The sequence below is a fragment of the Lithobates pipiens genome, unplaced genomic scaffold, assembly GCF_037356315.1.
Source record: "Lithobates pipiens isolate NorthernLeopardFrog02 unplaced genomic scaffold, aLitPip1_a1.2 Scaffold_18, whole genome shotgun sequence".
NCBI classification, from domain to species: domain Eukaryota; kingdom Metazoa; phylum Chordata; class Amphibia; order Anura; family Ranidae; genus Lithobates; species Lithobates pipiens.
In genome coordinates this window covers 135,367,965-135,512,143 of record NW_027507758.1, presented here as the reverse complement: position 1 = coordinate 135,512,143, position 144,179 = coordinate 135,367,965, and positions in this window count along the sequence as shown.

The window sequence follows — 144,179 nt, the reverse complement described above, 5'->3', positions numbered from 1 at the left end:
TCTGATCGCCTTATTAGTGTCACAGGTGACGCTAGTTAGGCAGGTAGGTATTTAGGTTCGCCGCAGCTTTTTATAGCGCTAGGGACCCCCATATACTACCGCATAAAGCCCCCTGATTGCCCCCTAGTTAACCCTTTCACCAGTGATCACCATATAACTGTTACAGGTGACGCTGGTTGGTTAGTTATTTTTTTATAGTTTCAGGGCACCCGCCATTTATTACCTAGTCTCACTAGTGTACCCCTAAATTTAGGGGTGTCTACTTTCTAAAATGGGGTCATTTGGGGGGGGGGGTTTGTGCCATCTTGGCATTTTATGGCCTTCAAAACTGTAACGCCCTTAGAAAGCCTGAAGGCGGTGCTTGGTTTTTGGGGCCCCGTACGCGGCTAGGCTCCCAAAAAGTCCCACATATGTGGTATCCCCGTACTCAGGAGAAGCAGCAGAATTTATTTTGGGGTGTCATTTCACATATGCCCATGGCATGCATGAGCAATATATCATTTAGTGACAACTTTGTGAAAAAAAAAAAAAAAAAAAAAAGTTTGTAATTTTCCCGCAACTTGTGGCAAAATATAAAATATTCCATGGACTCAACATGCCTCTCAGCAAATAGCTTGGGGTGTCTACTTTCTAAAATGGGGTCATTTGTGGGGGTTTTGTGCCATCTTGGCATTTTATGGCCTTCAAAACTGTAATAGGTAGTGAGGCGTGAAATCAAAAATTTACGCCCTTAGAAAGCCTGAAGGCGGTGCTTGGTTTTCGGGGCCCTGTACGCGGCTAGGCTCCCAAAAAGTCCCACATATGTGGTATCCCCGTACTCAGGAGAAGCAGCAGAATTTATTTTGGGGTGTCATTTCACATACGCCCATAGCATGTGTGAGCAATATATCATTTAGTGACAACTTTGTGTAAAAAAAAAAAAAAAATTTTTTTTTTGTCATTATTCAATCGCTTGAGGCAAAAAAATAAAATATTCAATGGGCTCAACATGCCTCTTATCAATTTCCTTAGGGGGTCTACTTTCCAAAATGGGGTCATTTGGGGGGGTTTTGTACTGCCCTGTCATTTTAGCACCTCAAGAAATGAGATAGACAGTCGTAAACTAAAAGCTGCGTAAATTCCAGAAAACGTACCTTAGTTTGTAGATGTGACAACTTTTGCGCAAACCAATAAATATACAATTATTGACTTTTTTTTTACCAAAGACATGTGGCTGAATACATTTTGGCCTAAATGTATGACTAAAATTGAGTTTATTGGATTTTTCTAATAACAAAAAGTAGAAAATATCATTTTTTTTCAAAATTTGCGGTCTTTTTACGTTTATATCGCAAAAAATAAAAATCGCAGAGGCAATCAAATACCATCAAAAGAAAGCTCTATTTGTGGGAAGAAAAGGACGCAAATTTTGTTTGGGTACAACATTGCATGACCGCGCAATTACCAGTTAAAGCAGCGCAGTGCCAAAGTGTAAAAAGACCTCTGGTCATTTACCAGCAAAATGGTCCGGTCTGAAAGTGGTTAAAGTAGAATTTTACAAAATTTGTATCTTGGCCAAAAAAACTTTGTTTATAAAATTAGTAATTTTTTCTTCCTAATCTCCAAGATTAATTTGCAGTTACCTGCGGTGCATGAATCCTTGTCAAAATATTGTATGAATTCACTAGGTTGGTTTTTAACAATTGCAAGCCTGGTCTTTAGTGTTTCTGCAGCCTTGTCAATTTACATTTTTGTTCAGTTGGCTAGTCTAACATTATGGTGCTACCGCTGCTACAAACTGACCCCATAAAGTGTGTGCTCACAAAACCATGTTTCCCTATAATATTGTCACGTGGACACCATTACAGATATGTGATTAGGCCACAAAAGGGTGAAAATGAAGTATATATATATATATATATATACACACACGCTGTATTTATTGGCATATAACACTCACTTATCACCCTGAAAATCAGGCGCAAATAGCGTGTGCTTGTTCTATGCCAATACTGCAATTTGGGCTGCCTAGGAGGGAACAGGGAGGGGACAGGACAAGAGCTGTCAGATTACATACAGCGAGAATCTCCTGTTTATTCAGCGGCCTCTCTAATAGGAAGTCCCGTCTCCTGGGCCAGCATTGGACCAGTGTTCTGTCTATCATAGAACTTTGTATTAAAGAGTCTGCCGAGTAAACAGATTTGTGCTGTATGTAATGTGACGGCACTCGCCCACCCCCCCCCCCCCCCCGTCCTCTCCGAGGCAGCAGTAATCTAAGGTGAGGCTGCAGATGGGCATTGATCAAGCTGCATTTATTGGTAGTTGTGAGACTGTAGATGGACATTGATCAGGCTGCATTGATGGGCAATTGTGAGGCTGCAGATGGGCATTGATCAAGCTGCATTGATTGGCAATTGTGAGACTGTCGATGGGCATTGATCAGGCTGCATGGATGGGCAATTGTGAGGCTGAAGATGGCATTGATCAGGCTACAGATGGGCAATGGTGAGGCGGCATTGATGGGCACTGACCCTTATTTTGCTTCAAAGTTCTTTATTTAAAATTTAATTTTTTTTCCTGAAACTTCCTCCTAAAATGAAGGTGCGTGTTATACGCATGTGCGTGTTATATGCTGATGAATACGGTATATATATTGCACCCACTCCAAACACAGAGATGTCAGTCCCCCTCACAGTTGAAATACTGGACACTAAGCTGCAGTCCCTCCTGCAAAACATGACATCACAATTTCACCAGAGAAGTGGGAAAACTGGCACAAGAACTGAGGGGGGAGATAATCCACATAGTAGAATGTACTGATCACTTAGAAACTAAATTTGATGATCTGATACAATACGTTCAAGTCCTAGAAGAGGACAATGCAAGTTTAAAACAATCTATCTCCCAGATTCAATCCCAACAAGAGGATTTTGAGAATAGAGAATGCCGTCAGAATTTACGCATCCAAGGCATCCCTGAGTCTGTGGGGGACCAAGAGATTCGACCATATTTGCTGAGCTTCTTCAACACTTTAGTCCCCAGATACCTGACATAGATTGGCGCCTGGACAAAGCGCACAGGTCGCTGGCTCCCAAGCCCCCTGCAGGGGTGAACCCCAGGGATATCATAGTATGTTTCCACTACTATGATAGCAAAGAAGCTTTATATATGACTACTCACAACAAACCATGGCTGGAATTTAATGGTGCAAAAATTTTCAGTGATTTATCACCTATAACCCTCGCAGCTTTCGCCCGGTGACAACACACCTGCAAAATCATCAAATTTCATATCACTGGTGTTTCCCTTTTTCGCTTATCCACTTCACGAGATGGCGCCCAATTTTCCATGAGGGATCTTAAGGAAACGGAGGCGTTCATATGCAGTCTGGGCCTTCCACCACTGCCAGACAAGGAACCCATACCACTTCCTGCAACACCTAAGCCTGCATCCAATCCAGGTAGGATCTGGACCCCTGCTCGTCAGAAACCACAGAAGAACTTCTCCACAACCAAATGACACCCCTTCTCCAAGATCCCAACTTGAGGACTTCCCTTTGATATTTTTGTTTGATTTTGCTTCGACCCATGCCGTACTGAGTTCCCCCTGATTTGGGGAGTTTACCACCCATACCCATGGGTTGACTATATGATGGTCAATGTTCCAACATTTTTTTACCAGCTTTTACATATTTTGCTGGAAGACGGCGGGGATCACTCCAGACAAGTTGGAGCCCCCCATGCGCTTCCCCTTGATCCATGGCCACGGCTGTGGAATCCTGAGTGGTCCTAACCCCTCAGGCTATGGTTTAAAAAAAATGTTTTTATAGGTTCTATTTTGACTTATTGTTAATTTTTTTTTTTTTTTCTTTGTTGCTCAAACCTTTTTTCATTGCTGATTTTCAATGATACTTTATGTTGCCTCATGCTTTCCACCCACAGGGTACACCATGGACTTTTTTATGTTTTTTTCTTACTTTTGTCTTTGACTCTGTTTCTGATTTCTAACGTTATCTACAGCATAACCATGTTATACCACTATGACTTACGTGTTCCTACGTATAATGTGAAAGTTTTGAACTCTGTTCGTAAAAGATGGCTAGCCTTGAAGGAGTTCAAATCATCAGCTGCTGACATAATCCTGGTCCAGGAGACTCACTTTCACCCTGGGGGATCCTTTAAGTTTGCTGCGAAAACATTTCCCTATGTAATTTACAGCCTCTGACCCTTACAGTAAAGCAGGCATGGCTATATTGATCAAAAAATCATGTCCCCTGACATTGAAATCCTCATTTATGGACCCCCATGGTAGATACATTTTCCTGGACTGAGATTATCTCTCCCGCTCTTTTACTCTAATCAATATTTATGCTCCCAGCTCAGGCCAAATGCAGTTTCTCACTGATGTGCTTGGCAAACATGGAAAATATGCTCAACCGTCCATGATTGTCGGGGGTGATTTCAAAATGACAATTTCCCCTAGAAGAGACAGACGCACACTATTTTCAACAACCTCCTCTTCTAAGGTAGAACGTCAATCCACCTCTTTCCATAAAATCATCAGATCTTACAACTTACTAGACATATGGAGAATTAAACACCCTACTTACAGTATAAACAATTTACTTCTTTCTCCCCTCCCCACAAGATGTACTCTAGACTAAATTACCTTTTTGTGACACCCCCACTATTAACCTCCCTGGCGGTATGATTATTTCGGATTTTAGGTGCTAAAAGCGGTACCATTACTTTGCATGAAAATTTGGCGTTTTATATTGTAGTCCTGCAATTCTTAGGAATAACTCTCTTAAATCTGTCCAAACCAGAGTCTAGCAGGCATCCCGGGTATGATAAAGTTTGAAAAATGAAATCATAAATTATAATATAATAAATAACTATAAATAATTGTACCAAATAATAATATAACAATAATAAAAATTATTCAATAATGTAATCAAATCAAAAACACTGAAATTTGCTCAGTTGCAGAATTGTCACTGTCATTACTTTTCAGTATTTGATGACGGATCTCCCCACCAATCGCTATCGTTCAATTCTGCGAGTGATTCTAATTTATTATCGCTGTTTTCTAGCTGGTCTAAAACCATTTTTGATGTAAAATGACAGTTTGGTTGCTATGGACAATCTCCAGTTTCCAGGCATAAAGAACAGTTTTTATTATATAAAACTACATGCAGAGCACTGGGCAGACCACTAGGGACAAAGGGGATGTGAAATATTTATATACAGCAATGTAATCTGTAAGATTACATTATACTGTATGTATACTGTGTGTTTCACTTTTTGAATTTGGCGCCGATCTCCGTCCCCGTGCGTCGCAACGCTCGCAGGGCACGGAGATCGGCTCCGTGATAGATCGAGCGAGGCACGGCTCGCTCGTACAGCGGGGAGACAACGCTGGATCCGAGGGAGAAGGTAAGTAAACCTCCTCCTGGATCCAGCGATGCGGTCCCGAGTCTGGCTCGGGGTTACCGCTAATGGTACAAAAATTCCACCCCGAGCCAGACTCGGGAAGACCGTCAGGGGGGTTAACATCCACAGTCGCATCAGAATTGAACCCCTATAACCTGGTCAGACCATTCCTCTGTTCAGCTTGACCTCACACTCTCCTTATCTTCAACTAGAACCTGCCACTGGAGATTTAATGATTCCCTCCTCCACAACCCTGTCATAAAACTCAACTGTCTGAAGGACTATCTGAGTTCTTCCAACTAAATGAACACACTGCGGCGGACGTGTCGACCCTATCGGAGGCACATAAGGCCTACTTTAGAGGCCAGTGTATTTCGGCTGGCTCTCGTTTAAAGAGAGACTCTGCTGCTCAGAGACTTGATATTCTTTACCAGATATGTAAAGCAGAAAACCTGCTGCTTGCCAACCCTATGGTGGCACGTCTGCATACAGTCATCTCCCTACGCAAATGGTTGCAATCCATTGACATGAACAGATGCTCCAAATCCCTTCTTTGGGCAAAACATAAATTTTACGAATATGCTAATAAACAGCATAGAATGTTAGTAAATAAGATTAAGCCACTTCCATTCCTACCCTGAATTTCTTGCACAAATCGACGTAACGCCAAATCACTGTCCGCAAACAATGTCAAAAATCTTTGGGGATTTTTATAAAAAGCGACCGTATTTATCGGGGTATAACACGCACCGGCATATAACATGCACCCCAAGTTTAGGAGTTTTAAGGAAAAAAGTTTTAGGAGGGAAGTTTAACTAGTTGCTGACTTCCGGCCATCCAATGACGGCCAGGTGGCGCACTTATTGTGGCGGGAGTCCGTCATATGACAGCCTCCCGTTTAAACAGGGAATGCGCGCGATCGTGCGCACGCACCCCTGTTTCTTCGGTGGCAGCGTGTCACGGAGACACCGCTCGCCACGAAGGGGGTGAACAGCCATTGGTTATGGCTGTTTACCACGTGATCGGCTGTGATGAAGTCACGGCCGATCACAGATGGTCACACCCCGACTGTGCACGGCGCATGCGCGCGATCGTGAGCGCACTGCGCGTGCACGTCGGTGGCGGCGTGTTCCCCGGGAACACTGCTCGTCACCGATGCTGGTAAACAGCCATTGGCCGGCTGTTTACCCACGTGATCAGCTGTGATCCTTTCACAGCCGATCACTAAAATGTAAACAAACCGCGATAATGAGATGTTACCGGGTTCTCCTCCTCACACACCGATTGTGTGTGAGGAGGAGATTGCGGTAAAATCTCGTTACCGCCTACAGTACACATCAAGCACACTGATTGCCCCCCCCCAATAAAGAGGACCTATCACCACCCCTCATAGTACCTGTCAATCACAGTCCATCAGAGTACCTGTCACAGCCCATCAGAGTATTTGAGTACCTGTCACAGCCCATCAGAGTACCTGAGTACCTGTCACAGCCCATCAGAGTACCTGTCAGCCCATCAGAGTACCCGAGTACCTGTCACAGCCCATCAGAGTACCCAAGTACCTGTCCCAGTCCATCTGAGTACCCGAGTACCTGCCACAGTTCATCTGAGTACCCGAGTACCTATCACAGTTCATCTGAGTACCCGAGTACCTTTCACAGTTCATCTGAGTACCTGTCACAGTTCATCTGAGTACCCGAGTACCTGTCACAGTCCATATGAGTACCTGTCACCGCCCTTCAGAGTACCCAAATACCAGTCACCAAGCCATCAGAGTACCTGTCACCAGGCCATCAGAGTACCCGAGTACCTGTCACCAGGCCATCAGAGTACCCGAGTACCTGTCACCAGGTCATCAGAGTACCCGAGTACCTGTCACCAGGCCATCAGAGTACCCGAGTACCTGTCACCAGGCCATCAGAATACCCGAGTACCTGTCACCAGGCCATCAGAATACCCGAGTACCAGCTACCAGGCCATCAGAGTACCCGAGTACCTGCCACCAGGCCATCAGAGTAACCAAGTATCTGTCACCAGGCCATCAGAGTACCAGAGTACCTATCTCCAGCCCATCAGAGTACCCAAGTACCTATTTGCAGCCCATGTCTCATAGAATATACGTTGGGGTGTTTGCTTTCCAAAATGGGGTCATTTTGTGGGTAATTTCACTGTCCTGGTGGCCCAGGACCTTCAAAAGTGTGATGGGTAGGAATGAAATGAGATGTGTAATTTATGCTCCTAGAATGCCTGAACGTACTACTTCAATGTTCGGCCTCTCTATGTGACCAGGCTGTGTAAAAGTCCTACACATGTGGTATTGCCATACTCGGGAGGAGTAGCAGAATGTATTTTGGGGTGTAATTTTTGCTATATACATGCTATGTGTTAGAAATATCTTATAAATTGACAATTTTGTGTAAAATAAAATGCATTTTAATTTTTTTCCACATATTCCAAAAACTTCTGGAAAAAAAATAACCATTCAAAAGACTCATTATGCCTCACAGATTATACGTTGGGGTGTTTGCTTTCCAAAATGGGGTCATTTTATGGGAAATTCCATTGTCCTGGTACTCCAGGGTCTTCAAAAATGTAATAGGTGGTTGAGAAATGAGATTTTGCTTGTAGAACGTCTGAAGGTACTACTTCAATGTTGGTGCTCTGTATGTGGCCAGGCTGTGTAAAAGTCTCACACATGTGGTATCGCCGTACTCAGGAAGAGTAGCAGAATGTATTTTGGGGTGTAATTTGTTGTATGCATATGCTGTGTGTGAGAAATAACCTGATAATATGACAATTTTGTAAAAAATAATAATAATAAAAAAAAATCTTCATTTTGCAAAGAAATGTGGGAAAAAATTACAACTTAAAAAAACTCACCATGCTACTTACTTAATACCTTGGAATGTCTACTTTGTAAAAAGGGGTCATTTGGGGGGTATTTGTACTTTCCTGACTTGTTAGTTTCTCAAGAAATGAGGTACACCTGATGTACTGAAGGCCTGATCAGATGTGATACATTTTCAGCGACTGGCACCATAGTTTGTAGACTCTATAACTTTCACAAAGACCAAATAATATACACTAATGTGGGTTATTTTTACCAAAGATAGGTAACAGTATACATTTTGGCCAAAATTTATGAAGAAAAATTACTAATTAGCAAAAATTTATGACAGAATCAAAGAAAAAGGCATTTTTTTCACAAAATTTACATTTTATTTTATTTATAGCACAAAAAATAAAAAAAAAACACTAGTGATTAAATACCACTAAAAGAAAGCTCTATTTGTGTGGAAAAAAGGACGCAAGTTTCAGTATGGGTGGGACTGGGTGGGACTGCAAGCCGAGCCGAGTACACAGTACAGTTGGGCTCGGTCTTTTTCAGCAGCGCTTGCTCCAGAAACAGCAGGGAGGCGGGACTACGAGCGGAAGCCGAGCAGTCGGCTCGGTCTTTTTCGGCGGCGCTCTGTCTTTTTCGGCGGCGCTCGGTCTTTTTCGGCAGACTCGCAGACAGTGGGGATTGGCGTATAACACGCACCCACGACTCCCCCGATTTTAAGGGGGAAAAAGTGTGTGTTATACGCCGATAAATACGGTATATAACTGTTTATACACAGACCCTTAACACCTCTTTTCCCAAGACGACTTCAATTCCTTCGTTGACCCTTTAAAACTACCCAAATTGTCATCCTCTCAAAAATCAACACTTAACGCTGCTATCACACCAGAAGAATTAGCTGGGGTAATTAAAGATCTACTATTACATAAATCACCAGGACCAGATGGCCTGCCCTATTCCTAGGATAGGAAGGAACGTCTTATAATAAGTCATTACCTACTAGATCTTTTTACCTCCCTACAGAAAGGCACCATTCCTCATCCTCAATTCCTACATGCCCACATCACAGTCCTTCCAAAACCCTGGAAGCCCCTTTCAATGCCAGACAACGATAGGCCCATAGCCCTACACAATTCAGATATAAAAATTCAAAATATTTACAAAAATCCTAGTCAATAGACTCACCTCCATAATCCCTAAGCTGTTTCATAATGATCAGGTAGGCTTTGTTTCAGGTAGACATGCAGGTGACAACACCAGATGCACTATTGACCTGATAGACCTACTGGACAAGACCTCCCTCTCTGCCCTTATTCTGAGCCTAGACGATCAGAAAGCATTTGACAGGCTTGGATGGTGATATATGTTTGCTACGCTCACACAGTTTGGATTTACAGGCTAATTCATGGCAGCTCTCCAGGCCTTAAACTCCTGTCCTACTTCCCAAGTACAGTTGGCTTCCTTTCTGTCCCCATCCTTCTCCCACAGCAATGGAATTAGACAAGGGTGCCCCCTATCCCCCTTATTGTTTATACCGTGCCTTGAACCCCTAGCCGAAGCCATACGCATACATCCAGATATAAGTGGAGTCTCCTTACGGCAAAGGGAGTACAAGCTGTCGCTATTCGCAGACGATATACTGATAATGTTAACAAAACACATCTCTCTTCCCAACCTCCATACTTTATTAAACACATTTTTCAAACTCTCCGGCTACAAAGTTAACATAGCCAAGACAGAAGCTCTTCCTATACATATTTCCCCTACACTTCTCACCACATTGCAAAATAACTTTCCGTACCACTGGTGTCCTTCCTCCCTTAAATATTTGGGTATACATTTAACTGCATCCTACTCTACCCTGTACCAAGCTAACTTCCCCCCTTTAATTCTGGAAACACACAGGCTATTGCGTAACTGGGAGGAATGTCCCCTGTCTCTTCTAGGTCAGATAAATGTCCTCAAAAGGTCTATGCTCCCAAAGTTTTTATACCTCCTTGAAACCTTGCCAATCGCAGGTCCCATGTCACATCTTCCAACTATCCAAAGGGCCTTTACTAAATTTATCTGGAGTAACAAAGCACACCGAATTGCTAACACAGTAGTTTTCGCCCCTCTGTCTCATGGAGGGCTGGGAGCCCCTGATATTTATAATTACTATTATGCTACCCACCTCACAGCGAATCTCCTGGTCTACACGATTTGCAACAAACAGATGGTCAGAGTTAGAACTGAGCATTACCAGCCCTGTACATCCTTGCTCCATGCTCTAGTCTGAATTTACCACCTCTACATTCCATCTGAGAAATATATGCTTAGGACCGATGTTATTTACCCTCGCTATTTGGAAAAAATGCCAAAAAAGGTTCCCTCTCTCTTCTCCATGCTCACCTCTCCTAAACATACTTTTCAACCCGGATATCCTGGACAGCCTGTCCTACATCAACATGTATCCATGATCACAGGCGGGCATTTTTCAGCTCCGTCATCTAGTACACCCTATGACTCATAAACTACTCTCGTTCCAAGACCTCCAAGACAAATTTGAGATCCCCAAAAAGCTCTTATTTTCTTATCTCCAATTTAAACATTATTTTCACTCTATATCACCTTACCTAAACTTAGAAAAACCTACAGCCTTCGAAGTTCTATGTGCTCAAGGTCCATATCAACCTGGTCTCATATCTTCTATATACAAGATTCTGCATGAATCAAACACACTCACGATAAACTCACATGCATACATGCGAAAATGGGCTAAGATAATTCAGACGCCTATATCCATCCCTCAGTGGCAAAAGATCTGGGATTTCACATTAAAAGCTTCCAGGGGCTTGCAGCAGAAAGAGACAGCTTATAAGGTCCTCATGTTCTGGTATAGGACCCCAGAAGCTATTCACAAATATGACCCCTCTGTATCCCAGAAATGTTGGAAAAAAACCCATGTAAAAATGATTGGTAGATCAAAAGATACAGCCTGATGATATACTAAATCTGTATGAAAATCTTTATTTTTTTTTTTCAGTAAATTGAATTTGTTTCAACCCCTCATGCAAAAAGTGATACACATAGCAGAGGACAGGTTGACTCCACACACTGTCCTGTCATATAAACTTAAATAACATTCAAAAATACCTATGAATGTTGACGTGTGTTCAATAAGAACAAAACAGATACACCTCTTACCTTTATCTAATGTCAAAACTTCAAGAGTAGTCAGAATCCCTTGGGAAACAATTGTCTTCCTTACTTCCTTCCTTGCTCATCTTGATGACTATTATCTAAAGCCAAAACTCCACTTTAATTCTTGTCATGTAGACTCAACAGGAAGTATGATGATATCTTCCTTTTCCCCCCTCTTCCCTTTTTTTCTTCCTTTTTCCTTCCTTCCTTCCTTCCTGCCTTCCTTCCTTCTTTCCTTTCTTTCTTCCTTCCTTCCTGATCTTGGTGACTATTATTTAAGCCAAACTTTATTTTTTACTTCGGATAAAGTAGGATAGGGTTGACACCACTACATTTTTTCCCACTAATTTCCTATTAGACTGATTTCCCTTCACTTCTTCCTGTAGAGTCAATAGGATGTAAGATGATATCTTACCAATTTCAGGGAAATCCCCTATTAGACAGTTATCATGGGAAAAAGTGTCCACATTGGAAGATTTAACCCTTATTCCTTTACTGGTGGCAATTCAAAATGTTAGATTTACCCTCACTTTCACTTTCAGTGACAATGTGATGGGGACCATTAGAGAGTGTGAATCTTCCTAATACTTCCTAATACTGACAGTAGTAAAAAAAAAAAACCTTTACTGCTCTATCCAAATCATAAAAAAAATGGTTTTGGCTATATTTTAAGTAAAAAAAACTAGTAAGGTAAAATCAGTAGATGTTCTTGAGTACTATTAGCTGTCACATATGTTTTCCTTTGTTTTTTGTAACCTTTAATTTTTAGAAAATGACATACATATAATTGAAAAAATAACAAATACAAATATGGAAATACAAATATGGAAGTGAGAATGAAATCATTGTCAGTGTGAACTTTCCCATGACATTCTGACTTCTTCAAATCAGACAAATACAAACTGAACATAATAATTTTCTTATATATAAGAAATGATCATCTGTTTGTTTTTAACCAGTTCCCGACCACCCACCACAGATATGCTGTGGCAGGGTGGCCGCTCTGTGCCACATCACATGCCTAGTACTTAATCTGACACTTCCAGGTCTGGGGCGCTTACGCACCCCACCAGCGACCTGCTCATGCTGTCCACCAGCACCGCCGATTGTAAAGTATGTAGGTAGAACGACGATTGGCCTATGTAAACATGGCAGATTGCGTTCTGTCAGTAGGGAAGGCATTGATCCTGTGTCTCTGCAAAGCAGGAATCAATGGATCAATGCCTTCCCAAAGCAAAAGCTCCTCTCCCACAGTAAGAAAGCAAAGGCAAGGGACACAGTTAACCCTTTGATAGTCCCTGATGTTAACCCCTTCCCGGCCAGTGTCATTAGTATAGTGACAGTGCATATTTGTTAGCACTGATCACTGTATTAGTGTCACTGGTCCCAAAAAAGTGTCAAAAGTGTCAGTTAGGTATCCAATTTGTCTGCCACAATATCACAGTCCCGCCATTACTATTAAAAAAAAATCCCATAGGTTTTTGTAAACACTAGAACTTTTGCACAAACCAATCAATATATGCTTATTGGAATTTTTCACCACCAATATGTAGCAGAATATATATTGGCCTAAATTGATGAAGACATTTTTTTTTTTTTTTTTTTTTATTGGATATGTTTTATAGCAGAAAAGAAAAAATATTATTGGTCTTTTTTTGTTTATAGCACAAAAAATAAAGAGGTGATCAAATACCACCAAAAGAAAGCTCTATTTGTAGGGAAAAAAGGACATACATTTTATTTGGGTACAGTGAATGAATGAATGAATGAATGAAATACTTATATAGCGCACAATGCGAACTGAATCACCTCTAGGCGCTGTGGCGAGCTTTGATCATCAGCTAAAAGAGGAAGGTCTTAAGTTTTTTCCTAAAAGCCAGGTGATTTTCTTCCAGACGGATGTCGATTGGTAGAGCATTCCATAGCCGGGGCCCTTGGACAGCGAATCTCCGATCCCCTTGGATTTATACCGGGCTTTGAGCACGAGGAGGAGGTTTTTGTTAGCTGATTGAAGACGGCGGTTTGGTATGTAATGATTTATTTTCTCCATTAGGTATTGTGGAGCTTCTCTATGCACGCATTTATGGGTGAGGCAAAGGGATTTGAACGTGATCCGATTTTTTACAGTTAGCCAATGTAAGCTCCTCAGCGAAGGAGAGATGGATTACCATGTTTTTTTTACTGTTATCAGCCTTGCCGCCGTGTTTTGGATAAGTTGTAATCGCGCAAGTTGATATTGAGGTAATCCTATGTAAAGCGAGTTTGCGTAGTCCAGTCGCGAATTGATGATTGTTCCAACTACCACTGCCTTGTCATTCTTTGGGATAAAAGGGAGGAGTCTGCGAAGCATGCGCAGCAGATGGTGAGATCCCCTGACTACTGCTCCTATTTGCGCATCCATTGACATTTGTGCATCTAAAATAACCCCGAGACTCTTGGCTTTGGTTTTTGGGGAGATAGCCTGCCCAAAGACAGTTATTGGAGACCAGTGCCGCAGGACCACACAATTGTCAGTTAAGGTAATAAAGTAGTGAAAAAAAAATGGGGGGGTAATCTTCCAGAGGTCAAGTGGTTATTAAAAAAAAAAAGTTCATTATCTCTTTATAATATGCTTATTATAGGCATTTTAGCATATAATTATAATGACTCCATAATTTATGGCTTTTTGTAATGTAAGTAATCAAAGCCTTACCCGGAGATGCACGTTTGTAAAAAACTAAAACAAAATTCCATCATTTTAATTATGTATTAATAAAGCTATGCTTTAATACAGCACTTTACATAACACATACTGCTCAAAGGAACTTACAGTCTAATGTCACTACTTAACTGTATCTCAATTATAAAAAATATCTCAACATAAATATTTCCTTGAGACAGTTTTGGTTGAAGGTCAATTCATTTATCACTGTGTTTTGGTGTTGTGGAAGAGAATCCTTGGAAACCTGGAGAGAACATATATACTCCATGCAGATAGTATGCCCAATTAGGATTGAATTCAGGATATTGCTGCAAGGAAAAAGTGCTGACAATTTAGTCACAGTACTTCTCCAGTAGGGTCGATGATTGTTTCTTTGGAATTGAATAATTTTTCTCTGTGCAGTTTTACTGGATAAATTATTTTCAGATTTCTGCACCTTATAAAGTAAAGGGGGAAAGAAATATTAAATAGACATTTTTTAGAAGGGCCATAAGTATGTTTGATTGGGCACCATACCAAAACCATTAGGGACCCACAGTCTCTCTAATTTACATTTGAAAAGCAATTTCTATACTAATACAGAATACTAATTACTTGCAGAGCAATTACATAGAATGTTTTAATCTGTACACTAATTTTATCCAGATATTTGCAAAAAGCTTAAAATATTGTGCAGTCAGGCAGTTGTAGCCCTAGATCCCTTAGTAGTGGTATAAGTGTAATTTTTATGTAAAACAGCAAAATGGTAAAGCTCAGGTTTTTACATTTTGTAATTACATTGTGACTCACAGAGGTAAAAAAACAATCTTTTTTGTTGGCAAAAATTGTATAATATTCTAAGATAAAGTCAGACTTGCGAAGACAGAAATTAGCTTGATGATGACTTCTTCACAGGTTTGCAATAGCTATATTTCTGAACAATCTGGCCCACACTTTTGTGGTTGACATTAATGCAGAAAATTCAGATTTCATTAAGATCATTTGATATTTACATTGGGACCCTAAAAGGGAGAAGATTTTTGTTATAGATTAATTGTAAAGCTTAATTTTTTATGTTTTTTTTTTTACCAGATGGGGATCTGGATCAAATCAGGAGAGACCTAATCCAGCCCTCAGTGTACCTCTGCAGGAACATATCAGTGTCTAAAGCTGGACACATAGACATATCAAAATTGGTAGCTAAGATTCCACATTTGACCTGCTAAGCATTGATTTGTGTTTGCAGACAAAGCAGATCAAACTCAACCTTTTCATGTCAAAGAGTGGTAATGAGTCCTAAAGCCTAGTACACACAGGCTCAATGTAGGCCATTTGGTCAGCATCTAAAGAAGGGTCATGACCGAAAAAATTCTGCCGACTGACTCCTGATCAGTGCTCTAAGTCAATGGCTGGAAGCGTTGACCAGAGAGTTCTGGAAGGGGGGAGTCCCCCTGTCAGAACAGAATAGCACAGCAGGGGAGGTGGCTGTACTAACATTGGAATGTTAGTGCAGTGGCTCTGACCTGAGCTGTCATGTTTTTTTTTTTCATTCAACCCACTGGTTTAAAGAAAAATATGTAGTGTGTATAAGGCTTAACGCTATCTTCTGTGCTGGAAGGTTCTTATGATGAACTTTGCACTACATAGCTTGGTTTGCAGGTAAATGTGAAGAATAGTATAAATAAAGGCAAGTGAGATAAAATAGGAATTCATATGCTAAATACTTTTATGCAGGTATTAACCACATATAGTTACCAAAACAGGCTCTTTTTTGCTATAGTGGTCCTTGTATGTAATCTATGCTACTGCATTTAATATATTGTGCCTGTTATACTGAAGCCGTATAACATATTTCATAACTTAGTTCAGGCAGAACCTACAACGCTTTCACTTTCTGAATTACGAAGATACTGAAATGTGGTGTAGTCAGCTGTACCGGGAATTACATCACTTGACTCCGTTTGTGAGAATTGTGAGAATTGCCTAAGAAGCAAGGGAAATAATTGCATAAAACGACTGTGAAAGTCCAAAGGTTTACATTTTTTAAATAGATTGCTGTTAAAGTTTAAAGCCAAAACAAAAGCTTTGGATAGCGTGGTGTGGTTTAGTTCCCATTAAAAATATTCAAAGTTTTGATTTGCCCCCAGAACTGGAAAAGGGGGAATCTTTCAATAAGGACACTTCAGATGAGAACTATCTAAGTGGGCATTTGCCTCATTTTGAAGAGATTTCCTCTCACTTCCCAGTGAGTCTCCAGGACAGGAATTTAAGGAAAATCTCCTTAGTGGGACCAAATAAAAAAAAAAGAACAGAGAAGTTGTTGTTTTTTTTTTATTTTCTTTACATGCCCTATGCCATTCAAAATGAAAAAAAAAAACACTTTGTGCTTATTGTCATGATAAAAAGCCATAAAATACATGCTATATTCTACACTATGCTATAAATCTATCAGTGAAAGAGCCATAGCTATCTGGTATATTGCCATTATACTATGAGAGTACAGTATCACTTCCTTTTATTGTATATGTTAGAGGTACATTTGTCTATCTCTTGGAAATCCTCAAGGTCAAACTAGTTCTGCTGAATAGACCTATTAGGTCTGTATGACGAAGGTGATCATGATAAACCTATGATTTATTGTATCAGAATGTTATTTGCCAGATTATGGACTAGGATTACTTGGTACTTTAAATAGCTTCACAGACTCAGTATAGTAAAAACTAGCAAGGAGGCAATAAACCACATCAGAGCTGTGTGTAATCAGCAGAATAGCAATATATAGCGTAGAACGCATTATACCATTAGTAAACACTACAGAGTCTCATTATTTTACAGACATGTGATAAAGGGATTTAGGGTTTGATGTTGAACTGCCCATTTACCCTTTTCTGTACTCTAGTTTTGCACCCTCTCACACTAATTCCTCTTAGCTGTGAGTCTGTACCATACTGTAAGGTCTATGAACTTCTCATATTGTTATAAGCAGTATGCATGAATCTGAATATTCACGTTTTTGACCTGAAGTTTAGCCCAAAAAAAATCCTACAGCTTAAGTCACATTGCTTGCCTCTAATGAAGCATGTCCCACATTGTGCATACAGCTGTAGACACCTTCTGTACAGGGATGCCTGTCACCTTCCTGTCTCTGAACTTCTGGCACTGCAATAGTCAGTCGGGTCTGTCTCAGGATTTTCTCCTCATTCACAGATCTTGTTAACTGTAGTGTTATCAATGAAATAATTTTCCAAATGGAGGGGGAAGAATGAGGGTACATGTCCATGTTGGACCATCTGTATTGCTGTTCTGCCTGAAAATATGCTGCACTGGATGGTCATCAAGAACAGGAAGAGGACAGGTATCTATTCTGCAGGATCCAGCCGCCTGACAACATAAAAAAAATCTTGCATTACAAGTACTATTATTGGTGTTACTAAATCTACTGTATAGGGAATTTCCAGCTTTAATTATAACTGTAAGATGTATTCTCCCCCAGTCTGGGCCTTGCTCTGTAGTCAAAGTGTCAGGGAGTTATAGGTCGCTTGACATTTGACAGTCGCTCACTGTCAACAGCCTGGCATCACACACTGACCACTAAGAAGATTGGAAACAGTCTGATGACAGGAATAAACAAAAAAGTAATCTGCATTCCAATGGCATCAGCCTTCACAAAGCTTTATTATTCCAGGACTAGTTCACAGAAGAGCAGACCAAGCCGCGTTCTGACATGTTTCACCCAAAAGAGACTTGACTTGGTCTGGGTGGACTCTTCTGTGATCTAGTCCTGGAAAAATAAAACTATTTGAAGTCTGATGTCATTGGAGTTTGGGCAATGTTTGTTCATTCTAGAACATGAGATGGACGGAATGCCGTATTTGAGCAGCAGTTTGCTTTGGCACTGGGAGGTCAGGAAGTTTATAGACTGTCAGCCTTCAGGTTACCTCTAACCTTCAGGTGTCCTCACCCTTAGCAACACCCATATTTATATCATGACAGTTTCCATTTACGGTAGCCATGAGGAGAAAGCCTGCAATCGGGCAGTAGGGGTTTACTGGAACAGAGGCTGCAGTACAGAATCACTGTTCCAAGGACAAGAAATGGGACTACAGGAAGCAAAACATGAAATCTTTTTGTTGATTGAACCCTCCTGGACATTATTGGGCTTCCTGAGTGTTTCATAAAAGAAATCACATTGACACACTTGCTTGCTATTATATTAATGCTAAACTCTAGCCTTATCTTCAGTCCTGCACAATTGTATAGGCCCCTCTCCTTGACTGAAATTGTTCTAATTTCACTGAACACAATGAGCTTGTCGCAGTGTGCATTCAAAGGTGCAGAACATCTGATAGAAACCACCTCATATCCTGGCTGGAGGATGTCAAGCATCATCCGACTCTTCCCACCCAGCTTTACTGTCCATGGCCCATGGACTTTTATTAATTACATTTCATTTGTTTCAGTCATGGAGGGTGGGTGTTACCTGGGCAGTCTGCATGGAAATGCTCTCTGCCTAGGAACACCCACTTCTCCAGACTGACACCTATCCATCAAGGCATTTAGATATGTACCTACTTCCTCCCAAGATCCAGCCCAGAGAGGAATACTAAGGCAGGGTGCTGTGATGTTTTCTGAAAGATATGTAAAGCAGTCTGCTTGCCATACCCACCAGTTACAATATGCTTGCATTACATAGAGAAGTTCAGAAATCCAGTCATAAAGTCATTAGGATACAATCCAGGTATGTATTGAAAACAGCATGTATTGAAAACAGAAAGGGTTTAAAAAAATCAATGCATGTTAATCAGGGGGTATAGAAGAACCAGACAAGGCAAAATAAAAGTAGATTAAACTTCAACTGTAATAACCTAAGGGCCCATTGGGCCCTTTCACACAGGCTTTCTGATCAGGTTTGCCTGTCCATTTTTCAGGTGGACCTGATTGAAGGCTCCATGTGGCTCTATGGGCAGGGAGATGTAAACAGACTTATGTCTGTTTGCTGCAGCCTACCTCCATGTCCATCCAGGTCCAGAAAAAAATGGAAAAGGACTGCATCCCTTTCTATTTATTCTGGACCTAAACATGACAGCCTGATGTAGGTGGACACAAGTCAAGTTACATCCGGCCACTCAGAGCTATCACAATCTGTGAATGCCAATCTGTGAATGCCAACACAATCTGAATGGACACAGATGTTTAAAAACTGACATCCATCCCATCCAACTTCAAATCAAAAGGCAATGTGTTCACAAGCTCCCTGTTAGTATGAATGGTGTGAAGCATCACCATGTGAAAGAGCCCTTTGACATGGGTGGTTCATTCCTCCGTTTTTCATCTGCCTGTTTTTGAATTAATAACAGACAGCAATTAATTCCTATGGGTTTGCGGATGTAAACAGATGACCGTCCATTTACATCCTCCTACATCTGTGTCTGTTTGGGTCCATTTTATTAAATGGAATTAGGCTGCATTTGCTGTTTAGACAGATCTGAACAGATGTAATCGGATTTTGTCCATTTACATCCATTCCATTTATGTCCATTTTTAGGCAAGTTCACATTACTGCAGGTCGGGAACCCGATCAAAAACCATATGCATTTCTGACCTTCAGGCAAATGTACTGCTCTTCAGCAGGAGTGTGGGGGTGCTAATAATTCTTATTGGCACCCCCTTGCTGTGGCAAACACGGTGCAGTGTCACACTTGGCAAAATCACATGGTGCTGTGGCTTAGTGCGGCGTGAATAAGAGTAATTGAAATGAATGGGCTGCCTACATGGAGATTGTAGCTTACAATAGTGTGAAACAAGACTTTAGGCAAGAAATACTTTTTGTTTATACTTTTTTCACCTATGATTAGTTTCTACAACTAAAAAAAGATGCAAAACTGAACTGAAGTGCAAACTAATGTATTCAACAGTATTCATCAGTTTTTTCTTAGGTCCCATTCATACCTAGGCATTCCATAAACATGAGCAAAAATGCGTGTTTATGTCCACATTTTTGCAAATGTGCTAAAGACGTGGCAAAATGAGCAACATACTTGCAGTTGCCTCGGTAGCAGTCCTATAATTTGCCACGCCACAAAACACATAAAAAACATGGCAAAATGCAGATCGCAAAACACTCGTGGCTCAGTGGCCAGAAAAGGTACTTCAGCTACTTTGGTACGTTTGTCACACCTAGGTAAGCCCATTCAAGTGAATGGGCTTCCCTATACAGGCATATCCCACTTTTAAGTACACAATGGGCTTTATTTACTAAAGCTGGAAAGTGCAAAATCATGCTCACTTCTACATAGAAACCAATGAGCTTCCAGGTTTTATGGCCAAAGCTTAAATTGAACAAGATGGGGTTAGAAGCTCATTGGTTTCTATGCAGAAGGGAGGCTGATTTTGCAACTTCCAGCTTTAGTAAATAAACCCCATTGTGTACTTAAAAGTGGAGTATGTCTGTACTGTCATGCAACAAATGTGCAAAGAAGTGCTAAGAAAAGCAACATGTCATGCAGGTGTGAATGGAGCCTTAGCAAAAAAACTTGACTGAACTGATGACACCCATGGGAGAGAACAAAAAAACTTGCTAAGAAGATATGTTGCATAGTAGCAATTTTTAATCCAAATCTAGAAGGAATGGAGCATGCATATTTTTATAGCATTTCTTCCATGTGATTATAATTACTATGGCAACACGATTTTTGAAGTTCACCCTATTTAACTTGAAAAGCCACCTATGCATTTAATAGTTATATCTGAAAACGAACACATTGGAAACTCCCCTTACGTCACAAAACCTCTTGCTGAAATGGTCATCGTTTGTGCATTTTTTATTATTAAGAATGACAACTATTTTTACTTTTTCAGCCATCTATGAGAAACTGCACAGGTCTCACGCTTCAAAAGAACTTCATTCTACCTCCAGACACTTACATAATTACAAAGAATCACATTATGATAAACTGTCGAATGCTTGGGTTAAAGTGCCCGATTCCCCAAGGCTTTTATATTTTCACAGCAAGGACCTGGCCATGCTTTGGTAATTGGGAAGCGGCTGAACAACGCTATTACCAGTGATCTTCATAAGTCAAAGCTGCCTACTGTCAAGATTTATAGTGTTATATGTGCATACTTAGCATATTTGTCCTCTGGTACATGAACTAAAAGTCCCATACCACAATGCCTTAAGATAAGAATTTACAGTCATTTAGAGTAAACAAACAATTTAGCTGTCTTCAGCAACCTATTAAAGGCGTGTTTTACATAAAGTGGTGAAAAGTTTGTAGATATTAAAAAAGAAAACCTTTGGCCCTCCAGAGATGTTAAAGTGGTCCTGAAAAGATGAACCATCAGCATGTACGCACTCAAGAGAAACATAAGAAACGCCCAATGTCAACTATTTGCTAAGTTTTCAGTCTTAATATAAGCCTTTAAAATCATTGACTGCCTATATCACCTGTAAATAAGTGGGGGTAAGGACTGACTGGACAATGGTTTACAATAGACGTATATGTTTCTGTTGCATGGAAACAGTAGTAACAGGTGTGTATGTGGAATTTAGAGCAGTGTTTCTCATCTGGGGTGCTGCAGCACCATGGGATGCTGTCTGGCACCATCAAGGGTGCTGTGCTGTGTTCTATCTTTTTTCATATATTCATGCCTATTCATGGTGCAAGCAGACCAGCCTTCAACAACATGGAAACATATGGTGCTAATCCAAGGCTGGTCACCTTCTTCTTGACCTGTTCTCACTTCCACCCACTGCCAAGCTGTCACAGCTGCACTGTGGTGAAGATCAGAAGGTAAGACTTATGTGAAGGGGGGTGAGGACTGAATACTCCCATGTAAAAGGTAAGGACTGAGGACGCCAATGTGAAGGTGGGCTGAGGATTCTAAAATGAAAAGGTGGGACTGGGAACTCTGATGTGAAAGGAGGGGGACTGAGAACCCTGGTGCAAATGGGCAGGGCTTCTGATGTAATGAGCGGACTCTCATGTGAAGGAAGTACCCCATTTAAGACTGGGGTGTCTAAAGATTTAATATACTCTTAAAGGGTGCCATGACCCAGAGAAAGCTTGAGAAACACTGATTTAGAGCATGTTTGTAAACCTGAAGAGGCACAGTTATACTGGTAGCTGTCAATGTTTACCAAAGTAAACTCCAGATTTTTCATTCAAGTATTCCTTATCTTAACCATTATCTGTTCTAATGAGTTATTATACCTTTGCTGTTAATTGTATTTTTTTTTTAAATGAGCCCCTAAATATACACTATATTTCCAAAAGTATCGAAATGCCTGCCTACACACACTTGAACTTTAATAGCATCCCAGTCTTAGTCCGTAGGGTTCAATATTGAGTTGGCCCAGCCATTGCAGCTATACCAGCTTCAACTCTTCTGGGAAGGCTTTCCACAAGGTCTAGGTGCGTGTCTCTGGGAAAGTTTGACCATTCTTCCAGAAGTGAACTTGTGAGGTCAGGCACTGATGTTGGACAAGAAGGCCTGGCTCACAGTCTCTGCTCTATTTCATCCCAAAGGTGTTCTATCGGGTTGAGGTCAGGACTCTGGGCAGGCCAGTCAAGTTCTTCCACCCCAAACTTGCTCATCCCTGTCTTTATGGACGTTGCTTTGTGCACTGGTCCAAATCATTTGGTAGAGGGGGGATTATGGCATGGGGTTTCTCAGGGGTTGGGCTTGGCCCCTTAGTTCCAATGAAAGGAACTTTTAAGGTGTCAGCATACCAAGACATTTTGGACAATTTAATGCTCCCAACTTTGCAGGAACAGTTTGGGGATGGCCCCTTCCTGTTCGAACATGACTGTGCACCAGCACACAAAGCAAGGTCCATAAAGACATGGATGAGTGAGCTTGGGGTGGAGGAACTTGACTGGCCTGGCCTGAGTCCTGACCAAAACCCAATAGAACACCTTTGGGATGAGTAGAGTGGAGACTGCGAGTCATGTCTTATCGTCCACATCAGTGCCTGACCCCAAAAATTAGCTTCAGGAAGAATGGTCAAACATTCCCATAGGCACACTCCTAAACCTTGGGAACAGCCTTCCCAGAAGAGTTGAAGCGATTATAGCTGCAAAGGGTGGATCAACTCAATATTAAACCCTGGGGACTAAGACTGGGATGCTAAAGTTCATGTGCTTGTAAAGGCAGGTGTCCCAATACATTTGACAATATAGTGTAATAATTTCCCTCATTCAGCCCTGTAGGCTGTGAATCAGATAAAATTCAAGCAGTGAGTGGCCAGCTTAAGACCCTACCTCTGCCATTTGTCTACCTCTTTAAGAGTTTTTATTACAGGCTCTGTAAAGATTGCTCTGTTTACATTCAGCTTATCTCCAACTAGATTGATTTGCAGACAGGAAGCCAGAAAAAGATGCTGTAGATTTTTTTTTATTTTTTATTTTATTTTTTTTTTAAAGATGGGCGGCACAGTGGTGTAGTGGTTAGCACTCTCACCTAGCAGTAAGAAGGGTCCCTGGTTCAAATCCCAACCACAACACTACCTGCCTGGAGTTTGCATGTTCTCCCTGTGCTTGCGTGGGTTTCCTCCAGGTACTCCAGTTTCCTCCCACACTCCAAAGACATGCAGGTAGGTAAATTGGCCATAGCATATGAATGGGGACCTTGGATTGTGGGCTTCTTGAGAGTAGGGACTGATGTGAGTGTGCAATGTACAGGGATAGGGATAATTGTAGAAACTCACTCAGGTTGAACTGGATGGACGGGTGTCTTTAGTCAACCTTGCTAACTATGTAACTATGTTTTGTGAACTTACCTACCTAATTTAATGTCTTCAATGGTTGGAGCCAAAACCACTTGAAGCAAACAACCCCTGAATACGTTTAGCTACAATATAGGCAACCGTGTCTCTAGGCCAGGACTGACAAGGAAAGTATTGGGGTTCACCGCTAGATATGCATTCTGCTTTCCACAAAAATCACAAGGGAATCTGAAATCACATGGGAATAACAGAAGGCTAAAAAAACAGCTAATCTCTGACTCCACACATATGGGTTTTGGTTAGCCAGGACAACATAAAAACTGGATCTACGGTTCATAATTATCTATTCGGTATAACTTCACAAAAGCTACCTGCCAACTATCCCACTTCCCAGGACAGTCTGTTTTTTAGGCATTTGTCATCTTTGTCCTGGGCTGTGTCCCATGATCAGGGTCCTGCCAGTAGTCTTGTGTATATTCAACATTATTACCATGATATGTGGGCAAGGAAGGAGGGCATGGACCTCTCTGCCCATACTATTCCCCCACTATAGTTCTATGCAATGGCACCTTTCATGATGCCACCCCATGCAAATTTTGCTTGCATGCTGCTGAAATCACTTCCTCTCCTTTGTCCAACTTAAACTGTCTTGGCACACTCCCTGTGTCTGTGATAAAGCAGTGTGTTTTAAGCTCTGGGATCTTTAGCAAGTGGTGTCAGCCCTGCCTACTTCATTTCTGAGAGATTACCAAGGAACACAGCCCTCATATTCCCTCCCCCACCATCTTCATATCCCCTCCTTGTGCACAAGAAGTCATCCGCTCACAAAATCTTTGACAGAATAAATAGGACTAATCAAACAGATACATTTAATTTATCAGCCCAAAAGAAAACAAAAAAGGAGAGTTTATTGTTAGGATTTATATGCACATCAGCACAGATAAGCAAAAGTACTTTTATATATTCATATCTTCCCAAGTCTTTGACACACACTTTCTATTTGTAACATTCGACTCTCTCCAAACCTCCCCTGCCCCAAAAACAAATTCAGCATCCTAGCAACCCAGTTCAATCCTTGCTGGCCTATTCCATGCCCACTCATTCACTTTGGCACCTATGCTGACCAAACTGTTAAAGTGAACTGTTCAACCTCTCCCTTTAGTCTTCCTCTAAGGCTTCAATGTGAAATTTTCCTACTTCTTTTCTTTAACCTCTTGCTGACCGCTGCACGCCAATATACAGTGGTGTGAAAAAGTGTTTGCCCCCTTCCTCATTTCCTGTTCCTTTGCATGTTTGTCACACTTAAGTGTTTCGGAACATCAAACCAATTTAAACAATAGTCAAGGACAACACAAGTAAACACAAAATGCAATTTGTAAATGAAGGTGTTTATTATTAAAGGTGAAAAAAAATCCAAACCATCATGGCCCTGTGTGAAAAAGTGATTGCCCCCCTTGTTAAAACATACTATAACTGTGGTTGTCCACACCTGAGTTCAATTTCTCTAGCCACACCCAGGCCTGATTATTGCCACACCTGTTCACAATCAAGGCATCACTTAAATAGGAGCTGCTTGACACAGTAAGGTCCACCAGAAGATCCTTAAAAGCTACACATCATGCCAAGACCCAAAGAAATTCAGGAACAATTGAGAAAGAAAGTAATTGAGATCTATCAGTCTGGAAAGGGTTATAAAGCCATTTCCAAAGCTTTGGGAATCCAGCGAACCACAGTGAGAGCCATTATCCACAAATGGCGAAGACATGGAACAGTGGTGAACCTTCCCAGGAATGGCCGGCCGCCCAAAATTACCCCAAGAGCGCAGTGACGACTCATCCAAGAGGTCACAAAAGACCCCACAACAACGTCCAAGGAACTGCAGGCCTCACTTGCCTCAGTTAAGGTCAGCGTTCATGCCTCCACCATCAGGAAAAGACTGGGCAAAAATGGCCTGCATGGCAGAGTTCCAAGGAGAAAACCACTGCTGAGCAAAAAGAACATCAAAGCTCGTCTCAATTTCTCCACAACACATCTTGATGATCCCCAAGACTTTTGGGACAACATTCTGTAGACCGATGAGACAAAAGTGGAACTCTTTGGAAGGTGTGTGTCCAAGTATATCTGGCGTAGAAGGAACACTGCATTACATAAAAAGAACATTATACCAACAGTAAAATATGGTGGTGGTAGTGTGATGGTCTGGGGCTGTTTTTCTGCTTCAGGACCTGGAAGACTTGCCGTGATAAAAGGAACTATGAATTCTGCTGTCTACCAAGAGATCCTGAAGGAGAATGTCCGACCATCTGTTCGTGTACTCAAGCTGAAACGAACTTGGGTTCTGCAGCAGGACAATGATCCTAAACACACCAGCAAGTCCACCACCGAATGGCTGAAGAAAAACAAAATGAAGACTTTGGAGTGGCCTAGCCAAAGTCCTGACCTGAATCCTATTGAGATGTTGTGGTATGACCTTAAAAAGGCCGTTCATGCTCGAAAACCCTCTAATGTAACTGAATTAGGACAATTCTGCAAAGATGAGTGGGCCAAAATTCCTCCAGGACGCTGTAAAAGCCTCATGGCACGTTATCGCAAACGCTTGGTTGCAGTTGTTGCTGCTAAGGGTGGCCCAACCATTTATTAGGTTTAGGGGGCAATCACTTTTTCACACAGGGCCATGATGGTTTGGATTTTTTTTCACCTTTAATAATAAACACCTTCATTTACAAATTGCATTTTGTGTTTACTTGTGTTGTCCTTGACTATTGTTTAAATTGGTTTGATGTTCCGAAACACTTAAGTGTGACAAACATGCAAAGGAACAGGAAATGAGGAAGGGGGCAAACACTTTTTCACACCACTGTAGGTCGGCACAATGGCAGCGGTGGGCAAATGGGCGTACTTATATGTCCCCTTTAATTGGCGGGGCTAGCGGGCACACGCCCACCGCATACAGGGTTACCGTGCCTGAGGGGCCGACGGACTCAATGTCTGCCGGTCTCCCGGTGATCGTGTCATGAAGCTGCAGAATGGGGAAAAGCCTATGTAAACAAGGCTTTTCCCCATTCTGCCTTGTGTCATGACAGAGATTACTGCTCCCTGTCATCCGAGGCAGTGATCGCTGTCATGTGAGTTGTAGCCCACCCCCCCCCCCCCCACAATTATCACTCCCAAGGACACACTTAACCCCTTCATCACACCCTAGTGGTTAACCCCTTCCTTACATTTTTAAAGCACTGATCTCTGTATAAATGACAATGGTCCCAAAATAGTGTCAAAAGTGTCTGATGTGTCCACCATAATGTCGCAGTCATTACTAGTAAAAAAATAATAATAATAAAAAATGGCATAAAACTATCCCCTATTTTGTAGACGCTATACCATTTGTGCAAACTAATCAATAGACACTTATTGCAATTTTTTTACCAAAAATATGTAGAAGAATACATATCGGTCTAAACTGATATTTTTGGGGGATATTTATTATAAAAATAAAAATAGAAGGATATTCAGCGCTGACACATAAAAAACATAAAATCATAAATGAACTGCAGGCTAACACTCAAGGTCAACTCAAATAATATCTCAAATAGACATATAAAATACAACAGTGCAGCGCAATTCATAAGCGCTGTATTAAATTCCTAAATAAATATATATATACACGAGACTCCCAGAAGGTGCATGTGGTATTTAATTATATACCTTTTGCAGTTGTTATAGGTAAAACTCAAAAAGCTGTGACATTCACAATTCCATAAGATCGAATTGACAGTAATTCCCACTCCCAGTTCCTCTTTTTAACGTGGTAGGCTCTCATACCTTTGAGCTCTTCTCCAAGTCACTGTGGAATTTTTTGTGTTTCTCCTTTTATTCTCCAAAGCAGCAGTGGAAGGTTAAATATATTTCTCTTGCATTCATTCATTTTCTTCATGTATGCTTTTTTGTCTTGCTCTGCATTGGTGCAGCACCTTCTGGCCAGCAAAATACTGTAGCTGCACCGAGCTCTACTGGATGCAGGTTGCAGAACTGTATACTGAGTGTGCACTCTAATTAAAGGGGTTGTAAAGGTTTGTTTTTTATTTTCTACATAGGTTCCTCTAAGCTAGTGCATTGTTGGTTCACTTACCTTTTCCTTCGATTTCCCTTCTAAATGTTTTTTTTCTTTGTCTGAATATCTCACTTCCTGTTTCTCCTCAGTAAACTTCTCACCATCATCCGAGCGGTGGTTAGTCAGCCAGAACAGCTTACTGAACAGTTTACTGAGCAGGAACAGGAAGTGAGAAATTCAGACAAAGAAAACAAAGAAAAAAAACATTTATAAAGGGAAATCGAAGGAAAAGGTAAGTGAACCAACAATGCACTAGCTTAGAGGAACCTATTTAGAAAATAAAAAACTAACCTTTACAACCCCTTTAAATACCATTGAGTGTGGATTCGAGGACGGTACCCAGAGTGGGGGTTTACTGCCTGGTGATCTGCTTACTGCTATGTGACCTGTGTCAGGTCGAATATATGAGGTGAGAAGCCATTTTTACCTGTGGTGGAGGGATCACTATCACCGGATGTATAATTTTGTTCTTCACCGCACTGAATAAGATTTGTGCTGTTTCCACATGCACCTAATGGGACTCTCTTATATATATATTTATTTAGGAATTTAATACAGGTGTTTATGAATTACGCTGCACTGTTGGATATTTATTATAGCAAAAAGTAAAAAATATTGCCTTTTTTTCAAAATTGTTGCTCTTTTTTTGTTTAAAGCGCAAAAAACTGTAGAGGATCTACCACCAAAAGAAAGCTCTATTTGTGGGAAAAAAGGGATATCAATTTTGTCGCATGACCGTGCAATAGTCAGTTAAAGCGAGTGCCAAATCGCAAAAAGTGTTCTGGTCAGGAAGGGGGTATAATCTTCCGGGGCTGAAGCAGTTAATCAAGTCAATGTATTTGATACTGCTGACCACCCTCTGCAACTCTAAACTTGCAATCTTTTGCCATTTTGAACATTTCCATTTTATAGTCTTTCTCATACAATTTTGGCCCTTTCACACCTCACTCTGCTGGGATTTTCCAAAGCTCAAACCATAGCTTTATTCATTCCTGACTTGTCTATCCCTGTCTTGCCTTATATCTCAAAGTTTCTTGTCGTTCCTCTACCAATCATCCCAACTCACTCAGGGTCAGGGCTGGACTGGAAAAAAAATTTGTCCCTAGACTTCATCCAGATGGGCCCACTTTAATTTTGAGTGTCCCTATCAGCACCCCCTTACATCAGAGTGTCTCCAACAGCATCCCCCTTCACATCAGAGTGTTCCCATCAGCAACCCCTTACATCAGTGTCCTATTCAGCATCCCTTCACATCAGAGTGTCCCCATCAGCACCCATTTACATCAGAGTGTCCCCAACAGCAACCCCTTACATCAGAGTGTCCCCATCAGCACCCCTCCCCACATGAGAGTGGTCCCCATCAGCACCCTATTACATCAGAGCGTCCCCATCAGCACCCCTTCACATCAGAGTGGTCCCTATCAGCCCCCTCTGACATCAGAGTGTCCCCATCAGCACCCCCTTACATCAGAGTGTCCCCATCAGCACCCCATTACATCAGAGTATCCCTGTCAGCACCCCTTCACATCAGAGTGTCCCCCATCAGCACCCCCTTACATCAGAATGTCCCCATCAGTACCCCCTTACATCAGAGTGTCCCCATCAGCACCCCCATACATCAGAGTGTCCCCATCAGCACCCCCTTACATCAGTGTCCCCATTAGCATCCCTTCACATCAGAGTGTCCCCATTAGCACCCCATTACATCAGAGTGTTCCCATCAGCACCCCCTTATATCAGACTGTCCCCATCAGCACCCCCTTACATCAGAGTGTCCCCATCAGCACCCCCATACATCTGAGTGTCCCCATCAGCACCCCCTTACATCAGTGTCCCCATTAGCATCCCTTCACATCAGAGTGTCCCCATTAGCACCCCATTACATCAGAGTGTTCCCATCAGCACCCCCTTATATCAGACTGTCCCCATCAGCACCCCCTTCACATCAGTGTGTCCCCATCCGCACCTCCTTACTTTAGAGTGTCCCCAACAGCACCCTCTTACATCAGAGTGTGCCCATCAGCACCCCCCCTCACATGAGAGTGGTCCCCATCAGCACCCTATTACATCAGATTGTCCCCACCAGCCCCCCCTTCACATCAGAGTGGTCCCTATCAGCCCCCTCTGACATCAGGGTGTCCCCATTAGCACCCCCTTATATCAGAGTGTCCCTGTCAACACCCCTTCACATCAGAGTGTCCCCCATCAGCACCCCCTTACATCAGAGTGTCTCCCATCAGCACCCCCTTACATCAGAGTGTCCCCCCTCTCCTCCCCCTCCCATGTGTACTCACAGTTCTGAATGCAGGTTCTCGTTCCTCTCTCCAGTCATGTGATAAGATACAAGTGATAAGGGGAGAGTGGAAGGAAAGTCTGCTGGCTGTCTATCTCCCCCTGCAGGCTGGAGGGAGTGGAAAGCCTAATCCTCGCTCCAGCAAGTGTCGGCAGCTGCTACTTGGTGACAGGAGTAAAATCGCAATCACTCACTGTCAGTGAGGAGCAGCTCCAGGACTGCGCCTGACCGGCCTACTGAGCCATTCACCCACCAGGAATTTCCCAGTATTCCCGATGGCCAGTACATGCCTGCTCAGGGTCATCCTTGACTTAGTCCTCAACCTCATATCCAGAACATCTTAAAGAGGTTGTATACAGGGCTGGTGCAAGGATTTTTGACACCCTAGGCGAAACCTCATTTTGCCGCCCCCATTGGCTCCACCCCTGACTCCACCCCCTTCGCCCTTCCCATGTACACCCCACCTTTTTAATGACTGCTACTATTTTGCATGCAAGCACTGCTAGACCAGCTAATTGTGGAAATGTTATCGTTTTGCCCCAAACCAGCTTTTGTATCAAATAATTCTAAATGATAAACCATAAAATAGTAGATTTTTATTTGTTAACATTTTCTCATTTGCAAAACATAAAATAGCAGCATTGCACATGTATCAACTGTCAACAAGACTCACAAAAATAAGATAGATAAATAACATGACAACGTTATAAAAACACACTGTAAAATAAACACTATGAGACAAGAGAGATATTATAACATGCGATTTCTCTCTCTGTGCGGGCAATGTGAAGAGATTTCTCTCTCTGTGCGGGCAATGTGAAGAGATTTCTCTCTCTGTGCGGGCAATGTGAAGAGATTTCTCTCTCTGTGCGGGCAATGTGAAGAGATTTCTCTCTCTGTGCGGGCAATGTGAAGAGATTTCTCTCTCTGTGCGGGCAATGTGAAGAGATTTCTCTCTCTGTGCGGGCAATGTGAAGAGATTTCTCTCTCTGTGCGGGCAATGTGAAGAGATTTCTCTCTCTGTGCGGGCAATGTGAAGAGATTTCTCTCTCTGTGTGGGCAATGTGAAGAGATTTCTCTCTCTGTGTGGGCAATGTGAAGCGATTTCTCTCTCTGTGCGGGTAATGTGAAGAGATTTCTCTCTCTGTGCGGGCAATGTGAAGATATTTCTCTCTCTGTGTGGGCAATGTGAAGCGATTTCTCTCTCTGTGTGGGCAATGTGAAGCGATTTCTCTCTCTGTGTGGGCAATGTGAAGCGATTTCTCTCTCTGTGTGGGCAATGTGAAGCGATTTCTCTCTCTGTGCGGGCAATGTGAAGAGATTTCTCTCTCTGTGTGGGCAATGTGAAGCGATTTCTCTCTCTGTGTGGGCAATGTGAAGAGATTTCTCTCTCTGTGTGGGCAATGTGAAGAGATTTCTCTCTCTGTGTGGGCAATGTGAAGAGATTTCTCTCTCTGTGTGGGCAATGTGAAGCGATTTCTCTCTCTGTGTGGGCAATGTGAAGCGATTTCTCTCTCTGTGCGGGCAATGTGAAGAGATTTCTCTCTCTGTGTGGGCAATGTGAAGCGATTTCTCTCTCTGTGTGGGAAATGTGAAGCGATTTCTCTCTCTGTGCGGGCAATGTGAAGAGATTTCTCTCTCTGTGCGGGCAATGTGAAGCGATTTCTCTCTCTGTGTGGGCAATGTGAAGAGATTTCTCTCTCTGTGCGGGCAATGTGAAGAGATTTCTCTCTCTGTGTGGGCAATGTGAAGCGATTTCTCTCTCTGTGCGGGCAATGTGAAGCGATTTCTCTCTCTGTGCGGGCAACGTGAAGCGATTTCTCTCTCTGTGTGGGCAATGTGAAGCGATTTCTCTCTCTGTGTGGGCAATGTGAAGCGATTTCTCTCTCTGTGCGGGCAATGTGAAGAGATTTCTCTCTCTGTGCGGGCAATGTGAAGCGATTTCTCTCTCTGTGCGGGCAATGTGAAGAGATTTCTCTCTCTGTGCGGGCAATGTGAAGAGATTTCTCTCTCTGTGTGGGCAATGTGAAGCGATTTCTCTCTCTGTGCGGGCAATGTGAAGCGATTTCTCTCTCTGTGCGGGCAACGTGAAGCGATTTCTCTCTCTGTGTGGGCAATGTGAAGCGATTTCTCTCTCTGTGTGGGCAATGTGAAGCGATTTCTCTCTCTGTGCGGGCAACGTGAAGCGATTTCTCTCTCTGTGCGGGCAATGTGAAGCGATTTCTCTCTCTGTGCAGGCAACGTGGAGCTAATTTGGTGGTTAAATGGGATACTTGACTGGACTTGCCCCCCAGGCCTAAGGCTACCAGCCCTCCCCTGCCACCAGCGCCCTTCAATGCAGCCTCACCAGGGCCCAACAATACTGCTTCACCAGCGCCCATCAATGTTGCTTCACCAGTGCCCATCAATGCCGCTTCACCAGTGCCCATCAATGCCGCTTCACCAGTGCCCATCAATGCCGCTTCACCAGTGCCCATCAATGCCGCTTCACCAGCGCCCATCAATACTGCTTCACCAGCGCCCATCAATATCGCTTCACCAGCGCCCATCAATATCGCTTCACCAGCGCCCATCAATATCGTTTCACCAGAGCCCATCAATATCGTTTCACCAGCGCCCATCAATATCGTTTCACCAGCGTCCATCAATACCTCCTCACCAGCGTCCATCAATACCTCCTCCCCAGCGCCCATCAATACCTCCTCACCAGCACCCATCAATACCTCTTCACCAGCGCTCAACAATGCCGCCTCACCAGCGCCCACCAATGCCCATGAATGCTGCTTCACCAGCGCTCAACAATTCCGCCTCACCAGAGCCCATCAAAGCCACTTCACCAGTGTGCATAAATTACAGACTTGGGGGAACATTTGGCAGATCAGTCAACAGTCAATATAATAGATATATATACACTCACATTTTAAAATTACATTTCATGGTCATCACATTCACATAATGTCATTCACATTAAGGCCCCTTTCACACTGGGGTGGTGCGGGCTTCAGCAGCAAAGCGCCGCTATTTTTAGCGGAGCTTTACTGTTGTTTTAGCGGCGGTATGCGGGGGTTAAAACTGCCCCGCTAGCGGCCGAAAAAGTGTTAAAACCGCCCGCAAAGCGCTGCTGCAGTGGCGCTTTGCCGGTGGTATAGCCACGCTGCCACATTGATTTAGATGGGTAGGAGCATTTTAGGAGCGGTGAATACACGCACCGCTCCTTCACCGCTCCAAAGATGTGGCTAGCAGGACTTTTTTCACCATCCTGCCAGCGCACCGCTCCAGTGTGAAAGCCCTCCGGCTTTCACACTGGAGTGAAAGGGGCGTTTTTTTCAGGCGCTACGCAGGCGCTATTTTTAGCGCTCTAGCGCCTGAAAAACGCCCCAGTGTGAAAGGGGTGTAACAGAGAGAAAGCAACAGTTTTTTACTTACCTCACGGTCACACCAGTAAGGCTGCTTTCACACTGGGGCGGGAGCGGCGTCGGCGGTAAAGCGCCACTATTTTTAACGGCGCTTTACCGTCGTTTTAGCGGCGGTCTGCGGGCGCTAGCGGGGTGGTTTTAACCCCCGCTAGTGGCCGAAAAAGGGTTAACCCGCCCCCAAAACGCCGCTGCAGCGTCGCTTTGCCGGCGCTTTGCCGGCAGTATTGCCGCGGTGTCCCATTGACTTCAATGGGTAGGAGCGGTATAGGAGCGGTGAATACACCGCTCCTTCACCGCTCCAAAGATGCAGCTAGCAGGACTTTTTTCACCGTCCTGCCAGCGCATCGCTCCAGTGTGAAAGCCCTCCGGCTTTCACACTGGAGTCAAAGGGGCCGTTTTTTTTCAGGCGCTACACAGGCGCTATTTTTAGCGCTGTAACGCCTGAATACCGCCCCAGTGTGAAAGCAGCCTAACACCTGTTGCTGGCACCAACTCCACTGTATTTGCTACTAATTGCTAATTACTAATAGTAATTGCTAGCCTGTGTACCTGCCTCGTGTGGTGCGGTGCCTCTTCTCTTCCTGTTCCAGGCTGCACGTACCTGACCCTGCACGTAGCTGACGCTGTATCCCATGATGCATGCATGCTGCCTCTGCCTGCATCCATCCATGATCCATCCTTCGTTCCAGGAACTTCCAGGAGAGCGTGGGGGCGGGGCCAGGGGCTCCGCCTCCGTGCTATCAAAGCCTTCACAGAGGACTGACAGAGAGCGGAGGGGCGGAGCGGCTGCTACTGTGCCTGTGTGTGAGTCAGACAGATAGACTCATCATTATTGCTAATGTCCCTCTCCCAGACCGTCGGACTGACAGGTGGGGGTGGGGGGCGGGAGGGGGAGCGGCTGCAGTGTGCCTGCCTGTGTGTGAGTGAGTGTGGCATAACTGACGCTGACAGCGTCTGACAGAGAGCGGAGGGGAGGAGGGGGGCGGCTTGCCGGCTTCTGTCTGAGACACTGAGAGGCGGTGCGGTACCCTATAGAGGTCTGAACAGTGAGGAGGATTACTTTGGAAAGCCAGAGCGCGGCGAGGGGGAGGGCGGATGGCGCCGCTGCTTGACAAGTTGACATGGCACTGACAGCAAGGAGGACATTGTGCAGGCAGCCAGGAATAAAATAACCAGCGGCCGGGCGCCCTAGGCGGCAGTGCGCCCTAGGCGATTGCCTAGTCCGCCTAGTGGTAGCGCCGGCCCTGGTTGTATACCTTCCTTTATGATTTGTACCTATAGGTAAGCCTAGAATAAGGCTTACCTATAGGTACTGTAATTATCTCCTAAATGTGTGACAATTAGGAGATATTTACTGTATACTGCACCAATGATGTCATGAACGCAAGCACTCTGAAGGAACGGCCACCTGTGCCGTTTCTTCAGAAGTGTGTGCCGTTACCAGCGGCTCTCGCACGCATGTGCGGGAGTGACATCACACGGCTTCGGCCAGTCACACAGCTGGAGTCCGTGGCCCCCGGAAGGAAGATGGGCAAAAATGTATGTGGCCTTCAGCTGAGACTTTGTTTGCAAGTAAGTATCACATAATGTGCTAGTATGCGATGCATACTAGCACATTATGCCTTTACTTTGCGGAGAGGAAAGAAAGGGGGAAAAAAACTGAGTTTACTTCCTGCTATGAAAAAAACATCAAAATATACCTCTTCCAAAGCCAAGAGATCACCAATCAAGTGAAGGTCTCCCATTGCCTCCAGCCCTGACAAGTAGATAGTAGTGTTCCACACATCCTAAAATGTAAAATCCTTCAAACGAGACCCCCTCCTCATGTAGTATGTTATATATGTATTTATCCAGAAGTGTGTGGCTCACACCCCTTATTATTTAATGTTCAGCTCTGAATAAAGTATTAGCATGTTATGAACATAGGATGATAATGTTTTTAATACCCTATTGCTGCTAATATCAGTCGGTGAAGGACCTAGGCATATGATTCAAATCAGAAGGGGTGAATCTCCCCAGTGAGAACACAGAAAACATTTACACTGGACAGAGGGCCTAACCTTGTATGACTATTTACCTCAATTATCCAATCATATGCAGATGAAAGACAAACAGGAATTTGCTTTTCACATGATTGGACCACTGAAATAATTATTCACATAATTTATTGAGTGAAGTTTTCATTAGTAAATCAGCCTCTGTGTGTTCTGTAGTCAAAGACAAGAACAAGAAGGGCTAGTTAGACACTTTGAGATAACAGTGTGCAAAACAGACAGGGCAACTCTGAATTTCTGACAAAAACAACAGGTATTTTTTTGCACTTATTAAACAGATATAACAAAACACTTTCAATGGTATATTTAACATAGCAAAGGGAGTAAATATGATAAGTTCTTTGGTCAGGTTGACATAAAATTTAACAATTTAACATATACTAGGAACACTTGGTGCCAAAGACTTAAAGTGGAGTTCAAATAAAAAAAAAAAAAATCAGCAGCTATAAATACTGCAGCTGCTGACTTTTAATAATCGGACACTTACCTGTCCCAGGGTCCAGCGATGCGGGGGAACGAAGCCCCGCTCTTCTTCCCCCTCCTCTCTGCGGAGTCGCCATTGTTACTGTGGGCACGTGCGCTGCTCGCTGTGACTGGCCGGGGAATCATCTGGGATGTGTATCAGATGATTGCCGAGAGGGAAGGGGGAGAGGTGATCTTCCTTCCTGTGCCACGGGTGTGCCAGGAGGAAATGGGAGCTGGAACCCTCTAAAAAGAGGGTTTCTGCTGCCCCCCCCCCCAAAAAAGACATGCCAAATGTGGCATGTCAGGGGGTCACCTTCCCTTAAAGCAGAAGTTACATTTTTGGGTGGAACTTCGCTTTAAATGTATGCCATTGTTCGAACCTTACTTTCATTGTATTGCAAACCCCTTAAAGTAGAATTCCAGGCTACCACCTAACTAGTCTTTAAATGCCCCCCCCCCCCCAACACTTATGCTGACTAACCTGTGTCAAAAAGATCTACATATTTACCTACTTTCAGGCTGCTCTGATCTAGTCACGTGATCCAGTCCCCATGTGTCAGCTAGTGGTGGCTGAAGGGGAGAAGAGGGCGCATCGACAACAGATGGGCCATAGGAAGCCTATGGGTGCTATCACCACTCCCAGGAATTCCAGCCTTTGTCGAGCTTCGTCTCTCCTCTCCCCTGCAGCCACCATTGGCTGACATGGGTATCATGTGACCAGGTTGGAGCAGGTTGAAAATAGGTAAGTATGCAGATATTTTTTTTACACAGGTTAGTCAGCATAGGTGTTAGGAGAGGAGTGGGAGCATTTTCAAGACTAATTAGGTGGTATCCTGAAATTCTACTTTAAAACAGCCTTTTATGCATTTCTTTGAGTAATGTATAATCTTCATCACCTTGCCTATAAAGAATAATTTTACCCACAACTATTGTAATATCTGGGACTTGGCCTTCATATGATCTACCTGGAATAGTTAATGGATTTAGCTATGCACAGTAGTTTTTTTTTTAAAAGATTGCCCAGCATAATTGTTATAACAGCCAAATATTAAAGTGACAATTAAGGTAATTTTTTTTTAAAAATAACAAACATATCATACTTGCCTCCACTGTACAGCTCACGTGGGCCTTCCCGCATCAGATAACCCCCTGTGAGAAGCGCTCTCCGGGGGGGTTACCTTGCGGGCACGCTCCCGAGTCCAGCATTCGGCATCCATAAACGCCAAATGCAGGACTCGACCCGTCCCCTGGCAGCAGTGTCATTGGATTTGATTGACAGCAGCAGGAGCCAATGGCTGCTCTGCTATCAATCTATCCAATCAATAGCCGGAACCCCTAGCAGAGAGAACGCTTGTCCCCGTGGCGCAAGTTTGAGGGCTCAGGTAAGTTAAACGGGGGGCTGGGGGCCAGTCACTGACAGGTGACCTATGCATTAAGGTGAAAAAACACTAACCTTTACAACCCCTTTAAGCCCTAAAAGGGGTTGTAAAACTCAAACATGAGATATGAACAAAACATATCCTTCTATAGTATGGACTTGTTTGAATACAGAGCAGGGGAGGTAGTTCCAATATACAGACTGTAATTGACAGCATCAGGCCTATTCATGTGTGCTGTGTGAAGGGGGGTGTGTCACTTTCCTCCAATCAGCACTCCAAGCTCTCCTCACTGGGCTCTAAGGTGTGTAATTTCAACTATTCGCCACCTTTTTTCTGGCTGCTCAGACAAGCTTTATAAGTTCTGGATGGATGTAGAAGAGAAGACTGCAATAAAACAGGTACAGCCTACATAGGAGGATTTGTTTTATCTCTGTCTATCACCTGAGGCTAGTCACTTCAATGGGTATATATAAGGATTTACAACCACTTTGGTTGAAAACCTAAGTATTACTCAATTTTTTTTAATGTGTTGGGTAACAGAGAGTTAACTCTAATAAGGAGTATGTCACCTCCAGATTCCCTTTTATTATTTACAGCTTTAGTGATGTTTTTTCTATACTCCCAGCACTGCAACAGGGTAGCTGCAGCTAAAGTTATACTAAACGCTCCTCCTCTTCCCTGTCTATTCATAGAATGCTGTGTATTTTTTAAATGATTCACAGAATACAAAGCTTTCAGTGACTAGACAAGAGGGATGGACAAATAGCAGTGCTTCTGTGTAGAAGAGCTACAGTTTTGTGACCAGTTGTGATTAGGTAACAACGTAGTATCTGGCACCTCATCCCTAATTCAAATATTCAGGGACAACAAGGATTTGGTGGGATTATAGCGGTGCCAAAAATAGAAAAAAAGATTTAAATATAAAATTGGTGAAGTTTATTTCAACAAATAAATTTAAAGTCTAGTCAATAAAAATGTTTACACATATCAACAACATGGTCACGAATTTCTGTTATGTGAATTGCCACGAGGTAGTGTAGCATCCCAACATGTTTCGCCAGGATCAGCTTCTTCAGGGGATATACAGACCACCACAGGTCAACAGGACCAATAAACCATAAATTAGGGCCATCCGAGCCGTCCGCACCCAGTGAAACCCTGCGGCTACAGGGGACATATAGAGACCAGGTTGATATGTGACTTGTAAAAAGGACAAAGTGAGGGCGCCTATTGGTGGTACAAAATTGACCAGCAGTAAAACTTGATCAACTCTTATCTCAGTTATAAGTCACCCTCAGATTCCAGAAGAGCTACAGAAGCATAGAGAAAGCTATACTATCTGGCATCAGTAAATAATACTAAAACATCCGTCTGTGATCCTGGAGTTGGCATACACCTTATCACAATTATCATTTTTTTTCTCCAGCACATTTTAAAAAAATCCTGGAGTTCTGCTTTCAAAAAACCTTAAAACTCATAATGATTACAATAGTAACACTAATAGCAGCCTTCTTATAACTCATTACCATTCATAGAATGTGTTCATGAATAAATCTTGCATGCACTAAATGAAATTATTAATTGTAGCAATATCTAGTCTTTTAAAAATATTTAACTAACACATTGCACACAGATGACATCACATAGGATATACAGTAGGAAGAATCTTCTTTTGTTTAACTTCAAATGTTTGTAGTGGATTTCATCCTGACACCTGCCCAGACTTCCCCCATTTTCGGAAAGTCTGCCCAAACTTTGCTAACAACATGACCACGTTCAGCAGTCATCTGCCCAACATAGAGCACAGTCTGTCTGCGTGCGGCCACTATTTAATTAGACACTTTAATTGGGTGCAGTCTGAGTCAATTTTTCTCTATTCCTTTCCATGTAGCTGGTAGAAATGAAAGGACTTTTATCCTTTCATCCCTGACTGGTTTCGTTGAGATGCATCTGCCTCACTGGCATTGTCTCCTCTAACGGCCGTTACCGATCAGGAGGACAGAGCCAGACCGCCAATAAAGGGGCACACTTACAGCGTTAATCACTCAGTCTGTGTCAGGGCACCAAGGAACAGTTAATCCTGTGGAAAGCTAGCCAGTATCAAGGGAGTTTTACAAATAACAAATAATCACTTTCAAGGCTTGAGCCAGACAGGTTTAAAGTGAACCTGATGGCATTCTACATGTTTAAAAAAAATGTCCGGCTTAGGATATCAAAAGATGCTTGCTATTGCCATTTTTATATGCAAATCCCCTCCTCTGTGTGCCTCTTCTAAAATAGTTTCACTTTGTTACTGAGACCTAACCCCACTAACAGACAGTCCACTGTCCAGTGGGAAGGCATCAGTGACCAATAAGGGCAGGGCATGCACATTGGGCAAAAGACTGGCAGTTGATGGGTAAAATGGTACCATTTAAAAAAAAGGCAACTTGAGCTAAAGGCTTTTAGACAAGTCGTTTAGTTTGAAAAGTTTAAGAATGCAAGCAGATTCACTTTAAGGGAAATGTTAACGTGTGTCTAAAGCCAATTGTCTAAAGGTGGATCGAAATTCAAAGTCAATTCGCTTTCTTTCATTTTTAATAGAGTTAAGGAGAGTTAAGCTGGCCATTATTGTAACAACATTTGAAGCCATTTTTTTGTTTTGTTTTTTGTTTTTAGTAGAGTTATGGAGAATTAAAGCTGGCCATAAATGGATCAAAATTTCGCTGGTTTAGCAGGAATCGGCCGAATTTCAATCCCTCTAATGAACAACTCCTGTCGAACAGGCTTGTTTGAATTTTTTTCTCAATCAGCAGCTGCAACCAATGGAAGAGCAGAGGAGGATTCCTCCATCCACCTTGATTGGATTAAGAAATCTGTTAATTTCTTATTGATTAGTTCACTGGCTGATTGAAAAAAAAAATGTAATCTATGGCCAGTCATAGCAAAACTAAAAGTAAAAGTATCCTAATAGGACACACAAATAAATAAATAAATACATTAATTAATACATAGCTAAATCTTTCTTTACTCTATCCAAAAAAACAAAAAAAAACAAGCTTTTCATTATATACACTTTATTTTAATTAAAAACTTTCAAAATTGACTCCCTGTTATGCAGATTTAGGTGTCCTGGCTGTAATGCCAACATTCTTGCTTCAATACATTGAGCCAATAGCCCATAAAAGGTACCGAGCTAAAGACTTCTCAGCCCACGTACACACGGTCGGAGATTTTGCCCGTCGGATTTAGTCCGACGGATTGTGTCCGAAACTGTTGCATACACACGGTCGGGCCAAGTTGGCGAAAAATCAGATCTTTCAGAACGTGATGACGTAATTTCGTTACGATGGGACTAAATTCAGGCTAGTAGCCAATAGCTTTGATGTAGGAATTTGATCTGAGCATGCGTGGCACTTGGTCCAATGAAAATGCTCTACACATGATCGGATTAGGTCCGTCCGGCCCAGTTGGTCGGGAAATCTTTCCAACATGTTGGAAATTTGGATCGGACGGAGATTCGGACGGAATCAGTCCGATGCATACCACACACAGTCGGATTATCTGACGAGGCGGTCCGATAAGACTCATTCCGACAGATTCTCTGACCGTGTGTACAAGGGCTAACTCTACTCTACATATATATATATATATATATATATATATATATATATATATATATATATATATATATACACAGTATCTCACAAAAGTGAGTACACCTCACATTTCTGTAAATATGTTATATATTTTTATGTGACAACACTGAAGAAATAACACTTTGCTACATTGTAAAGTAGTGAATGTACAGCTTGTATAACAGTGTAAATTTGCTGTCCCCTCAAAATAACTCAACACACAGCCATTAATGTCTAAATCACTGGCAACAAAAGTGAGTACACCCCTAAGTAAAAATGTTCAAATTGGGCCCAAAGTGTCAATATTTTGTGTGGCCACCATTATTTTCCAGCACTGCCTTAACCCTCTTGGACATGGATTTCCCCAGAGTTTCACAGGTTGCCACTGGAGTCCTCTTCCAGTCCTCCATGATGACATCATGGAGCTGGTAGATGTTAGACACCTTGCGCTCCTCCACATTCTGTTTGAGGATGCACCACAGGAGGGTTTAGGTCCATCACCCTTACACTCAGCTTCAGCCCAGTCTCCGAAGGGAGGGGATAATGCTCTGCTTCAGTATGTCACAGTACATTTTAGCATTCATGGTTCCCTCAACTTTAGCTCCCCAGTGCTACTGTTCTATCGAGAAGTTCCCAGAATGAATGGCACATGTGGCGCGCATGCGCCGTATGGAACAGCACAAAAGCTGATTTTACGATCAGCTGTTTTGACATCGAGATGGCGCCTGCGCACAATAGCCGACAGAATAAATTTGTGTGTGAGATTGTGCCTCACGCTGCCAAGGCGTGTTCATGTTGGTGAGGGGTGGATTTGTACATAATGGAGCAGATTTTTAAATGATAGCCAGTACTGAAACAAATCTTTTTCTGCTTAAAAATCCACCCCATCATGTACAAATCCGCCCTTCACTGACATGAACACAGCAGCACGAGGCACAATCTAACACAAAAATGTCTTCAGTCGGCTATTGTGCGCAGGCGCTGTCTCGCCATCACAATAGCTGACTGTAAAATCAGCTGTTGTGCTGTTCCATACGACGCATGCACCATTCGTCCCGGGCACTAGTCGACAGTGGGCACAATCTAAAAGAACACCAGCAGCACTCTTGCAGCCCCAGACCATGACACTCCCACCACCATGCTTGACTGTAGGCAAGACACACTTGTCTTTGTACTCCTCACCTGGTTGCCACCACACACGCTTGACACAATCTGAACCAAATATGTTTATCTTGGTCTCATCAGACCACAAGACATGGTTCCAGTAATCCATGTCCTTAGTCTGCTTGTCTTCAGCAAACTGTTTGTGGGCTTGCTTGTGCATCATCTTTAGAAGAAGCTTCCTTCTGGGACAAGAGCCTTGCAGACCAATTTGATGCAGCGTGCGGTGTATAGTCTAAGCACTGACAAGCTGACCCCCCAACCCTTCAACCTCTGCAGCAATGCTGGCAGAACTCATATGTCTATTTCCCAAAGACAACCTCTGGATATGACGCTGAGCACGTGTGCACTCAACTTCTTTGGTCAACCATGGCAAGGCCTGTTCTGAGTGGAACCTGTCCTGTTAAACCGCTGTATGGTCTTGGCCACCATGCTGCAACTTAGTTTCAGGGTCTTGGCAATCTTCTTATAGCCTAGGCCACCTTTATGTAGAGCAATAATTATTTTTTTCAGATCCTCAGAGAGTTTTTTGCCATGAGGTGCCATGTTGAACTTCCAGTGACCAGTATGAGAGATTGAGAGCGATAACACACCTGCTCCCCATTTACACCTGAGACCTTGTAACAAGTGACATGACATCGGGGATGGAAATTGGGTAATTGGGCCCAATTTGGACATTTTCACTTAGGGGTGTACTCACTTTTGTTGCCAGTAATTTAGACATTAATATCTCTGTGATTTAGAGGGGACAGCAAATTTACACTGTTATACAAGCTTTACACTCACTACTGTACATTGTGTTGTCACATGAAAAGATTTAATAAAATATTTACAAAAATGTGAGATACTGTATATAATGGAAAATTGCCATCCATACTTACCGTAATTTTCCTTTCCTGACTCTACCTCAGGACAGCACAACCTCTGGTAAACCCCACCCCTTGACCCCATATAGGGCACCCCTGTATAGACAGATAAAATACAGGCAGCGCCTGGTGCAGATGTTCTTATGAATAGCTTGTGATGGTCCAGGGAGGGTGTGTGCTGTCCTGAGGCAGAGCCAGGAAAGGAAAATTACAGTAAGTATGGATGACAATTTTCCATTTTCCTGGCTCAGCCTCATGCCAGCACAACCTTGAGACCTAACTAGCACACACAAAGGGAGGGAAACAAAACGAAAAAACTCAGCTACCAGGTGCTGCCAAAAGGTAATTTTATTAACATCTAGACAGAGCAGAAGACAATACAGGAGTCCCCATGAGACTTGACTGGGAAGATGCTACATCTAGTTTGTAATGTTTAACCACTTCACCCCAGAGGATTTGCCTGGCCAAAGACCAGAGCACTTTTTGCGATTCGGCACTGCGTCGCTTTAACTGACAATTGCGCAATCGTGCGATGTGATTCCCTAACAAAATTGACATCTTTTTTTTTCCCACAAATACAGCTTTCTTTTGATGGTATTTGATCACTCCATCGGTTTTTATTTTTTGCGCTATAAACAAAAAAACAACAATTTTGACTCTGCTATAATAAATATCCCCAAAACATATATAAATATATATATATATATATATATATATATATATATATATATAAATTTTTTCCTCAGTTTAGTTCGATGAGTATTCTTCTACATATTTTTGCTAAAAAAGATCACAATAAGCATTTATTGATTGGTTTGCGCAAAAGTTATAGTGTCTACAAAATAGGGGATAGTTTTATGGCATTTTTAATAATAATTTTTTTTTTTTACTAGTAATGGCGGCGATTTTTATGATGACTGTGACATTATGGCGGACACATTGGACACTTTTGAGACATTTTTTTGACCATTGGCATTAATACAGCGATCAATGCTATAAAATTGCATTTATTATTATAAAAATGTCACTGGCAGTGAAAGGGTTAACCAGGAGGTGGCGCTGTAAGGTTTGTGTGTCCTAGGGAGTGATTCTAACTGTAGGGGGGATGGGCTAGCTCTGACACATCACTGATCACCTCTCCAGATTATAGGGAGCTGTGATCAGTGACAGTGTCACTAAGCAGAATGGGGAAATGCTTGTTTACATTAGCATTTCCCCGTTCTTCCTCTCCATGAGACAATCGCGGGTAACCCCGCAGACATTGAGTACGCGGGACCCAAGGTAGGACTCATGGAGCTCGCAGCACCTGTTATGCAAGCCTCGCGAGATCACGTAATATAACGTGATTTTGTGCACCCGAGCCAACCGGAGCCAATCTTTGTGCGGCTGGTCCGCAAGCGGTTAGTGAAGATATTAGGGGAACTCCAGCTCACCATCTTACAGACCACGTCCGCTGGTCTTCGTCATCCACCCGCGCCAGCCTCACTGGAACAGAAGTGGAACGCAAAATAACAGGAAGAGGAAGGAAGATTTAAAAAAAAAAACTCACTGACATCACTACCCGGCACCCTGCCGATCTGACACGCATGGAGGGGAGAGAAAAAGAAATATGCAACTAAAAGGGGGAATAAAAAATATAAGCCCAGGATGGACGCTTCCTGCACCACTTATGCCATTTAGCCTGCACTTTACTCCGGCACCAGGAGAGCTCTCCTCAGAGAGATTTATCCCCAACAAACGACCTTCCACTGCAGGGACACACGGCAGGCAGTGTCAGGTTTCTGTGATGTAAAAAAATGAGACAAAGATAAATCATTTCAGATTTTTTTCCACCTTTAATGTCACCTATAAAAAACTTTACAACTCAGTTGAACAACAAACTGAAATCTTTTAGGTGGAGGGAAGTAAAAATGAAATAATATGGACGCATAAGTGTGCACACCCTTACACTAATGCTTTACTAACACTTTGTTGAAGCACCTTTTGAATTTATTACAGCACTCAGTCTTTTTGGGTATGAGTCTATCAGCATGGCACATCTTGACTTGGCAATATTTGCCCACTCTTCTTTGCAAAAGCATTCCAAATCTGTCAAATTGCGAGGGTATCTCCTGTGCACAGCCCTCTTCAGAACACCCCACAAATTTTCAATTAGATTCAGGTCTGGGCTCTGCCTGAGACATTCCAAAACTTGGATCTTTTTCAGATGAAGCCATTAGTTTGTTGATTTGGATGTATGTTCTGGGTCGTTCTAATGCTGAAAGATGAAGTTCCTCTTCATGTTCAGCTTTCTAGCAGAAGCCTGAAGGTTTTGTGCCAATATTGACTGGTATTTGGAACTATTCATAATTCCCTCTACCTTGACTAAGGCCCCTGTTCCAGCTGAAGAAAAACAGCCCCAAAGCATGACACTGCCACCACCATGCTTTACTGTGGGTATGGTGTTCTTTTGGTGATGTGCAGTGTTGTTTTTGCTCCAAACCTATCTTTTGGAATTATAGCTAAAAAAGTTCACCCTTGATTTCATCAGATCATGACATATTCTTCCACATGCTTTTAGGAAACTTCAGATGTGGTTTTGTAAAATTTAGCCGGGCTTGGATGTTTTTCTTTGTTTCTTTGCCACTCTACCCCATAGCCCAGACATATGGAGAATACAGGAGATTGTTGTCACATGTACCACACAGCCAGTACTTGCCAGATATTCCTGCAGCTCCTTTAATGTTGCTGTAAGCCTCTTGGCAGCCTCCCTGACCAGTTTGCGTCTCGTCTTTTGGAGGGATGTCCAGAACTTGGTAATGTCACTGTTGTGCCATATTTTCTGCACTTGATGATGACTGTCTTCACTGTGTTCCATGGTATATCTAATGCCTTGGAAATTCTTTTGTACCCTTCTCCTGAGTGATACTTTTTAACAATGAGATCCCTCTGATGCTTTGTAAGTGCTCTGCGGACCATGGCTTTTGCTGTAGGATGTGACTAAACAAAAATCAGCAAAGCCCTACTAGAACAGCTGAACTTTATTTGGGGTTAATCAGAGGCACTCTAACTGATGGCAGGTGTGTACTGACTACTATTTAACATAAGATTGAAAGTGGTTGCTTAATTCTGAACACAGCTACATCTCCAGTTATAAGAGGGTGTGCACACTTATGCAACTACATTATTTTAGTTTTTTAGTTTTACTTCCCCTCCCTAAAAGATTTCAGTTTGTTTTTCAATTGAGTTGTACAGTTTATAGGTCACATAAAAGATTTAAAAAGTTCTGAAATTATTTATCTTTGTTTCATTTTTTTCATCACAAAAACCTGACATTTTAACACACAAACTGAAAGCAGGGCACATAGGGCATTTTCCCCCTAAACTGGCAGAACAATACAGTCACACCACTCCTTCCATGTATCTGAATTGCAGGATAGGCAAATATTGTCTAAATATAAGAGCCATATGCATTGTTACTTGAATCTTGGTGTGCTTTGTGTACTTTTTTTTAGATCTGTGCAGTAATCCATGGTGAAAATTTGCATTGTGCAGGAGCTTCCTGTAATAAAGACTGGTCACTGCTGCTCTCTCATGTTGTGCAGGGTGACTGGTCTCTGTCCCTTCTATAGTTTTGCAGGCAGTCTATAGTGGGTGGACCTGCTTTCTCCCTTTCACACCTCTGCTCTCTGTACCTCTGTAAAGTGTATGTGCGGTCACAATCATTGTAAATTTAAGAACTATTTATTTTTATTAAATACTGTATGTCTATAAGCAAAAACTACAATACATTTACTAAGCTTAGATAAGGTTTGAATGATGTAATTTATGCAATGTATTTATTATTCTATGACAGCATGCATACAGTATTATCATATGCAAATAATAATAATAATGAAAAAAAGACAAAATGCATTCAGTGATTAAAAAATATATGCTATCCTTGGTAGTGGGACCATACAAAGTGACATTTTTGTTACATAGCTCACTGTTTTCTACAGTATTTAAGTGATTACCTAGCATGAATGCACCTATGTATTAGATCAGCCTTTCTCAACCTTTTCAACATAGAGGAACCCTTGAAATAGTTCTCCAGTCTCGAGGAACCCCTGCTAAAAATTAGAAATCTACAACTCATGATACATTAGTGTGATGGTCAATGGGAAGAATGTTTCCTACAATTGTGGTCATTGGGAAGAATTAACCCCTTACAGATAGCTAAAAAGATCAATGGTGTGAGTGGGAACTTATCTGAGAGGCAGAAATGGCCCAATGCTGAAGGAACCCCTAGCAACCTCTGGAGGAACCCTAGAGAGAAATAATAATAAAGTAAGAATTCATGATAAATACCACACTGATGGCTCAATTTTTTCATTGTCATATGTAGACTATTACACTCTCAATAAATGGGTGGTGTTGCCTTTGATGTCGAAATAATTTTCTTGAACTCGTGTTTAGACAAGATTTAGTCTTGGAATGTTTTGAAGTATTTGTTATGATTACTCATTGCTGTGCTATCAACAAAAATATGTCTGATACACTATAATTCACAAATCGTGCATACGCTGATGATCAATTTGAAAAAGTGATAAGAAAAAGATCATTTTGTTCAATATAAATAAACTGATTCATTTAAACTAGAGAAAATAAATTAGGGTCATTGTTGCACGAAGTGGCCATTCAGAATCCATGTTTCATTTTTCCATAACATTTTAAAATGCCTGTATGGTTCTAATAGGTATCAACTCCACATTTTTGGAACAATGGACATTAGCCTGATAATGGTTAAGTATTGAAGTATTCAAGTAAAGGAATTTGAACTCTGAGAGCAATGCCCAAAATATGTCAGGCAGAAAGAAAAGGACTAGTCACCAGTATTGACTGTGGTTTTTCTGCAGCAACTCATCTATTACCATGCCTAGTTCAGCACTAGCGTTGATTTACTAAAATGGGAGTGTATACAATCTGGTGCAGATCTGCATAGAAACCAATTAAAATTGGCTTTGAAACTACTTTACCATGTTAAATTATATGAGATGTTAATGATTGGGTTTATATATACATCATTGAAGATTAAGGGTTCTACGGAGGTCAAAAGCAGAACAGAATGTGGATGCAGTGAGGTCTGTTCTCAACCTTGGTAGATGGCTCGCTATCAGAATGATTGCAGAGGAAATGGGAATTACCAAGTCAATTGTTCATGAAATTGTGACTCATTTTTTGAACATGAGAAAGGACACAATTTTGGTAGTGTGGATATAGTCCAAAGAGCCACTATGCGGGCTCTGAATGCCATCCCAATTGAAGACTTCCAGGGATACTATGAAAAATGGAAAAATCGCTGGGAGCATTGTGTATGCTCACAATGTGCATACTTTGAAGGAGACAATGTTCAATTTGTAAAATTTAACTAAAAATTACTTCTAACTCATTACTTTCTGGACACGCCTTGTATTAGGGCTAGATTCTCTGTTAGGTTTCTATTGTTAAAGAAAGATAAGGATGAGGCGCTGGATTCAGAACCCCAATATATAATGAGAGTGTTTGCCCTTCCATGTGCTCCTTGCTGCGAAAGCTAGTTATAGGTGGGGGCAGGGGCCATTTGTTTGTTACTGGTGTAAATATGGTCTGGGGACACACGGGGCACCTTTGCTGCCACTGTGCTATATGCTGGGTGTCTAGTGTACTCCTGTTCCTTTAAGGAGGATTGGGCTGCCTCCGGGCCCACCTGCCCTTCATCTATCCATTGAATGTATGTGCTCCCACTGTGGAGACGCTCATAAATTCAGTAGCATTTAGGATTGCAAGCATACACAGGGTGCCGTGAAGAGGCCTTGCAGCTTACGCATGTAGTTGCAAATGCGTGCTAACTAAACCCCTGTATTTAATGCAGACTGTTGGACAGGTTTATTAGGTTGGTCAGCAGACTGGTTAGTGAGTTGAGCTATGGAAAGTTATGTTTTTACTTTTAAATGAGAGAAGTCCTTATAAATGTAGAGGGCTTGTGTTGTGCGGTAGCTTTCCAAAAAACAGGGCCTCCTCAGGAGATGGAGGTCACCTGATTTGAGAAGTCCATATTAATTTCAATCATAAAAGGTACCAAACAAAAAGTTTCTAGAATTCAGAGTGGTATTTAATTGATTCTGCAAATGACAATGTGGAAAAAAGGCAGGTCCAAGCAGCCAACACGTTTCAGTAGCTCAGCACTCCCCTTCATCAGGGCTCTAAAAAAAATAGGTGTCAATTGGGTCCAAAGCTCTTGAATAAATTAAATCCAAACCAGGAGACTAACCTTTAAAAGGGGTTCCTGTCTCAGTAGCTGAGCAGCATGCGGAATCAATAAAATGCCACTTTTAAACTTGAGAAACTTTTGTTGGGCACCTTCCCGAAGCTACCCTTTATTACTGGTGTTCTGTAATACAGGCATCTGCAGCAATTAAAGTGGGTGTTGTGTGCCTCCAGCACAGTATACACCTGAAACTACCCTTTATTACTGGTGTTCTGTAATACAGGCATCTGCAGCAGTTAAAGTGGGTGTTGTGTGCCTCCAGCACAGTATACACCCAAAGCTACCCTTTATTGCTGGTGTTCTGTAATACAGGCATCTGCAGAAGTTAAACTGGGTGTTGTGTGCCTCCAGCACAGTATACACCTGAAGCTACCCTTTATTGCTGGTGTTCTGTAATACAGGCATCTGCAGCAGTTAAAGTGGGTGCTGTGTGCCTCCAGCACAGTATACACCCAAAGCTACCCTTTATTGCTGGTGTTCTGTAATACAGGCATCTGCAACAGTTAAAGTGAGTGTCGTGTGCCTCCAGCACAGTATACACCTGAAGCTACCCTTTATTACTGGTGTTCTGTAATACAGGCACCTGCAGCAGTTAAAGCGGAGGTCCACCCTAAAGTGGACCTCCGCTCATCGAAACCCTCCCCCCCTCCGGCGCCACAATTGGCACCTTTTAGGGGGGAGGGGGGTGCAGATACCTGTACAGTACAGGTATTCTGCACCCACTTCCGGGATCGCTCTCTGCGGAAAGGGGCGTAGATTACGCCCCTTTCCGCAAGTGCCCGCCCCTTTCCGCAAGTGCCCCGCTGCCTGCTGGGAAACACACAGATCCCAGAGGCAGCGGGGACCGTCCTTATTGCGCAGCGCGATTCGCGCATGCGCAGTAGGGAACCGGGAAATGAAGCCGAAAGGCTCCATTTCCTGATTCCCATACCCAAGATGGCGGCGGCAGCACCTTTACAGACGATCTAGAGATCGGCTTCGGGTGCCGACATCGCGGGCGCGCTGGACAGGTAAGTGTCGCTGTTTTAAAAGTCAGCAGCTGCAGTATTTGTAGCTGCTGGCTTTTAAAAAAAAAAAAGAACGCGGAGTCCCGGTGGACTCCCACTTTAAAGTGGGTGTTGTGTGCCTCCAGCACAGTATACACCTGAAGCTACCCTTTATTGCTGGTGTTCTGTTTCTGTAATACAGATATCTGCAGCAGTTAAAGTTGGTTTTGTGTGCCTCCAGCACAGTATACACCTGAAGCTACCCTTTATTACTGGTGTTCTGTAATACAGACATCTGCAGCAGTTAAAGTGGGTGTTGTGTGCCTCCAGCACAGTATACACCTGAAGCTACCCTTTATTACTGGTGTTCTGTAATACAGGCATCTGCAGCAGTTAAAGTGGGTGTTGTGTGCCTCCAGCACAGTATACACCTGAAGCTACCCTTTATTGCTGGTGTTCTGTTTCTGTAATACAGACATCTGCAGCAGTTAAAGTGGGTGTTGTGTGCCTCCAGCACAGTATACACCTGAAGCTACCCTTTATTGCTGCTGTTCTGTAATACAGGCATTTGCAGCAGTTAAAGTGAGTGTTGTGTGCCTCCAGCACAGTATACACCTGAATCTACCCTTTATTGCTGGTGTTCTGTTTCTGTAATACAGACATCTGCAGCAGTTAAAGTGGGTGTTGTGTGCCTCCAGCACAGTATATACCCAAAGCTACCCTTTATTGCTGGTGTTCTGTAATACAGACATCTGCAGCAGTTAAAGTGGGTGTTGTGTGCCTCCAGCACAGTATACACCTGAAGCTACCCTTTATTACTGGTGTTCTGTAATACAGGCATCTGCAGCAGGTAAAGTGGGTGTTGTGTGTCTCCTGCACAGTATACACCTGAAGATACCTCTTATTGCTGGTATTCTGTTTCTGTAATACAGGCATCTGCAGAAGTTAGAGTGGGTGTTGTGTGCCTCCTGCACAGTATACACCCGAAGATACCTCTTATTGCTGGTGTTCTGTTTCTGTAATACAGGCATCTGCAGCATTTACAGTGGGTGTTGTGTGCCTCCTGCACAATATATACCTGAAGCTACCCCTTATTGGTGATGTTGTTCTGTTTCTGTAACACAGGTAGGCAGCTGTAGTAATTACAGTCGGTGTACTGTGTCATCTGCTCAGTGTGCACCTAAAGCTACCCAATTGCTGGTCTTCCCATCTCCCTGCAGGCCATTACTATGTCTGGAAGGCCAACAAGGAGAGGCAGACAGTCAAGAGCCAAAAAAAAAGGGGAAGCAGGCTCTGTGTCTAGAGACAACAGTGCTGGTCGTGGACGCGGTGCATCGTCATCAGCGCGTGGTCATGGGACACGCTTGTCCTTATTTTCGGCAGCTGGACATGTTGAGCCACATCATGCCGAAGACTTGGTAGAGTGGATGACCAAGTCCTCCTCATCCTCCTCATCCTCTCTCACCCAGGCTCAGGGTACTAGCAAAGTAGCTGCCAACGCTTCCTCTTCCCTCGTCTCAATGTCATCAGTCACTCCTTCCCTAGACCCACCATGTCCTCCTGAGGAGTCCCACAAACTGTTTGACCACAGTGTTGGGTACATGCTCCAGGAGGATGCCCAGCGTTTTGAAGGCTCTGATGATGATACCCAGCTAGAGGAAGGCAGTAGTGTGAGCGCAGAGAGAGGAGATGCTCAAGAAGGACAGCAATCTGGCAGTCATGTTCCATCAGCTGCAGCATATTGCCAGGTTTGCTCCAGTGATGAAGAGGGAAGGGATGATGAGGTCACTGACTCCACGTGGGTGCTTGATAGGAGAGAGGAGGAGGAGGAGGTGGAGGCACATCTCCAATGAGGCAGGATTCCCTCTAGGGGCCAGCTTAGGGGCAGCACACTGACTAAATCACACCGCAGTGCTCCACCTGTGCAGGGCGCTGCCTCTGCGCGTTATTCCAAAAGTTGTTTGGTGTGGGCATTTTTTGAGACGAGTGCATCAGATCGCACCGCTGCTATTTGCAACATATGTCTCAAGCGTATCTCGCGTGGGCAAAACATCAGCCGCTTGGGCACCACATGCTTTGCCAGACATATGTTGACCTGCCATGCAGCTCGTTGGCAAGCGTCATCAGCTGGGATCTCCAACCCCACTAGATATCCAGTCCTCTCTGAAACCTGTACTGAGAGGAAAGAAGGTGTAGAATTAGGTGTGTCACAGCCAAGTACTTGCGTGCACTCTGCTAGCAGTACACCGACGTCCAATTGTATCAAGCAAATTTCCCTGCCCCAACTGCTGGACCATCAAAAGAAGTTCACTCCCAGCCTTCCAAATGCCCAGCGGTTGAATGCTAGCTTGGCTAAATTGCTAGCTCTTCAACTGCTGCCTTTTCAGTTGGTAGACTCGGCCCCCTTCCGTGAGTTTGTACAATGTGCGGTTTTTCAGTGGCAGGTTCCCAAACGCCACTTTTTCTCACGGAAGGCGATTCCGGCTCTCTACCGGCATGTGGAAGGCAATGTCCATGCCTTGCTGGGCAGGGCAGTCAGAGGTAAGGTGCATATTACCGTTGACTCATGGTCCAGCAGGCATGGACAGGGATGTTACCTATCTTTCACGGCACATAGGGTCACTCTTCTGGCAGCTGGGAAGCATGCAGGACAAGGTGCAGTAGTGTTGGAGGTTGTTCCGCCACCACGCCTCCAAAATGCTACTACTGGTTGTGACACACCTCTATCCTCCACCCCCTCCTCTTCTTCTTCCTCCATGACCTCTTCCAGTGCTTTGTCCTTGGAACCAGCGGGGCTCCGTAGGCATTCAAGGGGCTACGCAAGTACGCAGGCAAAAAGATGCCATGCCGTGCTTGCACTGGTTTGTTTGGGGGACAAGAGCCACACTGGGGCATATATTTTGTCAGCTCTGCAGGGGCAGGCCGAGAGGTGGTTGACGCCACGCCAGCTTAAGCCAGGAATGGTGGTTTGCGACAATGGTACCAACCTCCTTTCCGCTCTCCGACAAGGACAACTGACCCATGTGCCCTGTGTGGCTCACGTACTTAACCTGGTGGTGCAGAGGTTCTTGGGCAGGTACCCGGGCTTACAGGATGTCCTGAGGCAGACCAGGAAAGTCTGTGTGCATTTCCGCCAATTATATAATGCCAGTGCTCGGCTGGCTGAGCTCCAAAAGGAGTTGAACCTGCCTAAGAACCGCCTTATATGTGACATGATCACCAGGTGGAACTCAACGTTGGCCATGCTGCAGCAGCTGCACACTCAGCAGAGGGCCATCAATGAGTACCCGTGCGACTACGGAACCAGGACAGGGTCAGGGGAGCTCGGTTTTTTTCACCACGCCATGATCAGGGATGCATGCAGTGTCCTGTCACCATTTGAGGAGGCCACAAGGATGGTAAGCAGTGACAGTGCATGCATCAGTGACACTGTACCTCTTGTCCACCTGTTGGAGCATACGCTGCTTGGAATAATGGACAGGGCACTTGAGGCAAAACAGAGGCAGGAAGAGGAGGACTTCCTTGCCTCTCAAGGCCCCCTTTATCCAGACAGTGTTCCTGCTGTCCCACCCATCACACAGGAAGAGGACAAGGAGGAGGAGGAGGAGGAGGATTGTGTCAGCATGGAGGTGGAGCTTGGCACTCAGCATGAGCAGCAGCAGTGTTGTAGGGATGATTTACAGTCCCAAGAAACCCGTGGACTTGTACGTGGCTGGGAGGAGGTGGCTGCGGATCATGTCGTCCTTAGTGACCCAGAGGACTCCGGATGGAATGCCTCAGCTAACCTATGCTTCATGGCCTCCCTGATCCTGCAAAGCCTGTGGAAGGAGCCTCGTATTCTTCGGATCAAGGAGAGGGACCATTACTGGCTGGCCACTCTCCTTGATCCACAGTACAAAGGTAAGGTTGCGGACCTTATCTTGCCATCGCAGAGGGAGCAGAGAATGAGACATCTCCGGGAGACCTTGCAGAAAGGTCTGTGCAACGCATTCCCAGAGACTGGGAGGTTACAAACTCCTGGTCCTGGACAACGTGTTGCTGAGGCTTCGGTCAGTCACAGAAGGAGTGGTGGAGAAGGTGGCCATCTGACCGATGCGTTCAGACAATTTTTTAGACCGCAGCCCCAAGGTATGATTGGTTCCAGCAACCATCGCCAGCGTCTGATTTACATGGTGCAGGAATAGACTTGGACACCTTTCCCACCGAAAATCCTCTGGCTTACTGGGTCATGAGGATGGATCATTGGCCAGAGCTTGCACAGTATGCAATTGAGCTACTGGCCTGTCCTGCAGCCAGCGTTCTTTCACAACGCACCTTCAGTGCTGCTGGAGGCTTTGTAACCGATCACAGGGTGCGCCTGTCCACCCACTCGGTTGATCGACTGACCTTCATAAAGATGAATCAGTCTTGTATCACCACCAGCTACCAAGCACCTGAAGCTGATGTAACCGAATAATTTTTTTTTAAATGTCACATCCCTTCAAGACTGCCTATGCTGATGCTGAGTGACTGTCCTGTTATGTTGACTGACTATCCTCTTCCTCCTCAATGATCCTGCTGATAGCTTGGAAGAACATTTTTGGTTCTGGGTGACGCCACCAGTGGCTAAGGCCCAATTTTTCTGCCCCTGTTTGTCAGGGCCGTGTAATTAAAATTTTTGATGCAATGCTTTGCAGCAGGGCTCATTCCTGCACTACAATTAGAGTATATGGGAGAGGTTGCAGTGTCGTGGCACCAGCACCAGTGCCTAAGGCCCAATTTTTCAGCCCCTGTTTAACAGGAGCATGTAATACAATTTTTGATGCAATGCTTTGCAGCAGGACTCATTCCTGCACTCCAACTAGAGTATATGGGAGAAGTTGCAGTGTCGTGGCACCAGCACCAGTGCCTAAGGCCCAATTTTCCAGCCCCTGTTTAACAGGGGCATGTAATACAATTTTTGTTGCAAAGCTTTGCAGCAGGGCTCATTCCTGCACTCCAACTAGAGTATCTGGGAGAGGTTGCAGTGTCGTGGCACCAGCACCAGTGCCTAAGGCCCAATTTTTCAGCCCCTGTTTAACAGGAGCATGTAATTACAATTTTTGATGCAATGCTTTGCAGCAGGGCTAATTCCTGCACTCCAACTAGAGCATCTGGGAGAGGTTGCAGTATCGTGGCACCAGCACCAATACCTAAGGCCCATTTTTTCAGCCCCTGTTTAACAGGGGCATGTAATTACAATTTTTGATGCAATGCTTTGCAGCAGGGCTCATTCCTGCACTCCAACGAGAGTATCTGGGAGAGGTTGCAGTGTCGTCACAGCAGGGCCCATTCCTGCGCCCACTGAGAGTAACTGTGAGGACTTATAGTGTTGTGGCACCAGTACCACCACCACCAGCACAACCACCAAAGGCCCGATTTTTCTACCACTGTTCAACAATGGCATGCAATTACAATTCTTGATATAATCATTCATAGCAGGGCGCTCCAGCGCCCACCAAGAGTCACTTTGAGGGCTTACAGTGTTGTGGCAACACCAACACCTTAGGCCCACATTTCTGCAGAGCATATAGGGCGGGACCCTACTTTCAAACATCCAACTTACAAACGTCTCCTACTTGCAAACAAAAAGAGGCAACAGGAAGTGAGATGAAAACAGACGGACGGCCAAAAAAATTATATAGGGGTGATAACCCCTCCCTATGTTTTCCAAAAAGCTTAAAAATAGATTTTTTGACTGGAGATACACTTTAAAAATGTACCAGTTCAAAATTACAAACAGATTCTACTTAACACAACAAACCTACACAGCCTGTCTTGTTTGCACCGCCTGTATACTGCTGTTCTGAGTATATCGGGCCTTGGGGCCCCACGCCTTTCCTTTTTTTAATTTGGGTACGGAGTTCCCCTTAATATTCGTACAAGACCCAAAGGGGCTGGTAATGGTAATGGTAATGGTAATCATTTTCTCAATGATTTTCATCCGTATTGCCGGAACCAGACATTACATTAAAACCGCAAGCAGTTTTAAATGACTTTTTTCCCGTTAAATGTTATGGGACTGTTCTAAACACGGGAAACAGGTACCACTTCACAGGCACATTATAGACACTCCCCATGCATGATATTTAAAGGAATATTTCACTTTTTTTTTCACTTTAATCGTCATTAAAATCAGTGCTCTTGAAAAAACTGTCATTTAAAAAAAAAATTGCCATTGATCCATGTCCCCTTGTGTGATGCAGCATTATATTTGCCTTGTAAGTCAACCCCAATGTTTCTTACTACAAGACCCCAACTGGTCTTGTGATTACATGAGGCATAGACTCCCATTTAAAAGAACAGGAAGGGGGGGGGGATATATCTATCACATAAATATATGTTGGTTTTTTAACTTACTGGTTTGCAGGTTCATAAAGTGGTGATGTCCATAAAAGGTTAAGAAATCCTGCAGTGTGTTGGTGATAGGGTGTAGGCTCCGCTGGCAGGAGAAGGAGAAGAAGAACACCTGTGGAACGTCATTGGTTTGCCTGGCTTGCACCGTTTACATATGGCTGGATAAGTTTAGTGTCGGCTAGATGACACAAAATTATGTGAGTGCAATATGTTTTTTAGTTTTTTATATTAAAGATTAAAAAGTTTTTACACTATGTTGGTTCCATATACTTTTATATGAATCGAGGAATTGCTGACGGGAAAGTGAGTAAAGGAGTGGTTATCCATTGAATGAACCGAAGGCGCACTGTGACGTAAAGTCTGGTGAGTGGCCATTTTATAAGGTGGTGGTGGCACGAATGTTTTTTTCGGTGGAAAACAATGCACATGACTATTGAAGGACTTTTGTTTTGATTGGATAATATACTGCAACTTGAAAATAGGACTGCATTAATATATATGCGAGTTCGGGGGGATCTGGTATAGAATCAATGATAATTGTAAAAAAGGACTGTTGTGGCATAAGTTTTTTGTTTTTTACATATATATTTTTTTGATATTTTTTGGGGGTTTTGTGTTCCTTGGGGCGTTTGGAGTTATCCTTTGTCCTTTGGGACACATATATATCTTTTGACACATTGGAATGATTTGTAATTGGTGAAATATTAGCTTAATAATTTTTTGAGATATAACTGTATTACATACACAGTAGGATATATAAGTTATATGTTTCACAAAAGAGAGATAGGGGGCGCAATTCACGAACACAATTTGTGCAGATGACTCCACAAAGGTGAGTACTAACAAGTGAAGCCATATACAGTACTAGGTCTGCAAGATGACAGGCTGCAAATAAACTACAAAACACTTATAGATAATGCAAATCACTGTACACTAAAAAGAATTCTGCAAGTATTTTTCCTTGGGCTAAACAGGAGGCATTTACCGAAATTTTTGTGTTCAAGTAATGTTGCCTAGGAACTAATTATCTGATTGAGATAAACTGATTGACAATTGCATTCTGCCTTTCAGAGCATATTCTGTCCCACGAGCAGAGAATGCATCTATTCAAAATGTTTTCATGCTAAATATGCAAACAAAACCTTCATTAGAAATATTTCAATTTGACAGGTCGAACAAAGGGAAAATAATTACATTGTGCTATGCAGCTAGCAAATATAGTAAATAGGACAGAGCGGAATATTATTTCTAGTTTGGTGTGGGGCCTGTACATTTTGCAGAGTCTTCATGAAATCCGTCTAAGGCTGGATTCACACTTATGCATTTTTTGTGCTTTTTGCAGGTTTGCACTACAGATCGTGTTCCATAGGAAACCATGTTAAATGGACTGTAGTGCAAATCTGCAAAATGTAAAAAGCACTAAAACTGCATAGGTGTGAATCCAGCCTTAGGCCTGATTCACACCTATGCATTTTTAGTGCTTTTTGCATTTTTCAGGTTTGCACAACAGAACATGTTCCATAGGAACCCATGTTAAATGGACAGTGGTGCAAATCTGCAAAATGCAAAAAGCACTAAAAATGCATAGACGTGAATCAGGCCTAACCGTAGGTGATCTGTCTCAGCTATCCCCAGATTCAAAGATGGATCTCATCAGTGAAATGGAAAAGTGGAAGCCTTTTAAAAAACATGCCCACTTAAGGTCTGGTTCACACCTATGCATTTTTTATGCAAAAACGCAAAATGCACCTGGAATATGCAAACTGCAACCTGCATAGGTGTGGACCAGGCCTAAATATCTTCTTGTTACCTCCCTGCAGAAAAGATTTTCTCTGATCTACTTGGGCTTCACAATGGGGAACTACTTTTTTGGCTAAGTAATCTGCCTGCCCAGACATATCCACTGATTGCTACTATGCAAGAGACATTTCTACTAACCGTCAATGTAGAGGAAACATTTCCACTCACTGACAATGTACAGGAGACATGTCCACTAACCACCAATGTAGAGGGGGCATTTCCACTGACCACCAATGTAGAGGAGACATTTCCACTGACCACCAATGTAGAGGAGGAATTTCAACTGACCAACAATGCAGAGGAGGTATTTCAACTGACCAAAAATGTACTGGAGACATTTCCATGAACCACCAAGGTAGAGGAGACATTTCCACTGGACACCAATGTAGAGGAGACATTTCCACTGGACACCAATGTAGAGGAGACATTTCCACTGATCACCAATTTTGACGAGACATCTTCACTGGCCGCCAATGTAGAGGAGACATTTCCACTGACCACCAATTTTGACGAGACATCTTCACTGACCGCCAATGTAGAGGAGACATTTCCACTGACCACCAGTTTTGACGAGACATTTCCACTGACCAGTGTGACCACCAATCTAGAGAAGACATTTCCACTGATTGCTAAAATGCAGAACAAATTTGCACTGACCATCAATGTACAGAGAACATTTTCATTGATCAACAATGGACAGGAGACATTTCCACTGATCGCAAATATGCAGGACACATTTCCACTGACCACTGATATACAGGATACATTTCCTAAAATCCACCATGGGATAAGAAAGATGTTTGCAGTTTCTGTTAGCTCTCCCATTTGCAGGAACTACCTTTAAAACTAGGAGCATTGGCCAATACTCATATGCCCCCAGAAACAATCACTTGTTGGTTTCACAATTCTAGGGGTGTATACAAGGTTAGTAGACAATAGGCTGAAGAACAGATGCATTGGGGTTGATTTACTAAGGGAAAATACCCTGTTCACTTTGCAGCTGAAGCTTAGTAATTGTGGGGTGATTTCATTTTGCAAAGAATACCCAAACACATGCAAGAAAAATCAAAAAAACTGCATTTTCTTTGCACATGATTGGATGATGCAAGTCAGCAGATCCTCAGCTCACTCACTGAGCTAAGGGAAGATTTCCTTGCAAAGAGCAACTTCAACGGCTAGGAAATGCCTGGGAAGTGATGTCAACCATATACTTACTATGGGGCTTCTGTTGTCAGCTGCCTCCTCTCTGTACCCACCTCCACACAAAAGCCACTGCTGACAGCTCAGCGTGGGACCAGAACGACTTCAGAAAAGGTACTTCTTTACAGGACTAGATAGATTAGTCTTAGATTGTGGATGCCAGTAGATTTACAGATTTTAGTTTTAGGCTGGATTCACACCTATGCATGTTTAGTGCTTTTTGCATTTTGCAGACTTGCTCTACAGAATGTGTTCCATAGGAAACCATGCTAAATGGACTGTATTGCAAATCTGCAAAATGCAAAAAGCACTAAAAATGCATAGGTGTGAATTAGGCCTAAGAGTGAACTTCTACTTAAAGCTGGGTTCATACTACTGCAAATTGGAGCTGGTTCACACATCTCCGGGGTGTCTCCTGTGCGTCCTCTGGTCCGTTTCAGGTCCGAATTCAGTCCAAAATTCAGACTGAAAATCGGACCTGAAACGGTGAACAGGGACATACCGGACCCCTGCTGTGAGCCGCACCGTGCTTCAGTGTGAATCCAGCATAACTTGATTTTTCAAATGCACTTGAAGTGCAAAATACCTTTTTGTTGATTGTGTCAGAAACCCAGAACTGTCCTGTAAGCTCTGCAGTCTTATCTCAAGAAGTGCCCTCTGTGAACTACAGAACACCTCCACCCAGGCTTTCAATGCTGCTCCTTTATAAATACAGTACAGTGATTGAGCGTTGTCACCCTAGGACAGGTATTGTGTTATTGACAGGATCACCAAGTGAAAAACCCTGAAAACGAAAGCAGCAATCACATATATAGTCTGGTAAGTTGCAACATATAAAAAAGGGATTGGATACATGTTAAATAACTTTATGAAGTAATCACACTAGGTACTGCCGAGGAGAGATGCAGAAACATAATGGGGTTGATTTAGGACCTTTTCACACTGTAGCAAAATTGCAGACAAGTGACTCAAAAATGCACCAAGTTTTTCCCGCAATTTCCAGAGATTTCAATAGGAAGCTGCATTTTCGATGCGCTTTTCAAACACGCAACACCAAAGACGCCCAGGTGTGAATGACAAATTGCACAATGCACATTTCAGATGCCATTCATTTGAATAACACCTAAAAGCATGGTGCAGTCCTGCCGCGAATGTCACGCGATAAATCGTGCTGCACTCGCGGCAAACTGCTTCGTGTGAAGCATGTCGCCCAAAAGAAGCTCCTGAACTTTTTTCTCGGCGACGAGCGGTTTGCTGCAATTGCAGAACGATTTATCAAGTGACAATTGTGGCATAACCGCACCGTGTTTCTAGGTGCTTTTATTTATTTATTTTTAGGTGTTTTAGGTGCCCCCCTGGCAGTGATGGGGGAAGCTTGCTGGGAGATCAGGTCCTTGGGAGACCTAGGCACCCCTACTTACATGGCCCCTATGGACAGCCTATACCTGATCTCCGGGTCACTAGCAGATGGCTTTTTTTTTTTTTTTTACATAAATCCATGATCTTTGAACCTCTCCGCTTTTTTCACTGCTGACCATTTATAAATCTTCTGGTTAGTTTTGATCTTATATAAGCTGTGCCTGGACTATTAAGCATTGATATGTGACAGATGTTGGTTATTTCACCTTATTTTTAGTTTGAATTGGAGATATCATTATCCCCTACCGCTAAGGAATATTTTGGAGTAACTACCTCTGTACTCTTCACAATTGAAGGTCAGCAGAGCCATTTTGTGTTGTGTGTATATATATTTTAGGTTATTTTTGGTTATTTTACTACTACATACCTGTTTACATTTTACATTTACACCTGTTCACATTTTTGATATGTATGGCCACATGTATACGTCCACCTCTAGTTGATCAGTCTGTGATTATGTGTTTTTCCTAGTACAGCTTGTGTATTTCCTGAGGGTGCTGCCCGGTCTGTTCCATTTCTATGTGTTGCTTTTTCCTGTTTTGGTTTCCTGTTCACTTGTCTTCCCATAGTCGGAATGGATATGATTGGCCCATAAGGTATTGCATATACCACTCTGTGGTATTTATTTCTCTCTCTTCCCTCTCATTCCCCCCTTTTCCATGGTATAGGGGGTTTATTTGAAAACATTTATGGATATGTATTTATGTATATGTTTGTATTTATTGCATTTATTTGATTATTGACATCAGGTACTTAGATGAGAGACTGAAGCCCTTAAGAAGCGCCAGTGACTGCAAAACGCGTAGGAAAGCTCTACGAACAGCCTGACTGCTTCCTTTTTCTTGATTTTTATTTGCTTTTCACATTGCCCACCTGATGTAAAATGCCTTTTTAATGTTTTATAATAAAGCTATGACTTTTTAAACATTCTGTATACATGATGACATTAGATATACCATAAGGTCTTTCCTAAACTCCCACTTCCCTTTCCCTTTCCAAGTTTGACTTATTATAGGCTTACCTGTAGGTAACAATCACCAAGCTGGCTTTACTACTGCTTTAAGCTGGCCATGCATTTTGTTCAAAATTTATCACCACCCTGCCTCCCCTCCTCATCCAATCAGAGAATACTTTTCATTCATTAAGAAAATACAAAGTATTCTGTAAATGGCAGGTGTGCCAAGCACCAACCTCTTGTGTTCAGAATGCAGCAGGGCAGTTGCTCATGATGGGATCAGGATGCAAGTGGAGATCACTGGAGTTGCAAGATCCATTCCAGTGATTACCAGCTTTCGGGGGGGGGGATCTCACAAGTATGCATATAATTACATAGTACCCCAGGAAGAAGTCACTTTTGACGAAACGACGTAGGGTGAGCGGCGTGCTGACGTTACCGCCATTCCCCGTTGACCAGGAAGGACGGGCAGTGCTAATAGGAGAGAGCCGGCCGGCTCGCGATCGTACTTATGCTTGTACTCAACTGGAATTTGTGAGTTTGTTTTACTTGTATTTCGTTCGGATTAAAACTTTTATGCAGAATTACGCTATGGGAGCCTTTCTTTCTCTTCTCTTACTTAACAAATACGGTGGAATGTGAGACACTGTAGGAAAGAGACGTAAGAGGTGGAGACACCAGCAGAACCCATTGGAGAGACCAGGAACGATCGTTGTTTATTCACGCGTGCACGATCTCCCTAAAAAGAGATCTTGGGAGCTGGTAAGCCTCATTAAAATAGGGGGTGGATATAACTGTCTTGTTGGGCGCACCTGTTATACATCTGAAGATTATCTGTTTTGAGTCACTTCAATGGACTAAACTCATATCTCTGGGCTTCCCTCCTTTTGGACTTTTTATGTGTTCTAGATTGCTGATTTTTTCACAATTTTTGTTAGTACACATGGTCTAGTAATTTACACTAGCATCTAACATGTCACAATGTTATTATTTTAAGGTATAAGTTTTGGCGCAGCTTTATTTGTTTTTTGGTTTATATAATTACATTGGTCCAATATAACTATGTAAAAATATACCATAACTTGGATTCTTCTTTAACCACTACAATACAGGGCACTTTCGCCCCCTTCCTTCCCAGCTCAATTTTCAGCTTTCATCGCTCTCGCAATTTCAATGACAATTGCGCGGTCATGCTACGCTGTACCCAGATTAAATTGTTATCATTTTGTTTGCACAAATAGAGCTTTATTTTGGTGTTATTTATTAACGACTCCGTTTTTTTTTGTGATAAAAGCGAAAAAAGAGCAGAAATTTGGAAAAGAAAACAATATTTTCTTCTTTCTATTTTAAAAGAAATCCAATAAAAATTAATTTTAAATTAAAAATTAAAAAGAATTTTGTCATAAATTTAAGCCAAAATGTATTCTGCTACATGTCTTTGGTAAAAAAAAATTCCGTTAAGTGTATAATAATTGGTTTGTGTGATCACGGACATATGTACACAAATGATCATGTACATATGTGTGCAGGTGATCACGGACATATGTGTACAGATAAATCATTGGGACATGTGATTTTAGTGGAACATATGTGGTGGTCATGTTTTTATTATTAGGGACATGTGTTTTTATTATTTGGGGACATGTATGTTTTGGAGACATGTGTGTTTTGGGGACATATGTGGGGACATTGTGTTTACACTATGTGGTGTGTTGTGTGTTTACACTAGACTGGTGATCAGTGAGTAAAAAGCTGTAAAAAACAGCTCATACTCACTGATCATCAGCCGGCTGCAGCGATCTGCTCTCCTCTCCTCAGCAATGACTTCCGTGTGAAGAGAAGAGGAGCCGATTGCCTAGCAAACGGCTGTTTGTTTACATCACATGATGGTCGTGATTGGACAGCGCCGTCATGTGATCAGGAGGGCCAATTACAGAGCCCTCCTGCCGATCCGAGATGCGCCGTGTCCGGGTGAAAAAACCCTGAGCAAAGTTATAGTTTTTACCAGCTCCTGGCATTGGCACTCTTCCTGGACTGCTTGTCTGGCATGCAAGTATAGAGGAAAATTCCAATAAAGGCATGTGAAATAAAAAATAATAATGAACAATGTTGAATATATGTGAATTATGCAATCCTACCGTGTTTCCCCTGAAAATAAGACCCAGTCTTACAGTGGTGTGAAAAAGTGTTTGCCCCCTTCCTCATTTCCTGTTCCTTTGCATGTTTGTCACACTTAAGTGTTTCGGAACATCAAACCAATTTAAACAATAGTCAAGGACAACACAAGTAAACACAAAATGCAATTTGTAAATGAAGGTGTTTATTATTAAAGGTGAAAAAAAATCAAAACCATCATGGCCCTGTGTGAAAAAGTGATTGCCCCCCTTGTTAAAACATACTATAACTGTGGTTGTCCACACCTGAGTTCAATTTCTCTAGCCACACCCAGGCCTGATTATTGCCACACCTGTTCACAATCAAGGCATCACTTAAATAGGAGCTGCTTGACACAGTAAGGTCCACCAGAAGATCCTTAAAAGCTACACATCATGCCGAGACCCAAAGAAATTCAGGAACAATTGAGAAAGAAAGTAATTGAGATCTATCAGTCTGGAAAGGGTTATAAAGCCATTTCCAAAGCTTTGGGAATCCAGCGAACCACAGTGAGAGCCATAATCCACAAATGGCGAAGACATGGAACAGTGGTGAACCTTCCCAGGAGTGGCCGGCCGCCCAAAATTACCCCAAGAGCGCAGCGACGACTCATCCAAGAGGTCACAAAAGACCCCACAACAACGTCCAAGGAACTGCAGGCCTCACTTGCCTCAGTTAAGGTCAGCGTTCATACCTCCACCATCAGGAAAAGACTGGGCAAAAATGGCCTGCATGGCAGAGTTCCAAGCAGAAAACCACTGCTGAGCAAAAAGAACATCAAAGCTCGTCTCAATTTCTCCACAACACATCTTGATGATCCCCAAGACTTTTGGGACAACATTCTGTGGACCGATGAGACAAAAGTGGAACTCTTTGGAAGGTGTGTGTCCAAGTATATCTGGCGTAGAAGGAACACTGCATTTCATAAAAAGAACATTATACCAACAGTAAAATATGGTGGTGGTAGTGTGATGGTCTGGGGCTGTTTTGCTGCTTCAGGACCTGGAAGACTTGCCATGATAAAAGGAACTATGAATTCTGCTGTCTACCAAGAGATCCTGAAGGAGAATGTCCGACCATCTGTTCGTGTACTCAAGCTGAAACGAATTTGGGTTCTGCAGCAGGACAATGATCCTAAACACACCAGCAAGTCCACCACTGAATGGCTGAAGAAAAACAAAATGAAGACTTTGGAGTGGCCTAGCCAAAGTCCTGACCTGAATCCTATTGAGATGTTGTGGTATGACCTTAAAAAGGCCGTTCATGCTCGAAAACCCTCTAATGTAACTGAATTAGGACAATTCTGCAAAGATGATTGGGCCAAAATTCCACCAGGACGCTGTAAAAGCCTCATTGCACGTTATCGCAAACGCTTGGTTGCAGTTGTTGCTGCTAAGGGTGGCCCAACCAGTTATTAGGTTTAGGGGGCAATCACTTTTTCACACAGGGCCATGATGGTTTTGATTTTTTTTCACCTTTAATAATAAACACCTTCATTTACAAATTGCATTTTGTGTTTACTTGTGTTGTCCTTGACTATTGTTTAAATTGGTTTGATGTTCCGAAACACTTAAGTGTGACAAACATGCAAAGGAACAGGAAATGAGGAAGGGGGCAAACACTTTTTCACACCACTGTATATAAATTTTTACTACAAAAAACAGGGCTTATTTTCAGGGGATGTCTAATTTAATTACAGGATGTACAATAATCTATTCAAATACAGTCATGTCCTCTTCTTCTGGAAAAATAATAAAAATATCCTGATTTTTTAAAGCATGATAGACAGCACAGTGCTTTTTTTATTTATCACGCTCTATATTCTAAAAAACCTGGAACAAAACAATAAAACGTTTTTAAAAAAGTTCCTTTTCTAAGTTAAGTTCAAAAAGTTCCTGTGTCCACTGTCAGCTCAGGAGTCAGCATTAGGACATTCTGTAATCCCAAAACCTGGGCATTAACGTAACCCACCGGAGCTGCTCTTCCCCGCTCTGAATACTGCAGAGGGAGGGACCGAGATCTCCGCTAATGTCAGCCCCGCTCTGAAGCACTACAGAGGGAGGAGCCGCTGATGTCATCAGGGAGGAGAGGAGAAGATCTCTGGTGGGTCACGTGAGCGACCAGAGGAGCTGTAAATAAGGTATTTTCCACACTAAAGTTACACAAGGAGAAACATTACACATTATATAATCTTTTTACAAAAACAGATTACATGTTTTTACAAGGACTTTAACTAAGGCTTATTTTCGGGGTAGGGCTCATGTTGCAGCCATCCTAGAAAATAATGCTAGGTCTTATTTACGGGGTAGGACTTATTTTTGGGGAAACAGGTTATGCACTACAAAACATAACTCCCCTTCCCTTGCCTGTTAGTCTGTTGTTGCACAATCAGGTTTGCTTTATGTAGCAGCTGAATTGAGGTATTTAAGTATGAAGAGCACATCGTTGATACATTAAAATATTCTGAATACTCGCATTACATTCATTATAAACCCACAGTTACTAAAATGCCACATGTTTGACAAGAGTGTATTACTACAGACTGGACTGTTTTTATGTATTGGGTGATTTGCATTGTCTCTTTCAGTGTTTATTTTCCTCAATAAAAGATATGTAAATCCATTCACTAAAATCTCATATAAATTCAAACACGATAACGTCATTTCAAAAGTCATTTTTTATATTTGTAAATCTGCAGCTTTCATTAAAATAATCCCTGATGATCCTGATAAGAAGGTCGTTGCTTAGGCACTTTCTATTATAGGATGACAACGCTCTGTCACTGTCTTCTAGTTGTGATCGTATCACATTAGAGGACTACTGGAACCTACATGTAGGCTTGGAGTACTGTTGTCATGGCCAAGAAATCCACCTAAAAAATGCTATGCAGCCATCACTGGAATATGTACACCTGAAATTACTGCAAAAGGCTGCAAGAGGTCAGCAGCACTGAGATGAAATATACAATGAATAAAATGTTAACATTACTATGTTATTTTAAAAATTGGCAACTGTTTATGATATGTAGACAACATGCCATTATCAGGAGTGTCCCTTTTTCTACATTAAGTGTTGCTGTGGTGTAGTCAGCCTAGAAATGATTGATGATTCTGTTTTCTTTAGGTTTTCCCCTAATTTTAGGTCTATGCCGCATACACACGATCAGACTATACGGCGGACTTAGTTTGGCGGACAATCCGCCGGACTTTGCAGCGGAGGTCCGCCAGACATTTTCCGAACGAAAGGACTTGCCCACACACGCCCACACGCGACCGGACTTTTCCGGCGGACTAGGTTCGGCGTACAATCCACCGGACTTGCGCACACATAGAGCAAAGTCTGTTCATTTTGAACATGACTCCAGGTAGACGAGACCAGCGAAAGAAGTCAATGTCACCGCCTCAATCGATGAGATTGACACCTTGCTAGCCCCGTCACCTGGCATGGATTTTAAGGGGAACCCCTACACCAAAAAAATGGCGTGGGGGTCCCCCCAAAGTCCATACCAGACCCTTATCCGAGCACGCAGCCCGGCTGGTCAGGAAAGGGGGTGGGGAGGAGCGAGCCGTATCTGGCCGCGTGCCCTCAACATGGGGGGGTGGGTGCTTTGGGGAAGGGGGGCCCTCCACCCCAAAGCACCTTGTCCCCATGTTGATGAGGACAAAGGCCTCCTGCCGACAACCCTGGCCGTTGGTTGTCGGGGTCTGCGGGCGGGGGGCTTATCGAAATCCGGGAGCCCCCTTTAATAAGGGGGCCCCCAGATTCCGGCCCCCACCCTACGTGAATGAGTATGGGGTACGATGTACCCCTACCCATTCACCTGGGGAAAAATGTGTAAATAAAAAACACACAACACAGGTTTTTAAAGTAGTTTATTTATTTAAGGGTATAGTTTATTTATTAAAGGGCGGGGTCACTGGGTGATGTCACATGGTGACCCCCGTCACTTATGATGTCACAGTCCCAGCATCCCCGGGAATGTGACATCATAATGGGGGGGTCACCATATGACATCACCCAGTGACCCCGCCCTTTATGCCTATATAAGTCATCGCACAACTCGTCCCTGGCATTACAGCTGGAGAGAGCGTCATGTCAACATCGGAAGAAGAGAAGAAGGGAAGAAGAAGGCGGCGACAGCAACAGCGACGAACGAGAAGACCGGGCAAGCGCTAGTAAAAGAGCTGGAAGAAGATAGTGTTGGAGCCTGGCAGAAGAACCGAAGAAGACCCCCGAAGTCAGAAGAAGACCTCCAAAGTCGAAAGAAGACCCCCGGTCGGCGACGACGACGAATCAGAAAGCCGGGCTCCTCCGCTAGCAAAAGAGTGGCAAAAGAGCAGAAGATAGTGGAGGAGCCCGTGAGAAGACCCCCGAAGTCGGAAGAAGACCCCCGGAGTTGACTAATAAACTACTTTAAAAACCTGTGTTGTGTGTGTTTTATTTACACTTTTTTCCCCCAGGTGAATGGGTATGGGTACATCGTACCCCATACTCATTCACATAGGGTGGGGGGCCAGAATCTGGGGGCCTCCTTATTAAAGGGGGCTCCCAGATTTTGATAAGCCCCCCGCCTGCAGACCCTGACAACCAACGGCCAAGGTTGTCGGGAAGAGGCCCTTGTCCTCATCAACATGGGGACAAGGTGCTTTGGGGTGAGGGGGCCACAGGGCCCCCTTCCCCAAAGCACCCACCCCCCCATGTTGAGGCCATGCGCTCGCTCTCACCCTCTTTCCTGACCGGCCAGGCTGCATGCTCGGATAAGGGTTTGATATGGACTTTAGGGGGACCCCCACGCCGTTTTTTCAGCATAGGGGCTCCCCTTAAAATCCATACCAGGCGACGGGGCTAGCAAGGTGTCAATCTTGCCGAAGGAGGCGGTGACATTGACTTCCTTCACTTGTCCCCTCTACCTGGAATCACGTTCAAAATGAACGGACTTTACTCCGTGTGTGGGCTAGTCCATTCATTTGAAAAGTCCGGCGGACTAGCACACAGACAAGCAGATTGTCCGTCGGACAGCCGAGTCCAGGGGACAATTTTGAGTCAAGACTTCTTTCAAAGTCCGTTGGACTTTTGGGAAGAAAAAGTCAGCCGGCTAGTCTGATCGTGTGTATGCGGCATAAGAGGATCCAATAGCCGGAGTTATAAATATAATTGTATCTCCCTGGCCAAAAACTGAGGTTCAATACCAGAGAGGGAGGGCATAAATACTCAGGGGAACCACTGACAACCTCTTTCTGAAAGTTTTAATTAACTGTCTATCTCCAGCTTAACCTTGTCAACCCCGGAAGGTTTTACCCCCTTCATGACCATTTTTTGCGATACGGCACTGTGTTACTTTAACAATTGCGCGGTCGTGCGACACTGTACACAAATAAAATGTATGTCCTTTTTCCCCACGAATAGAGCTTTCTTTTGGTGATATCTGATCACCTCTGCGATTTTTCTTTTTTGTGCTATAAACAAAAAAGTCTGGCAATTAAAAAAAAATACATAAAACCATTAAAAAAAATTAAAAAATCTAATTTCTTCATCAATTTAGGCCAAAATGTATTCTGCTACATGGTTTTGGTAAACAAAATCCCAGTAAGCGTATATTGATTGGATTGCGCAAAAGTTATAGCGTCTTTTTTTTATTTATTCAATTTTTTACTAGTAATGGCGATGATCAGCAACTTATAGCGGGACTGCGAGATTGCGGGGAACAAATCAGACACTAAGTGACACTTTTTTGGGGAACCAATGACACCAATACAGTGATCAGCGCTAAAATATGCACAGTTACTGTACTAATGACACTGGCTGGAAGGGGTTAACATCAGGGGCTTTCAAAGGGATAAATGTGTTTCAAGGGAGTGCTTACTAACTGTGGAGGATGTGCTTGTACTGTGAGAAGGCAGATATCTGTGTTCCTGCTTAGCACTACCTTCCCTTCTCACAGAACGGTGATCTGCCTTGTTTACATAAGCAGACCGTTGTTCTGCTTCTCTTGGGAACAATCAGCAGGTCCAATTACAGCAGGAGCAGGTCACAGGCGGCATGCTCTAGACCCAGAAGTGCAGAATCCCTTAAGGTACATGATTTTGCACAGTAGAGCTGCCTTGCCGCCGTATGTATATAGTATACGGTCAGCAAGCGGTTTAAAAGAGAAGTTTGGGAATACGGAAAAAAAAATTCATACTCGCCTAGATCGCTGCAGCACCAATCCCAGCTGCAGCTGTCCCCCACCAGCTCTACCCGAGAACTGAGCAATCAAACACCTCTGCTAACTCAGTTCTCTCCCTCCGTTCTAAATAGAGAGCAGTAACTTTGATTCACTGGCTCTCTGCTCTGCCCCTCCAGTAATTACCTGTGGAGGGGGCGGGAGAGTCTGAGCCAGCTGTTGGTCCAGGCACCTGGATGGATCCCAACTGTAAAGTCAAGATCTTTCCCGAGCCTGGACTGGCTGAGTGATGTCAGTTGACAGCGGGGTCACAGGAGTGCAGAAGGAACTGCACCCCTGTGGTCCATAGGAGAAGTATAGCCAAAATAGCTTTGGCTATACTCAGAGCTTTTTTTCTCAGGAAATAGGTGCAGGAACTCAACCACGACTTCTTAAAAAACCCTCCCCCACCCCACACAAACCCTTCAAACCGCATCAAATAGTGAGTGTGGAAAAAATTTCACTAACAGTGGAAGGGCCAATAAATACCAGGAGTGAAATATGTACAGAGTGCAGAATTTTGTTGGGTGGGGGAGTTACACAGAGTGCAGAGTTCAGCCTTCTTCCACAGCTGGTTGCCTCTGCATCCCCTATCCTCCTCACTTTCACCACTCTTCAACTCTGCATGCAACCCCCCTTCCATTGTCTCCATCTTATCCTTCCTTCCTTCCTTAAAAGCTCCACCATCTTCCACATGTCACACTATAGGTGGCTCTGCATCTCTCACTTGTAGGGCAGTCATTCGGTTGGGATGTTGGAATTTGCACCTGCATCTCCCTTGTCCCCATCCTGCACTCATTGGCAGTCACTCAGGAGATCAGAACTTTGGGAGCCGTTGGGAGACAGGCTTTTACTTGTAAACACAGAAGCCGGACCTCTGCGTTTGCAAGAGATATGGTGAGCAGGGGGCAGAGGGCCTGAGCCAGAGGTGGTGGAACTGAGTTCCACCAAGTTCCAGCTGATAAAAAAACCCTGGCTATACTTCACCTTTAACCTTTCAGGCCTGCTTCCTAGAAGAAGATGTGTTTGAAGATCTGCTTGAAGAAGAAACGAGTTTAGGGCCTGCAAGCTTGAACTGCATTGCAGGAGGGTTTACTTGGTATGAGTGAAGCTGGAACCTAGATTGGCCCACTAAGTTTGTCTGTTGGAATAGTGTCTGGAGAAGTTGGACTTGACCATGGCAGGAAGTCTGGTAGCTCATCCGCCACACCCCACAAAAAGTTAAGACTCCAATCCTCAGGTGAAATGTAATTCCACAGACCACTGGGGGCCCTAACAGGCTCGGGGGGGGGGGGGGGGTGCTACAGATACAGAGTGCTATCATAAAATATATGTCTTCCAGTTCATTTTCCATCTACTCTAAATTAAATAACTGCAATAGAAAATATGAACTATGAAAAAGAAATGCTGTGAATGTTTCTTTTTCAAGTGAAATTCCCATCAAACTGTTTGCTTTTTGCATAACAAAGTGCATTCCTGCTATTATTAGATTTTAGAGTTGCTATGCTTTTTTTTTTCCTCTTCCTAAAATCAAAGGTGATTCTTGTTTTCTTTACAGGAATGTTGAAGTAGTGGAAGATGCCCTTGAATCCTTTTCTTCGCCTCATCATACCGCCATCACTGTGTAGTCCCGTTTTGTTTTGTCTACCTTAAGAACAATGCAGTATAATTAGACTTACAACTAAAAAAAGAAAATTGATTTACTGTATCCAGGCAAGTGTCATTGAAGGAATTTATACTTTGCTCAGTGATCATGATGTATTTTTGAGAAGCTTCCATGAACTCAAATAATGGAAGATACATCTATTCTTACAGCTTCTTCTTTTTAATTTTTATTGTAAACATTCACATACATGTTGTTTGACTTACAAAACTTCTCATCAAATGAACATTTTTGAAAATTTTGAAAAGTCAAGTGCTCCATTTTTTACTTCTTATTCAGCTTGATTTGTAGGTGTACAAATCTTAGAGCATGTTTTCTGTAGAAAGCAGCCACGTTTTGTGTAGAAATACCTTTCGCCTGCCAGAATGGTGTAGCGGACTCTTGCTCTCTGTGTGACAACAGTGGCCTCTCTGTAGAGGTCCAACACACCCCCTGCTGAGCTCATCTATAGCTATGCAATCAACAACATTAGGTATAAAAACCCCACTCTATTATTGATAAAAAACTACCATATGAAAATAAAAAAATAAAAAACTTTAAAAAGCAGCTATCACTCCAACCTAAAGTGCTTTTGACCACCTTGATTATTTTAATGGGTCCATCGCATCAGGTGGGGAGACACCCGATTGGACACGTGAGAGACACTCTTTGGTGGCAGTCCATGGTAGAAGATTTCTGATACTGTGAAAGATTGACCTTTACTTGTGGCACATAAACTGTGGTGGTGTTTTTTTTCTGGACATTTACAATCTGATTGGATTATCTAACCTACAGTAATTGGATGATATATGGGACTGTTCTCACATTTCTTTACTTACGTCCTAATGAGATGATGTATGGGATAGTTTTCACGATTTTTTATTTTTTTCTGCACATGATTTATGATAATTGTGCAAATTTATGTGCTTTGTTCTTTATATGCCCATTTGAGTCCACTTTTGATAATTTTATTAAGGAGCTCTTCACTGTTAGCACTGGATGACCTTGTCTCTCCACTGGGTATACTCGTACATTTATGCAATCACCAAAGCTCATGCTCCCTGCTGAATAGAGAGCTCTAGCTATGACCCAGCAGGGGACGTGTCAGATCTCTGAGAGACCACTGCTTCCACACAGAGCAAGGGTCTCAATCTGTAGCATGCTGGCAAAAAACAGACTTTTCTAAAGAAAACTAACAAAACTAAGGCTGGCCAAACAGTATACAATTTTCTTCTACGAATTTTCCTTCATGCCAAATACACACGATTGGACTTTCTGGCAGTCAGCAGACCATAGTCCGTCGGACAAATCGATTGTGTGTGGGCTCCAGCGGACTTTTTCTTCCCAAAAGTCCGGCGGACCTAGAAATAAAACTGGCTTCAAATCTTTCAAGTCGAGTCCGGCCGAAAAATCCTGTTGTCTGTGTGCTAGTCCGATGGACTAAAACCGACGCTAGGGCAGCTATTGGCTACTGGCTATGAACTTCCTTATTCTATGTCCTCACGTTCGAATCCGTCTGACTTTTGGAGTGATCGTGTGTGGCCAAGTCCGTTCGTTTTGAAAGTCAGCCGGACCTCAGCTGCAAAGTCCGTCGGATTGTCCGCCGGGCCAAGTCCATCGAAAAGTCCGGTCATGTGTAAGTGGCATTAGATTTACCAAAATCATATAATTTAAGGTCAAACCTAAAAACTTTCAATTTGTATGCAATCAGGCAGGCCCTTGCAATACATAGTTGAAGGTAAATCTAAAGGAAATTGAATGAGAAAATTGTATAATGTATGACCAGCTTAAGCTCCACTACACCTTTTGTTTTGATGCACCTGGAATGTATTCAGCTGATTAAGACCCCTTTCACACGAGGGCGTTTTGCAGGCGCTATAGCGTTAGAAATAGCGCCTGCAATCCGCCCTCAAAATCCGCCCTCAACGGCTTTCACCCTGGAGCGTTGCGCTGGCAGGACGTCAGGAAAAGTCCTGCCAGCAGCTTCTTTGGAGCGGTGTGTTTACCGTTCCTCCACCGCTGCTCCCCATTGAAACCAATGGGGCAGTGCTGTATTACCGCCGGCAAAACGCCGCTATTGAGGCATATTGCGGGCGTATTTAACCCTTTCTCGGCCACTAGCAGAGGGTAAAAGTGCCCCGCTAAAAATTGCGGCGTTTTGCCGCCGACGCTATAGGCTCGGCGGTGTGAAAGGGGTCTAAAACTGAAAGTTTAGATGGACTTTAACATATTAAGTCTGTCCATACATTATTTATTTTTTACAGGTACTTATATAGTGCCAACAATTTACGCAGAACTTATATATACATATACAGTATATTGTACATTCACATCAGTCCCTGCCCTCAACAAGCTTACAATCTAAGGTCCCGAACTCATATTATACAATTTTCCTTTTAGATTTAGCAAAACCGCGTGTTATGAGGTCAAACCTAAACACTTTCAATTTGTATGCAATCAGACAGGCCCTTGCACTACATAGTTGAAGGTAAATCTAAAGGAAATTGAATAAGAATATTGTATAATATATGGCCAGCTTTAAGCGTATATGAGATTTTAGTGATTTGATTTACATATTCTTTTTATACATTTCCAGTAATACTAAGAATGCAGTGAATTTGCACTGAGTTGAACTTTTTTGCTACCCATTCCAGCTGTCATTTCCTGCCGGGTGTGATGCAAGGAAAATAAACAGTAGGCTATAAAAACAGCAATATTGCATCAACAAAATTGTTAACTGAACTAAGCCTGGAGCTTGTTTTTAACTGCTAACTGTGTATCAGAAGTTTCTAGAAAATTCTGACTTATCAAATAAGATAAATTAACAATTGCATCTCTATGATTCACAAAACCCTGCTCAGTGCGCAATGAAGTGGAGTCAATTTTTGTCTTAAAGAGGAACTTCACCCGACTATCCAAAAACGAAGGTAGCTACAAGTTAAGTAGGTGCTCACTTTGAAAAAATACATATAAGCCCACAAAAGTCTATTGCTGACTTGCTGTCTTCAAACCCGATGGCATTACAGTTCTTTTTGTTCCTGTGCTGCCATCTTGGACTAGGGATCCAGTTGCGACTCCCTGATCACAAGCAGCCCATACTGCACATGTACAAGATCTGCCAACTGGGAGAAATTGTCCTGAAGTCACCTGGGATATGTAAACGGTGTTCCAGGAGGCTGTGGGTGGGAGATGGAATAACATGGCTTATCTTACTGGGGACTACGTTATCCTTGCCTAAGCAAGAAATGAGAACGTGGCAATGGGAGTAAGTACCTGCTTAAAAAGGTAGTTATACTATTGTGCCTATTTTACAAAAAAAGAAAAAGGGTATGTGGTATCCTCATCCTTAATATATTAACTACAGAAAGATTTTTTGGGGAAACGACAAGAGATTATACATGGAACATCATAACCATGATTCACCTACAAGTCACCCAACAGAATGATGGACTGTCTTGATACCAGTTTTATATAAAATACAAATATTTATTATTGATTATAAAAAGTTTTTTTTACCAAAGTACAAAGGGGGGGGGGGGGGGAAAGAAAAAAAGAGGTTTTTTATACATGCATAAATAAATACATATATATTATAGCTATAACATAGACAAGGTTTGTTACAACAGTATTTTGTGTCCAATACGGTCGTTGGTTTCTCTACTAGTTTCGCGACTACTCTGTCGCTTCTTCAGGAGACCTTGTTTGTCTAGAATAGAATTTATCACTAATTATTCAACGATAACATAGATACAACACATATTTTTCAGGGTATTTGATGTATTTTTTACAGAGGGGTAGAGGTTTTTTACAAACACTAAATGTGCAGCTCACCACCGTATGGATAACTCAGGACATCTGGAATTCGGGTAGTCCATGCCACGCCAGGCAGTGACCACCCTTTGGGGCGGACACGGGAGGTTTTAAAGTCAGCTACAAAACAACAATCAAGAGTGTCTAAGCGTTAGAAGTATATATACATATATATAAATATGTAAATAGGTTATATTGCTGAGGCATAATTGTTTGTGTCACATTATAAATGTAGAAAACTACATACCCGTATAGCCAAATGCCTTAGAGATGATGCAGCATAAGTAAATATTGCGGTTCTTTCATTAAGTACTAAGGCTCAGGTAGTGCGCCAGAAAACACATTTAGGAGAATATACATGTGCTGGATCCAATATGTATGGATATTACACCTCTTTCAGGAGGGGGTCCAAAGATTTTGCCCAATCAATCCAGAGTGTATATTATTAGCCTAATGAGGAAATTATTACCATCAGCCGGCCATCTATATATATGTATTACAACTAGAATGCCCAGAATATATGAAAGCTCATACCTATTAGTAACCTTCATCTTGCATTCCTCAGACCAGGCGATAAATCCGGTCAGAGGCTCTGTGTCCTCCGTTTTGTCCGCTGTAAGAGAGCGCCATGATGGCGCTCTTTTAACCTCCAACCCGGCGGCGTCAGAGATCCGGCGCAAGCGCCGGGCTATGACGTCGCCGGGTCCGCCGCTCCTACTGCGCGTGCGCCAGCACCGTGGCGACGCACAGCAGCGATGGTCACCAAGGAAACCTCAGTGAGTCATCGCTAAAGCGGACCCGATCCCACCCATTGCTATGGGGGCCTATCAGGGCCGCCGGAGAGGCGCGTGCCCGCCCCTGGGAGTCTCCTCCCATCCTCCATATTGTGCCTGGACATCACACGGTTTAGATATTGCACACCTCGTTTTTAAATGTGAAACAATGCATATAAGCAGATAAATGAGCAGAAAAAGATAACTTTACAACTATAGACATTGGCTACATTTTTACACACATGTCATAATATATGTAAACTCTCACCATTACTTCAACTTATCTGTGGAAAGATACAAACAAGTTTAATAATAATTCAATATATAAATGGATCGCATGAGGTGCTTAAGGCAACAGGGACAGTTAGTCCATATAGTATACCGTTAGCCTGCACCAAAAGAATTTTTTTATTATTTATTTTGGGATGTCAAGGACGGAAAGCACCGGGGTAGGCTCAAAGGGTACCTGACAGATTAGAGGACTGGGATGAGCAGTGGAACTTATATAATAACTAAAAATGCAAAGGGCAAGTGAAAAAACAGTTTGTTTTCCATATATTTCTTGTTTTTATTATTATTTGAGAAAGTATTTCTATGTTTTTGTTTCATTCAATCCTGGCGGGACCAGAGCGTCTAAGCGTTCTATCCATAGGGTTTCTCGTTTTAAAATTTCTCTATCCCAGTCCCCACCCCGGGTGTCCTCATGGATCACTTCAAGTATAAAGAATTTTACCACTTGGGGCTGGTACCTATGGTGAATGCCTATATGGCGACCAACTGCGGTAAGCTTACCGCCCGATGAGTAGTAAAGATGGTCGCCTATACGTTGGCGAAACTCTCTAATGGTTTTGCCTACGTAGAATGCCCCACAAGCGCATATCATTATGTATACAACACCCTTTGTGTCACAGCTGGCATGGAACATTGGAGTAAAAGCCTCTCCATTTGGGAGACTATATGTAGTAGCCTCTAAGATCCAGGGACATCTAGAACAGTCACCACAGGGATGAGTACCTCGTGGACCCTGCCGGTTTGATACGGAAGTTTGATAGTGGCTTTTAGTAAGTTTGTCCCCAAGAGTGGCTGCTCTTTTAAAAACCAGTTCTGGGGTTTGTCTAATATATTTGTTCAAAGTATGGTGATCTGTTAAGAAGTGCCAATGTTGTGATAGGGTGTTTCTAAGGGTATTGTGGTGTGCAGAATATTTTGTGATAATCTTAACTGTAGGGGGGTGAGTTGGTCTGGGAGGGCCATAAAGTAGAGACTCCCGTGTGCGCCCATGGGCTTTATTGAATGCTTTTCTCAAAATAGATCGTGAGTAGCCTCTGTTAAGGAGGCGCTCCTGTAGATTCTTTGCTTGAACAAGAAAATTTTGGTCAGTTGTACAATTTCTTCTTGCTCGTAGATATTGAGCATATGGAATGCTACGTATTAGAGGGCGGGGATGCGAACTTTTAGCGTGTAATAAAGTGTTTCCAGATGATGGCTTGCGATAGAGGTCAGTGATTAATCTTCCAGAGTTGTCTTTAGTGATGTTAAGGTCCAAAAAGGCAATTCTGGTTAAGTGGTATACATAAGTAAATTTTAAATTGAATGTGTTAACATTCAGTTTTTCCACAAATGTTTCCAAAGTCTGGACAGTACCTGTCCAGACGATTAGAAGATCATCTATAAACCTGTACCAGAGAAGAACACAGTCTAAATAAGTTTGTAGAGATTCATTAGTAAACACTGATTGCTCCCACCCGCCCAGATATAGGTTTGCGTAAGAGGGTGCACAAGCTGTCCCCATGGCCACGCCCTGAGTTTGCAAATAAATTTGATCATTAAATGTAAAGAAATTTTTGCTTAGGATGAAATCTAGAAGTTGCAGTATGAAATCATTTAGAGGCCAGGTTGTATGATCTTGTTTTTTGAGGAAAGTGCTGGCCATCCGGACGCCCTGCTCGTGGGGGATGCTGGAGTATAGGGCCTCCACATCTAATGCCACGAGGAGGGCGTCCGGAGGGACCAGCACATCCTCAAGGTGCCGTAGAAGGTCAGTAGTGTCCTTTATATATGAGGGTAGACTCATAACATGGGGAATCAAATATGAGTCGATTAGTCTACTTGCGTTTTCTGTTAAGGAGCCCATTCCTGAGACTATTGGACGTCCCGGGGGATTATTTTCATCCTTATGTATTTTTGGGAGTGCGTAAAATGTCGGCATACGGGGTTTGGCTGTATTTATATATTTTAACGTTTCACTATCTATTAGTCCTTTTTCATATGCCCCTATAACTAGGGATCTAAACTCAGTTGTAAACATTTCGACTTTTGAAGATTCTAGTTCTTTTGGTGCAGGCTAACGGTATACTATATGGACTAACTGTCCCTGTTGCCTTAAGCACCTCATGCGATCCATTTATATATTGAATTATTATTAAACTTGTTTGTATCTTTCCACAGATAAGTTGAAGTAATGGTGAGAGTTTACATATATTATGACATGTGTGTAAAAATGTAGCCAATGTCTATAGTTGTAAAGTTATCTTTTTCTGCTCATTTATCTGCTTATATGCATTGTTTCACATTTAAAAACGAGGTGTGCAATATCTAAACCGTGTGATGTCCAGGCACAATATGGAGGATGGGAGGAGACTCCCAGGGGCGGGCACGCGCCTCTCCGGCGGCCCTGATAGGCCCCCATAGCAATGGGTGGGATCGGGTCCGCTTTAGCGATGACTCACTGAGGTTTCCTTGGTGACCATCGCTGCTGTGCGTCGCCACGGTGCTGGCGCATGCGCAGTAGGAGCGGCGGACCCGGCGACGTCATAGCCCGGCGCTTGCGCCGGATCTCTGACGCCGCCGGGTTGGAGGTTAAAAGAGCGCCATCATGGCGCTCTCTTACAGCGGACAAAACGGAGGACACAGAGCCTCTGACCGGATTTATCGCCTGGTCTGAGGAATGCAAGATGAAGGTTACTAATAGGTATGAGCTTTCATATATTCTGGGCATTCTAGTTGTAATACATATATATAGATGGCCGGCTGATGGTAATAATTTCCTCATTAGGCTAATAATATACACTCTGGATTGATTGGGCAAAATCTTTGGACCCCCTCCTGAAAGAGGTGTAATATCCATACATATTGGATCCAGCACATGTATATTCTCCTAAATGTGTTTCCTGGCGCACTACCTGAGCCTTAGTACTTAATGAAAGAACCGCAATATTTACTTATGCTGCATCATCTCTAAGGCATTTGGCTATACGGGTATGTAGTTTTCTACATTTATAATGTGACACAAACAATTATGCCTCAGCAATATAACCTATTTACATATTTATATATATGTATATATACTTCTAACGCTTAGACACTCTTGATTGTTGTTTTGTAGCTGACTTTAAAACCTCCCGTGTCCGCCCCAAAGGGTGGTCACTGCCTGGCGTGGCATGGACTACCCGAATTCCAGATGTCCTGAGTTATCCATACGGTGGTGAGCTGCACATTTAGTGTTTGTAAAAAACCTCTACCCCTCTGTAAAAAATACATCAAATACCCTGAAAAATATGTGTTGTATCTATGTTATCGTTGAATAATTAGTGATAAATTCTATTCTAGACAAACAAGGTCTCCTGAAGAAGCGACAGAGTAGTCGCGAAACTAGTAGAGAAACCAACGACCGTATTGGACACAAAATACTGTTGTAACAAACCTTGTCTATGTTATAGCTATAATATATATGTATTTATTTATGCATGTATAAAAAAACTCTTTTTTTCTTCCCCCCCCCCCCTTTGTACTTTGGTAAAAAAAACTTTTTATAATCAATAATAAATATTTGTATTTTATATAAAACTGGTATCAAGACAGTCCATCATTCTGTTGGGTGACTTGTAGGTGAATCATGGTTATGATGTTCCATGTATAATCTCTTGTCGTTTCCCCAAAAAATCTTTCTGTGCTTAAAAAGGTAATCGACATCTAAAAAAAAAGTAGTTTTGACTGCAAGATGACATTTTAAATTCAAATATGTTTTAGCACTGCCAAAAGCAATTGGGGGTTTTAATGGGTTGGATATGCGGTGACATATTTATTGTTCATTGTTGGCTCTTTTTCTCCCAGTAGAATGTTGGGTTTCCACTACTCTCTATAGCAGGGAATCCCGGGATGAAAGCAGGAAGTGAATATCTCTCACTGCTGTGTACTTGGGGTATCATGGCAGGAAGTGGGCATTATCCTCCGGGACCCCCAGTCACACTGCTGGCACGGTCTATTCTGCTTGAGCTTGTAGGCCTGTCTGTGCCTTCCCAATTAAAGCTGGAAAGTTGAAGAACATCCTGCGATTAGCACACACCAGGATCTCCTTTAGATAGGCAGCTTGAGGCAATGCGCTTGGACATGCGCGCCGGTGTGCGCTGGCGCACAAAAACGCACCTCAGTGTCAGTGCACTCTGGATATAAGCCTAAGCATTAGCTGTGCAAAAACAATCATTAGCTGCACAAGAATAAGCATTAGCTGTATTAGTTTCCTGACAATAATGGATAGTAGTACTTTATTTTCATTCAGAAACATGTGACGTGATTACCATGATTAGTGGCTTTCTGTGGCAAAAAAAAAAAAAAGAGCAATAATTGTGTGTGTGTGTGTGTGTGTGTATATATATATATATATATATATATATATATATATATATATATATAGATATATATATATATATATATATATATATATATAGGCCACTTTATTAACCACTTAACCCCTTCATCGCCCCCTAGTGTTTAACCCCTTCCCTGCCAGTGTCAGTTACACAGTAATCAGCGCATTTTTATAACACTGATCGCTGTATAAATGACAATGGTCCCAAAAATAGCGTCAAAAGTGTCCAATGTGTCCGCCATAATGTCGCAGTCACGATAAAAATTGCAGATCACCGCCATTACTAATATAAAAAAAAAATGTATAAAAAAATGCCATAAATCTATCCCTTATCTTGTAGACACTATAACTTTTGCGCAAACCAATCAATATACGCTTATTGCGATTTTTCTACCAAAAATATGTAGAAGAATGCATATCGGCCTAAACCGAGGAAAAAAATTGTTTTTTTTTATATATTTTTGGGGATATTTATTATAGAAAAAGTAAAAAATATAGCTTTTAGTAAAAAAAACTGCAGAGATGATAAAATACCACCAAAAGAAAGCTCTATTTGTGGGAAAAAAGGGAAGTCAAATTTGTTTGGGTGCAATGTCGCACGACTGCACAATTGTCAGTTAAAGCAACACAGTGCCGAATAGCAAAAAATTACCCAGTCATTGGGCAGCCAATTCTTCTGGGGCTGAAGTGATTAATTATACCTGTTCAATTGCTTGAAGACAACTTGCTGACGTTCAAACCAAGCATCAGAATGGGGAAGAAAGGATATTTAAGTGACTTTGAACGTGACATGGTTGGCAGTGCCAGATGGGCTGGTCTGAGTATTTCAAAAATTGTTGATCTACTGGGATTTTCACACACCATCTCTAGGGTTTACAGAGAATGGTCTGAAAAAGAGAAAGTATCTATTGAGTGGGCCCCTTAGTATCAATTGAGCATCATTTAAACACAGCGGCCTACCTAAGTATTGCTGCTGACCTTGTAATCTCTTTATGACTACAGTGTCAGTAGTGGTGGTTTCTTGAACATGAGCACCTTTGGGATCTGGTGGAAGGGGAGATGCGAATCATGGATCTGCAGCCGACAAATCTGTAGCAACTGCATGATGCTATCACTTCAATATGGACAAAAATCTCTGAGGAATGTTTCTAATACCTCCTGTTCGCCTATTCAGCGAACAGTGAACAATTTGGGCTGTTCGCGGCAAATTCTAAAAGCCGGAACACCCTGTACAAGTCTATGGGAGAAATCTAAAGTGCTAATTTTAAAGGCTAATATGCAAGTTACTGTCCTAAAAATTGTTTGGGGACCTGGGTCCTGCCCCAGGGGACACGGATCAATGCAAAAAAAAGTTTTAAAAACAGACATTTTTTCAGGAGCAGTGATTTTAATAATGATTAAAGTGAAACAATAAAAGTGTAATATTCCTTTAAATTTCGTACCTGGGGGGTGTCTATAGTATGCCTGTGAAGGGGCGCATGTTTCCTGTGCTTAGAACTGTCCCTGCGCAAAGTGTCATTTCTGCAGGAAAAAAAGTAATTTAAAATCACTTGCAGCTACAATGAATTGTCGGCTCCCGTAATACAGAGAACACTCAATTAGTGTTCTCTGTATTACGGGAGCCGATAATTCATTCATTGATATAAAAAAATTTAAAAAAAGTGTGGGGTTCCCCTAAATTCAATTACCAGGCCCTTCAGGTCTGGTATGGTGGAACCCTGCATCAAACTTTAAAAATTTTTACGTGGGGGTCCCCCTAGAAATCAATACCAGACCCTTTATCCGAGCACACAACCTTTCAGGCCGCAGGAAAAGAGGGGGGACAAGAGAGCGCCCCCCTCCTGAACCGTACCAGGCCACATGCCCTCAACATTGGGAGGATGCTTTGGGGGTCTGTGACCCCTCAAAGCACCATGTCCCCATGTTGATGGGGACAAGGGCCACATCCCCACAACCCTGGCCGTGATTGTGGGGGTCTGCGGGCGGGGGGGTTATCAGAATCTGGAAGCCCCCTTTAACAAGGGGACCCCCAGATCCCACCCCCCTGTTTGAAATGGTAAGGGGGTACAAAAGTACCCCTACCATTTCACAAAGAAAGTGTAAAAAATTGTTAAATAAGACAAACATGTGGAACAAAAAAGTGTAGCGCTGAAAGAGTGAATACAAAAAACTGAATACAATTTATAAACAAATGTAAGCAACCTGTGTTGAACCACAGAGGAGTCGCACACTTGTTGTGAGATCAGTGTAGACAACACTATGTGTACTATATAGTCCTCAATGGAATATACATACAACTTTTATGTGAAAAATGTGGTCTGGTATGGATTTTTAGGGGGACCCCACATCAATTTTTTTTTTATTTGACGCGGGGTTCCCCTTAATATTCATACCAGTCCTGAAGGGTCTGGTATGGATATTTAGGGGGACCCCCACAGCAATTTTTTTTTTTAATTTGATGTGGAGTTCCCCTTAATATCCATATCAGACCTGAAGGGCCTGGTAATTGAATTTAGGGGAACCCCACGCTTTTTTTTTATCAATGAATGAATTGTTGGCTCCCATAATACAGAGAACACTCATTGAGTGTTCTCTGTATTACGGGAGCCGACAATTCATTGTAGCCGCAAGTGATTTTAAAAGACTTTTTTTCCTGCAGAAATGACACTTTGTGCAGGGACAGTTCTAAGCACGGGAAACATGCGCCCCTTCACAGGCATACTATAGACACCCCCCAGGTATGAAATTTAAAGGAATATTACACTTTTATTGTTTCACTTTAATCATTATTAAAATCACTGCTCCTGAAAAAACGCCAGTTTTTAAAACTTTTTTTTTGCATTGATCCATGTCCCCTGGGGCAGGACCCAGGTCCCCAAACACTTTTTAGGACAGTAACTTGCATATTAAAATGCCTTTAAAATTAGCACTTTCGATTTTGAACGTTTGAGACCCATAGACTTTAATAGGGTTCTAAAGTTCACATGAAGTTTAGGTCTGTTTGCAGGTTCTGGTGCTAACCGAACAGGGGGGTGTTTGGCTAATCCTTAGCCAGAAAGAATTAAGGCAGTTCTAAAGGCTAAAGGGGGTCCAACCCAGTACTAGCAAGGTGTACCTAAAAGGTAGCCAGCCAGTGAGTATATATACAGTGACTACAAGTAGTATTCAACCCCCTGCAGATTTAGCAGGTTTGATAAGATGCAAATAAGTTAGAGCCTTCAAACTTTAAACAAGAGCAGGATTTATTAACAGATGCATAAATCTTACAAACCAAAAAGTTATGTTGCTCAGTTAAATTTTAATACATTTTAAACATAAAAGTGTAGGTCAATTATTATTCAACCCCTAGGTTTAATATTTTGTGGAATAACCCTTGTTTGCAATTACAGCTAATAATCGTCTTTTATAAGACCTGATCAGGCCGGCACAGGTCTCTGGAGTTATCTTGGCCCACTCCTCCATGCAGATCTTCTCCAAGTTATCTAGGTTCTTTGGGTGTCTCATGTGGACTTTAATCTTGAGCTCCTTCCACAAGTTTTCAATTGGGTTAAGGTCAGGAGACTGACTAGGCCACTGCAACACCTTGATTTTTTCCCTCTTGAACCAGGCCTTGGTTTTCTTGGCTGTGTGCTTTGGGTCGTTGTCTTGTTGGAAGATGAAATGACGACCCATCTTAAGGTCCTTGATGGAGGAGCGGAGGTTCTTGGCCAAAATCTCCAGGTAGGCCATGCTATCCATCTTCCCATGGATGCGGACCAGATGGCCAGGCCCCTTGGCTGAGAAGCAGCCCCACAGCATGATGCTGCCACCACCATGCTTGACTGTAGGGATGGTATTCTTTGGGTCGTATGCAGTGCCATCCAGTCTCCAAACGTCACGTGTGTGGTTGGCACCAAAGATCTCGATCTTGGTCTCATCAGACCAGAGAACCTTGAACCAGTCTGTCTCAGAGTCCTCCAAGTGATCATGAGCAAACTGTAGACGAGCCTTGACATGACGCTTTGAAAGTAAAGGTACCTTACGGGCTCGTCTGGAACGGAGACCATTGCGGTGGAGTATGTTACTTATGGTATTGACTGAAACCAATGTCCCCACTGCCATGAGATCTTCCCGGAGCTCCTTCCTTGTTGTCCTTGGGTTAGCCTTGACTCTTCGGACAAGCCTGGCCTCGGCACGGGAGGAAACTTTCAAAGGCTGTCCAGCCCGTGGAAGGCTAACAGTAGTTCCATAAGCCTTCCACTTCCGGATGATGCTCCCAACAGTGGAGACAGGTAGGCCCAACTCCTTGGAAAGGGTTTTGTACCCCTTGCCAGCCTTGTGACCCTCCACGATCTTGTCTCTGATGGCCTTGGAATGCTCCTTTGTCTTTCCCATGTTGACCATGTATGAGTGCTGTTCGCAAGTTTGGGGAGGGTCTTAAATAGTCAGAAAAGGCTGGAAAAACAGATAATTAATCCAAACATGTGAAGCTCATTGTTCTTTGTGCCTGAACTACTTCTTAATAGTGATGGACGAACTTCCGACGGGACGTTTCGCGAACGCGAAACGCGAACGGACACAAACGTTCGCGAAAACGACCGTTCGCCGCGGGCTCCATTGACTTCAATGGGAGGCGAATTTCGCAAACCTTTAGGTCGAATTTGCGGCCACGGGGTAATTATTAGGGGGTAGCACGTAGTCCCACCACCTGGACAATAGCATAATACATGTATGAGGTGAATTTGGGATCGATAACTACAAGCATTTTTTTTTTATTTGGGAAATTGTTCTGACAATTCAGGACTATGGAGCTAATGAAGGCAATGGAGGAGAGGGAAGGTCAGGGACCAGGGTAGGCAAACAAGAGGGTGCAGGAGATACAGAGCACTGACAGCAGCACCGTAATACAGAGCACTGACATCAGCACCGTGACATACAGCGCTGACAGCAGCTCCGTGACATACAGCGCTGACAGCAGCTCCGTGACATACAGCGCTGACAGCAGCTCCGTGACATACAGCGCTGACAGCAGCTCCGTGACATACAGCGCTGACAGCAGCTCCGTGACATACAGCGCTGACAGCAGCACCGTGACATACAGCGCTGACAGCAGCTCCGTGACATACAGCGCTGACAGCAGCTCCGTGACATACAGCGCTGACAGCAGCTCCGTGACATACAGCACTGACAGCAGCTCCGTGACATACAGCGCTGACAGCAGCTCCGTGACATACAGCGCTGACAGCAGCACCGTGACATACAGCGCTGACAGCAGCTCCGTGACATACAGCGCTGACAGCAGCTCCGTGACATACAGCGCTGACAGCAGCTCCGTGACATACAGCGCTGACAGCAGCTCCGTGACATACAGCGCTGACAGCAGCTCCGTGACATACAGCGCTGACAGCAGCACCGTGACATACAGCGCTGACAGCAGCTCCGTGACATACAGCGCTGACAGCAGCTCCGTGACATACAGCGCTGACAGCAGCTCCGTGACATACAGCGCTGACAGCAGCACCGTAAGCAGCCCCAGGAGGAAGTCAGCACAGCACAGGGATGGTGTGATCCCCTCATAATAAGAACCCCCAGGAGGAAGTCAGCACAGCACAGGGATGGTGGGAGCCCCTCATAATAAGAACACCCAGGAGGAAGTCAGCACAGCACAGGGATGGTGGGAACCCCTCATAATAAGCAGCCCCAGTAGAAATATGACACCGCTCAACCTCTTCAAAGAGGAGGGTAGGGGCATATAGTACGGTGTGCTTTTTTGGGTCAGGGAAGTGAGCCAAATGAATTAAGAAGGTCTGTGTGCTTGATTCCAAAAATTGTTTATAGACATATACATGGTCTACTGATCACATGTGTTGAATTCCTCCGAGATCCATGCCTCATTCATTTTTAGAAATGTGAGGTAGTTAACACTGTCGTGAGCTAGGCGAGTACGCTTATCGGTCACAATCCCCCCTGCTGCGCTGAACGTCCTTTCGGACAGGACACTGGATGAGGGGCAAGCCAACAGTTCGATTGCAAATTGGGCAAGCTCTGGCCAGAGGTCAAGCCTGCCCACCCAGTAGTCTAGGGGTTCATCACTCCTCAGAGCGTCCACATCGGCCGTTAACCCAATGTAGTCGGACACCTGACGGTCTAGGCGTTCCCTGATGCTGGATCCGGATGACACCTGTCGATGGGTCGGCTGAAAGAATGACCTCATATCCGAAGTCACCAACACATCTTCAAACCGGCCTCTTCTTGCAGGCGCTGTTGGATTGGTACCCGCAAATCCTTCTCTGGGAGTGGGAATTGCTCCTCTGCCAGCGCACGCAAAAGCAGAATGCAGCATTTCTCGAAGCAAGGCCTGGAAGTGCTGCATTCTGACAGCCCTCTGCGACGGCGGTAACATTTCCGCCATTTTGTGTTTGTACCGGGGATCTAAGTACGTTGCCACCCAGTACTGGTCCTTGACCCTCATGCTTTTTATACGGGGGTCCCTATTAAAACACTGGAGCATGAAGGCCCCCATTTGCACTCAAGCGGAAGGTATGTGGTGGTGGTGGTGTTGTTGGTGGTAGTGTCTTTGGGGGTGCACATAGCAGAGAGTGAAGAAGAGGGTGCAGATCGAGAGGATGAGGAGGGTGCAGAAGAATAAGGCTGAGTGAGCCACTCAACCAAGTCTGGTGCGTCCTTTAAAGTAATTGAACGCACCTTCTGCAACTTCCCACTTTGGCTCAAGGCTGTTGCTCCTGCCCTACCCCTACCACCCCTGCGGAAGGGCCTGCCTCTTCCTCTGCCTGTCATTTTTTAAATCACCCTGTGACAAAACTCTTAGTCCCTATACCGCTGAAGGACTGCTGCAGTATAGGGCAGCGGTCAGCAGTAGTGCACGTCAACCCTATGTATTGTGGACCGATAGCGGTCCTTACAGAACAGCAGACTGTACTGCACTCAGGCCTATGTACCGTAGCACCCTATACCAAGTTACCAGTCCTTATAAAAACTTTTGTGGACCAAGCAGGTTGTGTGTTAGTGTTTAGCAGACTGTGCGTCAGTCCCTATACCGCTGAAGGACTGCTGCAGTATAGGGCAGCGGTCAGCAGTAGTGCACGGCAACCCTATGTATTGTGGACCGATAGCGGTCCTTACAGAACAGCAGACTGTAACGCACTCAGGCCTATGTACCGTAGCACCCTATACCAAGTTACCAGTCCTTATAAGAACTTTTGTGGACCAAGCAGGTTGTGTGTTAGTGATTAGCAGACTGTACGTCAGTCCCTATACCAATGAAGGACTGCTGCAGTATAGGGCAGCGGTCAGCAGTAGTGCACGGCAACCCTATGTATTGTGGACCGATAGCGGTCCTTACAGAACAGCAGACTGTACTGCACTCAGGCCTATGTACCGTAGCACCCTATACCAAGTTACCAGTCCTTATAAGAACTTTTGTGGACCAAGCAGGTTGTGTATTAGTGTTTAGCAGACTGTGCGTCAGTCCCTATACCGCTGAAGGACTGCTGCAGTATAGGGCAGCGGTCAGCAGTAGTGCACGGCAACCCTATGTATTGTGGACCGATAGCAGTCCTTACAGAACAGCAGACTGTACTGCACTCAGGCCTATGTACCGTAGCACCCTATACCAAGTTACCAGTCCTTATAAGAACTTTTGTGGACCAAGCAGGTTGTGTGTTAGTGTTTAGCAGACTGTGCGTCAGTCCCTATACCGCTGAAGGACTGCTGCAGTATAGGGCAGCGGTCAGCAGTAGTGCACGTCAACCCTATGTATTGTGGACCGATAGCGGTCCTTACAGAACAGCAGACTGTAACGCACTCAGGCCTATGTACCGTAGCACCCTATACCAAGTTACCAGTCCTTATAAGAACTTTTGTGGACCAAGCAGGTTGTGTATTAGTGTTTAGCAGACTGTGCGTCAGTCCCTATACCGCTGAAGGACTGCTGCAGTATAGGGCAGCGGTCAGCAGTAGTGCACGGCAACCCTATGTATTGTGGACCGATAGCGGTCCTTACAGAACAGCAGACTGTACCGCACCCAAGCCTATGTACCGTAGCACCCTAGACAGACCAAGTTACCAGTCCTGATAAAGAGCTTTGTGGAACAAGTGAGTTGTGAATGATTAGCAGACTGCAGCAGAAGGGCAGCAGTCAAGTATAATATTCTTTCTATATTTGGAAGAAAGAATATTATACGTGTACAAGCCTATTACCGTACCACTGATACCAGTCCTGAAAAGAACCTTTGTGGAACTAATAGTAACAGCAAGTCTTTAAAATTATCCTCACTGCCTGACACACTGCTTCCTGCCTGTCCCTATACAAATTGGCAAAAAAGAGTAGGCTGGAACGATTAGCTGGAACAGCTCTTTTGTGGACCTGATAGTAACAGCTAATGATGATGATGATGATGATGATGAAGAAAGACTAATCTGGCTGAGCTGTCCCTAAAATAGCAGCATACAGCGCTCTGTCCCTTTATCTAAACTGACAAAAGAAACTCAGGCTGCTGACCTAACACCTATACCAGTCCTGAAAAGAACTTTTGTGTACCAAATAGCTAGCGTTTTCTCTGTCCCTACTCCACACAGGATCCTTTCCCTACAGTGACAGAAGAAAGAATGTAAAATGGCCACCGGATCGGGTGTATTTATAGGTTAGGGGGAATGTCCAAGTGTCCATGAGCTGTCATGTCTCAATTGGTTGTCCTGTAACACATGATAAACGTGTCACGAAAGGTTAAAGTTCTTGTATACATTAAACACGTAAGTCCGCCGGGGCGAACGACGGAAAAAGGCGTTCGAACCCGCGGACGGCGAAAGTCGGAAATTCGCCGCGAAACGACCGCCGGGCGAAACGTTCGTCCATCACTACTTCTTAATACTTTAGGGGAACCAAACAGAATTCTGTTGAATTGAGGGGTTGAATAATAATTGACCCTCTGAATAAACTTTTCACTATTTAAAAAAAAATTAAACAAAGAAATAACATTCTTTTTTGCTGCAGTGCATTTCACACTTCCAGGCTGATCTACAGTCCAAATGTCACAATGGCAAGTTAATTCCGAATGTGTAAACCTGCTAAATCTGCAGGGGGTTGAATACTACTTGTAGGCACTGTATATATATATATATATAGATATATATATATATATATATATATATATATATATATATATATATATATATATATATATATATATATATATATATATATATATATATATATATATATATATATATATATATATATATATATATACAGGTATTCCTCACTTAAAAACCAGATTCCGTTTCAATGGACAGGTCATTAAACAAATTGGTTGTGAAACGAGGAGTCACAATTAATCAATATTTCAAGCATTCTTAACCACTTCAATACAGGGCACTTTCACCCCCTTCCTTCCCAGCCCAATTTTCAGCTTTCAGCGCTCTAGCGCTTTCAGTGACAATTGCGCGGTCATGCTACACTGTACCCAAATGAAATTGTTATCATTTTGTTCGCACAAATAGAGCTTTATTTTGGTGTTATTTATTCACGACTCCGTTTTTTTTTTTTGCGATATAAGCGCAAAAAAAGCGGAAATTTGGGAAAAAAACAATATTTTCTTTTTTCTATTTGAAAAGAAATCCAATAAAATCTAATTTTGTCATAAATTTAAGCCAAAATGTATTCTGCTACATGTTTTTGGTAAAAAAAATTCCGTTAAGTGTATAATAATTGGTTTGTGTGATCACGGACATATGTACGCAAATGATCATGTACATATGTGTGCAGGTGATCACGTACATATGTGTGCAGATAATCATTGGGACATGTGATTTTAGTGGGACATATGTGGGGGACATGTTTTTATTATTAGGGACATGTGTTTTTATTATTTGGGGACATGTATGTTTTGGGGACATGTGTGTTTTGGGGACATATGTGGGGACTGTGTTTTCACTGTGTGGTGTGTTGTGTGTTTACACTACACTGATGATCAGTGAGTAAAAAGCTGTGAAAAGCAGCCCATACTCACTGATCATCAGCCGGCTGCAGCGTTCTGCTCTCCTCTTCTCAGCGGTGACTTCCGTGTGAGGAGAGGGGAGCCGATTGCCTAGCAACCGGCTGTTTGTTTACATCACATGACGGCCGTGATTGGACACGGCCGTCATGTGATCAGGAGGGCCAATCACAGAGCCCTCCTGCCGATCTGAGATGTGCCGTGTCCGGGTGACACGAGCACATCGGGATCGCGCCGCTGCGCGGGCGCGCGCGCGCGCGATCCCGCTGCTCCTGAATGACGTTCCTGAACGTCCTATCAGGAGCAGGCGGCTCCCACCCGGCCGTATATATACATTGGCCGGGTGGGAAGTGGTTAACTACTGTACTCAACTGTATTGTGAAATAAAGGACTAAACACAAAAACTCCAGCTCAATAACGTTGTTTTAATTTGCATAAATACAGAACACACATGGGAATTCTGTACTGTACTGTACAATACAATGATGTATGGCACAACATTTGGGTGGGGAGAGCTGGTCGTAAGTCTGAGTGGTCGTTAAGCAGGTAAGTCGTTAAACGAGGAATATCTGTATATTCAGGTGCCTATAGTTAAATTCTAACTAAAAGATAATTTTTTTTTTTGTTTTGGATAGAGTGGAAAGGGATTAGAACTTTATGCAAGATTTCATTAATGTCTGTGTACCCGATAGGGAGATTCATCCTATTTGGCCTGTCTACTATTATCACTAAAAGTAAAGGCAAAAGAAAAATCCACATTTTGGGTTATCCCCAGAACAGTAATAGAGGGGAAATCTTCCATTAGGAACATCAGTTCCGGTGACTCTGGGGACAACCAGGGATTCCCCTACTTGGTAAAGATTTCCTCTCACTTCCTGTTTTGGCTATGGAACAAGAAGCAAAAGGAATTCTCCCCGATGGGACACAGATGGCAAAAATAAAACTGACAGGGGTTAACACCCTCCCTTACTCTATCCATAATAAAAAAAAAAGTTTTGCCTTTAGTTCTACTTTAAGTGCTTAAAAACTCAAAATACCCATGCAATATACAGTTCTATAGTGTGGATTATTTAAATAGATAAAAGCTATCAAAATGTGTATTAATTAAAAAAAAAACAATGAATTGATGAATGATAAATTGTATGGCAAAACTTGGAGGTACTCCTAAAAAAACAAATTCATAGTGGTAAAAAAGGGGGAGAATTCATTTAATGAATTAATTATCAAAAGCAGTATTAAGTATAAAAGAGATCAAACATTTCTGGGCCATAATTAGACCTAATTACCACAATTATATAGACAGGTAGACAGTAGGTGCCCTTTCTGTAGCTGCAATAGAGTTGAGACCTGTCATTCTAGCAAAAAGAAAACTGGCAATCACCGGAACACCAGATTTGCTTACTCTAGACCAGAGGTTATCAACTCCTGTCCTCAGGGCCCACTAACAGGCCATACTTTAAAGAGGAAGTAAACCCTGATGGGTTTACTTCCTCTTTGTCTCCCTGCAAAGGTAAAGCATAATGGGCTACTAGTGCGCCTGCACGCCGCTATGCCTATCTTTTAGTAAATATCTAATAAACCGTGTAGGTTTAGGAGATATTTCTTGGACCTACAGGTAAGCCTTAATCTATCTTGACCTGCAGGTCAAAGTGGTTTGTAAGGGTTTGCAACCACTTTAAGTATTACCTTGGGGAGGGGCAGACTAGAATACTGCAATCACTGAGCAGCAAATGATATCACCTGGGATGTATTTCAGTTATCTTGCAACATGGCCTGTTGGTGGGTCCTGAGGACAGGATTTGAGAATCACTGCTCTAGATGCTGTGGTTAGGGTTGCCACCTGTCCGGGGACAGTTTGGGTTTTGAATCGCGTGTCCGGGTTTCAGTCCACCGGAAACCCGGACACAATATTCAGACAGGAATATTGCTCAGAACAGTGCCTGATAGGACGGTGAGTGGGCACTATGCACGTCATATTACTATTCTCTTTGGAGTGCCCAAAGGTGTCTCAGGTCATTTACAATCCTATAGAGTATGCTAAAAAAAATATATTTTTTTCATGTGCATCGCTAAAGTGTTCAGGTTTGGCTTGAAGAAAAAAGTGGAAACCCTAGCTGTGGGTAAGATTTACTACAATTGGTGGACACAGAATCTGGTGCAACTGTGCATAGTAACCAATCAGCTTCTAACTTCAACTTGTTCAGTTATTCTATGCACAGCTGCACTTGTTTCTGGGCACATCAGTTTTGGTAAACCTCCCTCCCCTGTATTCCCTCTGTGAAGCTACTTTCTACTACGAAGGGTTTATCGTAGCCTCAGCCTGTGCAGAGATTTTGTACTGCTCCTTGTTTTTGTGGTCTGAAGCCCGCTTTCTTCCCCTAACCAATTACATTTAATCTTGCAGTCTTCTGGTCAGGCCAGTAACTTCATGGATACTTTCCTCTCTCCTCCAGGTTAAAATGACAATTTGTCTGTGGTGTTGAGCAGACAGGACCAGATATCTTAGGGAACCATTGATGGGGAAAAAAGGAGATTGGCAACGGTTAAAAATGCACTTTTATGAGCTACCCACATCTAGATATTTAACCACTTCAGCCCTGGAAAGGATTTGCCCCCTTAATGACCAGACCATTTTTTGCGATACGGCACTGCGTCGCTTTAACTGACAATTGCGCAATCGTGCGAATGTGTACCCAAACAAAATTGATGTCCTTTTTTCCCGGGCACACACATCGGCTCTGTCGTCGCGCCCTAGTGGTCTTTAAGCGGCCGATGTATACCTACGGTCATTTGCCCAGGCGAGCCAACCTGCCGCATTATAACTGCAGCGGCTGGTCCTTCTAGTGGTTTAAAGCGGAACTAAACTCTCTCAATCAGCATTAACTATTTTTAATCCTTATGCTGTTAGTATTAGTAAATAGATGTTTTTTAATTACTTTGGTTGCTTCCTGGTTTCTGGCTTAGGCCAAAGTGATGTCATACATCCCAGGAGTCTTCATGGGCATTTTTTTCATTCATCAGGAGGATGAGAGGAGGGGCTTTCTCAGCCAAGCGCACTCTCCTAAATAAAACAAAATGAGAACTGTACCAAACAGAGGTACAGTCAAAAATGCTACAAAATAGTGAGCCACAGGGATATAGTACCAAAACAAATGAGAGAAAGGCAAAAATGTCCAAAATATGAACAAAATGTATATATGTGAAAAAATGTGAAAAAATACAATACAATAGTAAAATAGACCTCCACCTTCCACCGTCTAAAAAAGACAACATTGTCTATATCAAAAAAACTCATGCATGGATGGCGCCTAGCCGTTTTTTTGATATAGACAACATTGACTTTTTAGATGGTGGAAGGTGGGGGTCTATTTTACTATTGTATTGTATTTTTTCATTAATAAATTTTGTTCATTTTTGGACTAATTTGCCTTTTCTCTCATTTGTTTGAGTACTATATCCCTGTGGCTCACTATTTTGTGGCACTTTTGACTGTACCTTTATTTGGAAAAGTTCTAATTTTGTTTTGTGCAGGTTCTTTTGCCACAGAGCCTTACCCTTAGCAGGACAGTGAGTGGATGAGTATCCAGCAGTACTTCAATGTACTTTGTATTGACATATATTTTTATGCCCTCCCTCTAGATGGCCATGGCAATAAATGCTGGGGGGGGGGGTTCAAAGTTATTTATCTACAAAATAAAGCATGGAGATATGGATGGATGGTAAAGTTTGCTTTGAATAGTAAAAATGAAGTTCCACTTTAAGACGGCCACTCACATCTGTTGGTCTCTTTTAGGTTTACCAGCAACTATTTATTATAAAGGTCTAACCGGATATAGCATGAATGAATTGTCCAAGAATGCCCTCACACTACATGGATTTTGGTAAATCTAAAAGAGATTGTGTAATCGGGTTGTGACACATGTTTCTAGTTTAAAGCTTGTGTAACAAATAGATCTTTTTGAGATTTGACATCTTTTTAAAGTTTATTTAACTGACTCCAGAGACAGACTGGCCATGTCAGTTCTAAAGCCAAAAACGTTTCATCTAGAAAAATATATACTCAAATGAATAGTAAAGCGATGCTGTGTGTTTTTTACATATACTGTAGAAACATATTACACCAGACTTAATACTAAAGCTTCGTTTTTTTTTTTGTTTTTTTTTAAATAACCACCATGTAATACTTACCTGCTCTGTACAATGGTTTTGCACACAGTAGCCCCGATCGTCTTTTTTTCGGGTCCTCTGCTGTCGCTCCTGATTCCTCCCCCCTCGCACAGTGCCCCCAGAGAAAGCCGCTTACCCTGGGGGCACCACTACATGCTCACCCCTGAGCCACTGCTCTATGTGTCCCCGCTCTTTCCTCATTGGCTCACTGGTTGCGATTGACAGCAGTAGGAGCCAATTGGATCCCATTGCTGTCTCAGCCAATGAGGAGGGAGAGTCCCCATCCAGCTAAAGCTATCATGAACATCGCTGGATCAGAGGGCTGCCAATCAGGACTTACAAGCACAGTGGGAAGGGCACTATAGGCTCTATGGGCCTGTGTTCTAATTCTTGGTGTGGGGCACTACTTGTGCACTATGCCAGCTTGAACTGCACTTATGCACCATGTCACCAAGTGATACTGCAGTGCTGGTTTGTCTACGACCAGGGTGTACTAGGCCACTGGTGCTCGCCAGTTCACCAGAAGGTTGAGTGACACTAGTACCGACACTCTGTGGCATACAAATATCATGCGGTTGTAGCACTTCAACAACAGAAGAATAAGGTACGCCTGACCTTGGCAGGAATGACTACTCTATCATCAGAGCTATCTGTCGGGTGCCGCTATTTACAGGTCAAATACTGAGTCTGAATCTGACAGTGAGGACTCCCGCTTTCATCTGTCATGCTCAGCATCCTGTAGGCCTCTTCACTAATTTACCTTTCGTTTAACATTTTGCCCACAAAATTTACTGGTAACTAATGTGACTCACAGGTGAGAAGCACCTGGTTGTCAGAGGATTGTTTGAATCGCTATAAAAAAATCAACTGCTAGTGTTAGCAGAGACCAGGCCTAACATTGCTAAATGCAGCAGTTTTGTGTATTAGAAGTGACAGTGATCTATTGATACTGTACTTAGGTGGGCTCAGCGGAGGGGCTAAACGCAAGTGCTGGTAGGTGTCGGGGCTGATCCTGCTAATGCCACGTTTTTGAAAACTCTGTACTATTGTGGACAGTAGTATAGTTCTCATCAGATCAAAGATTTTGATCCGTTCAGACACTTTTATAATAATGGAGGTATATAGTGTGTGTGTGTGTGTGTGTCTTAGTGTTACTGGCAATCAAAGGGTTCAAATCTGACGCTGTCTGGGACTGTTGCTTACTGACGCTCACACTAACTAGCTAACTAGCATCACCCGTGACACTAATACAGTGATCAAAAAAAATCTGTACACTATACTACTGACACTGTGACGGGGAGTAAAAGGGTTAACTGGGGGGTGATCAAGGGGTTAAACCTTTATTAGGGAATATATGGGGGTACCCTAAACCTACCTGGGACTGACACTAATTACCACTACCTTCCCTAATGCTGTTTAGTGTCACCATGTGACACCAATACAGTGATCAGTAAAAAATATGAGCACTGCACTTGGTGACACTGTGACAGGAAGTGAAAGGGTTAACTGGGGGGGGGTGATCAGGGGGTGAAATATGTGCCTATGTGTATTGGTGTCAGTGTAGTGCTTGCGTACTCACAGAAGATGCTCCAGGAGGGGAGATGACATCACTTCCTGTGCCTGTGTTTACATTACACAGGCACAGGAGGTTCTCTGATTCACCAGAACTAATCAGCAGGTCCAGGCCATAAATCATTGGCCTGAACCTGATGAATGATCGGTTCTGAACCGAATCTGATCGCCGCGGTGATGGCAGGTGCATGTGCACGTACCTCCGATCCAAGGGCGAGAGTCACGTACCTGTTTGTGATTTTGCGTAGCCAGGGTGCCCTGCTGCAGTATATGTATGTTAGGTGGTCCAGAACTGGTTAACTACCTGACATCCACGCTATGGTCGAATGACGGCCACAGCGCGGATGTGAATTTCCGGGAGACCGTCATATGACGGCCTCCCCTGTGCACGCTCCCTGACAGCGGAGAAAAGAAAGCCGATCACCAGCTTATCTTAAAGAGATATCGGTCCCTAAGAGGAAGAGACAATTATGCCTCATTTATACCAACCAACACTGCCCACAAGTGCCACCTATCAATGTCCACAAGTGCAACCTATTGATGCCCACAAGTGCCACCTATCGATGCCCACAAATGCCACCTATCAATGCCCACCAGTGGTGCCAATCAGTGGCACCTAGAAGTGCTGCCTATCAGTGTAATCGATCAGTGCCCATCACTGGCACCCATCAGTGCCCATCAGTGCCACCTATCGGTGCCCATCAGTGCTGCCTCATCAACGTACATCAATGACACACAAAAATTACCCATTAAAAATTTGTAAAACAAAAATAATTTTTTTTTTAATTAGCTTTTTAATTAAAAAACAAAAAAAAAAACCAGAGGTGATCAAATATCACCAAAAGAAAGCTCTATTTGGGGGAAAAAATGATAAAAACTTAATTTGGGTACAGTGTTGTATGACCGCGCAATTTTCATTCAAAGTGCGACAGCGCTGAAAGCTGAAAATTGGTCTGGATAGGAGCAGGGTTTAAGTGCCCAGTAAGCAAGTGGTTAAAGAGGTTCTTCAGTCTGAAAAAAAATAGAGGTCATCAGTGAATACTGTATCTCCTGACTTTTAATAAAAATACACTTACCTGTTCAGAGATCCAGTGCTGCCCTTATCCAGGCCTGGTCTTCGGGTTCACCGCACCACCATGTTTACTGTGGGAAGCTGGCTGTGACTGCCCGCGGGTTCACACTGCACATGCGGGAGATGCCTTGTGCTTTGTGAGTTGTCCCCAACCTCCTTGGACCTGTGATGTGCCCCAGGAGGTTATGGGCAGAGAGGGGAAGGGGACAAACTTCCAAAAGTGGGAGTAAGTGTCGGCTCCATACAAAACCTCCAAAAGTGGGAGAAGAAGGGAAAGGAGGAGATAAAGCATAACTTGCTTCTCTTTACAGGTGAAGTTCTACTTTGAAGATTTGAAGATACATTTATACTACACAAGCACCTGGACATAACTTGATATCAGGGTTTGTATAAAACATCATTGTAGGTGGTGAATTAAATATAGGTATGGATTTAAATTTGTTTCTGTTTTTTATTTAATATCAGAGAATGCAAAGATTAAACAGAATCTGGTCTCAGAGTAAAAGAGCCAATCATGAGTTTTGAGCAGGAATATGTCCAAACAAGAGGCATTTTAATCTACCCAGATTTTAGTGGATCATATTCATCTTTATCTACTACTTTTCTTTTCTACTTTTACTATGTACTGATGTTACATGTTTCATGTATATGATAAGAAACGTTGGTGGCATATAGGGTGGGTCAAATCAAAGAGGGTGGAATGAAAAAAAGAAAGAGAAGATAGGGAAAAAAGGGGGAGTGAAAAAAAAATACTCGATTTCCCATCAACACACTTGGTGTTGATGGGGGAATCCATCTCCCAGATCTTTTTTAGTAGATTCAAATGTATGGGGTGAATGAGAGCTGTGTATGATTGGTTGTGGTGGCCACCTGTGTCTCATTAAGGTCTCTGTCTTAATTTAAATTTTTATGTGGTGGAGGTGGATGTAGATAGTAATATTTTCTAGATTTATAATTGTGGATATTCAGTAAAGAAATTTAGTTTAATCCAGTTTATCCTCCTTGATGAATACTTATTGGGAATTTTCCCATGTTTTCTTATATGCCTGTTTATTCAGAGGATTACCACCCCAGAGGCATTGACTGAATTTGTTAATATCTACCGGCTGACGGCATTAACAGATTGCTGAATTGGGTAGGCAGTTCTGTTAAACCTTGTCAAAACCCATCCAATCTGGACTAAATTGGATGAGCCTGTGTGTCCCCCCTTTTTCTTTTTCTTTCCAATCTCCCAGAGCTATTGTATTCTAACAGCGGGGAGAGTTTCCCATTGTCAGAATACAATGCTTAGTGTTGCCGGGCAAAGCCAGCAGCATTGATCAAGAAAGTAAAATAAAAACAATGACAGGCTGGTTGTACAGCAGAAGAACAAGAAATAGACCTTCGTACAACCAGCCTGCCAATAGATGGACTGAAATTGGCTGATCCCTGCTGAACCAGCCAAATTTAGATTCATCTACAGTATGGCGGGCTTAAGGCACATGGTTAACAGAAGAGGTAGGACGTTAGGTACTTCTTGTGCTGTGTATTATAGTTGCAAAGTTTTAGATAACTCCCGGTACAAATCAAAGCGGGGTTCGGAGATTCGCTGTCCAAGGACCTCGGCTATGGAATGCTCTACCAACCAACATCTGCCTGGAAGAAAACCACCAGGCCTTTAGGAAAAAACTCAAGACCTTCCTCTTCTAGATGATGGACAACTAAGCTCTTCGCAGCGCCTTGAGACGATTCAGTTCGCGTGGTGCACTATACAAATATTTCACTCTTCGCTCATTCATTTAGGGGTGGGGAGGTGGCAGAAAATGACATGGCACATCACTGTTCCCCCATCCAGAGCCTGCTAAATCCTCTATGGTAGGGGTCTCAAACTGGCAGCCCTCCAGCTGTTGCAAAACTACAAGTCCCATCATGCCTCTGCCTGTTGGAGTCATGCTTGTAACTGTCAGAATCGCAATGCCTTATGGGACTTGTAGTTTCAAAACCATAGGAGAGCCGCCAGTTTGAGACCCCTGCTCTATGGCATTGGGGTCAGCAGGTTGTGGTATTGTAAATTCAATAAAGATTTTGATCTGTAGCAAAATGGCAAAAACTATTTGTCCCTGATGCTAAAGCTACTTATTATTATTATTATTACATGCATTTATTTAGAGCTGATTATGCAGCACTTTTAAAATTGTATATTCACATCCATTCCTGTCCTCAAACAGCTTAAAATCCAAGGTCCTTATGTCACTTATAGGAGTCAGGAACAGGTCAGGAACCAATGAACCTACTAATGTATCCTTGGATTGTGGGGGAAATTAAAGTACCCAAAGATAACCCACACAAGCACAGGGAGAAAATGCAAACTAGTTAAGGAAGCTTAAAGGATAACTGTCCTTTATTATAGCTATCCCTTAACTGACCCATCTTTCCTACCCCAGCATCCCTTCAAAGTCTTATATGAATCTGTCTTCACTCTGCCAGATTCCCATTGTTCCAAGTGGCAGTAAAGGATTTAGTGTTACACCCAGCTGTAAACTTGCCATTGTGATTTGATCCTAAGTATATTTTTAATACAATATTAGCCCATTGGGCCTATAAGATGCATACTTAGCATTAAGTAAAGTAAACAAGATCACAGAGATCCATATTGTAGATATTGACAGCCGCTGGACATTGGAGACAAAAGTAAACAATATGTGCATTCCTTCATGCACATAAATAATGCATGTTCATATCCTAATACTGTTTATATTTATGTATCCTTCTGACATCGACACTGTACTTATTTTGGCTCTGAGGATCAAAGTGCTATTGTAAGAAAACTTGCAATCCAATACTATGTCCATCCAATGACTATAGAAACCTTCTCATTTATCCAGGTATAACTCAAATCCAGTTGAGGTCAGAAATATTGTTGACTTAACTAACATGCATGCTGAAAATTTGCAAAAAGGAAATACCATAAAAAGCAATTTTACAAAATCTTTCTAGCATAGCTGGTAATAACTTGTTTCCTTTTAACTTACTAAATGATGCAGCAGTCTCGTGAGAGATGACGAGTACACATAAAAAAAATTCCCAGTGGTGAGAAGACGTCTGGACAATGAAATCGCTGGGAAAATACTTTATGTTCAGAAATGAGAATTGTTTGTGCAGACATGCTGCCTCCACATGCAATATAATGTTTTCTAGGCACTAGGAAATCAGGATTATCTATTGCAAAACATTTGAGGCACTGTCACTTCATTGATTACCACCCATTAAATAAAAGAACAATTCATAAATAAATTCATATGTTTACAAACAGAATATATGTTGCATCAAGTCAGTACACTGAAATTGAAAAAAAAACTATTTTGGTGGTTGGCCTCGAAGGATCCCCCTATAAAGGTGAATTGTAAAAACATTGATCTGTCGAAATAAAGTGTACTGGACTGACCGAGGTGAGCATGACTGCTTCCTGCTAAATGTCCTTTATTTTCTCTCCCAACATTGGAATAAGTCTGTCTCCAGCTGTGTGTATTGGAGTTAGCCCTTGTACACACGGTCAGAAATTCCGACCACAAAATCCGTCAGATTTTTTCCAACGGATTTTGCCCGAAACTGGTGTTGCATACACACGGTCGGACAAAGTTGTCGGAAAATACAATAGTTCGGAACGTGATGACGTTTGTTCGTTCCAACGGGACTACGTTCATTCTAGTAGCCAATAGCTTTGGTCTCATAATTTTATCTGAGCATGCGTGGAACTTTGTTCGATCGGAATTCTCTACAAATCATGTTGTGGGAAAATTTTATATCCAGCTCTCAAACTTTGTTGGTCGGACATTCCGACGGAAAAAGTCAGATGGAGCCCACACACGGTCAGATTATCCGACAACACGGTCTGATCGGACATTTTCTGTCGGAATGTCTGACCGTGTGTACAAGGGCTTACAGTATATTAGATAGAATTTTCCTCTGCCACTACGATACCACTAGGATGCAACCACTTGATATCGTTTATAGACAACCATAGAAGTTTTACGAGTTTATCAATTGTATGTATACTCCTCTCACAAGTCTCTTCAGCTCAGTTTGCCTTCTGGCAGTAATTAAAGGGGAATTACACTGTATCTGAGCACCACAAACCAAGAACGCTATTTGATTCATCCATCCATGTCTTCATGCTTTATTTTGTTCAGAAATCACTTTGAAAGCATTTTTGTCCCTGACCATTTTGAGTAAGGGCAGATGATTCGTGTAGCATTTACTTCCTAGAATCCACCTGCTCTTAGCTTAGGCATGCAGGCAGGAGGATTATGCTTAGCTTAAAAAACCCTTCTCCCCTCCTGAAGACTCCTGGGATGTATTACATCATTTTGCCCAAGGCTTGGAAACCAGGAAGTAACTGATCAAATGTAAAAAAAATAAAAGTTTAGAACAAATAAATATAATATATTTTCCTATCTATTTACTAATGTTAGCAGCATAAGGATTAAAAATATTCAGTGTTGATTGAGAGAGTGAAGTTCACTTAAAAGTGGAACTTCATCCAAAAGAGGAAGTTCTGTTTGTTTGCATCCTCCCCTTCCCTTCACTGCCACATTTGGCACATTTTTTGGGGGGAGTGGGGACAGGTACACACTCCCACTTCTGGTCAGATGCATCGTGGCCATCTGAGTTCGGTCCTGCCCCTTCCCTTGCAGTCTTCTGGGACACTTCACAGATTCCAGAAGACTTCAGGACCATTCACAAGGTGTGCACAGTTCACACATGTGCAGTAGGAAATCACCTGTAAAGCCACAAGGCTTCACTTCTTGTTTCCCTTTCTTGGGATGCCAACGCCTGCACCCAAACCTGATTGAAGAATTAGCTTGGGTAAGGACAATGCCGGATCCCTGGACAGGTAAGTATCCTTATATTAAAAGTCAGCAGCTACAGTATTTTTTGGGGGCGTGTTGCTTATTTAGTATTCAGTAGCTTGATTTATTAAACTTGGTTGTAATTTTGGGAGTTTCAAATAAAGTTCTATTGCAAATCATTTCATCAAAACCATTGAAAATGAGATTTGCATATTGTTGAAATATTTTTAATGGTCCTACATATTTGTGCATGATGCATAGGTGACTTACTGTGGATTCTAGATTTTTGCATGGATAGATGAACATTCATCTGTATTAGCACAATTGTTTCGCTTTATTGACTATGATCTGGAAACAAATCCCGTGTAAATTATAACTTCCCTTGCAAAATGAACTGTCTATTTGCAAAGTGTCCATGTATACTGTATGAAGTGCTGCACCGTAAACTGATTTTATAAGTATTCTCCAGTCTCATTATGCTCCTGTGATTTCTGTTACTTAAGCAGCCAATTGTCTCTCAATGTGACTAGACATTTGACCTTCCTGTTCCTATTAGAATAAAGAGCTATGAATGAGAATTAATATCGCTGCCATCAAGTGACAGTAATGCTCCTTCTATAACAGAAGTATTTATTCCTGTTTCTAACTTTTTTTCTTTTTTTTGCAATAAAATTTTTATTCTTGATGCCTGTTAATTTGGTGTCCACACTTTTGGATATTGGCACAGTTTGAATGCTTTACCCAATTGAGGTCAGGATTCCTCTTTCTCCACTGTGTCTCCATACATTACATTAAAAAGTCCCAATATCTGCTATCAATCACTATCCCCTGAGGACATCTATTGTGATGAAATGCGTTGGGCAGAGACTTGGTAGTGATGTCATTGTGCACGCGCACTTGATCAAGTGGCATGGTTTTATCTTAAATGCTGTCTTATTCAAGTCTTTTGTGAATATATTTTTTATCTAATAAAGGGGTGTTTTGAATAAAATGCAAAATAGTTGTTTTGTTTTCCTTCATGCCATTTGTGGTAGTTACTACTGATATGAGTTAGTGATATTAGCTAAGAGTATTAAACATCTATGGGCTAAGATTGAGACTGGATATCTTAAATACTTCCTGGTGGTTCTGAAGCCCTAACCTGCAAACTAGCGCTTCTGACCTCACCACCTTAGGGGTCCGATTATTCAGTAAGCAGCTGGTGTTTCTCTGTTGGTATGGATCACCTACTGTAAATCTTAAAGTTTGCGCGGTGGATTGCTGGCACTTGTAGTTCACACATCACATGGACTGTTTATGTTTATTTTTTATTAGATTTTTGAGTGTCATTACCCTATATTTTATCACTGAAGTCACTATTCATAGTTGAATTGTTATCATTTAAAGGGACAGTTCAACTATTTAATGTATCACATTTGTTCTGTGTTTAGTATTCTGAGACAGTATAGAGTGTGACTTCCCATATATTATTTGCATTTGCTTCGTTTATTCACCCTTCACCAAATGCAGAGTATTATGCACAAAGTGCATTTATCATTATATACTGCAAATAAGATTAACACAGTTGCTTTGTTTTTTTTTGTTTTTTTTAGTCCCTGTAATGTAGTTTTATAACCTGTTTATATTACCAGTAGATCCATTATTTTCCCACCTCCTTTAACAATCTGATAACACTGTTGGTGCTTCAGTAAAGGAACAGTGCAGTCCCTTTTGGACAGAGTAGTCTTGAATGGACATGCAGTTTTAAATTTACTTTAAGAAAAATCCAAAATAATAAAAAGCCCAACTCTAGTTGACATGTTTTAAGCAGTTACAGCAACAGAAAAAAAAGGCTTTATACCATCCAAAAAAGCGCACCATTGTAAGTACACTTGGCATTGTTATATTTTATTCCAACCTCTGTAACTTTAATTTTTCTGGATATATTGGTCTGTATGTAAAGTTGGAGAACATGTAATAAAGGTATGGAGAAAAAAGGAATCCACATACTGATACTATAATACAGGTATTAACACATGCAGAATACAATATTCTTCACTATAATGGTCTTTTAAAAGCAGTTTAATGATTTTTGTAGGATCTGATCAATCAGAAACAATTCTCATGGGCAATAGAGCCTATAGTGTATTCAGATTACTGGAACAGACATCATTATGGACAACTCAAGTCCACCAATATAATTACTTTGAGTTAAAAACACAATAGACTCTCTTAAAAGATCTATAATCCCTAATCTGCCTGCTTACATTTTCTACATCACACAGTAGACAATAAATAGTGCACAAATATCCTATGAATATGTACATTGTACGAATATCTATCACATTTAATACTTAGTTCAAAAGTAGCTGCTCTCCCTCTCAAAGTATGATGTAGATCTTAATATAATGTATGTGTAAGGCCGCGTACACACGAGAGGATTGTCCGTCCAACTTAGTCCGCTGAACCGTGTTTCAGCGGACAATCCGCTCGTGTGTGGGCTTCAGCTGACTTTTTCAGCGGACAGTCTGACGGACTAAGTCTTTTGGAATTTCCGTAATTTTGTCCGTCCAAACTTGGTTTCAGCGGACAGCCCGCTCGTGTTTAGGCAAGTTGGACGGACTAAGTATGGCGCATGCTCAGAAAGGATTTACACGCCGAAGGTTGCATTGCAGTGTATTGGACGTCGTTTTTCTAGTCCCGTCGTACGTGCTGTACACGTCATCGCGCAAGCTTTCAGCGGACTGTCTGTTCATCGTGTGTGGTCAAGTCCGTTCATTCAAAAGTTGGACGGACTGTCTGTCGGATTGTCTGACGAACTTAGTTGGGCAGACAATCCGCCCGTGTGTACGCGGCCTATGTGTTGCAGCAAATATACTGACCTGCTCTGTGTGATGCTATTGCACAAAGAGGCCTTGAATCTCCACTTCTGGGGTCCCCTGACGGTGCTCTCTGCTCCTTCTCTTCTCCATGTGCCCCCATAGCAAGCCGCTTAAGTGGGGGCACTCACAGTGGGGAAAACTATTTGATGCCCTGTAGATTTTGTAAGATTGTACACTTACAAAGAAATGAAGGTCTATAATTTGTATAATAGGTGTATTTTAAATGATAGAGACAGAATATCAACCATAAATCCAGAAAAAAAACTCATGATACAGATGTTAGAAACTGAGTTGCAGTTCAGTGAGTAAAATAAGTTTTTGATTCCCAAGCAAAACATGACTTAGTACTTGGTGGAGAAACCCTTGTTGGCCAGCACAGAGGTAAGATGTTTCTTGTAGTTAGTGACCATGTTTGCACACATCTAGGGAGGAATTTTGGTCCACTCTTCTTTACAGATCTTCTCTAAATCCTTAAGGTTTCTTGGCTGTTGTTTGGCAACACGAAGTTTCAGCCCCCTCTATACATTTTCTATAGGATTAAGGTCTGGAGACTGGCTAGGCCACTCTATGACCTTAATGTGTTTCTTCTTAAGCCACTCCTTTGTTGCCTTGTAGGTATTGTAGGTATGTTTTGGGTCATCGTCATACTGGAAGACCCATCTACTACCCATCTTCAGTGTTCTGGCTGAGGGAAGAAGGTTCTCATCCAAGATTTTACAATACCTGGCCCTAGCCATTGGCCCTTCAATGCATCAAAGTCAAATGCAAAAATATATATCCAAATCAAGAACGGCGCTGTCCCCACCTATCCAGTTCCACTGAGGTGCATCTAAAAAGTATTGAATCCACTCCGGGCGTTGCTGCTCTTTCTGAAATCCACTGGGTGGCAGACAATTCTATAAAGTACAAAGCAAGAGAGAGCGCACACCAGAAACAGTCTGATGCATAGCCTAGGAGTCAGCACACACGCCGAGAGATCCGCCCCCTGGCCGCGAGTGACGTCATTCACAGCCGGCTGGTCCGTGCATGTGAGACGCGGAGAGAGGGATTGCGTACTCATAGCAAGCAGGCGAATTGAAAGCCTGGTTATCCCCGCTGTAAGCCGCTACAGGGAGCAGGAAATCGGGAGATGAGGCAGCCGTGGAGGCTTCTGATTTCAATGCTACAACAAATTCGGCAATCTGTGAGTGTGATACTTGGCTTTTTACTTTCTTATTAGATTTAATAAACGTTAATGCACTAGGGCTGGTGTGCGCTCTCTCTTGCTTTGTACTTTAATGCATCAAAGTCAGCCTGGGAAACAGCCCCAAAGCATAATGTTTCCATCTCCGTGCTTGACTATAGGGATGGTGTTGTTAGGGTCATAGTCAGCAATTTTCTTCTTCCAAACACAGCATTTTCGAGTTAATGCCAAAGAACTTAATTTTGGTCTCATCTGTCCACAGCACTTTCTCCCAATCCTTCTCTGAATCATTTAGATGTTCATTGGCAAATTTCAGACGGGCCTGTACATGTGCCTTCCTGAGGAGGGGGACCTTGCGGGGCCCTGCAGGATTTCAATCCATGGAGGCTGTCAGGGACCTACCCGCAGGAGAACTGGCATCAATGGCCAGCAGAATTGCAGACCTGCAAATGCTAATTCCCCAATGCTAATGCACGCGCGCACAGGCGAGGACGGCCAGGACAACATATTCGTCAGTGTGCATGCGCGCGCCAATGCGCGCCAGTGCGCACACCCGTGCGCCAATGCGCGCCAGTGCACACACCTGTGTGCCAATGCGCACATGTGTACGCCAATGCCCACGCAATACGTGAGAGACGCCAGTGTCCTATTTAAAGCCTGCTGCAGCAGTGACCAACTGCTGCATGATCTTCAGCTTTTGTTTGTTCCTGAGTTCCTGTTCCTGTTGTCTTGGATACCTGTTAACGACCCGGCTTGCCTTGACCCGTCTGATCTGTGTTGACCCCAGCTTGACCCCTGGCTTGTTCCTGTTTACCTGCTTGACCTGCTGCTCTGTGTATGACCCCAGCTTGTTCCATTGACGTTGTTACTGCTTGCTGTCCTGTGCATGAACTCCGGCTTGGCTCCTGACACAGCTTCTGGTTCCTCCTACTGCACAATCTCATCTGGTACTTCCAAGGTACCCCTGCCCAGCGGTCTACCCTGCTCATCAGCTGCCTGCCAGTGGACTTCTCTTCTCCACCTCAGCTTGCTGCAGCCAGCAACCCCTGCTGCTTTGAGTACAGTTCTGCCTGTGTCACCTCCAGGGGGTGCTCTGCACTTAGTCGCAAGGGAATGCCTCCTAGCATTTCAGCCTCTGATCAGGTACGTGATAAAGACATATTGTGTTACCAATGGTTTGTTTAGTGACTGTGGTCCTTACTGTCTTGAGATCACTCACAAGCTCCTCCTATGTAATTTTGGGATGATCTCTCACTTTTCTCATGATCATCCTTACGCCATGAGTCAAAATCTTGCATGGAGCTCCAGACTGAGGGCGATTGGTGGTTATTGCACATTTCTTCCATTTGGGAATAATCGCTCCAACAGTTGTCTCCTTCTCATCAAGCTTCTTGCTGATGGCCTTGTAGCCCAATCCAGCTTTGTGCGGGTCTACAATCTTGTCACTGAAGTCCTTTGACAGCTCTTTGGTCTTGCCCATGATGTTGAGATTTTAATGGAAGAAAGGGATTCTGTGGACAGGTGTCTTTTATACACAACGAGTTGTTGTAAGGAGCACCTTCCTAAATTGACAGGAGTAATCTATGTACCACATGAGCACATACTGTAGCCAGTCTGTGGGAGCCAGAATTATTGTTGATTGGTAGGGGAGCAAAGACTTATTTTACTCACTGAACTACAACTCAATTTTTAACATTTTTAATGTGGGTTTTTTTCTGGATTTTTAGTTGATATTCTGTCTCTATCATTTAAAATGAGAACAATTATAGGCCATTCATTTCTTTGTAAATGGGCAAACGTACAAAATCTGCAGGGGCTCAAATAATTATTTTCCCCACTGTATGCAGACTCGCTTTCAAGCCGGTACATCCATTAACACACACAGCTTGCAACCTTCCCTCTCGCTCAGAATTTGGTTGACAGCAACAGGATCCAATGGCTCCTACTGCTGCCTCGGTGCCTATGAGAGACAGGGAGAGAAAACAGCCCCTGCTGCATGATATAAAGAAGAGCCAAATAAGTATTTAAAAGGGGGCTGGGGGAGCTGATTATGGAAGGTGTTTTAACTTTTGAATGCAATAAGGTAAAAAAAAAAAACCTAATGCCTTAAGAACCACTTTAAGACAGTATTTAAATCTTTGTAACCCCAGCAAATTGTCTACAGAATCCAGTGAAGTTCAAAGAGCAGGGTTAAATGTATAGATAATAATACATGAATGTAAATAATTAAAGAACTGCTTAATTCCAATGAATTTAACCACTTAAGGACCGCCTCACGCTGATGTACGTCAACAGAATGGCACGGCTGGGCACAAGCACGTACCTGTACATTGCTCTTTAAGTGCCCAGCCGTGGGTAGGGAGCGCACCACCGGCGGTGCGCTCCTGACCCGGCCCTGAGCTCCGTGACCGTGGCCGCGGGACCAGCGGACCCGATCGACGCTGGTGTCCCACGATTGGGTCACAGAGCTGAAGAATGAGGAGAGGTCTGTGTAAACAAACCTCTCCCCGTGCTTCCTACTGTGGCTGTCACCGATTGTCTGTTCCCTGACATAGGGAAAGACAATCAGTGATGTCACATGCCAGGCCACGCACCTTACAATAAAAAAAACACATAACGTCATACATAACACCTACACTGCCCCCTAGTGGTTAACTCCTTCACTGCCAGTGTCATTTACACAGGAATCAGTGCATTTAAATAGCACTGATTGCTGTATAAATGACAATGGTCTCAAAAATGTGTCAAAATGTCCGATGCGTCTGCCATAATGTCGCAGACACAATAAAAATCGCTGATCGCCGCCATTACTAGTAAAAAAAAATATTAATAAAAATGCTATAAAACTATCCCCTATTTTGTAAATGCTATAACTTTTGCGCGAACCAATCAATAATCGCTAATTGCAATTTTTTTACTAAAAGTATGTAGAAGATCACGTATCGGCCTAAACTGAGGAAAAAAAATAGTTTTTTATATATTTTTTGGGGATATTTATTATAGCAAAAAGTAAAAAATATTGAATTTTTTTCAAAATTGTCGCTCTCTTTTTGTTTATAGCGCAAAAAAGAAAAACCGCAGAGGTGATCGAATACCACCAAAAGAAAGCTCTATTTGTGGAAAAAAAAGGACACCAATTTTGTTTGGGAGCCACGTCGCATGACCGCGCAATTGTCAGTGAAAGCGACGCAGTGCCGAATCGCAAAAAGGGGCTTGGTCCTTTGGCTGCAAATTGGTTTGGGGCTTAACTGGTTAAACATAGTCTGAATCTAACAGGCAGCACTGACCACTATGACTTAAATCTATCAAATTGCAAACTTGTCAGAATATTGACATTTTCAGCTGATTAGGCAGGCATAATCCAGCACTGCACATACAGTATCTGCCTTGTGTATATGCCTGTCAAAAAATTAAAGTATGAGTCTAATAATTCTGTATTGGGATGGATAATTAGAGAGGTTCTTAGTTTTACAGAATATCAACTGAATAGAACTGGGAACCCAGCTCTGATTAAGCTTATCATACATTAGTACAATTTTGTTTTAACTTCCTACAGAAATTCTGAAAAATAAATCACCATGGTTTTGATCTTGCCTTCATTGGGTCAACCAATTAAATTTGAGAGCCCTTAAAATTGAATCCAGACCTGCTACTAGACAGTTATCTTTCGTCTCTAGAACATGCATGATTTATTTCGAACGAAAATCACTTTCACAGTTAAAATTACATTCAATTGTGAAAAATTTCTATTTGAATTCGCGTGTCACTGCAATCAAAAATGATCATCGATTTGACCCCAATAACCATTAGAAAATCAAAGGAATATTTCAAAAATAAATTTTTTTAAATTAAATTATAATAGTGTAGGGCCAACTTAAAGTGGAAGTAACATTGATTGTAAAACAAATGGCTGAAAGGCAGGGTATTAATGGTAGAGGAGATCTTATTGGTCTCTTCTGCCATAAATGCACTTCTGGCTGTTAGTTGTCATGTTCATTGAGCCGCGCATGTACAGCTCAGCGACTATTTAGGGCCCCGATCCGTGCCTCGGCGATTTGACTCCCGTGTACATGCACGGGAGTGACGTCATCGTGGCCTGGCCTATTGCATGGCTGAAGGCATGGGATCCGGGTTAAAATGCAAGCTATGGAGGCCCAGTGGATCAATCCTCCCACAGCACTGGAGGACACCATATGACAGGTAAGTCTGCCATAACGTACTAATATGCTGTGCATACTAGCACATTATGACATAACCCACCTGGGGGGGGGGTCTAAAAAACAAATGTTATAGTAGATTTTACTTTAACTTTACTGTTTCTGTAAGCCTTTCAGTCATAACTTACCATGCTGTCTTAACCACTTTCAGACCGGACCATTTTGCTGGTCAATGACCAGAGGTCTTTTTACAATTTGGCACTGCGCTGCTTTAACTGGTAATTGCGCGGTCATGCAATGTTGTACCCAAACAAAATTTGCGTCCTTTTTTTCCCACAAATAGAGCTTTCTTTTAAAGGTATTTGACTGACTCTGCGATTTTTATTTTTTTGCGATATAAACGTAAAAAGACCGCAAATTTTGAAAAAAAATGATATTTTCTACTTTTTGTTATTAGAAAAATCCAATAAACTCAATGTTAGTCATACATGTAGGCCAAAATGTATTCAGCCACATGTCTTTGGTAAAAAAAAAGTCAATAACTGTATATTTATTGGTTTGCGCAAAAGTTGTCACATCTACAAACTAAGGTACATTTTCTGGAATTTACGCAGCTTTTAGTTTATGACTGCCTATCTCATTTCTTGAGGTGCTAAAATGGCAGGGCAGTACAAAACCCCCCCAAATGACCCCATTTTGGGAAGTAGACACCCTAAGGAAATTGATAAGAGGCATGTTGAGCCCATTGAATATATTTTTTTTTTTACACAAAGTTGTCACTAAATGATATATTGCTCACACATGCCATGGTTATATGTGGAATTGTACCCCAAAATACATTCTGCTGCTTCTCCTGAGTACGGGGATACCCCATGTGGTCGACTTTTTGGAAGCCTAGCCGCGTACGGGGCCCCGAAAACCAAGCACCGCCTTCAGGATTTCTAAGGGCATACATTTGTAATTCCACTCCTCACTACCTATCACAGTTTTGAAGGCCATAAAATGCCAAGATGGCACAAAACACCCACAAATGACCCCATTTTAGAAAGTAGACACCCCAAGCTATTTGCTGAGAGGCATGTTGAGTCCATGGAATATTTTATATTTTGCCACAAGTTGCGGGAAAATTACAAACTTTATTTTTTTTTCACAAAATTGTCACTAAATGATATATTGCTCACACATGCTATGGGCATATGTGAAATTACACCCCAAAATAAATTCTGCTGCTTCTCCTGAGTACGGGGATACCACATGTGTGGGACTTTTTGGGAGCCTAGCCGCGTACGGGGCCCCGAAAACCAAGCACCGCCTTCAGGCTTTCTAAGGGCGTAAATTTTTGATTTCACTCCTCACTACCTATTACAGTTTTGAAGGCCATAAAATGCCAAGATGGCACAAAACTCCCACAAATGACCCCATTTTAGAAAGTAGACACCCCAAGCTATTTGCTGAGAGGCATGTGGAGTCCATGGAATATTTTATATTTTGCCACAAGTTGCGGGAAAATTACAAACTTTTATTTTTTTTTTTTTTTTTTCACAAAGTTGTCACTAAATGATATATTGCTCACACATGCCATGGTTATATGTGGAATTGTACCCCAAAATACATTCTGCTGCTTCTCCTGAGTACGGGGATACCACATGTGGTCGACTTTTTGGAAGCCTAGCCGCGTACGGGGCCCCGAAAACCAAGCACCGCCTTCAGGATTTCTAAGGGCATACATTTGTAATTCCACTCCTCACTACCTATCACAGTTTTGAAGGCCATAAAATGCCAAGATGGCACAAAACACCCACAAATTACCCCATTTTAGAAAGTAGACACCCCAAGCTATTTGCTGAGAGGCATGTTGAGTCCATGGAATATTTTATATTTTGCCACAAGTTGCGGGAAAATTACAAACTTTATTTATTTTTCACAAAGTTGTCACTAAATGATATATTGCTCACACATGCTATGGGCATATGTGAAATTACACCCCAAAATAAATTCTGCTGCTTCTCCTGAGTACGGGGATACCACATGTGTGGGACTTTTTGGGAGCCTAGCCGCGTACGGGGCCCCGAAAACCAAGCACCGCCTTCAGGCTTTCTAAGGGCGTAAATTTTTGATTTCACTCCTCACTACCTATTACAGTTTTGAAGGCCATAAAATGCCAAGATGGCACAAAACTCCCACAAATGACCCCATTTTAGAAAGTAGACAAACTTTGATTTATTTTTTAATTTTTTTCACAAAGTTGTCACTAAATGATATATTGCTTACACATGCCATGGTTATATGTGGAATTGTACCCCAAAATAAATTCTGCTGCTTCTCCTGAGTACGGGGATACCACATGTGTGGGACTTTTTGGGAGCCTAGCCGCGTACGGGGCCCCGAAAACCAAGCACCGCCTTCAGGCTTTCTAAGGGCGTAAATTTTTGATTTCACTCCTCACTACCTATTACAGTTTTGAAGGCCATAAAATGCCAAGATGGCACAAAACTCCCACAAATGACCCCATTTTAGAAAGTAGACACCCCAAGCTATTTGCTGAGAGGCATGTGGAGTCCATGGAATATTTTATATTTTGCCACAAGTTGCGGGAAAATTACAAACTTTTATTTATTTTTTTATTTTTTTCACAAAGTTGTCACTAAATGATATATTGCTCACACATGCCATGGTTATATGTGGAATTGTACCCCAAAATACATTCTGCTGCTTCTCCTGAGTACGGGGATACCACATGTGGTCGACTTTTTGGAAGCCTAGCCGCGTACGGGGCCCCGAAAACCAAGCACCGCCTTCAGGATTTCTAAGGGCATACATTTGTAATTCCACTCCTCGCTACCTATCACAGTTTTGAAGGCCATAAAATGCCAAGATGGCACAAAACACCCACAAATTACCCCATTTTAGAAAGTAGACACCCCAAGCTATTTGCTGAGAGGCATGTTGAGTCCATGGAATATTTTATATTTTGCCACAAGTTGCGGGAAAATTACAAACTTTATTTATTTTTCACAAAGTTGTCACTAAATGATATATTGCTCACACATGCTATGGGCATATGTGAAATTACACCCCAAAATAAATTCTGCTGCTTCTCCTGAGTACGGGGATACCACATGTGTGGGACTTTTTGGGAGCCTAGCCGCGTACGGGGCCCCGAAAACCAAGCACCGCCTTCAGGCTTTCTAAGGGCGTAAATTTTTGATTTCGCTCCTCACTACCTATTACAGTTTTGAAGGCCATAAAATGCCAAGATGGCACAAAACTCCCACAAATGACCCCATTTTAGAAAGTAGACACCCCAAGCTATTTGCTGAGAGGCATGTGGAGTCCATGGAATATTTTATATTTTGCCACAAGTTGCGGGAAAATTACAAACTTTTATTTATTTTTTTATTTTTTTCACAAAGTTGTCACTAAATGATATATTGCTTACACATGCCATGGTTATATGTGGAATTGTACCCCAAAATACATTCTGCTGCTTCTCCTGAGTACGGGGATACCACATGTGGTCGACTTTTTGGAAGCCTAGCTGCGTACGGGGCCCCGAAAACCAAGCACCGCCTTCAGGATTTCTAAGGGCATACATTTGTAATTTCACTCCTCACTACCTATCACAGTTTTGAAGGCCATAAAATGCCAAGATGGCACAAAACACCCACAAATGACCCCATTTTAGAAAGTAGACACCCCAAGCTATTTGCTGAGAGGCATGTTGAGTCCATGGAATATTTTATATTTTGCCACAAGTTGCGGGAAAATTACAAACTTTATTTATTTTTCACAAAGTTGTCACTAAATGATATATTGCTCACACATGCTATGGGCATATGTGAAATTACACCCCAAAATAAATTCTGCTGCTTCTCCTGAGTCCGGGGATACCACATGTGTGGGACTTTTTGGGAGCCTAGCTGCGTACGGGGCCCCGAAAACCAAGCATCGCCTTCAGGCTTTCTAAGGGCGTAAATTTTTGATTTCACTCCTCACTACCTATTACAGTTTTGAAGGCCATAAAATGCCAAGATGGCACAAAACTCCCACAAATGACCCCATTTTTGAAAGTAGACACCCCAAGCTATTTGCTGAGAGGCATGTGGAGTCCATGGAATATTTTATATTTTGCCACAAGTTGCGGGAAAATTACAAACTTTTATTTATTTATTTATTTTTTTCACAAAGTTGTCACTAAATGATATATTGCTCACACATGCCATGGGCATATGTGAAATGACACCCCAAAATAAATTCTTCTGCTTCTCCTGAGTACGGGGATACCACATGTGTGGGATTTTTTGGGAGCCTAGCCGTGTACGCGGCCCCGAAAGCCAAGAACCGCCTTCAAGCTTTCTAAGGGCGTAAATTTTTGATTTCACTCCTCACCACCTATTACAGTTTTGAAGGCCATAAAATGCCAAGATGGCACAAAACCCCCCCAAATGACCCCATTTTAGAAAGTAGACACCCCAAGCTATTTGCTGAGAGGCATGTTGAGTCCATGGAATATTTTATATTTTGACACAAGTTGCGGGAATATTACAAACTTTTTTTTTTTTTTTTACAAAGTTGGCACTAAATGATATATTGCTCACACATGCCATGGGCATATGTGAAATGACACCCCAAAATAAATTTTGCTGCTTCTCCTGAGTACGGGGATACCACATGTGTGGGACTTTTTGGGAGCCTAGCCGCGTACAGGGCCCCGAAAACCAAGCACCACCTTCAGGATTTCTAAGGGTGTGGGTTAGGGGGGTACCCTAGAGCTAAAGGGGGCTAACCCTAACTGCCCTAACAGTTATTGCAGTCACAAATGACACCAATGCAATAATAAAAAAAAAAAAAAAATGCAATTGGTGTCACTGTGACTGGGGGTGCAGGGGTGATTGGGGGGGTGATCGGGGGGTGAAGGGGGGGTGAAAGTGTGCCTGGTATGTTCTACTGTGTAGTGTAGTGTTGGTGCAACTCACCGATCCTCTCTCCTCGGTGCCGGAACGAAAAATACCGACACGGAGGAGAGATTACATCACTTCCTCTGCCTGTGTTTACATTACAGGAGAGGAAGTGATGTCATGCTGCAATTCCATTCGTCAGGAGCGATCGCGAGGGGGTGGCCATGAATGAATGGCCGCCCCCTCATCCCGGATCGCTCCTGAACGGATTCCGACTGCCGATCGGGCCCCCCACCCGCGGGAAGGCAGGGACGTACATGTATGCCCATATGCCTGCCCGTGCCATTCTATCGACGTACATCGTTGTGCGGCGGTCGGCAACTGGTTAAAGTCGAAGTAAACCCTTCTATCGATTTCATGCAGTCAAGGAAGCTGCCATCTTGGCCTCTAATGATTCTTCAACTGCCATAATGCTGCACATGTGATCAGTTATGAAACCAGCCATTGGATGGATTGAAAGTTTGGTTGAGAGCACAACCAATGTGAAAGTTAGCATTTCCAGCATGCCGGGAATGTAAGTGTTTTTTGAAACAGGGTTTACTCCCGCTTTAATGGTAGTAACACATAATTTACTTTGAATGGCTTGACTGCCAATGACAGCCTAGAACATACTGTATGTCAGGCCACGGTAAGGTTAGACCCCATGTAATTAAGTTTTGGGGTTTGTGAGTGAAAAATGTGCAAAATTAAAAAGATGGAGCTCCAAAGGTTTCTGTTTATAGCAAATATATATATATCCAGTAACTAAAAATAAGTTGATAGTATGTTGGGCTTTGTTTTGTTTTTATAATACTCCTCCTGGAGGCACGTTTGTAAGGTGATAGTTGTTTAACTGGTCATTTGTTTGCATTTTTACATCTTAGACTTCATTGACATAATAAAGCACTGCATTACTGTGTGTAATGGTGGGCTGTGTTAAGACAGCTTATTCATTTGAATGGGCTGGAATTGCACCTCAAGGCATGTGTTATTTTTTGAATGCAGTGCCCCACAATAAATGGATGTTCTATCCATTGAAGTGCACTACAATGCAAGTAAACTGTGTTGTATTGTCTAGGTACACTGCACGCTGTGTTACATTTTACCTTGAGTAACTTCTATGCGGTAATGTAAATTGGCCGTTAAATAAGTTAAGTTCAAAAAAAAAAATCTTGTCCTGATTTACAGGTTGTGAAGTACTTTCACCAACTGCATTTTAAATAAAAAGCAAAAAAGAAAAGAAAACCCCTACAAGTAGAATAAAATATTTTTCTAAAACTTATTGGAGAAAAATATGTTGTTTTTTGAAGTACGGTTTTTCTTTAAATTGATAAATTGATAGTTTTTCTTTATAAATAATCACCTGGATGTTAATGTTCTGATATTTTTTCCATATGCTGTCTGGCTTTTTCTTTGGTTATATATTTAATAATGTACATTATATAACACCTAGGCAAGCTGTGTTTCACTAGACGACTCTTGTCCATGCCTGGATTATTGAATAAATAGCTCATTAATGGCAGTAGACGGCAATTACCTCTTTGCTCCCATAGGACTGTTGAGCATTATGAATGGTTAATGTGCAAAGAGATTCTCAGCTCCCATAATGAAAATGGTAAACTCATTATATTTACTCCGTGTTTCACGTCTAGAGAGAAAATTGAATTATAGAATAAGTGAGGGAGTACCCGGGGAGATAGGGTAGCAATGATGTAAAGGGTATGTGTAGTATATAATTATTTCCTTACAGTCGCCTTTCTGAGAACACGGATAACCCAACGCTGAAACACAATTAGAACAAAACACTTAATGTATCAGTATTGCTTAGTGTTTCAAAGGCTAACAAAGTGAGATTCTAAGAATACATCCATGTTACAAAGCGTGTTGCAGCTACTAGACACGTATTGGCTTATTTAAAGGAAACCTGTGCTGATAAATTAGTAGACTGCTATTGCTGATCTCTACTTTTGGAAATGCTAATTGCCTGACTGTTATATTGATCCAAGGGCTTTATTACTTTCAAATCATTAACCTGGAAAAAAACATGCAGATCAGGAGTTCTGGCCTTCCTCTGACTTTACTAGCTACATGCTTGTTCCCAGTCAATGACTCAAAATATTATTTCAGGCTGATATGAAGGACTCAATTTAATACAGTTCTGTATATATTAAAGCGGAAGAAAAACCTAAGTCTAACGTTTCTTAAAATGTTCCCTCTCTGTCTCCTTCTACCTGTCCTGCATAACCTGTTTAACCATTTGTCTACTGACCACTTTTATCCCCTTCCTGCCCAGACCAATTTTCAGCTTTCAGTGCTGTCACATTTTGAATGACAATTACTCATTCATGCAACACTGTACCTATATGATTTTTTTGTCATTTATTTCACACAAATAGAGCTTTCTTTTGGTAGTATTTAATCAGCACTGTTTTTTTGGGGGGGTTTTGTGTTTTAAATCAAAAATTTGGGGGGGGGAGATGCATCTTTCTTTGTTTCTGTTATAAAATGTTGCACATAAGTAATTTCTCTTCATAAATTTTGGCCAAATTTTATACTGCAACATTGCTTTGGTAAAAATAACCCAAACAATGTATATTATTTGGTCTGTGTTAAAGTTATAGAGTCTACAAGCTATGGTGCCAATCATTGAAAATTGATCACACCTGATCACACCTGATGTACTGATGACCTATCTCATTTCTTTAGACCCTAAGGCTCGGTTCACACAGGGGCGACTTGTCCAGGCGACTTAGCCGCCTGACAAGTCACGCTCCGTTCTGTACTATGGAACCGTTCTAATAGGAGCGACTCAAGTCGCTCCGACTTAGAAAAAAGGTTCCTGTACTATTTTTGGGGGCGACTTCAGGCGACTTGCATTGACTTCTATACAGAAGTCGTTTTGCAAGTCGCCGCTGAAGTCGTGTGCAGGTCGCGTATGCAAGTCGTGCCGCCCCTGTGTGAACCGAGCCTTACATGTCAGAACAGTACAAATACCCCCCAAATTACCCCTCTTTGCAAAGTAGACATTCCAAAGTATTTAGTAAGAGGCATTGTGAGTTTTTTGAAGTTGTATTTTTTTCCCACAATTCTTTGGGAAAAATATGTTTTTTCACACAATTGTCATATTTACAAGTTATTTCTCTCACACAGCATAGGCATACTTACAACTCCACCCCAAAACACATGCTGCTACTCCTCCTGAGAATGTGGATACCACATGTGTGAGACTTTTTTTCACAACCTAGCCTCATAGAGAGGCCCAACATGCAAGGAGCACCTTCAGGTGTTCTTGGGACATAAACTACACATCTAATTTCTTGACTACCTATTACAGTTTTAAATGCCCTGGAGCACCAAGATAATGGAATTCCCCACATAATGACCCCATTTTAGAAAGCAAACACCCCATTGTATATTTTAGGAGGCATAATGAGTCTTTTGAATATGTCTTTTTTTCCACAAGTTTTTAGAAAATGTGGAAAGAAAACGAAGATGTATTTTTTATTAACAACTCAAAATACGTTCTGCTAATCCTCCGGAGTATGAGAATACCACATGTGTGAGAATTTTCCACAGCCTGGCCACATACAGAGGTCCAACATCTACATAACACCTCCAGGCATTCTAGGGACATAAATTGCATATCTAATTTCCTGACTACCTATCACATTGTTGAATGCCCTGGTGCACCAGGACAGTGGAAACTACTACATTTTGGAAAGCAAACACCCCAACATATATTCTAAAATTCATAATGAGTCTTCTGAACATCTAATTTTTTTGACACAAGTTTTTAGAAAATGTGGAAAGAAAATGAAAATGTATTTGTTTTAACACAAAGTTGTCAATCTATAAGATATTTCTAACGAACGGCAAGGACATACCAAGAATAACACCCCACACATACATTCTGCTATTCTTCATGGTTTTAGGGATACCAAATGTGCAAAACCTTTTCAATGTCTGAACAGATCATGTACCCAACATTGCAACCTGTGTAACACAAAAATCAATAAACACTGTATAGAAAACAATGTAAACCAAAGATTACCTGTGGTTTGAGGAGAGCATTGTTCCAGGAAGCAGGCAGAGATGTGGTCAGTAACAGCCATAGAATCGTCCAGGCAGCATGTAGGAATATGCTCCATAAACATGCCAGGGTCAGTACAGGCAGCAGGCTGAAATCCAGGCAGCAGACAGGATCATGGTCCGTAAAACATCCTGAATCAGTAAAGGCAGCAGGCAGAGATATGGTAAGCACAATCAAAGTATTGGTCCAGGCAGCAGGCAGGAACATGGTCCATAAAAAGTCTTGGGTCATTACAGGCAGCAGGCAGAGATATAGTCAGCACAGCACAGGCAGTAGACAGAGATATGGTCAGCACAGCCAAAGTATTTGTCCTGACAGCAGGCAAGAACATCAGACTTGGGGCTTCGGTCAGGTAAGACCTGGGCACAGGTGTAGAGGCTTCTTCCCATCCAATATCTTTGAAGCCCCTGGACTCAAGAGCCTGATTCAGAAATTACAAAACCTTGTGAAAACCAAAAACTGGAATCAGAGAAAGAGTCCTCTCCTGTGATAATGGAGGTGAGCAGTAATTCTAGGCTTCTTTTAGCATTGTCCTTAGCAATGTTATTCAACTTTGGTCAAAGCTTCACAGATCATTTTTATCTACAGACGACCCTTTTCTGTATAGGCAGTTTTTTATATTTTTATTTTTTTAGTAAAGGTGAGCTATGCCTTTATATAAAATAGGCTCATTGCACATTTGGATTTTTGGGGTAAAACTGTGGTTTAGCAAGTTAGAGTATTATAACTGATTAAATATGACATTTGGTGCACAAAAGAAGAAAGAAGGGGGAGGAGGAAGCAGTGTGGAGCAGAGAGAAATTGTGCCCGGCCCAGCCAAACCAAGGAGCCTGAAGGAACAAAGAATTCATTTCTGCCTGATATGCTGTTTATGACTACCTGTAATGGGCGTCATGTACATTTGGTGAGTAGTATGTTTGCCTAGGGGTTGGTGGAAGAAAGCGCTTTTATTGTGATATTAATTTGATGGACTTATAAAGAAGTTTTCACCTTCACTTGTTTGGAGACTTCTGGTGGCGTTACACATATATTTATTTATTCATTATTGTCTCTGTGTATTTATTTTTTGTATGTTTATTTGACATTTTGAGTGCGGTATGAAAATCACTATTGTTTTTCACCTTTCACTGTTTCAGGCCATTTGCGCCTTATTAGGAGCGGCTCTATACATTTAATTTAATACACTTTATTATACAGTGAGTTGATCCAGGGTGTGTAGGTTCAAGGTTCACATTCCTTTTTTTTCTCACAGGTTTTTTTTTTTGTTTTTTTTGTTTTTAGTAAAGGCATGCCTTTAAGTAAAATAGGCTCATTTCATATTTGGATTTTTGGGGTAAAACTGTGGTTTAGCAAGTTAGAGTATTACAACTGATTAAATATGAAGGTGTGAGCTGTTAATTTTGTCTGTTCAGTCTTCATTTAGCTCCTTTTCATTTTAACAGTAACCTGTGAGGTACTAGGTAGTGTGTTTGAATATGCCTCAGTTAGGGGTCTTTATATATTGTTCATTAATTACCCAGTTGTATTTACCAAAGTCTTTGTTTCACTACTGTCACTGTGCTGTCAATAACACAGAAACTTACATGAGACTGTGAAAAATCTATATTGTCAGTTGGTAATTTTATGTTACTTAATTATTGCAGGGACTAGAAAACATTTTCTGGGCATAATGCCACAAAACATTCTTTTATGTGCTTCCAGGGCATTAATTAATTATTTAAAGGACACCTGTACTAAAAGTAACAACTGAAAATCTCTTTCTGAAAGTTTTATTTACCTGTCTATCTCTAGCTTAAAGTGATTGTAAAGTATTTTTTTAATTAAAATAGGGTTTATAGGTTTATACTTATAGGTTTATACTTACCTGCTCTGTGCAATGCTATTGCACACAGCGTTCCAAAACCTCCTCTTCTGGGGTCTCCCCCTTATGCTCTGGGCTCCTCCTTTTCTGTGTCTGCCCTCAAAGTAAGCTGCTTGCTATTGGGCAGACGTGCAAGCTCGCTCCTGAGCCGGACTGTGTGCATCCATATACATACACAGCATGGCTCAGCCCCGCCCCCTGCTCCATCCTAACTGGATTTGAGTGACAGCAGCAAGAGCAAATGGCTATTAGAAAAACCTGTGAGACTTGGAAGAGGGGAGACAAACTTGCAACTGGGCACAGCGTTGGTTCAAAAAAGGATCTGTCAGTTACTGATAGCTCGGATTCCCCCATGTATTTACTGGGAGAAGGAGAAGAAAGTGGTCACTTGACTACTAGAGAAGACATCAAAATAAAGTATATTACTTTGAGCTTGACAAATGTCTTAATGAAATGGATTGCATTGCATTGGAAGCCTATATATATCCTCGGTAAAGCTTTTCTTTAACCATTTAAGCCATATTTTACTATTTAAAGAAACATAATGATGCATTTTTGCAAGACTAGTTATGTGAAAGGTATTTTCAGGATATAACAAATAACAGATTACAGATTTCCACCCCAAATTCCCCCCCCCCCCCCCGCTCCCATACCTATTTCTTCCAGATCTACCGTTATATTCTGGCTCTGTTATTGCTATTTGTACAGAGAAACAGATTAGTGTGATATATAGCTATTTTTTCAAATATGTGAGTGGCAAGAACAATGATATTTTGAAAAATGCAGTAAATCATAACAATAGCGGTTTATGGAGATCACCAAAAGATTAATTTTAATTGGTCAACTTATTTTGATGGCTTTGCCCATTTTGAATTGTTGGCATATTTATGGGCTTATAAATGAATAACGATTGCTCACACTGGCTGGATACCGAGAGAAAATTGTTTATGAATTACAGGGAAGGAAAAATTAAAGTATAATATAAACACCAGGGAAAGTTTAAAGGGGTACTAAATCTAGACATTCACTTTAACCACTTCAGCCATGGAAGATTTTAACCCCTTAATGACCAGAGCATTTTTTGCGATTCGGCACTGAGTTGCTTTAACTGACAATTGCGTGGTCATGGGACGTTGTACCCAAACAAAATTGATGTCCTTTTTTTCCCACAAGTAGAACTCACCTTGATCACCTCTGCGGTTTTAATTTTTTGCGCTATAAACAAAAAAAGAGCAACAATTTTGAAAAAAAAACAACAAGATCTTTTACTTTGCTATAATAAAATTGAGCTTTCTTTTGGTGGTATTTGATCACCTCTGCGTTTTTTATTTTTTGCACTATAAACAAAAAAGACTGACAGTTTAAAAAAAATTCACTTTTTTTGCTATAATATCCCCCCAAAAAATATTGAAAAAAAAAATAGTTTCTCAGTTTAGGCCAATAAGTATTATTCTACATATTTTTGGTAAAAAAAAAATCGCAGTAAGTTTATATTGATTGGTTAGCACAAAAGTTATAATGTTTACAAAATAGGGGATAGCGTTTTTATTATCAATTTTTTTTATTAGTAATGATCTGCGATTTTTATTGAATTGCGACATTGCGATGGACAGATTGGACACTTTTGACACTAATTTGGGACCATTGACATTTATACAGCGATCAGAGCTAAAAAAAAAAAAACCCAGTGATTACTGTGTAAATGTCACTGGCAGGGAAGAGGTTAAACACTAGGGAGCGATCAAGGGGTTAAGTGTATCCCCTGGGCGTTTTCTAACTGTAGGAGGGATGGGCTACCTAGGACATGACAGAGATCACTGCTCCCAATGACAGGGAGCAGTAGATCCCTGTCATGTCGCTAGGCAGAACAGGGAAATGCCTTATTTACATGGCATTTCCCTGTTCTGCCTCTCTTAGGTGCGAGTGCGGTCCACCGGAAGACATCGAGTCTGCGGGACCCATGGGCACGCACACTGCCGGCGGAGTGCAAGTGCCCGCTATCCTGGGATTACAAAGGGATGTACGGGCACAGCCTTTTGTGCACCTGTGCCATTCTGCCAACGTACATCAGTGTGCGGTGGTCGGGAAGTGGTTAAAGTATCTATGAATAATACACAATTCTAAATTTGCTGGCCAATTACACATTACATTACAATATGGAAAGTAAGGCAAAATATATTGATTGATATTGAAAAAATAGAACTCCTACAGAGTACTCAGTAGGAGTCAGACATTACAAACCCCAGGAATGATTTGGGGGTGTATACTGCACTGCACATGCTCTTCAGCTAGTCTACAAAAAAGAAAAACTGCTAGGAACAAGATGAATTTTGCCTGGCAGTAGTGACTTTGCATGCTTCTTCTGTGAAAAAACTCTAGCACATTTTTTTTGGTTTCTTTTGAAATCCCTTGCTGAAGCTTGTCTTCTACCCTCACTGTAATGTAAGTTGGCAAAATTTGAATTACCGTAAATAACTACTAAGCATGAAATGGATTAATCCACAGTTCATTTCAGTTACCGTTTAATATTATCTCTTTATATTTTTTTTAATTTAGAGGCTGTATTAACCTCCCTTTTTCCTGGAGTTATTGTGTTCATGTATATTTTCACTATATTGGACAAATACACATAGCAAAATTAAAATGGACTAGGGACCATCCAAATTAGGTTATGTGGTTTTCGCTATCTATCTAAGCATTCAGAAATTGAAAGTCTAAGAAGCATTAAATGTTAAACACATAGTTAGCTATGTTACAATAATATATGTGTATCAAGTTTAACCCTTCACAAACTCCTTCAGATTAGTTGAAAGGAATATTATCCACCCCCACCCCTAAATAAAGACAAATAAAGATAACAAAATTAAAATGGACTAGGGACCATCCAAATTAGGGTATATGGTTTTCTCTATCTAAGCGTTCAACAATTGAACGTCTAAGAAGCATTAGTTGGCTATGTTACAAAAATCTATGTCTATAAAGATTAACCCTTCACAAACTGCTTCTGATTGGGTGAGAGGAATATTATCCCCCCCACCCCAAAGACAGATGTGGTCAATTTTTCTTTACAGGAGAAAAAAAGTCCTTCTTGACATCAATGCCCATTATCAGTTCTTTAACATATGATATGTTAGTAATTATAGCTGTGATTACCATTAGTTGTAAGAAAATGATACAGTTCGTTTGTAAAATTATTGATTTTACCATTAGTTCTTGCAGTTGGACATGCTGTAGTTTAACTACTCTTACTAAAAACCCTTTACATTGATTGTCTTCCATCCATATGCAGCTAAACCCCCTTGTTCTTTGTGCAGTCCTTGGGAGATATTAATTTGCCAAAATGTAAAATTGACATGTCATGTGGTATATCTAAACATAGTTTTACTTTTACAACACTAAACAAGCACATTTTCACTTTCGCCCTCCATGAAATGCATGCCAAGCCGTGGCAAACCTGGAAGAGCCTCGTCATTCCATATGCCCATTTTTATTACAATTTTGTAAGTGGATTATTTTTATTGCACTATTAAAGGCCTTTGATAGTACTTCACTATTACTACCCTTTCTTTCCATTTAAGCATGGTGGATATTACAGTAATTTAAGAGCAGTTGTGGAGATCTTAACAGGAAGCCTGTGAGTCATGCTATGACCTACACCATATTCATGCCTGTTTCACCCCCAGACTGAAAAGCTGTGGGTCCATTTCTTCTGGTGAGTGGGGATACAAGAGGTGGCTGTGACACACTGCACAGCATGTTTCTTGAAGCACTTCAGCATTTTTTTGAAGAGTTTGGAGCACAGAGCACTTTTAAATAAAAAAATCTGATATTAATTTTCACTGAATCACAATTACATTTTTCAATATTAAGCACTGTATTTTTCCAGTATCTATTCACAAAATGTAAATACAAAACAAGAATATCCTATCTATGAGATAAGGTCCATGAGATCTATGAGGTCCGATCTTTCCGGTTTTGGCCACTAATGCAGGCACTCCTACTATCAGCCTGAATCCACTTTGAAAGAATGAAAGAAGCATTATAATGTGACTCCAGACAAACCCTTACCAATGTAAGGTGGGACTACACCACTGACCATTAATGTAAGTGAGCAGTGCACTATACGTACTGCTAATGTAATAGAACACTATTCTGACACCAGCGGAAGTGGGAATCTCACCACAGACCACCAATGTAAGGGGACACTTTGCCACCGGGCACCAATGTAAGGGGCACAACACTGACCATCAAGATAAATGACCATTAAGGTGATTCACTGATTACCAATGTAAGGGGTACTTCTACATTAACCAACAATGTAGAGATTACTTCTACACTGACAACCAATGTAAGGGGACCCTTTGCCACTAGGCACCAATGTAAGTTAGCACAACACTGGCCATTAAGGTAAGTAACCATTAAGGCAATTCACTAATCACCAATGTAAAGGGACATTCTACATTGTACTACCTAAGAATATAAAACATACTAGTCATGGACTCAACCAGACATGGAAAGGGTATGCATATATACAACAATCCTGATGGCCTTTGGCCATCAGAATTGTTGTACATATACAGTTCTGCTCATAAGTTTACAGACCCTGGCAGAATTTAAGATTTATTGGCCATTTTTCGGAGAATTTGAATGATAACACAAAAACGTTTCTTTCACTCATGGTTAGTGTTTGTCTGAAGCCATTTATTATCAATCAACTGTGTTTACTCTTTTTAAATCATAATGACAACAGAAACTACCCAAATGACCCTGATCAAAAGTTTACATACCCTAGTTCCTAATAACGTATATTTCCCCCTTGATCATCAATGACAGCTTGAAGTCTTTTGTGGTATTTGTGGATGAGGCTCTTTATCTTCTTAGATGGTAAAGCTGCCCATTCCTCTTTGCAAAAAACCTTCAGTTCCTGTAAATTCTTGCATGAACTGCACATTTGAGATCTGCCCAGAGTGGCTTCATTATTTTGAGGCCAGGAGACTAAGATGGCCACTCCAGAACCTTCACTTTATTCTGCTGTAGCCAATTACAGGTCGACTTGGCCTTGTGTTATGGATCATTGTCATGTTGGAATGTCCAAGTACGACACATGCGCAGCTTCCTGGCTGATGAATGCAAATGTTCCTCCAGTACTTTTTGATAACATACTGCATTCATCTTGCCAACAATTTTGACCAAATTTCCTGAGCCTTTGTAGCTCACACATCCCCAAAACACCATGTTTCACAGAAGGAATGGTGTACCTTTCCTCATAGGCCTTGTTGACTCCTCTCCAAATGTAACATTTATGGTTTTAGCCAAAAACTTAATTTTAGTCTCATCACTCCAAATAACTTTGTGCCAGAAGGTTTGGGGCTTGTCTCTGTGCTGTTTGGTGTATTGTAAGCAGGATACTTTGTGGCATTTGCATAGTAATGGCTTTCTTCTGGTGACTCGACCATGCAGCCCACCTTTCTTCAAGTGCCTTCTTATTGTGCATCTTGAAAAAGCCACACCACATCTTTTCAGAGGGACCTGTATTTCACTTGAAGTTATTTGTGGGCTTTTCTTTGCACCCCGAACAATTTTGCTGGCAGTTCTGGCTGAAATGTTAGTTGGTCTACCTGACTGTGGTTTGGTTTCAACAGAACCCCTCATTTTCCACTTCTTGATTAGAGTTTGCTGATTGGCATTCTCAATTCCTTTGATATCTTTTTATATCCCTTTCCTGTTTCATACAGTTCAACAACCTTTTCCCGCAGATCTTTTGACAATTCTTTTGCTTCCCCCATGACTTTGCTATTCGGCACTGCGTCGGTTTAACTGACAATTGCGTGGTCGTGTGATGTGGCTCACAAACAAAATTGACGTCCTTTTTTTCCCACAAATAGAGCTTTCTTTTGGTGGTATTTGATCACCCCTGCGGTTTATATTTTTTGCTCTATAAACAAAAAAAGAGCGACAGTTTTGAAAAAAACACATTCCTGTGATTCCTGTGTAACTGACACTGGCAGTGAAGGGGTTTACCAGGGGGTGGCAGTGTAAGGGTTAAGTGTGTCCTAGGGGCGTGTTACTAACTGTGGGGGTCATGGCTGTGTGTTAGTGAACACTGATCTCTGTTCCAATCAAAGGGAGTAAAGATCAGTGTCACTTATTGCTAGGCAGAACGGGGAGATGCTGCTTACTTCCGCATCTCCCCGTTCAGCCTCCCCTTGAGACAATCGCGGGTATCCCCACGGCGATTGAGTCCGCAGGACCCAAGACCGGACTCACGGGGGTCTCAACCGGCATGTGCGCTCGTGCCACCGGCGCGCATGTGATGGCACGGTGGCAATTTTAAATGGACGTACCTGTACACCAATTTGCTTGTCTGTGCCATTCTGCCAACGTACATCGTCGTGCACCGGTCCAATTCCTCCGCCTGCTATTGGCTCCGACACAGGACTTCCGGAGCCAATAGCAGGTGGAGGAATTGGCGTGAGGAGTGAGGAGCTGGGATGAGTGGACGGAGAGTGATTATGACGTGCTCGCGGCTGCTGAAGTAGAGGAAGTGATGTGTGCTGTGTAGTAACCGGCACTGAGGTGGGGAGAGATTGCTGTACACCTGTGGAGTGAACAACCTCTACCGAGGAATCTCATATCTTATATACACCTATGTGATCTCTGGATCTGTTAAGCAGCCACCTGATTATATCCTTCAATGTTTTTGGGCTAACATTTGCTGAAACAAGTGTGGTGCTTTCATTGCTACTATTTGGCTACGTTTTGTTATATTATTGAAGCAGGATAAAAAACTCTCTTCATTGTATCAATTCACTCTCACCTTTATTGATAGTGACTTGTTCGTATCACGGACGCTTGTGGACAATATTGTGCAATAGATTAATTTAGATTATTTAGATTATTTATTTTGCACACGTAGGGGTATATTTATATATTTATTTTGGTGTAGCACATTTAATTATTTATTTGTTCACGTATTGAAGGTTAAAGCAAGACTGCTTAGTGATTTAATCTTGGTTGCGCAATTGAAGTTTTTTACATTTATATTTAAGCTTTATATTCAGGTTTTTTAGTTGCAGCACCTCTGTTTTTGTTTTTGATTGTCTTTGATTGCAATTAAAGACAATCACGTATAATCACGTATCACATATATACTCACGTATAATTAGCACACACACATGCTTGATTAATGGTTGTTGGTTAGCGCGGATATTCCCCTTGTACACACATTTATACAGTAATCAGTGCATTTTTATAGCACTGATCCCTGTATAATTTTCAATGGTCCCAAAAAATGTGTAAAAAGTGTCCAATTTGCCCAGTGTAATATTGCAGTCCCGATAAAAATTGCAGATCGCCACCATTACTAGTAAAAAAAATAATAATAATAAAAATGCCATAAATCTATCCCCTATTTTGTAGACGCTATAACTTTTGCGCAAACCAATCAATATACACTTACTGCGATTCTTATTACCAAAAATGTTTTAGAGCAAAAAGTACAAAATATTGTGTTTTTTTCTAAATTGTCGCTCTTCTTTTGTTTATAGCGCAAAAAATAAAAACCGCAGAGATTATTAAATACCACCAAAAGAAAGCTCTATTTGTGGGAAAGAAAGAACGTCAAATTTGTTTGGATACAACGCACGATCGCGGAATTGTCAGTTAAAGCATTGCAGTGCCGTATCGCAAAAAATTACCTGATCATTGAGCAGGGGCTGAAGTGGTTAAAAAGAGTAAACACAGTTGATTGATAATAACTGATTATCGATTATTATTGATAATAATAATTTTTCTGTTATCATTTATATTCTCTGAAAAATGGCCAAGAAATCATAAATTCTAACAGGGTATGTAAATTTATGAGCACAGCTGTACATACCCTTTTCATGTCTGGTTGAGTCCATAATTAGTATTTTCCATATTCTTAGGTAATTCATGTTTTTATTACTAGGGACTCCCAGATCACTGCTTTTTGGAGACTTGGAGGCTATCTTTTCTTGTGTTTCACAGTTGACCAGCAATGTAGAGGTCACTACACAGACCATCAAAGTGAAGACACAATTCCTCTGGTCACCAATATGGGTTGGCACTTACCACTCTGCACAGTGCATTCCCCAGACGTACTCTTGACTTGTACTTTGTAAACTGTGCTTATTCTCTCAAAAGTTGCTGTTTGGTTAGTATTTTTCAACTATTTTAACAAAGTTGTCCTTACACAAAGGGTTTATATCTATATCCTACATTCAGAAAAGCATTTGTAATGAACGAGTTTCTCTGAAACTCTTTCTTGTAAAATAGTAGTTCAAGTGTAATTTTTTTTTCTCTCCAAGGACTGCAGTATATGCATGCAATGTTTTTCCCAAATAAGAAATGTCCACTTCTCAATGTGATGTTGCCAAGTTCACCATTTGCCACATTGTAGCTCTTCACTCTTCACAAGTCCCAATCCTATTAACACCCCTGTGCCATAGTGTTAAAACCTGTAGATAATGCAAGTACAAGAGAGAAAAAAATGAAGCAAGTTTTCCAAATATATGTTTGTTGTGTTGTTATTTTATTCAACAGGCATAAGAACCATGTTCTTGGTGCCCCTTTTGATGTTTGAATGTATGTATGGAACTTTAACATAACCTCAACAGTTTTCTAATTAACATACTTACAAAGTTCATAAATTAACAATAAAGTAGATGACATGTGCATCCTGAATAGCGCTTAACCAACTTAATGACCATTGATGGCAATATTTAGCTAAACATAACTTTTAATTAAAAAATTGTTTGGGATACTTTTTTTTTTTTACATTTTGCTTGCAGTCACATGATTACAACTGGAACCTCATCAGTGCTTTTTGTTGTCTGGGCCCTGGGTACTAAAGGTGCTCCTTTATCACCATGTCACCACCACCCCTGAATGCCAATGTGAGGATGGGGGAACTATAAGTGCTGTAGGCATTGTAGACTTCGGCTGACAACATCTTTACAATTGTAGAAGCATCAACATGCTATATAATCGCCATGTACAGCAATGGAAAGAGAGACAAAGCTGACAATACTGCTCCAAATGCATAGAATTATAGCTTTATCAGCCCTCCACAGAAAAAAAAGGCTGCCAAGATAAGTTAAAAGATTTAGTAAAGCAGGTAGCTTTATTAACCACTTCAATACCGTGCACTTCTTGCCCAGGCCATTTTTCAGCTTTCAGCACTGTCACACTTTGAATGACAATTGCGCGGTCCTGCTACACTATAACCATGTGAAATTGTTATCATTTTCTTCACATAGAGCTTTTTTTTGGTGGTATTTAATCACTCCTGTGTTTTTTATTTTTCCAAAAAAAAAAGACCAAAGAGTTTGTAAAAAAAAAAGTTTTTCTTAGTTTCTGTCAGTAAATTTTGTAAATGAGTAATTTTTCTCCTTCACTGATGTGCACTGATGAGGCTGCACTGATGAGGTGGCACTTATGGGCACTGATGAGGCGGCACTTATGGGCACTGATTAGGTGGCACTGATAAGGAGGCACAAATATGCCGCACTTATGGGCACTGATATGTGGCACTGATGAGCACTGGTAGGTGGCACTGTTGGGCACTGAGCACAGATAGGCGGCACTGGTGATCACAGATAGGCAGCACTGATGGGCACAGATAGGCAGCACTGGTGGGTACAGATAGGCAGCACATATAGGTGGCACTGATGGGTGGCACTGATGGTCATTGATGGGCAGCAGTGATGAGCATTGATGGGCAGCAGTGATGTGCATTGATGGGCGGCACTGATAGCCAGCATTGAATGGCGTCAATAATACCCACTGATTGCTGCCACTTGCGGGCACTGATTGCAGGCACTTGTGGGCACAGATTGGTGGCAATTGTGGGCACTGGTTGGCACTGATTGCTGGCAATGGTGAACAATCATTGCTGGCACTGGTGGGCACTTAATTGTAATCAGAGTACTGATGATCAGTGCCCTAATTACATATCTAACTGTGTCCTGTGAGGATATGCTGCTGATCAGCTCTCCTCTTCACACTCTGTCAGCATGAGGCGAGGAGCGCCGATTACCGGCATCTCAGTGTTTACACGTCCACGGCTCTTTACACAGATCGAGGTTGTGCCGTGTCCTAGCAACACGGTACGGCCGCGATCGCCATGCTGCCCGCCTCCGGGGACTCGCGGGAACGGTCGTTTTGAAAGGCCGTCATATTACGTCCACCCAGAACGAGAGCCTCCCCGCCCAGCCGTCATTTGATTATATTTATTATTTTTCCTCCTATTTTTCATATTAATATTTTCTATATGATTACATTTATTTTTTCAAATCACCTTTACCTCCATATTCAAGCTCTTCTTAAATCTTCTATATTGTCTATTCAGCTCTCAAAGTCTGTTCATGACCAATTTAATGTTTATTACCTTCCCCACTGTATTTCAACTCATTATGAACATACAGATATTCTTTGCCCCACAAAGCACTAAACCTGCCGTCTAACAATCATCGGTTCTCTGCTGGAACCTGCAGTCTGCTTAGCACCGCCCCCCCGCCCTTTCCCCTCTCTCACTCTCCATATAAACTGTATTGAGGACGGCCGTTCTCTATGCCTGATGAAGGACTATGCATGCTCCGAACGCAGGCACTATAGCCACGCCTATCTACTCTCAGCGTCTGATGTGCTCTGTGGAAGTTGTCTGTTGACGAGCCTGCCATGACACCCTCCAGCCTCTGAGCTACGGACACTACTGCAGCGTCCGGGGACTGAAGCATTACTGATGCCCAGCTTGCAAAAACAGAAGGACTACACAGCACAGCTGAAGAAACTCCCTCACCACACGACAATCCTACGCCTGACTTTCACTGACATAATCTGATTGTATTGTAAAGCAAATTAAAAGCTGTTGTTAACTAAGTTAATACACTTAGAGCGGCGCTGCTCTCTCTCTCTCTCTTTTTGTCATTTGACGGTGGGCGGGCAGCAAGTGGTTAACCAAGAAAGAGTAAAGTAAATAAATAAAAGTCAGCAGTAAAGATGTAAAATTTCCGGGAATTTTTAAGCCATGAGAAAAAAAAAATTCCAGAAAAAATAAAAAATTTCTGAAAAATTTTAAAGAAATCAGTGTAGAGTAATTTTACAAATTGAAAGTAATTTCGTTACACTGTCAACGTGAAATGCACTGTATATAAAAGTGTTATGTGTGGAATAAAAGTACAGCTTATTCAGTCAATAAACTTAGCCCCTGTACACACGGTCGGAGATTTCGACAACCAAATCCGTCGGATTTTGTCCGTCGGATTTTGTTCGTCGGATCTTGTCCGAAACTGTTGCATACACACGGTCGGACAAAGTTGTCGAAAAATGCGATCTTTCAGAACGTGATGACGTAATTTCGTTACGATGGGACTACATTCAGGCTAGTAGCCAATAGCTTTGATGTAGGAATTTGATCTGAGCATGCGTGGCACTTGGTCCGATCAAAATTCTCTACACATGATCGGAGTATGTCCGACTGGCCCAGTTGGTCGGGAAATATTTCCAACAAGTTGGAAAATTTGGTCCGACGGATATTCCGACGGAATAAGTCCGATGCATACCACACACAGTCGGATTATCCGACAACACGGTCCGATAGGATTCTCCAACCGTGTGTACAAGGGCTTAGAGTAATTGTAAACCTTTGTGTTTTATTTGTTTTAAATAACAAACATACTTACCTCCACTGTGCATTTTGCACAGAGTGGCCCTGATCATTCTCTTCTGGAGTCCCTCAGCGGCCCTCACGCCTTCTCCTCCCATCAGATAACCCCTTCGAAGAAGTGCTCTCCCAGGGGGGGACCGTTCAGCATTTGTGTCCATAGACCCCCGGGTCATTAGATTTGATTGACAGCAGCGGGAGCCAATGGCTGCACTGCTATCAATCAAGAGCCAGGACCCCATGCAGAGAGGTAAAGCGTGTGTCCGCCGATGAAATTATGGGGCTCAGGTAAGTAAGGGTGGGCTAGGGGGCCGGTCACTGCCAGAAGTTTTTTCACCTTAATGCATAGGATGCATTAAGGTGAAAAAACATAAGGGTTTACAACCCATTTAACTTGCTTTTTAAGATGTTATTTTTGGTTACAAATGGAATAACAAAGACTGTATATATTAAGAACATTTTAACTATACATGAGAAGAGGTAATCACTCCCCCTTCCCTCATAATAATGTAAAAACTCCCTGCCAATATGCATTGTCAGTTATTGACATTACTGATCCAGAAGCATACTGTATATTGCTCTTGCTAGCTTGATCAAAGTTCTCCTGATTTTCAGGTGTAATTTTCACAGCGAAAGGGGGGGAGGGGGGGGGGGAGGGTAGTCAGTAGAACTGCTTTTAGTAAGTGAAGTTCTCCTTTAAGCAATACATAAAATCCACAATTCCCTTCCCATACTGTTCATTTTCTATGAAGAAATGTAAAAACTGCATCGCTGCTTAACCACCTTCAGACCAGCCGCTGCAGTTATACTGCGGCAGGTTGGCTCGCCTGCCTGAGCTGTCCTAGCTGTACGTTGGCTCTTTAAGATGCCTCTGGCGCCCACGAGGGATGACCGGCGGGCACCAGCGATTGCTCGTTACAGAACGAAAACGGGGATGTGTGTGTGTAACACCCAAATCCTGATTCTTTCAGGGGAGTAGAGACATATAGTATGTTCATAATAAGTATGAACACCGATCTCTCTCTTCCCCTAGTCAGTCCCACCCCCCCCCCCCCTTATGCCCCGTACACACGACCAGACTTTTCAACATCAAAAGTCTGACGGAATGATTCCGGCAGACTATTCGAACGTGTGTGGGTTGCAGCGGACTTTTGATTTGCAAAAGTCTGACAGACTTTAGAAATGGAACATGTTTCAAATTTTTCCGACAGAACTCTGCCGGACCCAGAAATCCGCTCGTGTGTGTGCTAGTCTGACGGACTAAAACCAACGCTAGGGCAGCTATTGGCTACTGGCTATGAACTTCCTTATTCTAGTCCAGTCATACGTCATCATGTTCGAAACTGTTGGACTTTGGTGTGATTGTGTGTGGCCAAGACCGTTCATTCGGAAAGTCCGTCAGAACTCTGTCAGAACTCCGTCAGAACTCCGTCGAAAGTCTGCCGGACTTAAGTCCTGTCGTGTGTACGCGGCATTACAGTTAGAACAAACCTAGGGAACACAGTTAACCCCTTGATCACCCCCTAGTGTTGACCCCTTCCCTGCCAGTGTCATTTATACAGTAATCAGTGCATTTTTATAGCACTGATCGCTGTATAAATGTCACTGGTGCCAAAAATGTGTCAAAAGTGTCCAAACTGTCCACCACAATATCTCAGTGCCAATAAAAATTGCTGATCATCGCCATTACTAGTAAAAAAAATAATAATAATAATAACAATAATAAAAAATGCCATAACTCTAATCAATCAATATACGTTTATTGCTTTTTCTTTTTACCAAAATATGTAGAAGAATACATATTGGCCTAAACTAAGGAAAAATGTTTTTGTTTTTTTTAAATTTGGGATATTTATTATAGCAAAAAGTAAAATATATTAGGGGTTATTTACTAAAGGAAACTCCACTTTGCACTGCAAGTGCACTGGGAAGTGCAGCCGCTGTAGATCCGAGGGGGACATGCAAGGAAAATAAAATTTTCGTAAAATAACCCCCACAGTGTTTTTTTTTTTAAATTGTAACTATTCTTTTGTTTATAGTGCAAAAAATATAAACTGCAGAGGTGATCAAATACCACCAAATGAAAGCTTTATTTGTGGGAAAAAGGACATTGATTTTGTTTGGGTACAGTGTCGCACGACCACGCAATTGTCAGTTAAAGCGACGCAGTGCCGTATCACAAAAAAATGGCCTGGTCATTGGGCAGCCAATTCTTCCGGGGCTGAAGTGGTTAATTATACCTGTTCAATTGCTTGGTAATACAAATTGCCAATCAACCAATCACATAGTAGCAGCAGCTCAATGTATTTAGGCATCTAGAAATAGAAAAGACGGCTTGCTGAAGTACAAACCAAGCATCAGAATAGGGAAGAAAGGGTATTTCAGTGACTTTGAACGTGGCATGGTTGTCACCAGTCAAATCTTCTGGAGCTGAAGTGGTTAAAAAAAATTTAAGAAATGCTTCTATTCTTTTAGGATCCCGCAGACAAATATGTGCTAAATGTTTAATTATTTAGATTTTTTTTTTCTTATTTTATTTTTTGATTTATTTAATTTAATTATGTATTTACTTAATTCTTACTTCAAAGAGTGAATAGATCCTACCACCCCTTTTGGCTAGTACTATTCAGCCTAGCTAGGTGAACACTGGCCTGAATCTGTTGCTTATATATAACCCTCCCAGCATCTGCTCCCATTTCTCACGTTTCTGACCACGCTGTGAGATCTTCATACTTGGAAAGGTAGCTTTTGTCAGCACCATTGTCCATTTCATTATTGTTCCACCCAACTTTTTCCCACAGTGCAGAACAAGTATTCTTTTGTGACAAATCTATTCCAAATAATTGGCAGATCAACTTTTACTACAAGACATCATTAACTGTTTTTTATCAGTATATAATGAAAATAAACTGATCTGAGGAAGCACGTACATATTTATAAGTATATGCTGTTTACAGAATTTTATCGTCTCTGCTCTTTGTTCTGCCCATTCTCTGTTTATTAAATGATATGTATTTAGGTGCCGAGTTACAGCAATATGGAGAAGGAGACATTGCCATTTATTCCTTCCTCTCTCTACTGAGATACTGATGTGATGCCGCCCCATTCTCCTCCAGCCAGCAGGGGGAGTAGTAAAGTCAAGCAAGCCCATTGACTTCTATGCAAAGTGCTGAGAATCCTGGGAGTTGTAGTTTGAGACAGCTGCCATATAATGGGGCCAATTGACTCCTTACACTACAGATCCCCAAATACCCAAAGACTCTGAGCAGTAGGAGGAGTGAGTAAGGATTTTTATTAAACTGCCAGGAAAATGTCTTTCTCTTGGCAGAGAGGGAGTTAGAGAGAGAGAGAGAGCACATCTGTCTGAATATTCACATACCAGTGGGAGACCATACCAGCAGAGATTTCAGCCTGAGATTAGGAGTGGGAACACCCGGTCTCAGTGCAGTACCACCCACATCACAGTATTTGCACTGCACCTGCAGGGAGACTTGGCATTCCACTCACCCTTTGCATTCCACCGCTAATCACCGGAGGCCTTTGGGAAAAGGCAGAGGGGGCCACCCCTTTGAAAGCGAGAGGTCACCTCATACCAGCATACCAGTGACTGGTGAGAGGGCTAGTGACCCATTGCTGATACTGCTAGCACTGAGCCACTGAGAGCAGGACACCAAGGGGGTTATTTACGAAAGGCAAATCCACTTTGTACTGCAAGTGCACTTGAAAGTGCACTAAAAATGCACTTGGAAGTGCAGTCACTCTAAATCTAAGGTGTATATCTGAAATGAGTGGAAGCTCTGCTGATTTTATCATCCAATCATGTGCAAGCTAAAATGCTGTTTTATTTTTTTTGCATGTCCTCCTCGGATCTACAACGACTGCACTTCCAAGTGCACTTTCAGTGCAAAGTGGATTTTCCTTTAGTAAATAACCCCCCAAGTGTACACAATGCATACTGCACCCATACTGCACTCTATACTGCTTTTCTTCCAAACCTAGACTGCACCTATACCAAACCTTTACAGCATCTGAACCAGATCTACCTTGCACTTTTGCCAAGACTATACCATACCAATACTGCCTGCAGGTTAACTGAAACTGTCATTACGTGCACCAACACTCTCAAAGGGCCCCCCAATGATAGCTGGCAGAAGACCACTTCAAAGAACTGAGGTGTCCCTGCTACCATTTATGCTGTTCTGGATACTAAATGTAATTTTATGCCTAGTCTCTACTGGTAATAATTTTATATGCTAAATTATGTTATTATCATTATTAATCCATTTTAAGCTTTCTTAGTTGCCAACCATATTGGGTGACAATATATTTGCAAGTATAAGTTTGCCTTTAATACCTGTTTTGGTGCCTGTTTTCTTTGATATAATGCTACTACTGAGTACTAAGTATTATTGTAGGTTTAGTGATTATATGCTTGTACACTTAACTAGGTGTATTAATGGGGCTAAGGATCCATTCTAATCAGTGGCTCCTATGGGGGTAGTGCTACAGATATCTACCAGTGAACAATAACTACCAGTTGATTGGGCATGGTGGTATTTTTATCTGTGAACTTTAAACTCCCTCTGCTAGTAAAATACATGGGCAAAGCTTTCCAAAGTCTTTGCAAGCTGTCGAGCTGCCTCGTCCTTCTGTCAGCCAGTTAGCATTTTGAGTTTCTCTGCTGTCCTGGGAAACTTTGGAACAAATCAGATTCAAAGCAGCATAGGCATTGTCTCTTGAGGACTGTATTTAACTCACAACAATGTCCTACGTGTCAGCCTATAGCAGCCCCCAGCAGACAGAGCCAGCATAAAACACAACAGATGCTGTTAGGCAAGCGTGTTTACAGTCCTGTGAAGTTATGGCCCCTGTGGACCTATTGAACATAACCTATACAGTGCTGCGTGGACGTAAGAATTGTATTTTGTAGAGAAAATGCTACCCATGAACATAAATGTAATCACTAAAGGTTTTTAAATCGCCATCTGTTCTGCGTTAGGCAATATGTATTTTGAAGTCAATTAACCTACCCTAATTCACTCCATTTACCCAATATAGTAAACAGTGGTTACTAATTGTTATAGGCCAACTCCATACAAAACTTTTTTTAGGTTTGTAAAGAGTGGGAAAGGTTTAAAACCTTGGTTTTAAGGTGCGTGTATAGCCAAAACTTGTCTTTTTAATCTTAGATAGAATAGGGAGAATTAGAAACCCCGTTAAGTTTTTATTTTCACCTATGTTACTGCTGGAGAGGTTCACCCACTCTGTTTGTCCTGGTGAGCATTTCATTCCAAAATTATACAACTGTTACAAAAACAAGAGGTTAGGGAAAATCTGCCATTGGGGACACCTGTTTTATTGACAACTATCTAAGCCCTTGTACACACGGTCGGACATTCTGACAACAAAATCCGTCGGATTTTGTCCGACGGATTTTGTCCGAAACTTGTGTTGCATACACTCAGTTGGACAAACTTGTCGGAAAATCCGATCGTACGTAACGTGACAACGTTATTTCGTTATGACGGGACTATGTTCAGGCTAGTATCCAATAGCTTTGGTCTAGGAATTTGATCTGAGCATGCGTGGCACTTTGTCCGATCGGAATTCTCAGATCCTGTTGTCGGAAAGTTTTATAGCCCAGCTCTAAAACTTTGTCCGTCAGATATTCCGACGGAAACAGTCCGATGGAGCCCACACACAGTCGGATTATCTGACAACACGGTCCGATCGGACATTTTCCGTCGGAATGTCCGACCGTGTGTACAAGGGCTAAGTGGGGAATGTCTCTTGCTTTATAGCTCTAATTTCCTCTTGCATCTCCAGAGCATGCTTTGATCACCCCTATTGAACACTAACAGCATAAAACATACTGATGTGTTTTAACCCTACCCTACTCTATCCATATACATTCACTTTAAATATTATCTGTGTCTTCAATGAAGAGATTTATCTGTCAGCTTTTAAATTCTGTATGGTCTCCCAGTGAAAACATTTCCTCTTATTTCCCGTGTCAAAGACAGCAATTAAAGCAAAACACAGACAAAAAATAACAAGATAAAAATCTCACTAAAAGATAAAATAACAAAATAAGATTGTGCTGCACTATTCTCCATTAATTTGTCATATGAATACAGGGATTTTCCCTGCTGTCATTTTTTTTCTGTTATTGGAAGTCTTCAGTGTGATTAGTCATTCAACCCACTTCTTCTAAGCCCAGGTCATCCTGGATCCACCCCAACCTGTGACTGGACAGTGAAAGTAGAAGCAGAACAGTGATGAGTTCATTCTGCTTTCTCTTCCTATGAGCAGCAGTACATGGACTGATGGCATGTTTCTTCTGCTTTTTTCTCTCACATTCCACCACTTCTGTACATGGACTACAAAAGATACCAGGTGACATTTAGTTATTCATAATTAATAATGTAATGATATATACATTCAGGCAGCTCTTTTATGTCTGCCTGGAATTGAGCTTTAAGTTTTGACAGAGGTTCTACACCATCCTTACTAGAAAATTCGTTTTTATTGCTAACCCTTTGGGTAGGTGTCCAAACACTTTAGGTTCTACTCAAAAAGTAATTTAGATAATAAGAAAAGAAACATCTCCTATATTGGGACATTGATACAGACAGGGATAACATTTTAACAGGGTTTCTAAGCTTCCACACTCTCTTGAAAACTAAAAATTAAGTTTGGTGTGGAAATAAGCTCTAATCAGATGTCAATGCCACCCATAAAAAACAGGCGCAAAAGCACAACAAATTGTTATTATTTTTTTTAATCTGAATATTCCTTAAACCAATTATGGGTTACTGTTGTGGTCAGAGGAACTTCTACCCATTCTGCTACCAACGGCAAAATATAAAAACATGGCGTTGCATTTAAAGACTATAAACACCAAATAAGAGTAAATAAAAAAAGTGAATAAAACTTATTGTGATAATAGGACACTTTGTGACCTTCTGCTGAGGTTGACAACAGCTAGGAGTCCAAGTAATCTCATTATTCTTCCTTTCATCAATAATATATAATTACTCTACTCCCAGCACATCTCTTTCACTCCTCCTTCCAACAGTCATACATCTTACCATCCCACCTGTCACAACCACATCAGCTTCCTTCTAGCTAAAGCAACCCCTCTGAAGACTCATCTCCCCTCCTCCACCTTCTATACATCATGCCCCCTTCCTTCAGTATCTCCTCAGCCCATCTGCCTAGTCCCTACTACTAACATCAACCACATCAGCCCACACAGCATAGTAATCTACCCTCTCTGACCAGCCACACCAACCAACTGCATCATGATTTGCCCCTAACTTCAGCTGCATGATGCAGCAAGTAAATGAGAACTCTTAACTTGCATATATGTTCAAGGTCAGTGAAAGACATTTTTGAAGTCTGAGGACCAACATGAAGGTCAAGCAACTTTCATTTTATTTTTATTGCTATACGTATTTCCACTGGGGAGATTCACCTTCTCAATTTGTTCTGGTAATGAAAACATTGGTGGGGGGAAATCTTCCAGTGGAGACCCCTGTTCTGGTGACAGCTGTCTGTTGCTTTGGGGATTTTTCCTCTCACATCCTGTTGTGTCTCTTGTACAGGAAGTGAAGGAAAATCTCACCAATGAGACACAGAAGACACAGAAAGCACTAAATACCCATCAGGAATTTGAACCAATCTTTACTCTGTCCATAAATAAAAAGAAAGTTTTTGTTTTAGATTTATTTAGGTTTCTTATAGAATATAGCTAGTATTATTTATGGTCTCATGTGTTACCTTTTAACCAAAAATAAATTATATGCACTGATATGTAACAAAATATTTGCTACATTGTAGGAAAGCTGCAAAAAGATTTAATAACTGATATTAGCAATATTATTTTGTTTGAATATGACAGAATGTGAGATGCAAACCCCTGAAACAAGTGCTTCAGAATAATTAAGTTAGAAGCATGAGAGGTTTAAGGGTTAGCTCACTTTTAAATTAAAATTGCCCATGCATTCTAGCATCCCCGATACATTAAAAAACATTGCTTAGGTTTGGCAGAAGAAGCTTCTTTTCAATGTCAAAGTCTGTTTAAATAATTCCTAGGAAGGCAATCTTTCCCCACTGCCCATCCTGCCTAGATGGAAGGTATGCTTAAAGTTTGGACTTTACCTTGGCTGTTTAGGTTTTCACATGAAAGCCTTAACATTTACCAGTTTAGCTGGAGCCAAATGTCATGTCGAATATACGAATAATGAATATAATATATGCATAATGTATAAACATGCATTACAACAGGGATAGTTTTTTTTTAAAAAAGGCATGGGGTTTTCCCCCAAAGTTCATACAAGGCCCTTCAGGTCTCGTATAAATATTAAGGGGGACCACATGTACAAAAAATGGTATGAGGTCCCCCTCCAAATCTATACCAGAACCTTTTACTCTGGTATGGATTTTATCCCCTTCCTGCCCTGCTCCACTGTCCCTTTAAAAAGTTCTGAACACCCAGGAGGTGTAGAAAGGATCATTTGACAACTGTGACTGGCTGTCACAATGGTTACATGATTGAAAGCTGGTCCCAATGGCTACGGATAGTCTGGACTCAGACCTTTTTTTTGACAGCTCAGTCTCTGTGCTATGGGCATGCAGTGGGCACACTCTCAGCACAGCAACAATGGCTACCGCTACAAATATGTGTTGTGCAACAGGTTAAGGGGGAACCCCATGCAAAAAAGTGTGAAGCCCCCCCCCCAAACAAAAATCCACACCAGAGCCTTATCCAACCATGCATTCAATTCTTTTTCTCCCCAAACTATACCAGGCCACGTGCCCTCAACATAGGAGGCAAAGCATTTTGTCCCCATGTTGTTGAGAAAAAAGGTCTCTTGTTAGTTATGGGGACTTTGGGACACCCCAATACCACCCCCCCATTTGAATGAGTAAGGGGTGTCATACTTCCTTTACTCAAGAAACATTCTCTTCATCATTTGCTACTCCCATAATGTCATTTCTCTTCTCTCAAATGCACTCAAACTGATTGTCTTTAACAAACTATCCCTATTTATATCTATCTTACTTTCAGGTCCTCTTCAACCCTTACTCTACTCTAGAAACCGTTTTTGCCATCTGTGTCTCATAAGGAGATATCCCTACTTATTCTGTCATGTAGACTCAACAAGTGAGAAGATCCAATTTAAAGGAAATCCCCTCTTAGACAGTTGTTACGGGAACATGTGTCCCCACAAGCAAATTTCCCCTGGGAACGCAGACAGTTTAAAAAAAAACTGACAGTGGTTCTAGCCTCTCACTGTTCTAAACCAAAAAAAGATTAACAACTTCACTTTCAATGAAGTTATCTTTTAAGTAACCCTTCCATACCCTGAGTGTAGCTCGCCTGGTAGAATACGTACCTTCTTCTCTTTTCCATTTTCCAGCAATCTTTGCTGTGCGGCCAAGCCCACACACACTATAGGAATGAAAGGGGCTGTTGCAGATATAGTAAGTGTGATTTTGCCGATTTGTGAATAGATATCCCCAAACAGAGCAAATATTTTTTTCTCATGAAACTACAATAGGAGTCTAGTAAACAAATTTTACTATAAAACCAGGCTCCAAGAGTACAGTAATTGAGCAGTGGGTGCAGCAGTGCCTAACCGAAGAAAGTGGACATGTTCCGGCCCACATAGAGTTTAAACTTAAGGGAGGATCTAAGTTAAGGTCTACAGTAAGACACATGGGGGTTGATTTACTACAACTGGACAGTGCAAAATCTGGTGCAGCTCTGCATTTTAGCCAATCAACTTCTAACTTCAGCTTGTTCAATTAAGCTTTGACACAAAAATCTGAAGGCTGATTGGTTTCTATGCAGGGCTGCACCAGATTTTTGCACTCTCCAGTTTTAATAAATGAACCCCAAAGTAAGATGGAAATATTGTAATTGGGAAAAGTGGACTTTGTAGGCATGTATAAAAATAATAACACATTTTTAATAGTTATAAAAAGAGTATACAACAAATGATCAATTCTTTTAATCTATAAGGACTTTGGGAACACTCAAGAGGAGTACATACATCTCAGTGTGGGCATTTTCTTGACACGTCTAGCGTTGCCCCACAGGAAGTATTATATTTAGTATTTCCTCCAGGAAAAACAACTGCATCCCATATTTTGTTTTACAAATCATGTGTTGCATATGTATGTATTTTATGTGAACTATTAAAAATGTGTTATTATTTTTATACGTGCCTACAAAGTCAATTTTTCCCAAGAACTATATTTCCAAATTATGTAGGCTGTGGCACATTTATATTTAGGGTGTTTGATTGCCACCTTAGGGCATTGCAATCA